We start from the raw sequence: 144179 nt of genomic DNA, 5'->3' as shown, positions 1-144179 counted from the left end.
TTTTGAGTAAGAATGTTCGTTGAAAACGAGAAAAATATTGCTTGTTGGCAGTTGACGGTTTGTAGAAAATGCTTGCAAGTCGAACATTTGAAGGTCTGTGGCATTTTTCCTGTAATACCCACGTGCAACAAATCTCTTTCCCGCCAAAATGATGCGTCGCGTGTCAATTCGCGCTTATTTTTCCCGCCAAAATCATGAAGTTCGTATAAGGCTGCGTTCATAATGTATGGCAGAGGGGGGGGGGGGGGGGGGGGGGGGGGGGGGGGGGGGTGGGCAGGGAAAATTTAGGGGGGATCGGGAAAATTTTGGTAGGAAAAGGGGGGAATGGGCAAATTTTTATCAGAAAAAAGGGGGATGTACAATTTTTGGAAGGAGCTACAAGCCTTGCTTAGGGGGGATCGTACTTTTTTGCATGTCTTTAAGGGGTTGCTAAGAATTATTCTGTACATTTCAAATTTTCACCTGCCCCCCTCCCCCCCCCCCCCCTGCCATACATTATATATACAATACAATACAATTTTATTTGGCACCTTATACTAATAGTACATGAGTGTTTGATTCCAAATATATTATAGGTATATATATATACTATGTATTAGGTAATTTTCTTAATTCATTTTCACGTATCAGCATACATTGATGAATGTATGCTGATATGGCTCTTTGTAGAGACGCTGATTTTGAATTGATTAAGAACATAAAACGACTGTCAGCGCTCATATTGTTGAAATTAATGCTGGTGTTTTTTTCTATGAACTCTCTTAAGTCGTTTCTATGAGAGTCATATAGTGGACACCAAACTAGAAAGTGTTTTTCGTTTTCTACTCCCGACTTACACACTGGGCAAATCCTTTCATCGTATATGAGATAAGGCCTCTTATACCTCCCCGTTTCTACTTCAAGCTTATGGTTACTAATTCTTAATTTTGTAAGCGCCACTCTGTGCTTAATATTGGTGACTTGACTTAAATATTCTTCAAAGTTATAATCCGTTTTGAACTGACGAAAGACTCTGAGTTTATTTTTGTCTGTCGTCTTTCCTTTCATCATTGTGGAGATTACTCCATAAAATTTGCCTCTCAATGTCATATATTCTTTGGGTTATTATTTTTCCATATTCATACCATCTTGGAGAAAGTTCATTTTGTTTCATCCAAATTATCCCCAATCCGAGTTGTTCTAAAGTACTAGTTTTAATTTTTATGCTCCAAAAGGCTTTTTTAGTTTCATTTTTAATATCTTGGTAGACTTCGGCTGAAAGTTTTTTTGGGTGTAGTTCCGACTTTATAATTTTATGCCAGAATTTAAAGCTTTTACTGCATGCTTTGCATTTTAGCGGAAACCTTCCTAACTCAGCTCTGCATGCAAGGTTACTAGCATTCTTTGTCACCTTGAGGAGCATTTTGCAAAATTTCAAATGAACAAGTTCCATGGGCTCTTGGTCTTTGGTGCTTAATGTTTCGATACCCCATATCTCACTTGCGTATAGAAGTATTGGTGTAACAAGCGAGTCAAACAGTTTTATAGTTAATTTGATATTGGATGTGAAAAATTCACCCATTTGTTTTTTCATCTGAAATAGTGCCTTTAATGCAGCTTTTTTTAATTCTTGTTTTGCAAACGTAAAGTTTCCAAAGGTTGTAAAATTTAATCCTAAATATTTATATGATTTAACGTTTTCTAGTTTAGATTTGTTCAAATAGAATTGGAAGTTATTCATTGTCTTCCCTGTATTATTGAAAACTATCACTTTTGTCTTTGTTATATTAACTGTTAAGCCTGATTGTTCACAAAATGCCTCTAGCTTGTCGAGATATTTCTGAAGCCCTTTAGCAGATTTAGAGAACAGAACCAGGTCATAGAACAGAACCAGGTCATTATGAACGCAGCCTAACCAGCATACTTTACTTTATATTTTTAGGATTCTATGAAATTTGGATACGCTGCCCACATACTTTGATGCTAATGCTTCGAAGCTCTTTAAAGACAAAGCTAAGTCCACCATGTCCACTTGTGATTGACGTTGGTGCAGGGACATGGATAGTTGGGGGGCTACTGATGAAGGATCTTGGCTACGCTAATGTCGACGGCATAGACTGCTGTGAAGCCATACTACAGAAAGCACGTGACAAAAACATTTACAAGAACGTATTTGTGAGCTTTGTTGACGAGAAAAAAACGAAGCGTTTGACGGTGGTATATACGATGCCCTGATAAGTTCTGCGGCGATTTCTCCGCCTTTGATACAAGCAAGAGCTTTTGAGGAAATGATACGATGTAGCTAATGGGTAAAGAAAGGTCAGTTTTTCCCCTGGCAACTACTTGGTATATGATGCATAGTAGATTCGATCTGCGGCTGAATTATGAGACAACATTACGCAGAATTACGCAAATTCACTCCGGGATGCACAGGCAGCCCAAGCTCTGTGCTTCTATAAACTGAATGTATGGAGATTTTTGTGGATCATATTTTTTTTATAGAAATCAGGGGCGGCGATCCAGGGGCGGTAAAAAGGTGACTAGTCACCCCCCTTTGCCTCAAATTTCTTAGTATATCGTTAGTAACAGTCACCCCCCATTTCGCTCGAATTCCTGATTAAACCTTTGCAATAAGCCTTTTCATAGTTTAAGAATCGATTCCACTGCGCATGCGATTTTATCCCGATTTTCTCACCTTCTTTTGTTTAATTAAGAACAAAAGAAGGTTTAGACAAAAGAAAGTGAGAAATTCGGGATAAATTCGCATGCGCAGTGGAGTCGATTCTTAAACTATGAAAAGGCTTATAGTGACCCCTCTGTGCGGAATGCAAAACGAGGTCCAGATGTAATTTTAATATCTTTATCCCGCCAAAGCGAATAGATCATTTCAGTTAGGCAAATTTCTAAACATTTTAAACAACTTTATTCTATAAGACAGTTTATAGATTAAGAATTGTTTTCAGTGCGCATGCGATTTTAGCGAATTTTGCATGCGCTGTAGGAAAAAAATCAGCTCGGTAACCGGACTAGTTCGTTTACATATGAGAATTTTTTAAATCCTGCTTGCCGAGATCTCGGTACCTTCCAACCGAGATCTCGGCAAGTGAGCCAGCCCGTTTCCCCATATGACGTAAAGGGATATTTACTAAGAAACATTGCATTTGTTTCATCCATGTTTAGAGTATTTTCTGCTTTTTACAGGCGGAATTCTTTGTTTCACTATCCGTCAAGACTCGCTGGACCAACCGTCTTATGGCTACTTGGAAAAATTCCAGAAATTGGAGGATGAAAAGAAGTGATAGCAAAAGAGCTTGTGGATTACTACTCATCTGAAGGATCTGAAGATATATTTGGGAGTAAAGCATATATTTGTGTCTACCAAGTACTGTGATTATGCTGGCCTGCCCTATCGATGTGTCATCCATCCAACCAACCAATCAGCCAAACAATCAATGTTATGAACGAATGAATAATGAATTAATGAATAGAGGTTTTGCACCATCATGTGACGGCAGTCATGTTAGAGGAACAATGCAATCGTTTATATGAGAAAAATTCAATACTCGAGAGCAAAGGGATTTTATTGTTAGATTTCCCTGACAGACAGACAGACATTATGTCATCTATAAACCACAGCAGCCCAAGCTGTGTTATGGGTGCCGGCACATGATGATGCAAAGCCTCTATAAGGAAAATGTTATCTCAAAGTAAAACAATATTGACCAATAAACAATAACTTTTACATCTGGCTTACGAATATTTTCAAATCAAACAGATTTTATTGAATGAAAAGTAAGAGATAGTTATTATGAAGATGGAAATATTTAACAAGTCTTAGACCTATTTTAACAAAACATCCTTAATTGCATTTAATGACAAAATGACTATAATTTCCACTTTTGTTACTCTATTTTCTATAATATTTTCTACAAATTAAACTTCTTAGCAAATTTCTGTAGTACATAATATGTTTTACTTGACAAAAGCCATTGTAATTCATTTTTGTCCTCTCTCACCCCACCCCTAGAAGAAGGAGGTCAAATTTGTTGCTCTGGGTGCAGAGTTATATTAAGAGTTTATTAAGAAAGTCCCTGTGAATGAGTCATGGCAGATTGTTTTAAAGGAAGGCAATAGATGTAAGGTAAATCCATGGACACACCAACTACAGACAGACAGACAGACCAAAATTATGACAGACAGTTATAAAAATAAGTTAATAATTATCAAAATCTAATGAAATTATTAGTGGACATTCAAAAAGCGAGAGTACTATTTAAGGGTTGTGACAGATAATGAACAGACTTCTACGGGGAGGGGGGCGGGTGAAGTGACAAAATTTACTACGAAGGCCTAGTATATAATATGGCTCTATGTTTCGAACAAGTCATGTTTTTTGACATTAGGGTCATGCCATTCTGGTTTTTTGATGTATTTGAGTGGTTTAGGGACCTCCCATGGGAATCCTGGCTTAAAGTGGCCATAAAGACAGGTGCTCTGGTAGATGGGCTTCTTAAGATCAAGATCCCTGTAAAATATCCAATGGAACATGTTTGAGTATCAATCCTGGGGAGAGGCGGGGGTGTACTCCCACATATGGACTATTCAGGGATGATCCACTGAACAGGGTATAGTTTTTCGAGCTTCTTTTCATATACAGGGTATGCAAGTTCTTCCTGAGTTTCCTGTCATATTCAGGGTTTCTACTTTCACATTGACCGAAACTGGTTATTATGGTCATAAAAAAAACCATACTCGAGATGACATGATAATTGAAACAGGAACTCAGTACAATTAACTATATCATTTATCCACAAATTTGAGTTTTTTTTATCATAAACAGGGTACCCCTTTCAGAATCCCAGCGGAACACCCTACCCAATTTTTGGCAGAGTACCCCCGGGGTATCAATTTGGGTTTGTTGATGTAAAGTACAACCAAATGAAGTTGAGTAGAATGGAGTAAGGTTGTGTAGAGTAAGGTTGTGTGGAGTACGGTTTTGTGGAGTAGGGTTGTGTGGAGTAAGGTTGTGTGGAGTAAGGTTGTGTGGAGTAAGGTTGTACGGAGTTAAGGTAGAGTGGAGTAAGGTTGTGTGGAGTAAGGGTGTGTGGAGTAAGGTAGAGTGAATTAAGGTTGTGTGGAGTAAGGTGGAGTGGAGTGAGGAAGAGTGGGAGTGAAGTAGAGTTTACTAAGGTTGTGTGGAGTTGAGTAACATACAGTTATTTAGTAAGCTGCAGGTTCTCTGGAGTAAGATTGTGCGAAGTGAAGTAAAGTAGAGTGAAGTAAGATATTGTGGAGTAAGGTGGCATAGAGTGGAGAAAGGTAAGGTATTATTATGGGAGTGAGGTTTTGTGGAGTTGACTAAGGTATATAATATATAGCAATTAAAATTAATTTTTACTTCACAATAATTTTTCACTTTTGAAATATTGAAAGAATATGAAAGATGAAACAAACACTTACCTAATGATCACACCAGGTCTCAGATCAAAGTTATGTTTAATAATCTCTAATAATTCCTCTTCTGGTCGATAACCAGTGCCATAGGTAAATACGGAGATTGACAATGGTTCAGCTATGCCAATAGCATAGGAGAGCTGTACAAGGACACGATGGCAAAGTTTAGCCGCTACTAAAGACTTGGCTATCCAACGTGCAGCATATGCTGCTGAACGATCAACCTAAAAACATATAAAACAAGTGATATTTTGATTCATTTGATTCATATTTAAATTCAAAATTTGCTGCTTATCTATTGTCTAAATACTCAAACACTATTGGATAATTTGTAGAAAATTTGTTGAGATGGCCTTGGTTGGAGTAGTCACACTGTACCATAATATATTCCAATCTTGTTTTTGAAGTGCCAAAAGGGCTGGGCAGGGAGCTTATGTTAAAATATTCTTCCAGCCATATATTACCTAGGGCACTTTTGAACAAGAGCTTTTTATTTTAATCCAACAGGTTGTTTTGTTATCGTTTAGCATGGAGTTATAAATTATAAATGTTATTTGTTTATCAACTTTTTTATGTTTACTAGTTTGAGCCAAACCTTAAATACATCTTCGCTTAGCTGAAACATAAAGTGGCTGTCTTCCAAGTTCAGCAAGTAGGCAGAAAAGACCTTTTCACAGATCCCGTCGTGGCTCAACCTCAGCCTCATCAGCGTGTAATATATTCTTTAGAAATTGCCTACAACCTGTGAAATTTTTAAGTGTTTCAATTGTTCGTTGAAGTGTAAATTCCTTTCATTTCCTGTGTAATATATTCTTTAGAAATTGCCTACAACCTGTGAAATTTTTAAGTGTTTCAATTGTTCGTTGATGTGTAAATTCCTTTCATTACTGCGGACTGTAGTCAAATTCTAAAGAATAATTACATGCTGACGAGGCTGAGGTTGAGTAACGGGATCAGTGAAATGGCCTATTAGTTGCATATTTCCCAACCCCCAGGAACATTTTGCAAAATTTTAAAGCTCACTCAATAGGATTGTCTTTGAGAAACTCCGTAACTCAAACTTTGCTACCATGTAGTAAAACTCATCTCAGTAATGCATCAAAAAGCTTCATTTTCAGACAAGGATCATATTCAAAGGACCGGGCCCATTTCTTTTTAAGATCAAAGAGGGTTTTCCACGCTTGTGATCGTAAAGTTCTGACAAAAGCACTAAAAGTTAGGCCAAGGTATTTGTATGACCTAACATTATCTAGGGTTCTTATATTCTCATAAGTGAAAGAGCTACTGGTTCAATTGTTTAATCAATGTTTATCATAAGCCCATTTTTTTGAAAGGTCTGTTTGAAAGGGCACAAAGGCTATGAGCATTTTTTCCAACTAAAGTTAAGTTATCAGCATAGAGAAGGGAGTTTAGGTGAACATTACCAAGAATAATTGGGTTGGTGATGCTTGCTAAACATAAGGAGGTGGGCAGAAGGTTGCTTAGGAATAGTATACGACCCTGTTTGACACCATTATTTCACTGAAAAGAGTCCATAATGAGACTATCTATTTAAAACAGTCACTCTCATACACTGATTTAATCATCGCCAAGAACTGGCCCTTGATGCTACAGAAACTGTCTATGAATACAGTCAAAAACTTATTTATTGTTATTTATCAGAAGCCATAACGGGTAGGCACTAAATAGAAAAATACATTTATTCTTCAAGCTTAGATTACTAAAGCCCAGTATTATTTTAAGGAGGCCCTGTTACATAAGGCTCTTCTTTTGGCCCCCGTATTTTGTCACTCAAAACTTATATTTTACAACCATCATTTCCAGTATGGGGCTCTTCCATCAGGTTCCCTCCACATGCACTACCACTACATTCTATATTTACAACATACAACACTCTACTTATAGATTAGTTGTTCCTTTTTTTACAGAGGGAGGAAACTGAAGAACCCAGAGAGAACAACACATTTAATGCAGCACCTTCTCAGTTATCTTAACACCCTGAGTGTCAGTCCATCTGGGACTCAAACCACAACCTCCCACAAAACAAACAAACGCTCTTACCAACTGGGCTAAACACGCAGCGGTAAAATCATAAAAGGTCAGTTATCATTATACCTTGCTTGGGTCTTTTCCTGAGAAGGCTCCGCCACCATGAGCTCCCCAACCACCATACGTATCTACAATGATCTTTCTCCCTGTCAGACCAGCGTCACCCTGAGGTCCACCAATCACAAATGATCCTGAAGGCTGCAGATGGTAAATGGTGTCTTCATCCAGGTATTTGGCAGGAACGACAGTCTGGGATTCAAAATAAAGATGATGATAAGACAGTTATAACAGTTATATCTACTGCACAAAACATTAAGGGGGAATTCATGCTTTATATGTGGGTATGAGGACTTGAAAGGGGGGCCAATTGTTTCCTATGGTAACATTTAGGGGTGGAGGCCAGGGGGGGTGGGGGTGGAGGGGGTGTCTTTATGGTATTTTTTTATTAAAATGAAATTGGTATCTATATCCTGAATTTTGACTCTTTTCTGATTATTGTTATAGTCTATAAACAAATATTCCCCTCAGGCTCAGTAATTTTTATAAATAACATTTACCTCACCTTTAAAGACTCTCAGATTGGTAAATATTCACTGATAATTATTACTTTGCCTTTGGCAAATAATCGTGAAGGTATTACAAACTATACAATTACATAACGTGAACTTGGGCTACTGTAGTGTATTTGACGAAGTATAAGCACTTGGAGCCCCAGCCAAGTTTTTTGGTGTTTGGTTTGCATAATGATGGGAAATGACAACTTCTCAAAGGAATACCATTGGTGTTATTGCATGGCATTTAAATTTGCAATATTACTGTTGCTTCTGTTGTCACTTTGAAAGTAATTTATTAAAGCATTAAAGTCATCAACATGGAGGAGTACACAAGTAGAGGATGGGCCGGGGGAGACCTGATGGATTACGAGCTTGAGAGTCAAATATCCTAAATCTCCCATCACCATTACAGCAAATAGCTACTGTATTACAATGAATAGTTAACAGGAATCACTAGTAATGTTCTCGAATTAAAACTTGCAAAGCATTACCTAAGGGCATGCACTACAGTAAAAGAAATCGACAATAGATGAAATATCATGTATGTTACCAGTGTAACTTGGGCTGTATTCCATCTGGGCCCATTTGCACAAAGCCTGAATAGCGCTATCTGACGGATAAATATTATCCAGTGGATAAATTTATTGGATAACCTCATCGACTTATCCACTGGATAAGGATTTATCCACTGGATAACACTATCCAGGCTTCGTACATCCGGGCCCTGGTAATTAGTTTCTAATACTGTTACTATTCAAGGTAATTTTGTCAAAAGTAAAAAGTCTTGGTTATGCAATCTTGACAGGACAGAATATAACTCATTCCCAGTATACATAATGCTTACTAAATCTGCTGAAGAACTTATTGACTTCTTATTGATGTTTATGTATCAATGCACACAGTGACATGGCTACACATTGACAACCAGCATTTGGCCCAAATAATGCAATATTATATTGTGGAGCCGAAATTGGGATAAACATGGGATAAACAACATGAAGTATATTTTTGTGAACTTGGATTGTCAACAGTGGAAGATAATAAATAAGCTTGGCATTCATTGCTCTTTTATGAAAGTTAAAAAGTGATTTTCTAGACCCAAATGGTTTTCTTCGTCTGGGAAAAGAAGCTGGGTTTCTCTTAAACTTTCGATAATAACTTTTGGGATACTTCACTTCTTCATGATCAAAATTACAGTTATTCACAAAGCAATGCATTCTAGTTGACATAGGCACATTTTTCAAGACATAACCGACGAAACAACGAACCCTTTTTGTATTTTTCTGCTTTTGTGCAAAAGACCTGTGAGCTGTTTGACTGGAACTCTACTTGGTTCTTGATCACGCGAAACATTTCACGAGGCTTGTGCTCAACTTGAGTAAGGAATTTAGCATAACGAGACCTGCAATATTCCTTCGATAAATATGACTCTTTATTGAGATGAACAAATACAGATAACTGTACAGCTTTTTCGAATATCTCAGTTATGCTGTAGAGATTGAGTTTGACAAAGTCTTAATTTGTTGACACATTTATAAAATGTTGTACAACCAAAACCATCCACAAGGCAATGATCAACACACTCGTTACTGAACGAACGATAAACTGCTGAAGAAACTGTTCAAAATTGCAAACAAAATAATAAACAAAAAACTTATCCTCACTGTCGTTGACGTACAAAAAAAGTCCAAGAATTCTTGATTCTGGAAACGCATTTGTTATCTAGATAGATTCCAATATGGCGTCTATGTTGTTTTCTCTGATCAGACCGCCAAGCAGACCGCAGACCGCTGAACAGCGCAGGCTTACACACTTTCGACAGCATCGATTTTACAAATTGACATCAGATTTTTATGTGTCTGTCCTCTGGATCCACACACTGCTTTGACAATGTGATGGCGAAATTTATTGTCAATAAAAGGACAGACACATAAAAATCTGATGTCTATTTGGTTTTTACAATAACAAAAATGATAAAAACTTCTCATTTTTACTGATCAAAACAACTAACGGAAAGAGCGCGCCCTCGTTGATGTCAGCCTTATCTGTCTGTCCTCTTATTGATGATAAAAAATAACCAATCAGTGCCCGAGAAAGTTATTGTAAAAAGATAGACTGATAGAAAACCAAAACCTAGACTCTCGGCCTACCACAGGTAGCCCGAGTAACAAGGAATTAACAGTGGCATCTCTAGAGAGGAACTATTTACCTTGACTATATGTTGCATTAACTGGCTTCTCATTGCGTCTAGTTCAATGTTAGGGTCATGTTGCACTGATATGACAATGGTATGGACCCGAATAGGAACAGCCCTCCTATTCTCAAACTTGTACTCAACAGTGACTTGAGTTTTAGAGTCAGGGCGCACCCAGGGAAGTGAACCATCACGCCTACACTCAGCAAGTTTCTTGTTAAGTCCATGTGCTAATACACAAGTTAAAGGCATGAGTTCATCAGTTTCGTCTGTGGCATAACCAAACATTAATCCCTGGTCTCCTGCTCCTACATCTTCGTCCCTTCGTCCCACGTGAACTCCCTGGGCAATGTCAGGACTTTGTTGCTCAATGGCTTGAAGGACTGTGCATGTTTTGTAGTCAAATCCTGAAATAATAAATCATGCAGTTGTATATATTACTTAGGACATTATAATTAGCCAAGCTATGATACAATTATTACCCAAGGAAGATAATGCATGCAATGTGACAAAACTACACTACACTACTAGCACCTGCAGGACACAAGAAAGTATCAGGTATGCTTGTCACTCCAGGGGGGGTACTCCCCTATATTTGCTAGATGGGTATGTGCCGCCCTATAGGGTATGGTTTTACGGCTTTTGGGTCTGGGGTAGGGTATCATTTTTTGACATTTTGTCTGGGATAGGGTATCAGATTAGTCTGGGATAGGGTTAACGATTTGGTCATTTTTGTCTGGCGAATAGGCTACGCTTTCTGCCAGCACAAAAACAATAAAAAACGTTAGTAAATATTGATTGCAATCTATTGAAAAACCGTCTTTTCCGTCTTTTAGTCTGGGATAGGGTGTACAATTCTTAGCTTTAGTCTGGGGTAGGGTATGTAAAATCAAAATTTTAGGTCTGGGATAGGGTCAGGGTTTTGAGGTCCTGGCGGCACACCCTTACCCAAGTTGGGGTGGTAGTACCCCCCCCCCCCCCCCCCAGGCTTGTCACATCTCTTAGGGGTTAAAAAAACATCCTTAAGGGTGTTAAAATTGACATTTAGAATTTTGGAACCTCTTAAAAAGACTTTTGAAATCTTTTAGGGTTATTTATGAAAATTTCTGACCAGCACACCTGACACTTTTACCCCAGAGTCCCCCTGGCATGGGGCCGCCACGCATACCTTTCCTAGAATCATCGTATCCTATTTGCTTGATAGTGTTGCGGACTATCTTCTGGTAATCGATATAAGCTTTCGATGTGATTTCACCTAATATTGCAATCATCCCTGTCTTAGCAACACTTTCTAAGAAAAGAAATAGAGAACGAGTTACCATAAAGATATGCCAGAAAGTTGGGATAAAATAATTGAACAAGTTCTTGCAAAGATTTAATTAATTTTTTAACCTGAGGAAAGGCTGCATGAAAACTTTTTCAGCTTGGCCTCAATGTTTTCTGATTTTAGACCAAGAGAATAAGATTCTTTGTTTGAGTTTCAGCCAAATTCATGCATCTTGTCATGTACAACCATAAACAAAGAAATGATGCTTTAGGGAATGACATATGCAGCCACCCCAGCTCATTTTTAGACAAATTTGATAGGAAATATAGGCTGTGCAAGTTCTAAATATAGGAAAATATGGGATTTTTTTCCCAAAAATATATGCACTTTAATTATAGGAGCTAGAATAGCGCAACCAGGGATCTTGCAGGGAGGGTGCACAGGCAATGATTTGCAGAACGCCAAAAAAAAAACATAACCAAAAAAAATGGAGCACCATTACCTTCGCCAAATATGCTAAACAGTGTAAAACATAAATGCATCACTGCACTCAGCAGTCGTCCTATTTAAAGGAAACATAGGAGGTTTTCTTTAAATATAGGCTCTTTATAAGATCCTATACAAATTATAGGAAATATAGGATATGTAGGAGGTCTGGGATGCCTGCATATGGTCATGGTTCAAGCAGCTTCAATGCATTTATAACTTGAATTAAGTATTCATTAGTGGAGAGAAAAAATATGGTAAGCCATATTGAGAAGGTGAAGACATATGAAGCCTTCTTGAAACATTTACAGCAAATACAGCAAATGCATCATTCTGTTATGCATCATTATGTATGAGTCAATTCCAAAGGTTCCCATCCCCCGGCAACCCCCGGGCAACCCCCCAGGCATTTGACTTTTTGAAAAAAAATTGATCAAATGCTCCACTGTCCAGGCTCCACTAAGTGGTCAAATGCCCACCCCTCCAGTCCAATGAATCTCTAATTTTACCTAAAAAGTACAAAACTGAGCCTGTATACCTCCAACAAGTTTAATGATAAGTACTTTTTGAAATCGTTTTATCATTTATAGCTTTAATTTTATAAGAATCGAGACTTGAAATTTATCTTTGCCGACTTTGGAATTAGCGTTAAACATATTTATTGTTTTGGACTCCAAAAACTTATCTCCATCTACTCGTTCCGTACTGTCATCCACATTGAAAACTTTTGCTTCTTTTTAACTTTTAATTCCAAGCTTTCTTTCCCCGTTTCTCAAAGAAGCGAAGAGTATAAGATTGTATTTTGAAACCAAATTTTTGTACAGTGGCGATTCGATTTCAATGAGATCGTAATCAATTCGAAGTTCAACTAACCTTTCTTTTGAAGAGAGTGCGCAAAGGGATCCACCAAAAAAGCTTTTCTAACTTCTCTTGTGCCATCCCAGATTTTAAACAAAGGTATTTGAATTTTTTCTTAATTCACAGGCAAACCAGAGTCCTCTTAGCACGATCAAAGCGTAAAATTTTGCAATACGCTAATTTATGCAAATTAGATAAGGGCCGCTATATTTAGTCAAAAGTCAAATGCCCGCCAGTTCACTCTACGGAACTTGACTATGGTCAAATGCCCGGGGTATGCCCGGGGTATGCCCGGAGTATGCCCGGAAGGGATGGCTATAGCTATTCACTATGGACCACCCCATAAAGCACGTTGGAATGCAAGCTCAAAATGGATCATATCGTAAACACTTTGCTGAATTGTGTTACGGTCACCAAAAAGTTCGGACATCATTCTTGGATTCCTACACAAATACTGAGTTTAAAGAGAAAATTTAGATAGATTTATTTAGTTAGCTCTCGTAACAGCAATAAGAAAAGCTTTAAGCAAGTTAGAAAAATGATATTTTACTGGTATTTAGAGAACTAACTAAACAAAGTAATAGTTCATTTAAGAAAGTCAGCACATTTGCACGGAAATCCGAGAGCAATGTCCGAACTTCTAGGTAACCGTAATACAATACAACACAATTTATACCACGTGGCGGCTAGCGCCGTAAAGGTGGTTGTCATGCACCGAGTCACGTGGGTGAAAACCGAGAATTCTATTGACTTTAGACTCTAATTATTTGTGCACACATGGATATTCATTGTTAACGTCTCAAGAAAAGCCAGCTATAATTAGGAAGATTAAGCTTATCACACTATTTCGAAAGGTTTCAACACCATAGTGTTCCACGTTTCCACTTTTAAAAAAAAGTTCGATCAGTAAGTTAAGACTTAAATGTTCTTGGAGAAAATTTTAAGCTCTGAACGTCGAGGGTTCAATTCTCGCATTTATGAAAGTCAAGCTTTGTCTAGATTAAAAATAAATTAATTAATACCACAAGCGACTTTAGCATCGGGATCTTCCTTGAAATGTGCATCCAAAATGGCATCTGATATCTGGTCACACATTTTATCTGCAAAATTTTAAACCATGCACTGAAATTATCATATTACAGGTACAATTTTGATAATCATTTAAATAATGTGAATTTACCTGGATGTCCCTCGCCTACAGACTCCGATGTGAAAAGGAAAGTATTGTTAGACGTATCTGGTGTATTCATTTTGGTATTTTTAGTAAAAATCTAAGATTGTTTTAGAGATATTTGCTCCAAAACGCCAAATACACGAGGGTTACACTACCTAGCAGGACTGCTACCCATGATGCATGTTGATTTCATGTCACATCTGTCACGCAATGTATAAGAGTTGCGTTACTATACATGATAATGAAACGAAGAAAGAAGGAAGGAAGGAAGGAAGGAAGGAAGGAAGGAAGGAAGGAAGGAAGGAAGGAAGGAAGAGAGAAAGAAAGAAGGAAAGAAAGAAGACATGTTTCTCTAGTTCCACAAAAATCACTGTTAATATTCATGTGCAAAGGGCGTAAACGGCCTTTATGTAATATATATACAATATGAGTGTCCGTGTTGTATCAGATATACAACCACAAGAGCCGAAGGCGAGTGATTGTATATCTGATACGACACGGACACGAATATTGTATATTACTTATGAAACGTCTAGGTGTATACATTCATGTTCTACTATAATTTTAAAGATAAAATTGACTTTGGCTAAGAAAATTGGAGTTAAAGTTTATGCAAATCAGGACGATTTTGTATCAGATCATGACAACCTCCTCCACGGACTATGATTTCTATTGTGTTTTCCTCATTAATTATCAATGAGTTTAATAATATTAGTTTGTATATATATCACTATATATTTTTGGAAATTTTACATTTGGTGCCAAAGTCCACGTTTTCAAACTCAAAAGGATTTCTGGCCTGACAGGTCCAAATCAGGACTATAACCAGGAAAAGAAATTTGATTTCATTGATTTTTACACGTGCACTATCATGACCTGATATAACCTAGGTATGAAACTGACCAATAAACGACTTACGAATATTCTCAAATCAAACAGATTTTATTGAATGAAAAGCAAGAGATAGTAATTATGGAGATGGAATGTTTAACATTTAGTCTGAGACCTATTTTAGCAAAACCATTCCAATAATCCCTAATTGCAATTAATAACAAAATGGCTATAATTTCCACTTTTGTTACTCTATTTTCTATAATATTTTCTATAAAACAAACTTGTCATCAAATTTCCACAATTATCCTATAATATTTCTATAAAATTTTCTATAATATTTTCTACAAAATAAAACTTGTTTTACTTTACAAAAGCCATTGTAATTCATTTTTGTCCTCTCTCACCCCACTTCTAGAAGAAGGAGGTCCAATTTGTTACTCTGGGTGCAGAGTTATATTAAGAGTGTGTTAAAAAAGTCCCTGTGAATGAGTAAGGGTAGGGTAGAGGACAGACTTGAAGGGGGAGGGGGTGGGGGGAGTGACAAAAATCTACTACGAAGGCCTAGTATATAATATGGTTCTATGTTTCAAACAAGTCATGCTTCTTGACATTAGGGTCATGCCATTCTGGCTTTTAGTTGTATTCGAGTGGTTTAGGGACCTCCCATGGGAATCCTGGCTTAAAGTGGCCATAAACACAGCTGTCCTGGTAGATGGGCCTCTTAAGATCAAGATCCCTGCAAAATATCCAGTGAAACATGTTTGAGTATCAAATTGGGTTTGTTGATGTAAAGTACAACCGAATGAAGTTGAGTAGTGGAGTAAGGTTGTGAAGAGTAAGGTGTTGTGGGGAGTAAGGTTGTGTGGAGTAGGGTTGTGTGGAGTCAAGGTTGTGTGGAGTATTAGGTAGAATGGAGTAAGGTTGTGTGGAGTAAGGTGGAGTGAAGTGAGGAAGAGTGGAGTGAGAAAGAGTGGGAGTGAGGTAGAGTTTAATAAGGCTGTGTGGAGTTGAGTAGCATACAGTTACTTAGTAAGCTGCAGGTTGTCTGGAGTAAGATTGTGCGAAGTGGAGTAATGTAGAGTGAAGTAAGGTATTGTGGAGTAAGGTTACAAAATTAATTTTTACTTCACAATAATTTTTTCACTTTTGAAAGATTGAAAGAATATGAAAAATAAAACATAGACACTTACCTTATGATCACACCAGGTCTCAGATCAAAGTTACGTTTAATGATCTCTAATAATTCCTCTTCTGTTCGAGAACCAGTACCGCCATAGGTAAATACGGAGATTGACAATGGTTCAGCTATACCAATAGCATAAGAGACCTGTACAAGCACACGATGGCAAAGCTTAGCCGCTACTAAAGACTTGGCTATCCAACGTGCGGCATATCCTGCTGAACGATCAACCTAAAAACATTTTAAAAAAGTGATATTTTGATTCATTCATTCAGTACAAACCAAACACCTGTTTTATCAAACCCTAAAACGACCTCTTAGCAGATCTATAAAAAAAGGGTAAGACTACCTCACAGATCAAACCTTGAAGCAACCTCTGGGCTAATCAAATTCAGGATGACACGGCTAATTCACAGATCGAACCCTAAAACAACCTCTGGGCTGATCAAAGTCAGGGCATGGCTAACTCACAGATTGAACCCTGAAACAACCTCTGGGCTGATCTAGGTTCCATAAATAATACCAAATCATAAAAGGTTACTATCATTATACCTTGCTTGGGTCTTTCCCTGAGAAAGCTCCACCACCATGAGCTCCCCAACCACCATACGTATCTACAATGATCTTTCTCCCTGTCAGACCAGCGTCACCCTGAGGTCCACCAATCACAAACGACCCTGAAGGCTGCAGATGGTAAATGGTCTTTTCATCCAGGTATTTGGCAGGAACGACAGTCTGGGATTCAAAATAAAGATGATGATAAGACAGTTATAACAGTTATATCTACTGCACAAAACATTAAGGGGGAATTCATGCTTTATATGTGGGTATGAGGACTTGAAAGGGGGGCCAATTGTTTCCTATGGTAACATTTAGGGGTGGAGGCCAGGGGGGGTGGGGGTGGAGGGGGTGTCTTTATGGTATTTTTTTATTAAAATGAAATTGGTATCTATATCCTGAATTTTGACTCTTTTCTGATTATTGTTATAGTCTATAAACAAATATTCCCCTCAGGCTCAGTAATTTTTATAAATAACATTTACCTCACCTTTAAAGACTCTCAGATTGGTAAATATTCACTGATAATTATTACTTTGCCTTTGGCAAATAATCGTGAAGGTATTACAAACTATACAATTACATAACGTGAACTTGGGCTACTGTAGTGTATTTGACGAAGTATAAGCACTTGGAGCCCCAGCCAAGTTTTTTGGTGTTTGGTTTGCATAATGATGGGAAATGACAACTTCTCAAAGGAATACCATTGGTGTTATTGCATGGCATTTAAATTTGCAATATTACTGTTGCTTCTGTTGTCACTTTGAAAGTAATTTATTAAAGCATTAAAGTCATCAACATGGAGGAGTACACAAGTAGAGGATGGGCCGGGGGAGACCTGATGGATTACGAGCTTGAGAGTCAAATATCCTAAATCTCCCATCACCATTACAGCAAATAGCTACTGTATTACAATGAATAGTTAACAGGAATCACTAGTAATGTTCTCGAATTAAAACTTGCAAAGCATTACCTAAGGGCATGCACTACAGTAAAAGAAATCGACAATAGATGAAATATCATGTATGTTACCAGTGTAACTTGGGCTGTATTCCATCTGGGCCCATTTGCACAAAGCCTGAATAGCGCTATCTGACGGATAAATATTATCCAGTGGATAAATTTATTGGATAACCTCATCGACTTATCCACTGGATAAGGATTTATCCACTGGATAACACTATCCAGGCTTCGTACATCCGGGCCCTGGTAATTAGTTTCTAATACTGTTACTATTCAAGGTAATTTTGTCAAAAGTAAAAAGTCTTGGTTATGCAATCTTGACAGGACAGAATATAACTCATTCCCAGTATACATAATGCTTACTAAATCTGCTGAAGAACTTATTGACTTCTTATTGATGTTTATGTATCAATGCACACAGTGACATGGCTACACATTGACAACCAGCATTTGGCCCAAATAATGCAATATTATATTGTGGAGCCGAAATTGGGATAAACATGGGATAAACAACATGAAGTATATTTTTGTGAACTTGGATTGTCAACAGTGGAAGATAATAAATAAGCTTGGCATTCATTGCTCTTTTATGAAAGTTAAAAAGTGATTTTCTAGACCCAAATGGTTTTCTTCGTCTGGGAAAAGAAGCTGGGTTTCTCTTAAACTTTCGATAATAACTTTTGGGATACTTCACTTCTTCATGATCAAAATTACAGTTATTCACAAAGCAATGCATTCTAGTTGACATAGGCACATTTTTCAAGACATAACCGACGAAACAACGAACCCTTTTTGTATTTTTCTGCTTTTGTGCAAAAGACCTGTGAGCTGTTTGACTGGAACTCTACTTGGTTCTTGATCACGCGAAACATTTCACGAGGCTTGTGCTCAACTTGAGTAAGGAATTTAGCATAACGAGACCTGCAATATTCCTTCGATAAATATGACTCTTTATTGAGATGAACAAATACAGATAACTGTACAGCTTTTTCGAATATCTCAGTTATGCTGTAGAGATTGAGTTTGACAAAGTCTTAATTTGTTGACACATTTATAAAATGTTGTACAACCAAAACCATCCACAAGGCAATGATCAACACACTCGTTACTGAACGAACGATAAACTGCTGAAGAAACTGTTCAAAATTGCAAACAAAATAATAAACAAAAAACTTATCCTCACTGTCGTTGACGTACAAAAAAAGTCCAAGAATTCTTGATTCTGGAAACGCATTTGTTATCTAGATAGATTCCAATATGGCGTCTATGTTGTTTTCTCTGATCAGACCGCCAAGCAGACCGCAGACCGCTGAACAGCGCAGGCTTACACACTTTCGACAGCGTCGATTTTACAAATTGACATCAGATTTTTATGTGTCTGTCCTCTGGATCCACACACTGCTTTGACAATGTGATGGCGAAATTTATTGTCAATAAAAGGACAGACACATAAAAATCTGATGTCTATTTGGTTTTTACAATAACAAAAATGATAAAAACTTCTCATTTTTACTGATCAAAACAACTAACGGAAAGAGCGCGCCCTCGTTGATGTCAGCCTTATCTGTCTGTCCTCTTATTGATGATAAAAAATAACCAATCAGTGCCCGAGAAAGTTATTGTAAAAAGATAGACTGATAGAAAACCAAAACCTAGACTCTCGGCCTACCACAGGTAGCCCGAGTAACAAGGAATTAACAGTGGCATCTCTAGAGGGGAACTATTTACCTTGACTATATGTTGCATTAACTGGCTTCTCATGTCGTCTAGTTCAATGTCAGCGTCATGTTGCACTGATATGACAATGGTATGGACCCGAATAGGAACAGCCCTCCCATTCTCAAACTTGTACTCAACAGTGACTTGAGTTTTAGAGTCAGGGCGCACCCAGGGAAGTGAACCATCACGCCTACACTCAGCAAGTTTCTTGTTAAGTCCATGTGCTAATACACAAGTTAAAGGCATGAGTTCATCAGTTTCGTCTGTGGCATAACCAAACATTAATCCCTGGTCTCCTGCTCCGACATCTTCGTCCTTTCGTCCCACGTGAACTCCCTGGGCAATGTCAGGGCTTTGTTGCTCAATTGCTTGAAGGACTGCGCATGTTTTGTAGTCAAATCCTGAAATAATAAATCATGCAGTCGTATATATTACTTAGGACATTATAATTAGCCAAGCTATGATACAATTATTACCCAAGGAATAAAATGCATGCAATGTGACAAAACTACACTACACTAGCACCTGCAGGACACAAGAAAGTATCGGGTATGCTCGTCATATCTCTTAGGGGTAGAAAAATAACATCCTTGAACCTTTTAAAAAGACTTTTATTATTTTTTGGGGGTATTTTTTAAAATGTCCGACGAGCACACCCGATACTTTTACCCCAGAGTCCCCCTGGGGCCGCCATGCATACCTTTACTAGAATCATCGTATCCTATTTGCTCGACAGTGTTGCGGACTATCTTCTGATGATCGATTTGAGCTTTGGATGTGATTTCACCTAATATTACAATCATCCCCGTCTTAGCAGCACTTTCTGAGAAAAGAAATAGAGAACGCGTTACCATAAATATATGCCGGAAAGTTGGGATAAAATAATTGAACAAGTTCTTACAAAGTCTTAATTGATTGAAAAAATTGAGGCGGTGAAGACTTATAAAACCTTTTTGAAACAGAGTCAGGGGGAGTCTGATATGAATGACATCCCCAATGACAAACAGTATAAGGTGTTCAAGGCATCCGTATTACAGCGAATGAGATAGCCGATTTACTCAGTAACTGTTTTCGTCTTGATCTTAAAGGTGTATAATGATCAGTTTTTACTACTGTTTTACTATATATTCTTACTTATAGTACACTTACATTTTAAAGCCGTAAGAACTAATGTTTTTTATGCATTTCAGTTGCGCGATGGACTGAAAATCGGCCGCCAAATACACAAAGATGAACGGAGTCCCTTCGCATTTATTACTGAAATTTTGTTGAGTGAACTATAAACAAAAAATCGCACGATAAAACAAAACAAAAAATCGCACGATTAATCGGACACTCGCACTCGCCTAAAGTCTCGTGCAATTACAAGAACTTTCAAAACATTACTCGTGTCTATTAATTTCCAAATTGTACTCGAGATCGTGCGATTTCCTATACAAACGGGAAAATTTTAAAAGTAATTATTCTAAGCATCGCCACCTTTACCGTAATGCATGCTGATGTAGGTCACCCCACCCTGAATTTTTTGTCTCGAAATTTTGTTGGCATCTGCGTCGAAATTTTTGCCTTGATAACTTGAAATTTCGTGTTGTGACAACTGAAAATTTTGAGTTGTGAAATCAAAATAATGATTCAGAAACTTTCTGAAATAAAACCAACAAAGAAATTAAAAAAGTAGAAAACTTTGAATGTCCCTTATGGGCCACCGTAAAGTATAAGTTTCCGATTGGTCGTCGAGAAATCGATCGCCAACATTCATTCTCCATCGCACTACAATTACTAGAACTCAAAGAAAGTAATCGATCCTTCTAAACAAATACAAAAATATATTAACTTGCACTTGTGGAAGCCGTCCGTTTCATATTGCTTCCAGTCTGTTTGAATTAAGATCAAAGGTTGCGAGACACAAATAGTAAAAAAGCTAGACTGCTACAACAGGGAGCCCAAGTAAATTGGCACTGTATTTTAAACGAATCAACACTTATAAAACACAACAGAGAATACGAATTATTATTATTCATTATACATTATTATTTATTTCAGATTTTTCAATGTATAAATCATGTTACTCGTTTTCTGGTTACTCGGTTTACTCGTTACTCGTTACTGCGTTACTCGTTTTAGTAACACCCGGCCAATAAAAGTAAAAATTTTCCGTTCTCTTGCGTTGCTTCTTTTCATAGTGAGACTGGCAAAGAGTCGCATAGTGAGACTGACAAAGAGTCACATAGTGAGACTGACAGTAGAGTCGCATAGAGTCGCGTCTCTTAGCATGCGTCCCTATACACTTGAGAACCAAGCTTACCTTACAAGGTAATCTATACTATTCACTATGGACCACTGCTTGTGGCAGCAGGTTGGAATGCAGCTCAAAATGGAGCAGACAACAATAGGTTTCCAATTCTCAGAAGATCGAAATTATTTTGTTTTGACTTAAACGAATTGAGCTGTAATCGAATATTCATTGTTGACGTCTCAAGAAAAGCCAGCTATAGAATCAGGAAGACTAAGCTTATCACACCTTTTCGATTTTTGCACCTGTCAAAGTATACCCCGTAGGGGGAGGGCGGGCAAGGGGTGGGGATTTGATCAAGGGCTAGAAATTTTGGTCAAAATCCCCAGGGTAGGGTAAGAAACACTGATCAAATGAACACAAATGCCCCCACCGTCGGTGATTTTAATAAAAAAAGGTAACCCATGGTAAGCTCGTGAAGCTTTTTGAGTACCAATAAAGATATGATACTTGGCGACTCTTGAGGGTATTGTGACCCGATTAAGGCGATAGTCGGAGTTATGTTTTGTGCAAACAAACTGTTGTCTTTATCAATTAAATTATTGGCTTCTGATTGGCTAAAATCCTATCTTTTCCGAGATCTGGACCGAGTCCCAGTAATGAGTAATCGATCGATCCAATATATGACAAACCAGGCTGTATTCGGATTGTTCTTCCAACGTGATGATAAATACGACAATCTCATATCTCAAGGTCCAATAAAAAGAGAATAAAGTAAACTAAGAATACTTAAGATATGCTACTGATTACAAGTGATTATGAAGTGATCGAAAATCCAAAATGGCTTCCTCTACAAACAACGTGCATGGATTCTTCTAGTGACGTCACTTGGCGAATACAATGGATTCCATGGTTACGGGAATTACTCAAAACGATTGGCTGAGAAGCGTTATCCGAAAAATGCGAAATCTAGCCACCACGATAGTTCTTCACGAGCTAATTTAAATTGGCATATTTCTTGAAACACTGAAGTATTATATGAAAATATTAATGATATAAAACACAGCATAATTGCACTTTTGCAAGGTCAACAGAAATCAAATCCACTATTGGTTGTCGACTATTGAAATCAAAATGTATCCATAATTAACTATGATGTATCCAAAGAATGTAAATGCTTAGAAGAAGAAAGCTTGATTTTGACGGATTTCTAGAACAATATAATACAATTAAGAAGGCTCTGGGTAGTTTTGGTCTGGCACACCTAGCCGCATTGAAACGGCTACAACTTAGTCTTGATTAACTCGATCCGCAAGCGCTTTCTACACAATGTCAGGAAAGGATTAAAAGTTTCAAAAATAATGAATTAGTTTTTCATTATGACGTAATGATGACATCATAGAAATCGTTTACCGCTTATTTTCTCGAAAACTAGACCTAAACTTTCAAAGCGACTTGCACCAGTCGATAGTATTCATCAAGGCACCCAAAATGTTGCAATTTGAAAAGAAATGTATGAGAGCGTTTTCCAAATATTACGCGATGAATATTTTCATGGACTTTTACTATTATTTCCAGTGTGTCAACTTTATACCCTCAAAATCGGGACTTAGTGGATTCAATATTTTTAGTAGCTAGTATATAGGCACGGATATAGACACTGTCCTTATTGAGTATGAATCAAATTGCGACTTTCTTTCTAACGTTATGGAATTTTTGATATGAATCTAAATGACCCCATTTGTTGTCAAAAGCGATAGAAAATATCGGTGCAAGCGGCATTCAAAAAATCGTCGAACGATTTTATTCTAAATGAAGTCACTAAAAGATGTATCTTTTACAAATATTTTCCTTTAATTTCATATTCATTGAAGGGTTTTAAGGCAGTCAAATAAAAATAAGTACGCTCTCAACTAACAGCACAAGACAAGGAATAACACGGAAGTCAAGCGTGAATAATCAACAAGCAGCTGTGAGCGAAAATAGTTGTGAGCATGATATTTGGAAAACGCCTTTACGCCTCCTTAACATGGTATAAATAGACAAAACAAGACTATTGTGTTGTTATCCAGCGAACCGAAGCGACGCACATGTGGATATGCAAATGAGGTAGGTAAACAATATTCCCGCTAGTCCCCAGTCTGTTCGCAGCCTAATCAAATGCCCGATCCACGGGCCCTTAAAAACGATTAAATGGCCGTCAAATGCCCGAGGGAGGGACAACAAATGCGTTCAAATCCCCACTCTTTGCCCGCACTTCTCCCCAAAAGGATTCAACCCCATAGTCCTCAACGTTTTCAAAATTTAAAAAAGTACGATCATTAAGTTAAGACTTAAATGTTCTTGGGGAAAATTTTAAGCTCTGAGTTTAATTAGGATTCAATTCTTGCATTTATGAAAGTCAAGCTTTGCCTAGAACCATACAAAAGAAACGCGGTGTCTAGATACCCGGCATCCGGGAACCAATTTCAAAATACTAGATACCCGGGAGTTTTCGATTCTTGAAAAAAAATCGTCAAATTAATAAAGACATCTTTGCCCATTGAAAGTATTCTTACTTTATTTAGAATAGTCAAGCGCTTCTGTTAACGATAAAAGATACATAGTTTTGGCGCCTGGGAGCTTGCACGTTTGATCGAAATTATTCTAATTTGGTGTCTTCGAATTGACCTTCACAATCTATGCCATGTGAGAGAACAGCATAAGCGAAAATACAGATCTTTTATCGTTAACAGAAGCGATTGACTATTCTAAATAAAGTAAGAATACTTTCAACTGGGCAAAGATGTGTTTATTTGACGATTATTTTTCAAAAATCAAAAACTTCCGGGTATCTAGTATTTTGAAATTAGTTCCTCTACGGGTGCCGAGTATCTAGAAACTTCGAAAAAATTCATACCACAAGCGACTTTAGCATCAGGATCTTCCTTCAAATGTGCATCCAAAATGGCGTCTGATATCTGGTCACACATTTTATCTGCAAAATGTTAAACCATGCATTGAAATTATCATATTACAGCTTTGTATTTCAGAATGATTTGAGGTACAATTTTGATAATCATTTAAATAATGTGAATTTACCTGGATGTCCCTCGCCTACAGACTCCGATGTGAAAAGGAAAGTATTGTTAGACGTATCTGGTGTATTCATTTTGGTATTTTCAGTAAGACTCTAATATTGTTTTAGCCGGATGTTAGCTCGAAAACGCCACGAGTACACTGCTATTCAGCAGGTCTGCTACTCAAATTTATATTGATTTCATGTCACATCTGTCGCGCAATGTATAAGTGTTGCGTTACTATACATGATAATGAGGCCGAAGAAAAAAGGAAGAAAGAAGGAAAGAAAGAAAGAAAGAAAAGGTATGTGTAAATGCTGTAGATTGGCTGTGAATTGGAATATGGAATTTCAGTTAGTAATAATAATAGTAGTAGTAGCAGGGAATGGCCAGTTCTGGCGATTTTTTCTATGCTTGTCCACGTGATCAGATCGTGACCAAGTTCCTGGAAATCAACACAAGAACTGAAATTAACCCCAGACATCGCGTGATCAGCTCATGTCGTGATATAAAATCCAAGATGACGGACCAAATTCTGAGAAATGCCGGGCGTATTAAAATTCTGAGAAATCCAAGATGGGGACCAAATTCTTAGAAATCAGCCAAGGTAAAAAGCTCAAGTTCAGTTTATTTACACTTTTAGCAAAAGAAGTTACAGAATAAGAAAAGATTAATGACAGATATTTTTAAAAAAACTAATTAAAGATAGTTTTAAATAATGATGTCAATTATGATTGAAAAGTGTGTAGTGGTAAGGAGCATAGCTTTCGATATTCATATCCCCTAAGAGATAAGTTTGACATTTCGTTTTATCTAATTATTGTAGAAATTTTTGTAATTCAGAAGAAAAATTCTCCATACTTTGCTTTTTAGTAGTTTGCATAGGTACTGATCGAATTTCTCGTTTAAAAAGGATTGTTACGATTCGATTGCAGTACATCTTTGAGCAAGCGATTCCATGACAGAAGACTGATAACTGTTGAACTTCACCTTTGATAAAAAATTTTTGTATTATACGCTAAAAACGAACAAGCTGTAGAAGCAGGATCGAGAAAAAAAATTTATACAGTAATATAACACAATATATAAACGGTATCCGGTGTTTTCCCTTATACCTTTCACTTTCGCTTTATTCACTTTCGAAAGCTATGACAAACGAAGGCTTATTTTTATACCCGCTTTTGCTCGATGACTAAAAGTTTGACTTCAAAATAAACGGGTTTATGTCAAGAAAGAATTTTAGGTACAAAACAAGCAATCTAGTGGAGTTTTTTAGAGTTTCGCTTCGTAGTAAAAGTAGTGAATGGACTCTCGGCGTCGTGTGACAACAAACAAATCGAAAGCTATGAGAAACGAAGGCTTTATTTTTATCCCCGCTTTTGCTCGATGATTAAAAGTTTGACTTCAAAATAAACGGGTTTATGTCAAGAAAGAATTTTAGGTACAAAACAAGCAATCTAGTGTAGTTTTTTAAGAGTTTTTTTAGCTTGTAGTAGTTGGGATATATATCTATATATATTTTTGCAAATTTTATTTGCGTTGCAAAAGTCCAGGTCAGTTCAAATAACTCAAAAGGATTTCTGGCCTGACGGGTGCGAATAAAGATTACCGTATTTACTTTAGACGCCGCGGGTGTTGGCGTTTATTTGAGGGCGGCGTCTGTTCGGGGGCGGGTCTAAACGAGTAAATACGGTATACAGTCCGGGCAGCAGTCCGATCCGGGATGGAGAGCGGTACACGTCACGTTTAATTTCTATCGTTTTCTGCTTCGACGACGAGACGAGTACAAGTGAACAATATCTCGAGTACTTTTTACGGTTCTGAAGGTTTATTTAAGTGGTGCAAATGAATGTAAGAGCAATTTTTAATCAAATATTCGTGGAAATCTAATAATTTCTTTAAAAAGGTCCAGTGTTTGTCTAAAATAGAGCCAAACAGTAGGTCCCGGTTTTTCGAAGATCTTGTCAATCTTCAAAAGTAGTATGAGGCTTCCACTCGATTGGAACAACTGTTGTGCTGTATCTTCTTTTCATGTCGAACTCATGCTTTTCTTTTAGGGATATTAAGCGACATTTTTAATACACAAAGAAACCTCGGATGAATGTTTGGTGAATCCAAGGACACGTCATTGACCATGCGGTCTCAATTTCAACTGGACATTTCCTGTTATCGTTTGTGACGCTACAGCCACAGATTCTGCATCTCTCTAACAAAACTTTTTTATTCCCATCCATATTACTGTGCAGATCAAAATTTGAGTTCACATCTCATAAATGACGAGTATGACATTGAGCTTCGGTTTTTGATACACGGGAATGACGTGTTGTTGATTACAATCATCACCGTACCCGACTCTAGTTTTAGCAACTGCTAAAATTTCTCGCGAGGGTTACCGAAAATCTGGGAGGGTTACCACCTCCAAATTTGGCACAAATAATCTACATCTATAAAATTTTCAGTGAAAATTATTTTTGAGCCGGGAAAAATTCGTTAACTTTCCAAAAAAATGTACATCCATTACTATAAACCGAACCCGTAAACACTGTCATGGCGCTCAAGGGGCGCTCAAGCCAAGGTCCGTGCGACAAACTTGTCTGATTTTTTCACCATCGTCTTCATCTCGCAGTTAAATTTTCACCTCAAGCTATTCTTTCGTATATCGCGAGAACTACTATCAATCAATATCTAGTCTCTACTCAATGAAAATAGATGAAAATTCCCAAAGAAATAAGTCGAACCGTAGCCAGTTTTAGAACCGTTTGATAGTGTTATCCAATGGAATTCACGTTAGAATGAGCAATGGCTAACAGCCAATCAGAATCTATCATATATAATCTCGCAATTTGCGGGGGGTCCAGAACTAGACTCTTCCACGGTCTCTCGCTCGTCCGTTTCGTCTCCACGCTTAGAGACTGTAACGGTACAATGACCGAAAGGACTTATATGGGGTAAAATACCGGTCAAAAATACGTGTAGTATACAGTCATGTATTATACAAGTATCATACATGTAATGGCGTTTGGAACGTGTACTAAAGAAAGTGACAAGATACATGTGTCGGGTACATGTATCACGTTCTTGATATATGTATTGAAATTAAAGAGACAGGACGTGATTGGTTGGTACATGTATCACAGTAACGAGAATACAGGACATGATTGGTTGTTTTATTAATCCGTTTTAGTTAATGAAATACAAGCGAGGGTTGAAAGTGACAGATATTATTATACTTGACCATGTTGAAAACCTTTTAATAACTAACAGAGTTCAACAGGCATGAATAACTACTAAGTAAAGTATACTAGTCGTTACTGACTGCAAAATGAGTGGCTTTTCATAAGAAATATCAAAGTTTCTTGAAGTAACCTCTTCACTAATTGCTGAGGTAAAAAAATACACGGAATCAAATTGTTGATGAGCTATTATATTACCAAGAACGTCTCTAAGCCCACTATGAAATATGATGCTTTATAGTCTCACAGTTAAACATCGAAGGACAGCTTCCTTCAGTATTAAATGACGATGTGCAACCAACTTGCTACCCTGGGTGCCAGAGGCCCACACGGCCTCTGGCACCCAGGGTACCAACTTGCCGTTCTGGTTAAAGAACTTTCGTCAAACTGTGAGACGTCTTCATAAAAATAACACGGGGGCAATCAACGGACTTGCGATCATAACTTTGTAATATTTTTGCGAAAAAAAGAGATATACCGGGATGGAACAGACTTAAATGAGTTTATGGAAGAACTTGGAGGAACTTGAGGGCTCTATCTAATTTTTTTTCTACTGGTTTATTGTTTCCATTGAATTTTCCCCAAATAGATTGTATTGTTTACATCTATTATCGTTGGAGGTATAGTATTTCTCTAACATTCAGCACAGTATTACGTAGAAATCTGTCGAAGCATCCTGGCCATATTCTTGTACATGCGCAGTCAATGTCACAGAAAGTGTCAAGTTCATTAGCTTTTTTTTAGTTTCTATTTATTGTAAGTTGTGTATGTGTATTTAACAGGGCTCCTTTTGATAGCAGGGGCATTTTGCCACTGAATGGACCACCCTGTTTTTTATTATACTTTTTTTGTTTAAATAAAGGTTTCTACTCTTTGTTGAAAACAATAGCTTACTTGTATTTGATACACGTATTTATACATGTATTTTGACTTGTATTTCGCGTCATACCAGCGTGCTTTGGGAACCAAAATACTCGTCCACAGTCTCTCTCGTTTCAATATTTTCAAGATGGCGGCGAAAACGAGAGAGACTGTGGACGAGTATTTTGGTTCCCAAAGCACGCTGGGTCCAAGTTTTCGGGACCCATAAGTCCTTTCGGTCATTGTACCGTTACAGTCTCTAAGCGTGGAGACGGTACGGACGAGCGAGAGACTGTGGAAGAGTCTAGTCCAGCACAAGCTTTCTGGCGATGTTTCGCAGACGGTATTTACGAAGAAAATTCCGGATGTGACGCAGGCTAGTCGAACCGCTTTCACGGCAGTTTCCGACCTTGTCGTCGAAAACAATAGAAACGTGACGTCACGACCGCTCTCCAGATCTGGAGAGAATCCCGGACTCGTATGATGGTGGACCATTAGATAATTGATGGGGGGGGGGGGATTGCAGGAATTTTGGCTGCATGATATTTATTTGTTTGGCTCAAGCCTTGCACGTTATTCTTTGCGTACAGTTAGATATTTTTCTTCTAGCAAAAGAGGTTGCACGATATTTTTTTGAGGTTTAATTGCTTGCTCGGTTTTTTTGGGGGGGCCCGGGTATTTACGCAACCCTCCCCCCCCCATCAACTATCTAATGGTCCGTTAGGTAGGACAAGAAATTTGATTCCATTGATTTTTACACGTGCATTGGTGACCTGGTATGAGACCACTTATGGACCAATCAGAGACTAGTTCTAGCCCTCTTGCGTAATAGAAAGCCATGCTTGTTTTAATCTGAAGTAAAATCAAGCATGAGTCATTTTACAAACTCTTTCTATCAGAACGGTCAACCTGCGTCCAAGATATCCAAAATGGAGAGCATGGACACTCCAAATAACACTTTTTTATTCACATCGGAGTCTGTTGGCGAAGGACATCCAGGTATTTTGACTTAAATATAAATATTCTGAATGGCATTGTACTGTATGGCTGCACTGAGCGTGGTTCTGCACATTATTCAGCTCAAACGCTCCAAACGTTCACACTCTTAATACTATTTAAACCTATTTTTCGTAGATAAGATATGTGATCAAATCTCAGATGCTATTCTCGACGCTCATCTTAAAGAAGATCCCAACGCTAAAGTCGCTTGTGGTAAGAAAATTATAAAGATTGCTTGTTCATGGAGATTAATATTCAAAAGCTAGCTGTGCTCTGGGAAAACTCGGGCCCATAATTCAGCATTTTTTTCTTTATGTAATCTCTCTATTAAATCAAAATCAATTATTGTAATTTCAAAGATTAATAATATAGAATATTTAGCTATGAAATTATTTAAGACTTATTTTAAAGCTTGAATTCTGTATTTAATCGTACAACGCCCATGTGTCTAATTAGAAGAGCTGAACAACTTCAAACTCTGGCCTACTAAATATTCAATACAGTTGGGAATAAGCTTATTTATCCATTGTCCAAGAAGGATTATCAGTAAAGGAACCTAGATTTCGTAATATTTTTGCTTCCATGCGTATAATTCATTCTCCTACGTGTGTCTTACCCAACATTTATTTGTTCAAAAAGTAATGTTATAGCGACCAATGTTTAGATGTATACTGTAAAACTTGCATGCATAACAACGTTATATATATATTGTTATAAACATGAGTAATGTTTTGAAAAATATGATTAGGGATGTGTTCTATCTGAGCCTTATTTTTTCTCTTCTTTCCCAGAGTTAATTGTGTAACGTATTATTGTGCAATACAAAGAAACTTTAACCCCTGTTGCTAATTCTGTGGAGCAATTACGATTTTATTTCTATCGTTATATAGGGAATGTTTAAAATATAAAATCCAATCAAAAAGCGTTAATGTAGCTGCATATGCAGCTTATTATGGCTATTAAAGGATTTTAAATATATATTTTTCGGTTTGCTATAGGTATAATATACTCTAGGGATTTATTTTGTGTATTTTTATTTTATGAAGTTTGCCAACGTGTCAGTGTTTACCGAAGAGCTTGACATTTCCTGAAACGTGGACAATGCATTTTTTTAAAAAACTAGTTTAACATTCCCTACAAGATCTAGACTCTCAAATCACGTACTGTAAACATTCAAATGACAAAACGAGTATGAAAAGCTTGAACTGCAAGTTTTAAAACCAGACTTTCTGTACAATCCTTGAACTTTTGAAGTAATTTGATCAGTGAACATTAGATTTCAGATTCTTAAACGCTTAGAAACCCTTACTTATTAGGCAGTTATGGCTGTGTACAATAAATGTCATTTCGACTGGGTTTTTGAAGAAAAACTTTTGAAAAATAGCTTAGTAGAAATCATAAATCATAAACAGGAGTTACATGTTATATAATACCATCAAATAACTGGTTTTACCAGAAGGACACAAGATAGGACTAATTTGAATAAGCAGGGCTAAAATGGTGTCGTATAACAAAGGACATTACAACACTACAAGACAATAAGGCCTGGGTCGCACTTGAACCAATTCAGAACAAGTTTGTTTAGATAAGTCAAGAAACCTACAACAAACAAAACCTTGCTTTTCTTTGGAAAAAATTCAGTCTTAATTGATAAAAATATATTTTTGAGAGCTCCTAAGGTTCACATAACCTCAAGGGAAGGAGTGAAGCTGCGCAAGCCACGTCACCCTTGAAACATGAATTCAAACAACAATTTCTTAAAATCATTACAACTGGGAGGTACTCCTTGATCAATATGAAACTGGGAAACTGGGACAATGCATGCAAGATAAAATTTAAAGCAGTACCACAACAACAATTAGTAATTCTTCAAGTGATTCACATATGCCTTCACCCATTCCCAACCTTCTCCTGAAGACTCGTAAACATTCACAGGATAATGTCCTTACATAGCAAAGGGATTGTTTAATCGCAGTGCGACCTCAATAAACTTGCATTCAATTGTTGAGAACATGTTTCAGGTAACAAATTGTTTTACAAATGTCAGAACATCCCTAAAATTTAGTTCGAGTGCAACGTGACCTATTTTATTATATAATTACCAATGAAATATCTATTTTTCTCTATTTCGAAAAATTGATATCTTCACACGTGAAAATAACATGTTATTTTCATGTGTGAAAATAACACCATAGTGATGACTATTCAAAAATACACGGAAAGAATTGCCTGAAAAAGCCAAAACATACTTCATTGATAATTATATAATAAACAGAATATTACATGGGCGCTTGGAGATATGCAATTTATCTTCTCGTGTTGAAAATCTCTCACTCGTGAGAGATCTTTTCAACACTCAAAGAAAAATTTTGTATCTCCGCGCGCCCATGTAATATCCTCTATTTATTACGCATGCTTTAGCAATATATAATCTTTCTGCTAATAAACAAACTGATGTAGGTAATTATGATGTAAATCTGATTTATATTTTTGGTGATATGGTGATATCAAAAGAAATATGTTGGTTAAATAGAGAGATTTAAAAATTTTGTTAAGAATTTAAGACAAAAAGTCGTTTCTTTGGTAGCAACCTGTGCATGAAAGAATGCAAAGGACATCTTTGTTGCTTAAGTAGAGAAATTTTAAAATTTGGTTAAGAATTTAAGACACCAAGTTATTTCTCTGGTAGTAACTTTTGCATGAAAAAGAAATCTTTGCTTCATTTGCAAGTGCATCACTTAATAGCCATAGTAAGTTGTTTTCATTAGGTATGAACTAGTAATCTTTTATATGTACGCCAAAACGACAAATAAATATTCAGATAAAAAGATATAACTAGCTAAAAACTAGTGTGAGCTGCGTCGGTGTTTCTAATGAAACAGTAATGATGAAAAGGTAAATTATACACCATGAAAAGATGAAAAAACTTACTGACGTTTCGGACGCTAGTCCTTCGTCATCGTCCGACGAAGGACTAGCGTCTGAAACGTCAGTAAGTTTTTTCATCTTTTCATGGCGTATAATTTACATTTTCATCATTACAAATAAATATTCAGTGAATGCAAATTGCCCATCATTACCCTGAGAATAGTTCTTTCAATATTTACATATGTGACAATCAACAACTCCAAAGATATAAAAATATATGAAAGATATAGTACTTCATTTTACAGTCCCATTCAGTGACCACAAATAATAGTTTCTAGCCGAGTTTCCATGCATAGCTATTCTATATACTATATAGTTACTATAGTGTATCATGAGCGGTAACTCCAGCCTCGGCTAGGAACTATTATTGGTGGTCGCTGAATGGAACCGTAAAATGGAGTATTGGATTTCATCAAATTGCAGAGCAAGCAGTGCTGTTGCAGTATATAGAAACTATTGTCAAAGACTTCAATCAAGTATTTTTTTGCTAGGTCAAATTAGAATCTAAAAGTTGATTTCGATTTAAAGAGAAAGGGCTTGAGGCAACATATTACTAGCTCACACTACCCCTCATAGGTTTGTGTTTCATACTGTATGCCACAAAGTTGTACAACTAAATTGTCTTGTAAGGATTGAAAGAATGTTGTTTATTTTCAGAAACTGCGGCCAAGACAGGCATGATCTTGCTCTGTGGTGAGATCACGTCTAATGCCAGGGTTGACTACCAAAAAGTTGTGCGTGACTGTGTCCAACAAATTGGATATGATGACTCCAGTAAAGGTATGTGTAAATGCTGTAGATTGGCTTTGAATTGGAATGTGGAACTTTAGTTAGTAGCAGGGAATGGCCGGTTCTGGCGATTTTTCCTATGCTTGTTCACGTGATCAGATCGTGACCTACGGTGGCCCACAAGTCTCACAGCAAAACAAAAACTCACGGCAAAACAAACTAAACTCACGGCAAAACAAACTAAACTCACGGCAAAACAAACTAAACTCACGGCAAAAGGCAATAAATTCACGGCAAAATAAACTTAACTCACGGCAGAATAAAGAAAGCCACGGCAAAATAAACTAAACTCACGGCAGAATAAAGAAAGCCATGGCAAAATAAACTAAACTCACGGCAGAATAGAGAAAGCCACGGCAGAATCAGAGGAGGGTGATCAAGTCGCGTGAAGCATTTGCATTTGACTGTCGTTGTGTGAACATCTCCTGGCAAGAAAGTATTATGAATGCCAAATCTGTCTCACCAGTTTGGTGTAGATTTTCTTGCAGTTGGTGATTTCCTGTATCTACACTGTGTATACTTTCAATTTCTACATACTTGTATGGTGAAGTCTCTGCCATTTATGTCGATAAAACTAGTTGGGGGCCACGTTAGCTTCACTGACAACCCTCGCGAACGAAGGATTGTTTTGTTTCCTGACTGCCAAAACATGAGAACTAAATGACGAAAGGTGGCCTTTGACCATAAGGGCTGTTACTTGCCTCAAAATGTTAAGTGGTGGATATTTCATTTGATAACTTTATTCAAACGCGATTGATTGAGCTAGAACATCGAGCATCCAAAAACCGATCGGCTTGGAATCACATACCCGGAGACTAAGATGACAAACCTTGAACCGATTTTTCTCTTCAAAAATATCTCCTAAAACCATTCATTTCATTACCAACATTCATTTTTAATTATTTCTTGTCAAGCTTAGGTTCTTATCATTGAAACTTTTTTTTTTGGAATAATTATAAAGCGTTCTTATTGTTTCAGGGTCAATATTGAAGTCTAAAGTCTTTTAAAGGTTATGATAATTTGATAAACTTTGCACTGTAAATTTAATAGTATTTAACCAGACGCCATTTGTATTTACAACATCAAAACCGCTGACAAATTGCTCACGGTAAAAAAATCAACAGGGAACCCACGGTCGTTGCCCATCACAACCTTTATTGTATTCTGCCGTGGCTTTCTTTGTTCTGCCGTGGCTTTCTTTATTTTGCCGTGTTTTTGCCATTAGACATGGTTTTTAGTGGCGTCGCCAAGCTGACTGATCTAAAGCTGTTGTTGTTTAATATATCAATAGTATATTACACCTTTCACCTCCCTGGAGCTGCTAATTGGTTGAGGGCAAATGACTTTCTCTAAGTATAGACAAATCCAATTTCATTATTTTTCAACCTCATTAAAAAATCTTTCTCTTTCATATATATGACAGTGTGTTGCCTTCCTATGATCCTTATTATCGTTCTTCGTCATGTTGACTTTTTTCTTGAATCAAAGCTTTGAATAAAGCTTTTTGACTGTATCTGTAAACTATCAATGGTTTAAACAGTTTATCATCACAACATTTAACCATAAAACAGTAGCCAGACGCTTTGTGTTTCTGATATTGTTCTGTATATGATCTTACAAAAACTTTTTACCTTGGCTGATTTCAGAATTTGTGTCACGAGCTGATCATGTGATTTCTCAGAATTTGGTCCACCATCTTGGATTTCTCAGAATTTGCATATGTCGGCATTTCTCAGAATTTGGTCCACCATCTTGGAATTTATATCAATTTAGAGCTGATCACGTGACTTCTGGGGTTATTTTCAGTTCTTGATTTCCAGGAATTTGGTCACCAGCTGATCACGTGGACAAGCATAGGAAAAATCACCAGAACCAGCCATTCCCTACTACTTAGTTTGATACACTGAGTATATTTTTGACGTTACAACTATTTTTTCTGTTATTTCTTCAGGGTTTGATTATAAAACCTGCAATGTACTTGTGGCTTTGGAACAACAGAGTGTGGACATTGCTCAAGGTGTGCATTTAGGCAGACATGAAGACGACGTTGGAGCAGGAGATCAGGGTCTTATGTTTGGTTATGCAACTGACGAAACAGAAGAACTGATGCCGTTAACTGTTGTATTGGCTCATGGCTTGAATAGAAAGCTTGCAGAGTGCCGTCGCAATGGCACCTTGCCTTGGGTGCGTCCAGATTCCAAGACCCAAGTTACTGTAGAGTACAAGTTTGCAGGAGGTGTGGCTATTCCTCTACGTGTGCATACTATCGTAATATCTGTGCAGCATGATCCCTCAATAACCGTAGAGGAACTGAGAAAAGAGTTGAAGACCAAGATTATTAAGGTATGCAATGTGATAATCTACAATTTATAGGATGTTTTTGAGCCTGAAATATAGTTTTCTTGCTCCAAACATTGATACACCTTGTTTTGTTCACGAGGGTATAACATAAAGCACAGAGGCCTGCTCATTAGCAATCTGGCCCTCAATTCCTGATCAAATTGGACCTCGGTATATGAACTTGCGCAATTACTTGCAACCAGGTGTAACTTGCAACGATGTGCAACTTGCAACCGTGTGCTCCAGGCAATTTCAATTCTATCAGCTTCACCATGATTTGGCAGCATTTCCTGTCAAGTGCGCAATATTCATAAGCTGAATTGCTAGTAGGTAGCACTCTTTCTGGCTGACAGCACATGGTGGTCAGTGTTTGTATTTCATTGAGCAAATGTTTCTGAAAAAAAGAATTCAGAGTATTAGGTGGGATTCAAACCTGTAGCCTTCTGTTAGACTAGTCAGATGCTCTGACCAACTTTTTCTGACAAAGAATTGCTTGATGAACACAATTCACATCTTTCTTTTTACTTATTGGATTTCAGCCTGTTGTCCCTGCCAAATACCTGGATGACGACACCATTTACCATCTGCAGCCTTCAGGGTTGTTTGTGATTGGTGGTCCTCAGGGTGACGCTGGTCTGACCGGGAGAAAGATCATTGTAGATACGTATGGTGGATGGGGAGCTCATGGTGGTGGAGCCTTCTCAGGAAAAGATTATACCAAGGTATGTACGCTGTTTGTCAATGCTTTGTCAATGCGAGTGTATGTCAGGGAATCAAGAATGGTGTATGTATTACACTCTCTGCGAAACCAAACTAAGAAAAAAAAGATTTGCGAGTTAGCTGTGCCCTGACTTTTATCACCCCAGAGGTTGTTTTAAGGTTTGATCTGTGAGTTAGTTGTGCCCTGACTTAGATCAGCCCAGAGGTTGTTTCAGGGTTTGATCTGTGAGTTAGTCATGCCCTGACTTAGATCAGCCCAGAGGTTGTTTCAAGGTTTGATCTGTGAGTTAGTCATGCCCTTACTTAGATCAGCCCAGAGGTTGTTTCAGGGTTTGATCTGTGAGTTAGCCATGCCCTGACTTAGATCAGTCAAGAGGTTGTTTCAAGGTTTGATCTGTGAGGTAGTCAGACCCTTACTTAGATCCGCTAAGAGATTGATTTAGGGTTTGATAAAACAGGCGTTTGGTTTGTCATAAATGAATGGATCAAAATATCATTTGTTTCTTATGTTTTTAGGTTGATCGCTCAGCAGCATATGCAGCAAGATGGATTGCCAAGTCTCTAGTAGCAGCTAAGCTATGCAGGAGAGTCCTTGTGCAAATATCCTATGCTATTGGTATTGCCGAGCCACTGTCAATTGCAGTTTTCTCCTATGGAACTAGCGAAAAATCTGAAGACGAACTGCTTCAAATTGTTAGAGAAAACTTTGATCTTAGACCAGGAAGAATTGTCAAGTAAGTTCCTAAACATTTTCACAGATTATCTGAGCAACAGGGTTGTCAATAGAATGTGGCAGGCAGTTATGAAATTAGGCAGTAAACCAAAAAAGCTTAACTTTTCCTGCAGTTACATCCTCGGTAAATAAATTGTCATAATTGAAAAAAGAGATAACAACTTCTTATTTGTCCATTTTCAGGGATCTTGATCTAAAGAAGCCAATTTACCAGAAAACCTGTGTTTATGGACATTTTAAGGAAGGATTCACCTGGGAAGTTCCTAAGCCTCTCAAATATTAACCCACAAACAAACTAAATCATCAATTAATGGGAAAAAATCTGATGCAGCTATTTTTTTATTGTAATTCTTTATTGAGATATTGTAATTCGTTATTGAAATTTGAATCTTATCAAATCTGTGAACTGGTACTTAAGGTGGTAAGCCAGAGCAAAGCTAAAACCCTCTTTCTACTTAAACATTCAAACCGTATATAAGTTTTTAATTCCAAGATTTTTTGCTATGTACTTCAGCAATTCCACACTTGGCTCTATACTTGACACAATTCTACTTCTTCATACATCAACTGGCTTTAGAAATCTTATGACTAATGAATTATTGATTTAGGTAAAGTTAACTAGTATTTTTCTAATGTAAATATAATTAGATGCCAATGGGCCTTTCCACAACTTCAAGCCGTGTTAAATATGAGCCAGCTCAAATTTTACTCAACTTGAAGTTGTGAAAGGCCCATTGGCACTTTTCTTTAGTCGTTTCAAACAAGGCTCATAAAAGACCTCTTTGGCTTGGGGTAATGTTTTCCCATTTCAGACCACGTGTCATTCCCTTGAGAATAAGATTCTTTGTTTGAGCTGTATTCATGTGACTTCTCCAGTGCAACCTAGCGCAAACCTTAAACAAAGAAGTGATACTCTAGGGAATGACATGTGGTCTGAAATGGGAAAACATTACGTCAGAGCGTAAGAGGTCTATTTACCTATTATGCATGTTCTTATATGATTTCTGAGCCCATTCACACGGCTTACTGCCTCATCTATCATAAATGTTATTAATATTATTAAATACGTCTTGAATTTTTTTTTTGTTCTTTTCGTTGCTGATAAAAAATTGGAAACTTTCAGGCTGTGGCCAGAAGTAATAAACTTGGTATTTACTCTACTTGTGTGTAAATCTGTTATTGCGGAAGAGTAGATTATGGTTGATTGGTTGAATTAGCCAATTCCAAGCCAATTGAGGAAAAAACTGCGTAGAGTTGACATTGCAGTATTGATTCTACATTAAGTGAATAGTTGAATGGTGAAATATTTCTTCATTTGAGTGTTGCGTCTTTAAGTTATGAAGGTTTATACTTCCATTACATTGCTGACTGTGACGTCATCCCAAACTTCATTAAATATACACATTTTGACAGGTTCATACAAACAATTTTTAAAAACAATCCTCATTATACTCCACAATATTTATTGTAAATCTGATGTCTCATGATGGCTAGTGTTTAGCATTAAAAATCAAAACAAATACACTCAAAAGCCTGGGGTGACGTCACAGTCAGCAATGTAATGGAAGTATAAACCTTCATATCTTAAAGGTGCAACATTCAATTGAAGAAATATTACACCATTCAACTATTCACATTATGTAGAATCAATACTGAAAGTATTGTATCAGGGGTTAATGATAATGATTGAATGATGATGATTATAATTTATGAAGCGCCCTTTCCTATGTGGATATAAACAAAGGTGCTTTACATGGAGTTGTGAATGACAGATCTTGCTTTATGCAATTTACAAGCATGAGAGATGGTTAGTATGGAGTGGAGGCACTGAGGGTGGTCACTGCCAGGATTTCTTTTTACGTCCTCAGTGGTTCTTTTATGTCCCCCATTTTTACTGTAGGTTAGGAAGGGTTGGGAGACAGGGCCTACGGTTTAAAGTCCAAGAAGACTTGAAGGTCTAACCATTTGCAAATATTATTACAAAGGCAGCACCTTCTCGGTTATTTTAAGACCCTGAGTGTTGGTCCAGCCGAGGCGTGAACCATGACCTCCCACACAACAGACCGACGCTCTTATCAACTGAGCTAACCGGGTGGCGGTTAGGTGCACTGTAAGACATTAGGGACTTTTAGATAAATTGGATCACTGTAAAAAGCTTTGTGATCCAATTTATCTATAAGTTTCTACTGTTTTATTCAGAAACGCTGACGCAGTCCACGCTAGTACTACTAGTTATCACCACTTGTTTTAAGACATATTATTCCAAGATGATGTCTATTTTGAAAACAGTCCCACAGTGCACTACAATTCTCAACTTCAGAATGGCTAATAGCTATAGGCTCATCCATTGTATGACATAATGGCTTGACTTTTACTGACTAGCAAAAAAAATTTTTTTTTTGATTCCACCGATTTAAAAGAAGTTTTGCTGGGTTATCTATGTTATGACCAAAAGAGTAGCCAATGCTGTTATTCCCCTTGTAACATGCTTTCGATCGGCATTGGCATTTGCTGAAAAAGAATGAGAGAAAAAAGGAGCCTCTGCCAGCAGGGAACTCTTTCTTAGCTACCATTCTTCTATCAGTTCTTTGGTGCTCTTACTTCCTGCATGCATGCTATATTACTCGGTAGAGCACTCCTCTTGACAGTAACGCTGACTGCCTCCAGGATTGCTTGGTTGGGCACTGGTCTGTTGTGTGACAGGTCATTGTCAAACACTCTGTGTCTGTCTAAGTAGAAGGTGATGCCTTTCCTCTAAAAATATCTGCAAATATATGGTTAGTCCTTTGATATGGCTCTCCACATAAAATGGCGGTGCTGCCTCACAGAGAGGTTAAACAAAGGGCCACAAGTTTATCAATGCAAAGTTAGCAACTGCTGCGTGTCACCCTTTCTTTAAACATGATTATCATCATAATCACCATCACCCCATTACCACCACCATCACCCCATTACCACCACCATCACCATCCTACTAATTACCATCACAACCATCATCACCACCATCATCCCCATTACCATCATCACTATGATCACCATCATCATCCCCATTACCACCATCATCCCCATTACCACCATCATCATCATCACCACCATCATCCCCATTACCATCATCATCACTATGATCACCATCTTCATCCCCATTACCATCATCATCATCACCATCATCCCCATTACCACCACCATCATCATCATCACCGTCACCCCATTACCACCACCATCACCCCATTACCACCACCATCACCATCATCCCAATTACCATCACCATCACCCCATTACCACCACCATCACCATCATCCCAATTACCATCACCATCCCCATTACTGCCACCATCATCATCATCACCGTCACCCCATTACCACCACCACCACCATCATCCTAATTACCATCACCATCATCCCCATTACCACCACAATCACCATCATCCCAATTACCATCACCACCATCATCCCCATTACCATCATCATCACTATGATCATCCTCATCATCATCCCCATTACCATCATCACCGTCACTGTCATCATCATCATCATCCCATTACGATCGATCATCACCATTATTAATATTATCACTGATATTACATGTTCAATTTGTTTACTGTTTATTGGTGTCATTGGAGGAACATAAATTAAAATACATACTATTTCGCAAGGCTTCTTATATATCAAAATAGAAAAACTAGAATCAAGACAGTTTATAGGTTTATATTGCCTTTCAAGTAGTGCGCACCTGTTGCCAGAAACAAACTGAAATCTGATTAACTTCCTTGCCGTGTTCTAAATGCCAATTTATACACTGTACCTATTTTCCTCACAACTGTTGTGCCAAACATGCTGATTGACACAACTGTAAATGGCAGCTATAACTTGTACCGTGTAAATCAGCCTTAAAACAGGGCTAAGCTACCCAATAAAAATTAATATTTTCATGCAGAGTGGGTAAATTTGTTTTAAAGAACCCAAATCCTGTTCATAAGTTGGAAAACAAGATGAAATCAGTCGATATAAAATTAAAAGAACTTTGATAGACCAATGCATAATTTATAATATAATAGAATGATGTATACAATAGAATAAAAGATAACTTGGGCGGCCAAGGTGGAAATGCATCCCTCCATAAATTTTTTTTTTCCTTTACACTTACTTTCGATAATTAATGCACAAGGTCATGACCATTACAAAGTTTTGACAGATGTCGATCAAAGTGATTCCATAACAGTGTTGGGGAATACAAGATTTCAAGTGCAAGTATTTATGGAATGTCATAAAAATGCCATGAATGACTTAAGCTCATGTTAAACCTCGAACCTCGACCCAAACCTAATTTGAACAATACCGCCTTGTTATCAATATTGTTTCAAATAAGGTTCGACTCTTGTGAAGTTTGACATTAGGCCGAAGCCTTACACTAAAACCTACTTTGTTGCAAATAGGAAAATATATTGTATGATTCCCTGCAAGCAATCGAAGGGCTCAAAATACCATGTTTTGCATGGTATTGTTAAGCTCCAAATTCATTAACCCTTGACTATATTGTTTTTATTTTCTTGATGCCTCAGATGCCCTGCAACACCAAGAAAGAGCTGAAGTCATTTGGCAAGCAAAATTTTACCAAGTTGTTTCGAACATTGACCTCCTTTTCTTATTGCATATAATAATGTCTGACTATTTTTTTATTTATTTCAAGCTGTAAATAATTGAAAGAAAAAAAAAAAAAGGCATAAAGTTTTTAAAGCATAATATTTCAACTTGTACGAAACTAGATTAATTTGTTCCTGACAACTAGTTTTTAATTAACATTTACTGCACTAGAGTGATTTTACTTGGCCTGTGGAACAAAATTGTATAATTAGTGACTAATGCTCAAAGTACAACAAAAGAAAACCTTGGAATTAGTACCTACTACTATGTATTATGCATCCTTTTCTTTCCTGAGGCAAAGTAAGATCACTTTAATTTAAGCTCCTAACTATTTACAAAACTATATATTAGAGTACAAACACTATAAGTGTGTAACATAAGCACCACTAAATACTGCTAAATTATGCTAATCCTATTGTTTTTTATTGTTTAATTAGCACTATTTACTATTAAGTAGTGCAAAGTGTTGCACACTTTTAGTGTTTGTACTCTATTAACCATTTCTAGGTTGTGGGAAAAACTGGGTTAAGCTGGCACTGCAATGCATTTTGGGGCTGTTTTAGGGAACGAAATAGATGTCATCTTAAAAAATGTCCCCTAAGACAGCCCACAATGCACTACAATCTCGACCCAACTTTTTTCCTTGAAATGGCTAATAGATTATTATGTACAAGAATAATTTCAATAGTTGGAAGAGCAAAACCCTGTGTTTGATCAAATAAGACGATAACACAGGCCAGAAAATATGCTTAGAATATCACTATGATACACTGAATTGAAATATGGGATTCTAATTTAGACCAACTATTGTTCTGGACTGACTAGCTTCTCGTACATGTGAAAATGCTTTTATCTTTCCACGTGAATAAGAGGCTAGTCAGTCCTGGACAATAGTTATTTAAATTTATATTTTGATTCAGTGCATAGAAGGTAGTTTTTTTTTTTTTTTAATTTAGTTTATCCTATTTTTAATATGTTCATCGGTATATTGTGATAATGAGACAAAAGTCGTAAGATGATGTTAACGATAGACTATGATGTAATGAGTTAAAAATAGAGCTATATTGATAAAATACAAATTACTACAATTGATTATCAACATAGATAACTACACCCAAACTGACACATTTATGTAATTGCTGCAATATTCAACGATGCACCCAGCTGATCTGAGAAAAGTTTATAGACAATCGGAATTGAGAAAATTTGCAACACTGAGGTTTCACTTTTCATCTTTAAGGAGGCTGGAAAGCGTTTTGTGCATTCACATTATGAACTAAAAAAATTATTGTGTTGTCATAGCAACACCTTATGTCATTTTTTCATGCTCATTGTGATCTTTGTTTATGGTCTTTGGCTTTCTGGGTTCACACTTGCTGTCATATTATAGCCATAATAATTTTTTTTAGTTCATAATGTGAAGGCACAAAACACTTTCCAGCCTTCTTAAATAATTTTCATGCCAACAAATGAGAAAAAAAATGTTGCCAATAAGAGGCTGATCACAGTAACACAATAACTGATGAGTTTTATATTTTTATTGCAGTGGTGAACAGGTTTTTATCCATTTTTTGCTGGTAAATTTTCACAGGTTTCATGAAAGTTTTGAAAGCCTTATGAGAGTAGTACTTTTGCATTGACGTCATTTTTCTAAAGTCACTATTTCAGATCAGCTGGACATAAAGACTGATAAACATTTTCAAATTTTGAGCAAACATGCTTATGGAGGAAAGAAAAACATTAAGATTTTTTTGTATGTAGGGATCAACTTCTACATTTTATTCTATTTGTTTCTGAGCTTTCTGATCTTAGATCGATTTTCAATGCTTTTCATTATGGGTGTTACATAAAGTGCTTCTGTTTTGTTCACTTGATCACTACTGGCTGCTTTCCTTATCTATAGCGAACAAAGATTATATTATTCTTATTTACTATAATTTATTTTCAGGGGAAAATAGTGTTACAAATGATTGAAAAAATGATTGAAAAAATGACGGAACTGATTACATGCCAGATAAGCCAGCGTAAGCACTAACCATAGAGAAAAATCACAGAGTGAGGTGAAAGGAATTGATACAAAACAGGAAAAATCAGAAACAAACGAAATTAAATGTACAAGAAACAACAGTATAGATAGTTTTCTCGTGACGTCACAGCGGCCATGTTGGTGTACCAAAACAATACATTTTCTATCCTTTTGGAAATAAACTCTATTTTCTCCAAAAATCGTGCAGTAAGTTTCTATTGTTTGGTACTCCAATATGGCTGCCTTGTTGTGTGACTGAAAGCACTCTATGTTAATTCTTTTCAAAAAAATTATTCACTCAAGGTAAATGTGTCAGGTGTAAAATAGGCAAACATTGCAACTGAAGTAAAAGCATTTAATATACACAGCTATTTCAAAAAAGGTGGTGTAGGTTTTGTCGCATGTTCTGTACCAAGCCTGAAATTCACTACGACATGAAACTTTACCAAAGTTTGTCTGGACTTTCACTGGTTTTATTTCTTCTGTAATACATTTGAAGCTTGATGAGAATCATGCAAGATACAGCATGAAACAGCAGTATAAATACTTTGTCATTATATTACTACTAGTACCCCTGGGCCCAGTTGTTCAAAGCCTGAATAGTGCTAATCCTGGGTTAACTCTTAATAAGACCTATAGAGTTAATCCTGGATTAGCGCTAATCCAGTTTTGAACAACCCGGCCCTGAAACATTAACATTAGAGCGAGCGACTTTTTAACCTGTATGTAGTGTACAACGTTAACATTAAAAACTAATGATTAAAATAAGAACATGAACGGAAAAGCTATATCTATTCACAGAGGGTCTAATCTCAGACTATCTCTATAATAAGCTCAATCTCATAGCAATAACAATTATGACACCATATTAGAGGACGGTAATAATTTGAAGATAATATATTGATCTGTATCTTTTTTTTTTCTACAAAAGTTCAAGTCTTTTTTTTTGTATAAAATTCAACATAATTTTACATGAATGTAACCTTGGGTGGAATAAGAGTTGAACAAAACTGTGACCAAAACCTTAATTCTCCATACAAATATTCCTTGTGTCTATCTTTTCAGTAAGGAGAATTAATAGGTTCTTCGCAGTTGGTCAAAATGTTTTTCAAAGACGGTCACCCCGCTTCAGTCTGTAAAACCAATTTTTTATAATCTATCTTTGTCTTTATTCGCTAGTCTGTCAATAAGCTCTTGTAAGGGTGCCAACTCACGTTTATCGATGAGACTGAATTCTTGGACGAAGAATATGAAGTGTTTGAATGATGTGTTAAGATGTGCTTCTTCTCCGAGGCTCACCACGTGTTTGAAATGTTGATGGTAGATGTGAGCGTAAACTCTAAACAAACGTTTAAGAATTGTCTTGGCGATGGTCAGAAAGTTTTTCGGAAATGGTACACCTGAATTAAGACAAAAAAGTTCCAATGAGCAAAACTTGGATTTAAAGGGGGACTACCATGAAAATCTTCCAAAATTTAATTTGGCTGAAACTCCAATGGAATAATCTTTTAGGGTTTAATAATTACTGGTTAAAGTTTTTTCTTTATAATCCAATGGGAAGCATTATATTTTTACAAATTTTTATAGGTGTCTGTGATGTCACACACTCAACACTAAACATTGCTTCATACATTTCTATGTAAATAACTTCATGTGTTACCCTTTTTCTATTAAACCCAAAGGTTCGCTGAGGGACTTAACGTACATTACTTGTGGTTAGAATCTTTTTATGATATTTTTTTCTTCAATACTGAGTATAAAACTAGAAGATATTTTGATTACAAAATACAAAGAAATGTATGAAGTGATGTTTAGTGTTGAGCGTATGACATAACAGACTCCTATAAAAATTCAGTAAAATATAATACTTCCCATCCAATTATCAGGAAAAAAATTTAAGCAGTGATTATTAGACATTTAAAGTGCACCTAACCCCCCTAGCCATTATGAGACATCTGATTTACAATAAACATTGTGGAAACCTTGAGTATAATAATGATGCTTTATAAAAACTATTTGTATGAACCTGTCAAAATTTGTACATTTAATGAAGCCTGGGGTGACATCACAGTTAGTAACATATTCCAAGTATAAACCTTTCATAACTTAAAGAAGCAACCTTCAAATGAAGAAATATTTCACCCTTCAATTATTTACTTTATTTAGAATCAATAAGTATTGTATCAGGGGTTAGGTACACTTTAAGGGTTATTCCAGTAAAGTTTCAGCTGAATTTAAATTTGGATGATTTTCGTTCTAGTCCCCCTCATATTCTTTTAAGAGTAAAAATAGGAAGAAATATGAGAAAAGTGAGGAAGGGAGAAAAAAAAGGTAAATGTAATTTATTTTACTTCGATAACGCAGGGAGTGGTTGCCCAATTCTCCCGAGCCAAGGGCTCATGTTTAATGCGCTCGAAGGTGCGCCCTCTACCCCCTCTCCTTTTTACGGCTTTTTAAAGCTTATTGATGCTACACAGAACAGAGGGAAGTCAAAACAGAGGTGGAGATACTGAGGATTGAACTATGGACCTCTAGCTCTGAAGGCTGTGCACTAGCCAACTGAGCTACGCCTGCTCCTGTAATAATGGAAGGAAGGAAGAAAAGAAACATGGAAAGAAAGGAAACTGGAAAGAAAAAAATTTCAGAACCAGAGAGGTTTAGATGTATCACATCTGAAGAGAGTTATATTCCTTTTAATTATACAATTAGGGTCGATATCCATGTTATAAAGCTGTTATTAAAAACCATATCAGTGAAGTGACATGATATCACTTAATGGTGAACTGAAAATTGTAAATTTTGTTATTGTATCAACCTAAATGTGTAATAATTTTTTATTATACATTTAGGGTTGATACCGTGTTATAAAGTTGTTATCAGTGAAGTGATATGATATCACTTCATAGTGAACTGGAAACTGTGAGTTTGGTTATTGTATCGACACTAATTTCGTTATAAACAAATTATTATGTTACTGTGCGGATACTCCAAGTGAGATTACAATATATATAGCAGAGAACACTTTCATCATCATTTTACCATCACTGATGATGGCAGTCAAACCTGCCGAAACATGTTTGGTTTAAAACTGCCAAATATCAAAAGTGTCGTTGTTCGTTTAAAAATTTTAATTCACTTGTTGCTGCTTAGACCATCATGTAACTACTTTTAAAATTTGAGATTTAAGCTTACAAAATTTACATACCTATTTTTGAAGGAAATAGGGTCTCGTCATCAAGCTGGTCTTGGACCCACGTCATAAGGTAGTCAATATACTTGGGTGCCGAGCATTTTATTGGCTTTTTAATGGTCTGTCCGTCTGCCCAATGATATTCATATCTGCAATAACAAATGATTTGAGTCAAGATTTGCAAACGGAAACTCTCTTTTCCTCCTTGCAACGAAGAAATTTTTTGCTGAAAGTTTAGGTGCACAAAACAGCTTGCATTTTATTTTTGTAAAAATGAAACAGGCTTTCAATTAGGGATCAGAAACTTAAATATGATATTTCTGAAACACTTTACATGTGATTGGAAGACAAAAGCACCACTTCACATTGAAAGAAAGGCATTTTTTGACTTTCATTCCTTGGGCAAATAACGGACATAAACAGACCCTTAGGGAACTTTTCCATTCCATTTCAAGTCAAAACAAATTTGAATATCCCAAAACTGTTTTGCAAGCATGTTTCTTTAACAAAAGATGACCAAAGTTCTCGTCCATTCTTAGAAAAACAAAATGAAAGTGGGTGCCTCTTTCTCTTTCGATACCAATCTTTTAAATCCATCTTAAATCTTCTAAAACACTTTCAAGGTGAAGAAACGAGATTTTTTGCATAAGTTTGAGGGACTAGAATCTATTTAGGGGTTGAATCGAAGTGTCTGGATGAATTGCGTGTTGGCGATATGCCCGTACAAGAAAAAATCTAAAAGAATACGGATATTATGTTGATAGATTTATGACTTACTTTGGGCCTGCGGACATCACAGGGCAACTCTCAAGAGTACAGAATTCTGTTATTGTCCCATATAACATGTTAATCTGGTTGAAAAAATCCACCGCTGGAATCCAAAAAATAAAAAGAATTAGCGTCTTTATTGCTTAATTGAAACAAAGCGTTCTAATTGTGCAACCAACATGTGAAATGTATTCTGTTTTGATTAAACATTCCAAATGAACTCGATTATAAAAGCGAGGAATTTTAAGCCTTGTGATTGGAATTCAAGGCTCGATTTCTCAGCGATGGTAGAGGAGGAATAGCTCTTACTGTTCACAGCGACCCATTCATTTAGGTCTTCTCCTTCGGGTAGCATTACAGCAAGACGTAGGTTGCCACTTCCTAGGGTTGCTGCTGCATGTCTCATCAAGTCATACTGATGCGTCCCTTCAGGAATATTCTTCTTAGGTTTAAAAGTCTTAGTAGAACGGCTTCCACTGCAAACAAAAAGGCTGAATAAACTACCAATGTCGTTGAGTGTTGAATACTAGGGTTCAATCAGATAAATAATATGTTGTATATAGATGGATTGAAGCGTCTAAGAAAGAGGAACTCGACTAAAAACAACAACAAAAATAGACCATAAACTTTATTCCTAAGCACTCAGAGTGACAAATATAATAGAATGAATCTTATACTTACAAAAGGAAGCTCATTTTTGCATCAAATCTCTAAAGAAGTCCACTAAACGGCAACGTTTTCCGAGGTATTGACTTGAAGATTTCTTCAGTAGAATCCAAGATGGCGGCCACACGGCTATATAGCCTCGCTTCCATCCTTTATATTGGAATTACGTCATTACCTCATATTTAGCATTCCTGTTCTTGACGTCATTTCCTTTTCAAATCAGCCGACCCCGTTGTTGTTTAAACACGGAAATCTGTTGTGTTTTTCCCGATAAAAAAGGAACTTGAATCCCAAAATCATTTTATTCTAATAATCCCCATACAATAATAGAATATGTTTTTACAATTCTGGCTGAGTCAAAGACTCCACGACAGTGTAAACATATCAAAGATATAGTTCCTATGGTAACGTTAAGGGTGTAGCCTGGCCCACTTTGCTCACGTTTTCAGGTGTGAGCTTCGCAGAAAACACGTGTAAACCGGATATGACCGGTTCTTGAACTAAATTATCAAAGCCGTATAAGAAGTTAAAAGAATAAGTGGTCGACTGTGAAGTTTTATCGCGTGATATAGAGAGGAGAATCATGTAATCATAATGAATATATCGATAATGATGACGTAGAGTTCTTAACAGCGCATCTACGAAAGTCTCGATGCTTTTTACAAAAGGTGCAAACCTGTTATAGATAACGCGTGAGCAAGGCAACAAAATCTTTTGTTCATATATTTGATATCACAGAAGCGTTAACATCTGAGTACGTTTGATGTGTCTGTACATAGAATCGACTCTATGCTAGAACTCCAGCATGCCGAATTCGATTGTAGGCTTTTTAGTACGTGAACCTGTGGCGGATTTAGGGGGGGTTCATTGGGTGCAAATGAACCCCCACCGGCTGGTACCATGGATTTTTTATATTTTTTTAAAATAAATAAATAAAAGTATGGTACTAACTCATGAGATTTATATGAAATGGGACTGGTGGATAGGTTATCCTTATCAGGAGCGCCCCTAGGCCAGTGATGTGCCTCATGGGAAAAATGATGATGCAAGAGAACGTTATTGTTGTGCCGAGATTTGCAAAAATGAACCCCCCCTCTTAAAGTCCTGGATCCGTCACTGTGAACTTAGATCGATATCTCTGATCGCGTGAGTATGTAGTGAACGTGTAGGCATATTGATGATGTAACGGTTTCCTAGTAGTAATTACAGTTCCTCTTGAACTGCTTGTTTGCCTTACTTTTCTCACCGACAAACGCATTGCGTGCCTTGCTATTTTTGTGTTATATTTGCTCAGTTTTATCGCGTTTTTCATAAATTAAAGACATCAATTCTCATCGTGATATAGCCCCGCAAAACGGAACGCAAGAGTCATTGCAGAGTACAGAAGAGTCCAACGAGGGGGTGTTTATATAGGGCAAGCTCTAAATAGACTGTTATATCATAAGGTTAAGAAGGTCACTTTTACTACGATTTCGATTACAACAACACTTTATACTTTTATGGTCAAGGCGTAGCAATGTTTATATTTGGTGGAATCAAAACACGTTGCATGGTTAAACAGATAAGCAAACTTTTGAATAAAAGAAATAGGCTTGGCCCTATCGAGGTATGCCTCCTTATCTGTATTGACGCACGTTATTTCCTTTTTTTTTTTTTTTTTTTTTTGTTTGTTTACTCGATTCTTTTCTAGCTGAAAGAAAAGGTTGCAAGGCATTTTTTTCGTGGGTAAAGAGCATGCTGAAGTCCTTGGTGTCGGCCCTACGTACCACGCAGGCATAAATGAAGAGCTTGCACGATAAGGCTTATTGCAAAGTAATTATCGTACAACATCAATTCAAGAGATTGGGCATTAATTATCGCCTGGGGAGGAGCTGGGGAAGGGCTTGGAGGATTTAAACTATCAGGGGGATTACTCACTCAAGTGAAAAAGTAGTAAGGGGAGTGTGGGGTAACATAAAAAATCAAGTCTTCAAAAAGCGTCCCACGGCAAGTGACTGATAGATGCTTAGTCATTTCTGACGTATATATAACATTTTTGGGTTTGCTAGTCATAGCAGGATACTAGGAGCAGACTAAACTCTCCCTTAATCTTTGGCCGAGCTTCCTGTTCAATCTGTGATTGCTTCCAACATTGCCATAAATACTTCGCGCTCTAAATTTTGAATTCAAGATTTGGAAAGAATGGGATTCCTTATTGGACAGGTGATAATTTTAAAAAGCGACTGCAAGAGAAAAATTCACCAATATATTGTTTAGGCTGTTATATCGAGACAAGATACATCGTCATGCGAATGACATCATTTCATGGATGTATATGAACCACTTTTCTTACGGGTTACTGCAATATTTTCATAAACATGCGAACTCTGTGTCTGCAAACTCTGTGCTTCGCTGCCGTCAATCAAACCAAACCAGTCGTTACCTTTCATGTTTTTGACCGGAAGCGACTCAAATTTCAGCATGCAACTCCGGACACAAAGTTCGGGGTTGCTTTCAGGGCAACCCATGGGGGGAGGGTACTCTTGCCCATTTAGGGTAGGGATGTGCCGCTGAGCCCTCTGAACCCTGACCCTGTTCCAGAGTAAAATCGCTGGAATTCATACCCTGTTCCTGAGCAAGATCGCTGAAATTCATACTCTGTTCCGGTATTGCGAAATAGATACCCTGTTCCAGAAAGGAGAGAGCGTGATTTCATAGTGCAGTTTTCGTATGACTGTGAAAAATTCACGACACGAGCACGGCCATGACACGGCAAGGGATACGCCAGACCAATCACATTGCACGAGAATTTACTCTCCATCCAATCAAATACTCGGAACACGGCATAAACACGGCGCGGACACGGTCACGCCATGGTCACGGCAATGCCAGACCAATCACATTGCGCGTGAAAAAAATCAGCCAATTAAAATTCTAGAAAGCATAACGGTCACGGCACGTCACGCTTACGGCACTGAGCTTTTCACAGTCATACGAAAACTGCTCTATACCCTGTTCCAGAGCGAGCGCGATTTTATATACCCTGTTCCAGAGTTGAATCCTTGAAAACCATACCTTGTTTGGCGGCACCTACCCATATAGCTAATATAGTGGGGTACCCCCCCCCCCCCCCCCCCGCAGTCAATAATACAATCCCCCATTAACAAGGAGAACTAAGGTTGTTAGCTTGAAAATTTCGAGTTTCTCCCTTTGACAACCGATAAAATACGATAAAAAATACAAATATCTACAAAACGGGCGTCACATCAATATCACTTGTTGACAAAAATTTGACAGAGCAGTTCATCTTAAACATTTGATCTTTGAGGGCCACTAGTTTATCAGTACCTTGCGTATCTGTTATGTGTTTTACCCTCTTGAAATAAAGTTATTATTATTATATATATATATAACTTCGTAACTTTCGTCATTTCCAAGGAGCCACAGGGTTGGCATGTTTATGAAAGTTGCAGTAAATGTCTTTACTCTATTTGAATATAAAAGAATAAAGGTGACACACCAACTTCAGTATAACGAATCGTTTAATTAAAAATGTTAGCAAAACAAAAACAAAAACAAACAACAAAACAAGCCAAATAATTTTGAACAAAACCGTTCCAAAATTCTCGTTAAGGAAAGAAAGAATAAACGCGAGAGTAATAAAGAAAAGAGAGCAAATTTGTCTGAGTTACACGTCCTTCTAAGATGCTTTTTTATCATGTCTTATAAGTAATTATAAATTTGAAGTTCTTGTACTAAATGTCCTGATGCAACCATCGTAGAGCGATTTTCGTACGAGTACTCGCTTACAGCACATGCGCGGTACGAAATGTCGTAACATTGAAATGGCTTCCCATAAGAATGGTTATCGTACGAGTGGGAAACATACGGTACTGAGTTACAGCACGTACACGATACGACATGCTGTAACATTGATATGGCTTACATTGTCCTTCAGTAATTCATCCAAACACAGCGCGTAGTTTGCGGTATCATTTCCTCTATTATGAAATTGGCTCTAATGTAATCTAATGTGCTCTTTGAATCATTAGTATCAAGGTACATACCTCTTACAACCGATCTTAACAGTAGACCCAGGCAGTAATGAATTTCGTAGCGTCTGTTATGCTAATCGCAAGTTCATTTCAAATCGACCACGTGATACCACTGCTATACCACCACATGAACAAGTTTAAAACTTGACTGCGCTTTGGTCACGTGTTGTAAAACCTTGTCCACATGTTACAACACTGGCATCACGTGGTCGATTTGAAATGCAACTGCCTGGGTCTACTGAGAAGAGTAGTAAATCTTAGTTACAATGATAAATTGTTCTAGTGCTCTACATACAAATATAACTTTTTCCCCAGCACTATTTGAATACACGTTTTTCCCCTCAAGAAAGTCCTGTTGCAAGAGCTCTAGTTTTCTAACAATCCAATGTCTCTAATAAAGATAGTGGTTGCCCTTAGTAACCAGTATACGTCATAGCGTTGCCTTGGTTACTAGGATCCTGCTTTATTTGATTCATGCTGGCGAAGTATGAATCACTGCCAGTCGTTGCATAAGCATCTGTATACCCAGTCTGTTGCTGTTGTGGCTGTTGCTGTTGTTGTGGTTGCTGTTGCACCTGGGTGAATGGCGTGGTTGCTTGTACCTGGGGAGTTCCTTGGGTGGCATAGTTCGTAGTCTGTGGTGCTGTATACCCAGTATTTTGGGTGGCATAGTTTGTATACCCAGACTGTCCGTACCCAGTATTGGTCTGCCCCCCAAAACTCCCAGTATTTTGGGTAGCTGTGTACGTGTTAGCACTCTGGTTGAATGGCTGGTTGGCGATATTGGTCTGTGCTGGATTGGCTATTGTCTGTTGCCCCCCAAAACTGCCAGTCACTTGGTTGCCAAAGTTTCCAGTGTTTGCTTGGTTGGTATATGTCTGGTTTGCAGCTGTGCTTGCAGTGTTGCTGAAGTTGGTGTAGTTTGTGTTACTGCTGTAGGTTCCTGCAGAAGCAGCATTGCCATAATTCATGTTAGTGTTGTTGTAGTTCCCGCCTGGGAAAAAAAATTGAAAATAATATTATAGCCAGCTTAAATAGCTTGGCAGAAGAATCTGGAGTACTCACATGGTCATGGGAACTTTAATTCAAACAAAACCCATTTTTAAATTTCATTTCGATCATGGAACAATACAAACGCTTTAAGATTCCACGGACCTTCACTGGAATGCATGAATATTTGCACAAAATCCAGGGCTCTAAATAGCGGCCTGCCAATGGCCAAATGACAGGCCAAATTTCAGGTTTGGCAGGCAAAAATGATGATGCACTGCCCAATGAATAATAAAATGGAATGCAAAATTTACTGGAATGACCTCCTTTTAGCATGCTCCTTTACTATGGCAAGCTACCTTTTTTCCTATTTTGAGCCCTGAAAATCAAGGCTAACTCTGAGCAACAGAGAATTTGTTTGTTTGGTTTCCTCCCTCCGTAAAAATCAAAATGTGGGTTGAGTGTTGTATGTTGTAAATATAGAATGTAGTGGTAGTGCGTGTGGAGGGAACCCCATGGAAGAGCCCCGTACAGGGAGTGGTGGTTGTAAAACATCAGTACTTGCCTCCTCCTCCTCCTCCTACTGCAACCTGCTGGTTATCATTCCCTCGGTTCGGTGGCTGGGCCCATCCACTACCACCACTACCATCAGGAACAGAGTTCAGGAAGAGTTCAATGTATCTGTGACCTGAAAACAACACATTATTCAACACATGTATAATTAAACTTGCTACTTTTATTATCTTGGTCGGATATTACTGGATGGCAAAAAAATTTGGACTTTCTTCATTTAAATAACTTTTGCTGGATTACTTATGTCATATCCCAAACCATTTTTACCTTATAAAGCAATTTAAAGTTTGTTTGCCGATCCAGCACAGCCTTCCCCAAGGAATCTTTGGTTAAATTGATTAGCTATCAAAGTGATACCATAATTCAAATGGCGTTGTATGTACTAGGGCTACTTTGAGGCTCTTGCGTTTAGCCATGATAACAAATGTAATATTACAGATATCACCAGTTATAATCAAAATGTCATATTTTTACCAAATCTATCCATTTTCTTCGTAATCTTTTAATATCCCTATTGAATAATGTCAATTCCCCTGAGGTCACCCCACTCCCCCCGGGGTTTAACATTGATAGGTGCGTTAAACTAACAGTTGACCTACCCATCGACTGTCTGTCTTTAGACATGCCTGCCTGTGCATCTGAATGACTGGCAAAGTCCACTTCTGCTTCTCCAGAACAGCGTCCATCAGGACCCCACCTGATCTTGATGTCGACAGGATTCAAGGGAGCAAAGAATTGCTTGATGTCTGTTTCTTTTGCTGCGAACGGCAGCCCTCTCATTGAGACAGTGTGGCCGGTTGAACTATGACCAGAGAATCCAAACCCACCACCACCTCCTCTACCACCATGTCCGCCTCGTCCACGCCCTCCACGGCCTCTGCCACCACCACCACCTCCATAGCTGTTGAAATCATTGCCAAAGCCCCCACCATTGTATCCACCTCCAAAGACTGGACCATAATTACCTCGTCCGCCACCCCTGTACCTAGGAAAGAAACAAGAGATGCATACATCTATTAGAGTGAAATGGATATGATCAAAGGCACTTCACATTCAGTTGTCAATTAATAGACCTATCACAAATTCACTTGGATGACCACGAAACAATGGTTTGAAGTTTCGTGATCAGTCAAGCAAATTTGGGAAAGGTCTATTTCAAACTGCTTTTCATGCTATTGTTGTGGACTGACTACCCTCTCATACATGTGAATGTGTAGTAGTTCCAGAAATTATCCATAACACCAATTCCCCACAGAGGATTTTTTTTGCACACCCCTCCTACCCCCGGAAATTCCAATTATCTTCCATTCAAACTCTGTAATTTTGTTCTTTCTTTGAACCCCCCCCCCCCCCCCCCCAATACAATTTCCAAATTCCTCTGGTAGGGATGTATGGATAATTTCTTGAACTACGCAATACGTTTTTTTCAGGAAGAGGGTGAAGAATATACAGAGGACAACACCATTACTCAACTAACCTTCTCTCATAGTCTCCACGTCCAAATCGTGGCCCCCCAAAGCCACCCATTCTGTCATAAGGACCAGGTCTTGTTGACATCAGCGGTTTGGGTTTAGTAACAAACCTTATGTCTGACTTAGAACTCTTGAAGATTTCAATGTACCTAATAACATAGTGGTATAAAGGGGGAAATCAATACCTATATACAATGAAACAGTTATAAATTATTTCTGTGCTATGTGCATGGTAAAAAACATAATTTGATAGAAATATAAATAGGTTCAAAAATAAAGATGGTATGAAAGATTATTTACTAAAATTAAAAACGTATCACAGAAAGAAAAAATACAATCAACAACACAAACTGTTAAGGTCATGAGTAAGAAATATTGAGAAATCACAAAAGAAATGATAACTGGTTGGGCAAAAAAAAAAACCTCAAACTTTTCACATTTCTTACAGGATTTTTTTTTTAAAAGAAGTTTTTACTTTTTCAACCAAATTAACGTTGTCATTAATCTGTTCAGCTCATGCGAAATGCTTTCTCATTTCAGATCATGTTATTCCCTTGGAAATTAAATCTTTTGTTCGTTCATATCAGTGTATCTTCTTAAGTGTCACTGGCAAACAAAGAAATAATACACAAGGGAATGACAAGTGGTATTTAAGGGGAAAACATTACATTACATCTACAACAAATATTATTCATTTAAAGGATTTACATATGTATATTTATCAACAACATGGGTACATTAATTTTTTTCAACTACAATGAACACCAGACAATTTACGAGTCTAACTATGCAGCTCGTAAAATACATTGGTTAGACACAAACTAAAGTGATTCTATATTAGTGGCACACAATCTATTAGTAAAAAAAAATGTATGTGCTGTTTTACGCTATTACTGCTTATAGTGGTTTTAAATAATAAGAATAATAGTTTATTTAATCATGTGTTGTCCAAGAGCGTAGAGCTGGTTAAATATACAAACACCAAGTCATTTTATGTTGTTTAGTTTGGAAATTTTAGGATTTTAAGAGACTAGGTTTAAAAGAAAAAAATCATCCACATAAAGCAAAATATTTTCCTCCTGTAATTAAGTTAATGTTATGATACCATACAATCAATCAAAACACTGTTCCCACATTACAAATAAAATAAGTCACTTATAATTTGTTCTTATGAAAGAATCATATTACTGGTGACTTTTAAGAGTGCAGCAATTATCATTTATTATTAAGACATTAAAATTATCATTCATTATTAAGACATTAAAATTATCATTTATTATTAAGACATTAAAATTATCATTGATTATTAAGACATTAAAATTATCATTTATTATTAAGACATTAAAATTATCATTGATTATTAAGACATTAAAATTATCATTTATTATAAAGACATTAAAATTATCATTGATTATTAAGACATTAAAATTATCATTGATTATTAAGACATTAAAATTATCAGTAATTATTAAGACATTAAAATTATCATTGATTATTAAGACATTAAAATTATCATTTATTATTAAGACATTAAAATTATCATTGATTATTAAGACATTAAAATTATCATTGATTATTAAGACATTAAAATTATCATTTATTATTAAGACATTAAAATTATCATTAATTATTAAGACATTAAAATTATCATTAATTATTAAGACATTAAAATTATCATTTATTATTAAGACATTAAAATTATCATTTATTATTAAGACATTAAAATTATCATTCATTATAAAGACATTAAAATTATCATTTATTATAAAGACATTAAAATTATCAGTAATTATTAAGACATTAAGAGGTCCTTATAATTATTATTAATTTATAAAATTTATACCCTTGAATTTAATTATATTTTTATCAAATTATGGATTAATAAACACAAAAACTGTCAAACTAAATATTTTTACCAACATCTAAATATAAACATAAATCATATGATTTTTAACTTTCAAAATAAGCCAGCCACAATCTGATTTCAAAAGAGCCATGCGCCAAAGATGCACATTCCGGTTGACTAACTCCTATGTTTCAGCGACCAATTAGAACATGTTTTAAAACAAAGTTAGCCAATAACGATGTGGAGGAAAGACTTTAAATCCCAACTTTTAAATTTGTACAATACTGCTATGGTCTTGATTGCAGACTTATTTATTGCCTCATTTCAGCATCAGGATATACAAACACTTTGATTCCATATGAATATTCTATGCAAAATCACCGCTTCCCTGAGCAACTGAAGACTAAAGTTTTCCCACGGCCAACAGCTATTGATGGCTTGAGATTATTCAAAACATTGTCTTAGATGCTTGCTTCTGATTCGTTTAAGTTAGAATGCATTGTTTTCACACCCCATCGTGATTGCTTAACCTTGTAAGAGTGATCTGACACAACTTGAATATTCACACAGTAACATGGTCAAGATATACTACCATTTGAGAGCAAACATGAAGCATGATGTATTAAATTGTTTTTATTAGTTTATTTCTCAGATGTTTATCGACGTAAAACTTAGAAATTTTCCAGATGAAACTTAATTGGAATCATTTGCACCCACAAATTAAATTTCACTTGGGAAACAATCAAGTTTTACATGTTTTAAATGCCTTGGACCTGTTGTACATTGGGTGGATAGCACTACCTAATGGATAAATCCTCATCCAGTGGATACACCTACTTGCAAGAATGTTGTCATATGATATTAGAACGTTAGTAATTTAGTGAGAAAGGAATACATTAAAAGACAAAAGCAAAGTTCAGCTTCAGTGATCTTCTTTTGTTTTTTAATATAATTCCTATCCCACTAAATAACTTATGTTCTATTTTCGTGTGACAATGTTCTTGCAAGTAGGTGTAAGTTGATTCTGTAATTCAATAAATTTATCCACTGGATAAGGATTTATCTGTCAGATAGCTCTATCCACCCTTCATACAACCAGGCCCTGAAAACTTATGAAAACAAATTTGTCACATCACGCTTCACGGTTGCATAATACATGTACAGCTGTAGTTGGGGTCCCTGACCCGTACCACTTCCTCTCCCCACCTGTGCCCAATGGTTTCCTTGTGTTTTTGCATGGCTTGCCCGGCTATTTCTGGTGAAGCAAACTCCACGAATGCTTCCCCTGTTGTCTTCCCCTCCTCATCTAATGTGATGGTAATCCCATTTGGTACAATCTCCAACCCTTTGGAACACCAGCAAAGAAAGGGGACAATCATAAAGGAAATGGTTATTACATCACAACTTTCTACAACCCTGCTAATAAGTATGGATAACCAGTGATAACATTAGCGGGGAGGGGACGCTGGATACTGCCTGTCAACAATGTTTCTGCAAACAAGATTACTCAATTGCTATACACTCTATCCCTCGTAATTCTGTCATACATTTCAATTCATTGAATTCCAAGAGCCATAGCACTAAACTCATGGTTTTGAATTGAACAATTTCTTTGATCCCTGTTTCTTGTGCTCACGCTTGCTCTCTCTCTCTCTCTCGGTACTTGTAATGCTCTCCTAAGGTGTGAATTCATCTGTGCAACTGTCTATCAATGGCTTAGTGCAAGGGAGGGGTGGGTTGTTCTCACTCAGTAATCATAATGTATTTTGATACTTTGAGGTCAAAAGGCTACAGGCTGGCAAGGCAAGTACCGAGAACCAAGACACTATATTTTGCTAGTTAGATAGGTAGGGTAGGTAGGCAGGGTAGGAAGAGTAGGTAGGTATAACTTTATTTAGCTGATTTAGCTAGAGCTGATTTCCAGGAGGGGCACATGGAATGGCTATGCAAGTCAGGAATAGCGTGATGTTGGCGGACGACCTAGAGCTAACTTGCTTGCAGAAACATTTTAAGGCCACACACTCAAGCATGTTTTTGGACTTTCTCAATCAGACAAGGTTGGCTAGGACATCCAAGGTCGAATGTCATTTAAATAAAAAATATTCAACAACATTTTAGAAAGAATAACTTGAGAGAAGGGATGGGCAAGGGTCAAGAATTTACATCATAAACTTACATCGTAGAATATTTCAATAAGTAAAAATGCTTAATGAAACTGAGAACTTGTAAAGACAACTACCAAATGGGGACAGAAAAAAGCTTCCAGGCTATACTTGGGGTATACTATAATCTAAGCATGCAGATTTTCAAACATTATAATCAGACTTCAAGCTTACCTGTAAAGAACTGTGCTATCTCCTCCTTAGAACAGCCATATGGCAGACCACGAAGACGTACAACAGACTCAAGGTCCTTGTCTTGTGGGGGTCCCATGCGCTTGATCACCCAGTCCATTTCCTCGGCCTTGGAGCGGAACACTTCAATGTATCGTTTTCCCATGTGCTGGTTGTTCTTTTCAAGAGCACTGCAAAGAAAACGAAGTTTTATTTTTGAAGATTGCAATGTTTTCAATGCAAAGTCATGGGGAATTATTGCTTTGCACATGGATGTGAAGAACTGGAGGTACTTGAAGCCTGTGAAGTCATTTTTACGAATTCTTTCTAAATATTTACCCTAAACCTAACTTCAAGGTACTTAAGTTATTCCTACGAAGGGTATAGATATCTAAACAAACTAGGCCACATGTGTTACCATTTAAAATGTAAATGTTATCATGTTACATGAACAGGCCTCCATTTAAACCATCTGCGGTCATTCCGAAATGAGTTCATCCCAGTTTTCATGTCTGAATTTAATGCTCATTCTGCTCCAAGGGAATGTGGAAATAAACACTCATTCCAGAATGAAACTGCACTACAAACCTCGCCTATCAGACATTTCAAGATGGTGATGCCATGCAATCAGAGCTGAACTCATTCTGGCAAAACTTATCATGTACATACAGTATGAAATTCATTCTCGTACTGAGATAAATTCATTCTGGTATTATGTTTAACATCCCCTAATTTGTATAAGAGCTACTTACGTATTCAAATCTCCTTCTGATGCAAGTTCAATAAAGCATTCTCCACTTGGTCTTCCATCAACAGCAAAAGTAAAATGAACTCCATTTTGACCTCCAATAATATTGCAGTCTAAAAATATGGAATACGATTTTTTTTAGATAATTTCCGATCGTTAAAATGAAATTTGTTTGCAAACTTTAAACTTCATACCAGCAAAAATTTGGAAATGCAGTAAATTGGAACCTGTTTTTGATGCTCCAGTTTCAAATTCGCTGTAGTACAGGGTTAGCCTTGATTTCACATGGAATTAATTTGAATATTTATGCATCCCAGCGAAGGTTAATAGAATTTCAAAGTGCTGGTATTGTTGAAATTGTGCATTCTTGAATTTATCATTATTTGCGATCAAGGAACACAGTGATATTTGACCAATAATTCAAAAATGGCCTATTTGAAGTTAGTTTTCATTAGCTACATCATGCACTGTTTTCTTTAGTAATACAATTTTGCAAGCTGATATAACATGTTTATTTTGTTGCAACATATTTCTAACTTGGTATAGGAAATCGCACGATCTTGAGTACAATTCAATTTTAGGAAAGTCCAATTTAAGAACTTTCAAAACATCATGAGTATCCACAAATTCCGAATTGTTGAAAAGATTGTGCAATTTTTTGTTTATGATACGCTCAACAAAATTGAGCAAGTTAATTGGGACTCTACAGAGTGCAATTTGGGATTTAATTGTACTCCTCTTGTCCAATCAGAATCGATTTTGTAGAGAGTATTTTCAGTCTGTTAAGTCTTTACTTACCACTAAAGAATTTATATACATCCTCCTGGGTGGCTGACCAGGGCAGACCCCTTGCACGGACCACATACTCTCGAGATGACCCCTCCATCTAAAAACACAACACAAAGTATTGATTATCTTAAAACGTCAAAGAATATAAAACCATTCTTAACTCAACATCTCATACGCCATTATAGAGTGAAGGCATTTAAACCGTGAAATAAAAATTATCAGTCAACGTGTAATAGTCAAATAGACACAAAAGAAAACGATGGAGTTATGGTCTAATAAGGTCTATTAGTCTAATATCTATCGATGTCGATATGGGAACTTTTACGCCCTTAGTTTTTGGTACAAATGGAGGAATGGGGGCAGAATGCCAGATTTTTCTAAAGCACCTTACTGAGAAATTAACCAAGAAGACAGGGGACACATATGCAAGTACTATAACATGGATTAGAACTCGATTATCTTTTGAAATAATTAAGTCAGTACACATGTGTGTCAGGGGGACAAGAACCCCTTTTTTTTTATGGACAATGAATTCTTGAATGACTTTAATCTTAACGCCAATGTAGCGGAAATTTAGAAATATTTAGATTTTAATAATAATTGTATAGTTTTAATATAGTATTATATCAGTGTGAAGAGCTGGACTCGTGTTTTGAGCTATTAATTTATTTTACAAATATGTTTTTATAGATAAATAAGTATATATTATATAAATTTGTTATTTTATATTCATAATCTTTTCTTTTTTGTTTTATAATTATTGTCTAATATCTATTCCACGGGTTAAATGACTTCACTCTAAGCTTATTTGAGAGTACGAAGTCAAACTTTCGATCATTTTGATTCCCTTCGGAAGTTTGTATTCAAACGACTAAAAAGGTTGGCAAAGCTTAGGTCATACTCCATAATCACTCTTTAACCGCTTCAAGGAATTAAAAATATCTGAGAATGACTTGGGGGATAATTTTCGTAAGAACGAAATAATCAACCAGGAACGACTCAACAATTAATGTTCTGGACGCCAACGACGCGGAACATGCCGAACTATTTAGGTAATTTTTAAGTCATATTTCCTGTTTACTACACATTGGTCGATAAAACAATCTTTAAAACACAATTTTTTATCGAAAAAGAATTGTATTTTAGAGGATAAGGGAGTTTTTTAGGGTTTTTTAGCTCACCGCTTCGACATGAGACGCCATTTTGAGTCCAAACTTCCCGAGCACAAAGTCTGGATTCAAAGCGGCCCTACCCACCTCAGATTCGATCTTTCCTTCACTTGTCATTCTTTCCGGCAGATGTGTCAGGTAATACTTAGCTTGGCTTATCAAAACTGGCTGGGAATTAGAATAAAACAAAGATAATGGAAGGTCAGATGCAGTCGTAAAACACTCAATATGGCGCGCTTTGTCTGACTGACTGACTGAACACGTGCAGATGATGAACACCCCGCAGATAACACAGGGTGACCAATACTAGAGAAATGAGTAGACCAGAGACTGTTGACTCTCTCCCTTCCTCTCTTCCTTCCTCTTTCTTTCCTTTCTTTTCTTTTCTTTTCTTTTCTTTTTTTTTTTTTGTTCCTTTCATTTTTCCTTCCATTTTCCTTTTCCTTCCTTTAATCTTTTTAATCCCATTAAGTTCCTTTTTTCTTACTTCCTTTCCTTTTCATTTTTACTAAAAAACTCCCTTCACTCTTTTCCTTCCTTTCCTTCTTTTTTATCTTTTTCCTTCCTCCCTTCCATCCTCCCTTCCCTCCTTCCTCCCTTCCTTCCTCCCTTCTTTCCTTCCTCCTTCCTTTCTTTTTTTTTATCCCCCTTTTTCATTTTTCCTTCCTTCCTTCCTTCCTTTCCTTTCCTTTCCTTTTTTCCAGTTCCTTCCCTTATTTTTCTTCCTTCCTTTACTTCTTTCCCATGTTATTGCTTAATTTTTTATTCTTTTCCCCTTTTGTTTCTTTCTCCTTTAGTATCTTCCAATATACCATCTCTTACCATTTCCTTCCTTTTTGATATTCAGTCTCCTGTTCCATCTATTAAAACTATTCTTTAATTCTCTACTTTCATAGATTAAAAGAGAAAGAGAACAGCATTCATTTGCTCCCAACTTTTCATTATCAATACCTTTAAATATACCTTTTATCAATACCCTGATATCTTGGGACTTAATCAGCTAGATCAGCTTATATCTACTGCATTATTGGCCCGGGGGGGGGGGGGGGGGGGGGGGTACTCCCCTATATTTACTATAAGGGTATGTGCCACCCTATTATGGTTTTTTTAATTTTAGGTCTGGGGTAGGATATCATTTTTTGACATTTTGTCTGGGATAGGGTATCATTTTAGTCTGGGATAGGGTTAACGATTTGGTTGTTTTTGTCCGGCGAATAGGCTACGCTTTCTGCCGACACAAAAACAATAAAAATGTTAGTAAATATTGATTGCAATTGATTGTAAAACCGTCTTTTCCATCTTTTAGTCTGGGATAGGGTGTACAATTCTTAGTTTTAGTCTGGGGTATGGTATGTAAAATCAAAATTTTAGGCCTGGGATAGGGTCTGGGTTTTGAGGTCCTGGCGGCACACCCTTACCAAAGTTGTGGTGGTAGTACCCCCCCCCCCCCCCCAGGGGATTATTGGGGTGGAATCCCTCCTAACAAAAACATAAATTAATTTATTATATAATTACCAATGAAATATCTATTTTTCTCTATTTCGAAAAATTGATATCTTCACACGTGAAAATAACATGTTATTTTCACTTGTGAAAATAACACCATTGCAATGGCTATTCAAAAATACAAGGAAAGAATTGCCTGAAAAAGTCAAAACGTACTTCATTGATAATTATATAATAAACAGAACATTACATGGGCGCTTGGAGATACGAAATTTATCTTCTCGTGTTGAAAATCTCTCACTCGTTCGCTGCGCTCACTTGTGAGAGATCTTTTCAACACTCGGAGATAAATTTCGTATCTCCGCGCCCCCATGTAATATCCTCTATTTATTTGACACTGTATACTAGAAGCACATAAGTGTCTTTTCCAAGAATCAGAAAATATAAAAGATATTATTTCAATTTCTTAAGTAGTAAGATATACTGATGTACTTTCAATAGTTTGTCGTAAATCAAGCTTTATAGCTATTTTGTCTGCAGCAAGATTGCTCTTCCACTTCTATCTTCTTGACATTCCTAAAATGAAAATCCTGGATGGTGCACCTCCCTTACCCCCCCCCCCCCCCCTCAAGGTATCCTGGATCCACTCCTATGACCCACTGAATTGTTGCCACCTAAAGTTATAATGATTTGACATGACATTCACAAAACAAATGGGTTTATTTTATCATTGACCTATCTGCCTCACTTTCATGTTAGAAACAAGGGCATGTTACAGTTACAGATGTTCTTAGTTATATTCAGATCAATAGTATAGCATCAATTAATAATTAGTATAATGAATAAATGCTACAAAGTTCTAGGATTCAAAAGAAAATACACACAAAATGAAAAACGTAATTTAGTAAAAATAAGTTCAAACCATAAATGAATCAAGGTAATCAAATTCAAATGTACATCATAATTAAATTATAATTATAATTATTATGTTATCTGCAACAAAGTATAGAGTACCAACGTGTAATGTCATCAAATTCAAAATTTTGCAATTTTTTTAAATGTGTTACTTCCAGAAATTATCCATACCCCCTCACAGAGAAATTTTTTAAAAGACCCTCCCCTCCCTGAATTGTTTTCCTTTTTTTACACCAGGGGAAGTTTAATGACACAGGTGTCCTATTACCTTCAAAAAGATTTAAAATCTTAGATGTAAAACTGCAGGTTTGATCAAAATCTTAGATACAGTCACAAGATGGTGCTAGAATACCTTGAAACAAGGCTAACTCACTGATAGAACCCTGAAACAACCTCTGGGTTGATCTAAGTCAGGGCACGGCTAACTCACAGATCAAATCCTGAAACAACCTCTAGGCTGATCTAAATCAGGGAACGGCCAACTCACAGATCGAACCCTGAAACAACCTCTAGGCTGATCTAAGTCAGGGCACGGCTACCTCACAGATCAAATCCTGAAACAACCTCTAGGCTGATCTAAATCAGGGAACGACTAACTCACAGATCAAATTGGAATTGATGGTTTTCAACCGTTCCCAAGAGAATTAAATAACAAAAGACATGGCAACCATGTTGGAGGACAAACAATTCTTTTGTTAAGTTCCTCCAACATAGCCGCCATGAAAACCATCAATTGAGCATGTTAGGATTTGCAGAGAGAGTTGAACCAAAAAAATTGGAGAAAAAGTCTCAAATCAAGAGAGAGATCTAACTAAAAAACTCTGCTAGAATGTGATGCAGAGTACAGCAATCAAACCCAAGACCACAGAGGTGATAGATGAGCATACACGTACTGTACTACCGCTACACAACTTTTGATTCCATTTCATCAATCAACAAATTACAAGTCATTAGTAAACTGTGATATACTCCTCAAAGATAGGAAGATGCTGCAATGCTGTAACTTCCGAGGTGGAATTTGCACGTTTTTATCCATACATCAACTATTTCTCAATGAATATTTAAAATCCATAGACTAAAGGGCTGGAAACATTAAAAAACATATATATTTTTTGAATTCGATAAGTCATACATTAAGGTAAATCAAACAGTAAGGTCTAGCAAAAACTGTGGTCCTGCAAAATTCCTCTTGAAGCAGCCATTCATTTCTATCTTTTTTTTTTTTTTTGATTAATTTGTCCTATCTTTTTTTTTTTTTTTTTGATTAATTTGTCCTATTTTGACTTCAGTTATGCAAAGAAGTGGCATTGTGTGGTTCCAGAAAATATCCATACCCTGCTGAGGCAATGGGTAATTCCCAAGGTGGGGGGGGGGGGGGGGTGTGTGCGTTGTATGGTTTGCATGGAAGAAAATTGGAAATTCCAAAAGTGGTGTGGAATGGATATTTTCTGGAACCACTAATAGATGCTCTAATCTAGATAATAATTATGTGTGGAACTGATTAAGGATGTAAAGTTTGAGAAATTAATGGCCACAAAACAAGGAATTTTGCAATAAGCAATAGAGAAAAATATTGGAAGGATATAAAACTACAAATCTATATGAATGCCTCTTTTGATTCGTGTTAGCCATCTGGCTATTAATAGATATTATTTAACACTTTATTAGTCTTACTACAGATCCCAATGAATGGTGTTTTCATCAGAAAAATACAACATATTTCTGGTAGCATGTTTTTGGTGATACAAATTCAAAATCCAGAACAGCGGAAACAGAGACAAAAAATTTGCAAGAAGAATTGGAAAAGTGGTTTTCATCATCCTGTGAAACAGGTTTCTTTTGTTTTCTATTGTCTTTTTGTGACTAATATTACACTCTAATTATACAGCTTCTCATTAATCCCATATAGGTAACTGTCCAATTATTTTCTTAATTGGACAGGTCTTGTTGATATGGGATTAATTAGGCAGCTATATAATTAATAGGTAATGGGATTTCATGCTCCCCAATCAAGAAATAATTAGACTCAAAAAATTCCTCTGACTGCCAAATTGGACTCGGCCTACGCCCTCATCCTATTTTGGAAGTCCTCGGAATTTTCCTCATCCAATTATTTCTTAATTGGACAGCATGGAGTCCTATTACATATACTAATTAGTACACTTTGTTTCATGGTTAATGGAAACCACTCTAAGTCTAAATCTTCACATAAAATTGAGTAAACAAAGTAATGACTGATGAGAAATGATATTGAAAACATGCTTTCAAGCTCTTCCTCAAAATGGAAACATGGTTCACTGGAATTTGTAGCAAATGCTAGTTGTCATGACATTAATTTTATCCCGGGGGGGGGGGGGTACTCTTGCCCGTTTAGGGTAGGGATGTGCCGCTGAGCCCTCTGAACCCTGACCCTGTTCCAGAGTAAAAATTGCTGAAATTCAAACCCTGTTCCAGAGCAAGATCGCTGAAAATCATACCATGTTCAGGTATTGCGAAAATGGATACCCTGTTCCAGAGAGGAGAGAGCGTGATTTTATATACCCTGCCCTAGAGTAGAATCGCTGAAAACCATACCCTGTTTGGCGGCATGTACCCGTATAGTGAAAATAGGGGAGTACCCCTCCCCCCCCGGAATTTTATCAGCTAAATTAAGCATTCATTATTTATCAAGTCAACAATTACAAGTAAAATATCAAAATATTGCCTAACTATCAATGAGATTGTCAGGAAAAAAGTAAAAATCTTTCCTAAGCATTGAAACGATACTTGGAATCTGCTTCTTGCGGTCAGAGTAAGGGTCGTTGGTTCTTGACTGATATGTCGAGACAAGAGCATTCACCCTAGTCATCATTGTAAGCAGATCTGTTGTTTTGGCGTACTTGTTTATGACCTCGACGAACGACTGGATGAACCAGGATCCATTGACAGAGTTTCGCCAGGAATAGTAGCCAGGAACAGTAGAGTAAGCATACAAGAAGTCTGCTTCCACAGGTATCTGGACGCGCTTGTCTGGGGGCGGGGCATCTGTGGCATCTTTACCATCCATGTATTCATGACCTGGAAAAATTACAAGGAAATGAAGAGAGTGGTCGTTATAACCTGACTAGGGAGGGGAGGATGGGGTGAAGGCTGAAGGTTTCGGCTGGAAGGGAGTAGAATTAAGCTGCGGATACATGGTGCAACATGGGGTGACACACATTAAACCATCCTTTTTTCACGAGGGTAGCGCTTAATAGCCAGTGGCTAACAAACCTGTGGCCCTCATTCCGTGATCGAATTGGAATTTAGGAGTTGATTTTTGCGGAGGAAGGAAAGCCAGAGAACCCGGAAAACCCTCTAAAAAACTCTACTCATATACAACACTGAATCCGGCGAAACTCGAACTCGAGTTGCATTGATGAGAGGCAAGCGCTCACACCGCTACGCCACCTGTGCTTCCCACATTGCTTTCCGTGCATTGCCACAAAATCATGCAACACTGCTTGTGTCAGCAAGCTATGCTAAGAAATTTGGACAGCAATTATAAATTTGTTGCAAGCTGATTGGTTTGAAATTTCAAAATGTGGTACGCAATGTTGCAGCCATGTTCACACCATGAGATTAGTTGCATGCAATGTTGCAAGAGTAGAGCTGGATTCAACTTCTGATTTGTTGCATGCAATGTTGTGTGCAACAAGTTTCAGGGATAGACACACACTGCAACAGTTCTGTTGTGTGCAATGTTGCGTGCAATGTTGAACCGTGTGTCTTAAGCTTTGGGGGAGTAGTACATTTAGAGGCTTTGCACCATCACGTGGCAGCAGCCATGTTACAGAACAGGAACATAATACTGTACAATCATTTCACATTAGAAAGAATTCGATTTCTGAAGAGGGATGTTATTTTTCTACCATCCAACCACAGGCAGCCCAAGCTGTATTAAGGGTGTCGGCAGGTGATGATGCAAAGCCTTTATTGAATCAAGGGTGGTGTAGCAGCAAAAGCACTCGCCTCTCACCTCTAAGCTCACAGGTTTGATTTCTGGAGTAGGCATAATGTGTGAGTAGAGTTTGTCAGATCTCTCCCTTGATTGGAGGCTTTTTCTGTGCAAAACCTAACATGCTTAATTAGCCATGCCCTGACTTAGAACAGCCCTGAAGTTGTTTCAGGGTTCATAATCTGCGAGTCAGCTGTGCCCTGACTTAGATCAGCCCAGAGGTCCTTTCAGGGTTCAATCTGTGAGTTAGCTGTGCCCTGACTTAGATCAACCCAGAGGTTGTTTCAGGGTTTGATCTGTGAGTTAGCCGTGCCCTGACTTAGATCAGCCCAGAGGTTGTTTCAGGGTTTGATCTGTGAGTTAGTCATGCCCTGACTTAGATCAGCCCAGAGGTTGTTTCAGGGTTCAGTCTGTGAGTTAGCCATGTCATGATTTTGATCAGCCCAGAGGTTGTTTCAGGGTATTGATACAAAAATTATTAAGGAATGGAGAGAAGAAAAAGAGGCTGGGAGGAAGTGAGGAGAGAGGAGGAAATTCTTACCTTGGCAGGCTTGAAATATGAAGATTTTTGGTTTACCGACAAGGTTTGATCCTTTAAACCATCCCATCATCTCTCTGATCGTTATCATACCATCAGTAGCATACAAGATTCCTTCTTCACCATGAGTCAGTATACACACAACCAAAGCATTCTCATTACTGTAGTCTTTAGTAGCTAACCCTTTGAAAATCTTCTGCGTTTCAGGGACAGTTTGGTCATTATAAACAAGAGTATTAAACATCAGATTTTTGAAGGCCTTCTCTAAGGCATCACGATCTACGTCTGTGCCGTTACGCGGGTACCTGTGCATGCCAGATGCCGGCAAGAAGGTCTTGTTACTGATGATAATGGCCATGCCTCTCGGGTTTTTGTCCATCTTGTACATGCTTCTCATGTCAATGGATTCAGACGGTCTTGACCGACTGGACCCACTACCAAAAATGTTCAGTCCACCATCTGGATTGTCACCTTCTACAAAACAAGGCAATTTGTTAATTTTAATTATTATATAGATATTGATGAAATACCAGATTTTCTCTAGTGTCAGAAACTTGATATCTTTCACCAGTGGAAGATACCATATCTTTCACACGTGGAGATATCGCTGTTGAATTGGCTTGCTATTTTACTTAATAAAGAATTTTTTGGCTTTGTTTTATTTAAGTTACATTGATATCTATATACTGTACTAAAAAGAACATTACATGGCCGCTTGGAGATACGAATTTTATCTTCTCGTGTGCAATTTAGATATCTCACTCATTCCCTGTGCTCACTCGTGAGATATCAATAGCTCAGCGCAGCCGTGACGTCATAAAAACGAAGACAAAGGCAAAATTCAGACAAACAAACTTACAAGTTTACTTTCAGCAGATAATTTTCACAGCCGATCGCAGTTGATCTTAGTTTACATGGGTTATTATCGTAACTTTAAGTAAAAATAATAAAATCGGTTCGTATAATCCTCGTAGCGGTTAAACAGAATGCAATGTTGGTCAGAATCTTTAAGCTATTTTTAGAATCAGCGCGCTGCGCTATTGAACACTTGAAGATAAAATTCGTATCTCTGCTCGCCCATGTAATATCCTCTATATATTTAACAAATAAGACAGCTTTTTTTAAGTAATGTATTTAACATGTATGTCACCAGTGCTTTCCTTACTACATAGTAATACAACATGCAGGATGTGTGACAAGGAAAAATGTGATGAAAAGAGAGAGCTTTAATTGGGTGCTATTCCATATTGGGCAACTTGGCTCAAAGAAATAGAAAATTTGGGCGGGCGCTCTGTGCAGTCATAAGGCACACAGGGATTGGCAGAACATGAGAGAACATGAGAGAAAAACCACAATGCACAGCAAATTGCTTCTCAACACTTCTTGAGTCTTATGCAATTCTGCAAATATCACTCTGGGATCCTCACAAATATCCTACATTTCATATTCCGGCTGCGTTACCAGCGTGCTTGGTCCTCGTAGTGTAGTGGTTAACACATCGGACTAGAATACCAAAGACATGGGTTCAATTCCTGCCAAGGGCATTTGATATCTTTCTCTTATTCTCTCTATTCTGCAATTCCGCAAGTGTCTTAATAATACTTCACACACCACAGCAAGCAAGTTTTTATTTCTTTTATAAGCTACAAATTATAATAGCGAGAGTTTATATTTTTGAAACGAAAATGACCAATTACATTGAACAAGAAAGTGCATGCTCTGTGCTCTCATAATGCACAGGCCTCCAACCAATCAGAAAACAAGATTAATAATAGTAGTTTTATAAAGGGTAGTGGTGGGAACTCAGTTGCTATGGTTACCTGTTGGTCCATCTTCAGTTGCTGTGATAGGAGTTTTTCCTCCGATAGCACCACTGCTAGTGGTGACTGACGCTACAGACCGGGGATGTACCGAGCTGCGTGTAACTCTATCATCAGTCTCTTCTTCTTTACCTAGAAAATAAACATACAAAGTAGACTGAGTTTACAATTTTTCCAAGTACAAAATATATTTCTTACGATAAGTTTAAGAGTGTGTTGTGGAAAAACAATAATATAGATTTCAATTCTCATTTTTGCATGAAATGTATATTAACGTTAAAACTCAAAAACGTAACCAAGCACAACTCTCAACTCACAAGTTGATTTTTAGGGAGCGAGGAAAACCAGTGAACCTATAGAAAACCCCTTGTGGCAAGGGAGAGAACAACACCTCAAACAAACTCAACTCATGTGTTGGTTTTCACAAGGGAGAGAAACTAGAGAAATTGGAGAAAAAATGTTTGTGGCAAGGGAGAGAACAACGCATCAAGCAAACTCAACTCACTTTTGCAATCAAAAATTAATTTATAGCTCACTTGAAGCCTAGTGATCCGAGCACCTTCCAATCCAATACACGCATGATATGTAAGCTTAATGTAATTATACTTAAAATTAAATTCATTCAATTCTTCCCATGAAAAATAAAATCAATTGGTTTGAAGGATTCAAATTAACCAAAGTATATCTTAATGAATTTTAATGATGTATTGAAATTAACTAATAGTATAATGTACTTAAGTGTGTTATTTCGTAATATTTTGAGATATTATAAACGCAAATAAGATTATATTAAATAGTCAAGATGAAATTGAAATCGAAATCCAAAGTATATAAATAAATTCTAATTATGATGTGTTAAATAAACTAGTAATGTTAACACAGTACGAAATGAGTGTAATTTATAATATTTTGAAATAATTGTAAACGCAAATAAAATCATATTAAATAATTAATCTTGTTGGTTTGTAGGATTGTTAAGTTTTTTCTACAAATGCTAGAGTAAATACAATATGAGCTTAAAATAGCAGGATCGAGGTATACGTATTTACTTCCAAGTTTCTGAGAAAGAGTGACGGATGTGATGCAATCATAGGGTCAACAGGAAAAAAATTCCCTTAGCAATAAGACGCCAAGTTTTACTCCAAGTATTGACGCAAATCTTTAAGCTAGAGTTAAAATACCGTATGTTGCAGTATTAAAGAAAATTTTGTACGATTTGTAAGTTTCGACAGGTATTTGTGGTGTTTTGATAGAAACAACGAGTGACAGATTTCAATCAAAAAATATACTTCTTCCTCTGTTACTTGATGTACAACAAGCTAAGCGTTAAAATCACCGTACCTTCGTTCGTAGCTGGGTTTATTAGCTGCTCTAGATGTGGTGAAATATCCTTTAGAGCGTCACAAAAAGCATTAAAGGCGTTGGGACCTTTTCTGGGCAAAATATCCAGCAATTTTTCAGCTCTCTCTGAATTAGTACCAGCATTCTTCACCGACTCCTTATCAAACTCATCAAAAATCCCGGTACCATACAAGTTTGATGCTATTTTAGACGCCTCTAAGTCCTGGACTAAAGCCCGACGATGGCTTCTGAGGGCATCACGGTGTATTTGCTCCATCCTTACAGTAGTAAAATGAGTTTTTCTCGTGAGATTTTCAGCTGCTTTATACTTTGTTTAACCCAAAAATGAAATATGGTGGAAGTACCATGACGTCACTAGTACCAGTCTCTACCGTCCCTGCCCAAGGGGAAATTTCGGTATTTCTATATTTTCATGTAAAAATTTTTTTCCTAAAATTTAACTTTATTTACGATATTGAAACTGTGAGGGGAGTATTTTGGTACTGGATAATTTTGGTGATGATTTAGATATTTGGATAAGATGAATAACATGAGTTGCAACAAATAAATTAGTCATGACGGAGTCAGGCAAAAATATATGGGAAAATATTCCACTAAAAATTGCAACACGCACACAAACTCAATCGGTAAAAACTATCTTTATCAGTTTTGAGTTAAAGCTAGCTTAGAGTAAAAAGATAAAGTCAGTGAAAGACGAAATATGAACACTACGTGTCAAGTAAGGTGTGATGAAGCAATGAATAATTCAGTTAATTAAGATATGAAGATGAAAAATCTAAAAATAAATAAACATTCACTAATACCAATGGAAAAAGAAAATGTGAGTTAATTCTTACATTTATCTAAATTCGGTCTTCCGTCCACTTCATTGAGGCCGGCTATAACATCTTGTGAAGACATCGTCAACGCCATTGAATAATCTTTCAATCTTTATCACAATGAGAGAATGCCTCGAATATATCTGATTTACATCACCGCATCCTCCTTAATGAGTTTAACCAACTTCAATGTTAAAAAAGTGACGTTTCATGACGTAATTCAAGTAAAAAAAGGACAATGTAATATCCTTGCTGACGCCATGTAGGGCGTGGCATTGTAAAAGGTGTGTTTCCGACGGATACTGATCGGGATAGTCCCGGAAATTAGAAAGAACAAAGCACGAGATTTTGATTTATTAGTTTGGTAGGAATAATAGTCCTTCCTGTCTGTGCAGTAACCAAGAACCCTATTCGAGTTGCATCAGTTAATGTGAAGTAACTATGTGTGCGCGTTCGAATGATGATCGTAGAAATTGAACGCGCGGGTGCATTTTGTCATTTTCTTTGCCACTACATCACACGTACAGACATGCTAGGGTTTGCATGTGCACCAGGGTAGGAAAATTAGCGGGAAAATTACCAATAATTTTTTTAATTGGATTTCATCTCACGTGCTTACGCCTCCTAGTTCGTTCATGACATCATTGTGTATATTTTGCTGCCTCAACAGAAATCCAATTTCATGCAATTCAAATAATAGAGTTTTAGATTGGCTTTTTTTTCCACCCGCAAACGGCAAACGTGACCACGTTTTCATCGTTTTCTTGTATGTTACTTTATTTATTGCAAACTTTCATTTCACAAACATTCTTTTGTTTTTCTACTGCTTGGATTTTTTTGCGATTCCTTTTCAGCTATTTAAGAGAATTTTTCACTGATCAACTGACGTTACACGCTTGCCGTGAACGTCAATCTAAAACTCTCCAATACATGGTCTATGCATCACGTGAGTAGGATTTGTAGGGACTCCTTTGATTGGAAGGGTTTTATAGATTCATTAAAGTCCCCGAGGGTCGAGTCTGCATTACAGTGCATTGTGGGATTGTATGGGGTTTCAGGTCAGATTCGTGTACTCTACATCACATGTAATAGTGTGTAGGGCATCCCTTGATTTGAAGGGTTTTGTAACATTCATTACTTAAGAAACAATTTTTCTACAAAAATTTCTTAATTATTTTATTGTTGATATATATATTTTTTAACAACATAATGATTATTACTCTCGTGTGAGTAAATTATACTTTGCAAGAGTAAATTCTAACAAATGAAACAAAAGATTATGACCTTGCGAGTTGACTCTATATAATACATGGATTGTTATCTTGAATCAACTTTTTATCACTATATTATTGTATCTTATCTCTATTATTATTGATGTATATACAGTACATATTCACACTAATTTATTACCAGAAAATATCTATGCTCCTCTCCTCAACCCCTCCCCCTTGAGTAGGAATGCTCCCCCCACCCCACCCCCGATACAAACAAAACAGTGGCATTCCAACACAGTAACCATATATATTTACAATATGTTGCTAATTCTAAACACTCAGACTATCTGCACAACCCAGAATCCCTCTTGAAGCAGTTTTTGATATTCAATGAATTTGGTAGTTGCAAGCTGCCGATTTAATTTTTTGTTGTCGTCAATCAAAAATAAAAAGACAGTACCTTTTATGTTTTTGACTGGCGGCAGTGAAAAACTAAGTTCAGACAAACCAATAGATGAGGGATGGAGCGCCTGCACACAGGCTAGCTGAATATTGAGAATCTTACTAAATCAACAGTAAATCCCTATCCATAGGAAAGGACATTTTGAATGATATATTGTTATTAATGAGTTGGTTGGTCATGTTAACCAAGTAAAATAGTTTTCGCTTGGTCATACCTCATTTCTGGCTCAATGTTACTGGTCAAAATGACCAGTAAGGCAAAGATTTGATGGACAAGTTTCTAATTCTAGCCAGACATTGTCAGATGACCAGCCATTACATTTCAACTTGATTGGCAATCACCCAACAAACTAAACAAACTGATAAAAAATAGCCATACGGGGGGTGGCGGTTTGTAGAGTATTAGCTTTGTTGCTTTCCCAGAAAAATATTGGCATAAAATAAAATTGTCTGAACAGCCCCCTCTCCCCAACTTTATACAAAGAACTTCATTGCTTGTTCTGTGTTAGATGAATCCAATATCAAACTATGATCATCCTCAAATGCAGAAAAGACTAGGTAGTACTACTGCTATGACTAAGTTGGCCTATGAAATAGCTTTGTGTGTACAATATTTCTTACTAAGGAGAGGCACGTTTTTTATTTGGGTGGAGGGGGGTGGGGTGAACGCTGGGGATTCAGAGGGGGGTCCACTCAAAATTTGAACATTTCTGGAAAGTCAAACTGTGTTATTTTGAAGAAGGTTATTTCCTTAGGGTCATGAATTTCATAATAGGTGAAAGGTGGAGAGCTACAGCCATTATTTAAATGTTTACTGCGAATCCCCCAGACCTCCCCCCAATAAAAAACGTACCCTTCTTAATTTGAAATAGTAGAGTGCATAACATATGTCCATGAAAAACTTTGTAAGAAAGTGCAGAAATTGCAAAAATTAGTAAGTTCAGTAGGCCTCAGTAGAGTGCAAACGTTTAATCCGTGAAACACTAATTACTAAATAGTACAAAATAGTGCTAATAAAACAATAGAAAACAATGGAATTTGCATGAAACTGTGCTATTTAGTATTACTAAAGTTTCACGGTTATATTGCTTGCACTCTAGACCCTAGACCTATGAAACTTTGCACCAATTCGTACAATTTTGTTAGTTGACTTTTCCACAGATATATGGTATGCACCCTATAACTATAACTGTTAATGGTAATTTGGTAAGCATTAAGAGAACAAAAAAATATTCATTTAGAAGACAATCCCTCCCTTCTAAAAAGCCTTAAATTAAATATGGGGTGAAGAATTTGTTTTGATCTTCAAGATTATGCTTGTATGATACATGGTTCAAACATAAAATAAGAAACCACTTCCAAGTCCTTTCAATCAATTATTCTTTGGCCTAGAACTGCAATAATAATAGCAGTAGTCTTATTTTAAATGCGAAATAACCCAAGTCTAGAAATGAAGTTGTCAAAATTCTAAATTTTCCTTTCTCTGGTCTGTAATAAAAATTTCAATTTTTTTTCATGTTGATGGTTTGAGCTCTGTTAAAGGAAGTGCAATGTGAATGACAATATAGTGCATACCATATTATATCTGTGAAAAATGTTTGATTATTAACGCAATGAGAATATCAACGCAATGAGAATATCAACGCAATGAGAATATTAACGCAATGAGAATATTAACGCAATGAGAAGTATACTTTGACCTACAAGATTAATTTCAGCCACAATGTCGATGCTCTTGAGGAAGTGTACTTCCTAGGGAGATAAGAATCACACTAAAGGAAAGTCCAGTTCGTTAGCCAGGCAGACCTTGAATCATTATTAAAAGTGGACAATTGCTTGCCATTTTTCATTTCTTGAAAACACAAGGCAATAATAACAATAGAGAAACGGTAACGATATACTAAGTTTGGAATTTGTTGTCCCATTTTCGTAGCTCATTCATTTGGCGACAGACTTTTCCCAACTTGAAATATTTATCAGCCAAATCAGACATCTTGAAGAAATTTCATATTGGAGAAGCCAGTGTCTTCAGAGATGGATTTAACACAAGGTATTGACTAGCTATTTGAATATGAACAGCAATAGATCATTTTGCTGACATGGCAGCCATCTTGAATTATGGGCGTGGCGGGGTTATTTTTTCAAATACTAGTTTCGGTGTTTCACATAATATTGTTCCAACTGCTTGCAAATTCCATTCCATTCCCTAGGGAACATTTCACCCTCTTACTTTTCAACGTGCTCAACTCTAGCATGGATTTTCAGGAGTGATTGGCTCCCTGTTTAAAGAGACAATTTTGTCCAAGGATTTTTTGACGCGGAGAGCTGTAAGTCGTGCAGAGGGGTTGTGCGACCAACATTCTGACATCAGCTTACCCATTACTCTCAATGTCTGAAATGCATATATCAATATAAACATATGAATATAAAACATAATATGAGAAACTTATAAGGAAGGTGAAACTTATAAGAGAGTGGAAAAATATGAGTCAAAACTTATAAGGGAAGGCATTTGGGGGGGGGTGGAGGGAAGGAAGACTGAGGCAATAGCCCACTTCCGAGATATGCTTTGCTTGTCCCAGGGAGGGGGGTTCTCTTGCCAGTTTATGGTAGGGATGTGCCACTGAGCCTACTGAACCCTGTTCCTCTTCCAGAGTAAAATCGCTGAAATGCATACCCTGTTCCAGAGCAAGATAGCTGTTCCAGAGAGGAGAGAGGGTGATTTCATATACCCTGTCCCAGAGCGGCAAGATTTTATATACCCTGTTCCAGAGTAGAATCACTGAAAACCATATCCTGTTTGGGGGCACGTACCCCGTATAGCGAATATGAGGGAATACCCCCCCCCCCCCCCCCCCCCCCGGGCACTTGTCACTCACAAAGGGTTTCAGTATGAGGCTAAATGCTCAGTCATTCGTGACAGGCGGTAAGAATTAATTTAATTTAGCACGTAGCCTCATACTGAAACCTTTGTTGTATCTCGGAGGTGGGCTATTGCAGCAAACTTTTTAAAGATAGTTGTAACCCTCCCCCTTTACTCAGTAAGAAATGGATGACCCTCCTGTTGAGCAAACAAGGAAACAGCTTTCATAAAAGTAACACAGTATGATCCTCCATGAAAGTTCAAATTTTTACTGATAGAGTGCTCGCACTAAACCTGTGAAACAAATACTAACTTTTTAGTACTAAATAGTGATGACTAAACAATAGGAAACAAAGTATTCTGCATAAAATAGTACTAATTAGTACTAATTATTGTTCACGGGTTTAGTGTGTGCACTCTAACATTTTTGAAGCTCAAGAAAAAAGCTGAATATTCCGGAGCATCACACTTAATAAATGAATGGCTGTTACACGTTTCAACCCCCTTATCAGTTTCTGATAGACATGACTAAATAAAATAGATAAATAACTTTTATTTAAGTGTCTAGTTGTTCTAGTGCTTTCGCACTAATTGGGGACTAACTTACACACACTACCACTTTTTTTAATATTCTATGCAAACAACACTCAACTTGCATGTTGATTTTTATGGAGGGAGGAAACCGGAGAACCCGATAGATACACAGTGGTGAGAGACTATTATTATTGTTGTTGTTGTTATTATTATTCATAATGTATTTGATGTGACATTGGTTTCGTGACATTACGCCAAGGAATTCGCTTGTAATGAGACATTAAACCATTATCATCATTACTTTTATCATTACAATTCTCATGCCTACCTCATCTCTGCGCCATCTATTTGGAATATCAGGTCTTTTCCTGTCAATTACCACTACTTTCTTCATGTCCTCAAAGCTTGGATCATTGGGTACAAGATCATAGTATGGTACCTCGTAGTCTTCACAAAGACCAGTTTCTACACAAACAGAACATTAGGTTAGGTTGTGTTTGTACAGTAGGTAAGGTTTGAAATCAGTGAAGATGTTGTTGTAACATGAGCAATGCATAGTTAACTCAGCCGGACCAACAATCAGGGTCATCAGATAATTGAGGAGAATTTGTCAACTTCAATCTACAAATGGTTAGACCTTCAAGTGGCTGAGACGACCGTCTCTCCACACTTTATCATTGCTAACCAATATTGGAGGGACATAAAAGAAACCCTGGCAGTGACACCCTCAGTGCTTACACTTCATACTAACCATCTCTCATGATGAATTGCATCAAATACATTCTGTCAAACACTAATTTAAAATGCTTTACAAATGTTTTATAAAGCTTTACCACCGCTTAATAAGTCATATTTGTGTTACTGGTTTGACAATGCCCTTAAGTAATGAACTCCGGGGCGACCGAAGCATACATTCGGGGTGACTGAACTCTCGGGCGACTTAGCCGGATTCCTATGAAACAGGAAATAGCTTCCCTTACAGAGCAGGTTACCCAGTACATACAAAGAAAAATGGAATATATATTATACACTTATTTCAATAAAGTGAAAAGCTATAAAGCTGAGACCGACAAGGATTATGAGTAGATTCATTTTACATGTTCAATCGCTTGATAACTGTTCATGGACTTGCGAATCTTTTACCGGTTACAGTCTCACCTCTTCTGAGTATCATTGAGCTGCAGTTTGTATTAAAAAAGCTTTGTATATATATATGCTTTTTTGATATGAAAAGTTTCCCATGATGCTCAGTGATCTCAGCTTTCTAGGTTTTTGGTGACTAACTTTATTCAAATAAGTGTATACATAACTCAGCTCTACCCCTAAGACATAACATTGACTAAATGGACCAGAACCTCAGGGCACTGCCGCACACACATACACATACATACTTTTATGCATGGGCTTTTGTATGTTGAACCGGCACATCTCGATGTGAAGCTGGTTGGTTTTAACATTAATAATGTGTATACAAATTCATTTGGCAGCACAAAGTCCATGCATAGAAGGATGCAAATACACTGTGGTCATATTTAACCAGGAATAAAACGTGGATATAATGATTATCATTTAGGTTGCAACCAACAACATGTACATTTCACTGACAAAACTTCATGACAAAACTGCTGTTGCTCGAAGTGAGGAGCATAGTACACTCAAACAGCCCCATCATGCAACATTCTGCAACTCCCAAACAATGTAGGTTCCCTATGTGTATACTTACCATCAGATATACATCGCCTTGCAATTTCCCATAACACAAGACCAAATGAATACATATCAGCCATTCTATAAGCATCAAAGCTCTTAGAGTCCAGTGTATGTGACAGAACCTCAGGGCTCATGTATCTCTTCGTACCAACCCTGGTATCTGATTTCACATCTATTGATTTAGAATCTTGTATATACTTGACGGCAAGTCCAAAATCTGCTATACAGCACGTCAAGTTCTCTTTAACCAGTATATTTTTGCTTTTAATGTCTCTATGGGCAATCATGGGTTTGCCTTGAGTGCCGCGGATTTCCGCATGCAGGTGTGCAATCCCTGCTGCCGCAGAAAATACTAGTTTACCCATGACCTTTTTAACCAATCGGTGAATTCGAAGAAAGTCATATAAAGAACCAAGGCTGTGGTAATCCGTAATAAGATACATTTGTGTAACTTGACCTATGCCGATAATATCAGAAGCAACGAATCCTAAAATGCTGTCATGCCGTAGAAGAACAGTTTGGTATATTTCTGTTTCCCTCATCCAGGATGTCTCGCAGTGCGACAAGAAGATTTTGACAGCTACATCTTCGCCATGCCATCTTGCTTTCCATACTTCACCGTAACGACCTTTGCCAACACTCTGGATCAATGTTACCTGCTTTGCAATAGTCCTTTGTACCTAATGACAAAAAAAGATACATCTAAATGATCTCCTCCAATAAACATATTGCAAAATTAATTGCCATGTTGCTAAAGGCCCTGTTACAAGTTAAAACATTTAGCTGAAACTTGTGTGCAACGGCTTTGCAAGACAAGTTTCAGAAGGGTGTTACACAGCGCAATTTAGGCTTTGTGAAACTTTACAAAAATTAGACTTGTGCAACTGAAATATCGTAGAAATAGAAAAATAGTTTATAAGGACTTATTTTGAAATTTTTTGACTTAATATCCACTAGTTGCCCCTCAGTCAACCACTTGTTTGCCCCCGAGTCAGCTCACCCACTCCCCTCCCCCACAGTGAAAATTGGAATTTCCAAGGGGTGGGGGGCCAGAGAAAGAACAAAATTACAGTCGAGTTTGTATGGAAGAAAATTGGAATTTCCAAGGGGTGGGGGGCCAGATAAAGAACAAAATTACAGAGTTTGTATGGAAGAAAATTGGAATTTCCAAGGGGAGGGGGGCCAGAGAAAGAACAAAATTACAGAGTTTGTATGGAAGAAAATTGGAATTTCCAAGGGGTGGGGGGCCAGAGAAAGAACAAAATTACAGAGTTTGTATGGAAGAAAATTGGAATTTCCAAGGGGTGGGGGGCCAGATAAAGAACAAAATTACAGAGTTTGTATGGAAGAAAATTGGAATTTCCAAGGGGTGGGGGGCCAGAGAAAGAACAAAATTACAGAGTTTGTATGGAAGAAAATTGGAATTTCCAAGGGGTGGGGGGCCAGAGAAAGAACAAAATTACAGAGTTTGTATGGAAGAAAATTGGAATTTCCAAGGGGTGGGGGGCCAGATAAAGAACAAAATTACAGAGTTTGTATGGAAGAAAATTGGAATTTCCAAGGGGTGGGGGGCCAGAGAAAGAACAAAATTACAGTCGAGTTTGTATGGAAGAAAATTGGAATTTCCAAGGGGTGGGGGGCCAGAGAAAGAACAAAATTACAGAGTTTGTATGGAAGAAAATTGGAATTTCCAAGGGGTGGGGGGCCAGAGAAAGAACAAAATTACAGTCGAGTTTGTATGGAAGAAAATTGGAATTTCCAAGGGGTGGGGGGCCAGAGAAAGAACAAAATTACAGAGTTTGTATGGAAGAAAATTGGAATTTCCAAGGGGTGGGGGGCCAGAGAAAGAACAAAATTACAGAGTTTGTATGGAAGAAAATTGGAATTTCCAAGGGGTGGGGGGCCAGAGAAAGAACAAAATTACAGTCGAGTTTGTATGGAAGAAAATTGGAATTTCCAAGGGGTGGGGGGCCAGAGAAAGAACAAAATTACAGTCGAGTTTGTATGGAAGAAAATTGGAATTTCCAAGGGGTGGGGGGCCAGAGAAAGAACAAAATTACAGTCGAGTTTGTATGGAAGAAAATTGGAATTTCCAAGGGGTGGGGGGCCAGAGAAAGAACAAAATTACAGAGTTTGTATGGAAGAAAATTGGAATTTCCAAGGGGTGGGGGGCCAGAGAAAGAACAAAATTACAGAGTTTGTATGGAAGAAAATTGGAATTTCCAAGGGGTGGGGGGCCAGAGAAAGAACAAAATTACAGAGTTTGTATGGAAGAAAATTGGAATTTCCAAGGGGTGGGGGGCCAGAGAAAGAACAAAATTACAGTCGAGTTTGTATGGAAGAAAATTGGAATTTCCAAGGGGTGGGGGGCCAGAGAAAGAACAAAATTACAGAGTTTGTATGGAAGAAAATTGGAATTTCCAAGGGGTGGGGGGCCAGAGAAAGAACAAAATTACAGAGTTTGTATGGAAGAAAATTGGAATTTCCAAGGGGTGGGGGGCCAGAGAAAGAACAAAATTACAGAGTTTGTATGGAAGAAAATTGGAATTTCCAAGGGGTGGGGGGCCAGAGAAAGAACAAAATTACAGTCGAGTTTGTATGGAAGAAAATTGGAATTTCCAAGATTCAAAACAAAGTTAACCCCATTTTAAAACCAAGTAAGTCAAAAGAAATCAAGATGATAGTTTAAGTGGGTGGTTAAGTATAGATAGACCAATGCATTGGTTCTTGAAGGTTTATAAGGTCAATGCTATTGTATATCAAATAATAACAGTATGTAGCAGATTTGGAAGGTTTTGATTTCAATGATAATCTTCTTTGTCTTTATAAGAGGTATCATAAAAAAGATTTTCAAAGTTACTTTGATGAGGAGTTAGTAAATATATATTATTATATAGATATCGATGAAATACCAGGTTTTCTCTAGTGTCGAAAACTTGATATCTTTCACCAGTGGAAGATACCATATCTTTCACACGTGAAGATATTGCTGGTTTGAAAAATTAGAAAGTTCTGTGATCACTCCCCTCGGTGTATTTGAACTCAATACTTCATTAAAGGGTTTGAAAAATTAGAAAAATCTGTGATCACTCCCCTCGGTGTATTTGAAATCAATACTTCATTAAAGGGTTTGAAAAATTAGAAAGTTCTGTGATCACTCCCCTCGGTGTATTTGAACTCAATACTTCATTAAAGGGTTTGAAAATTTAGAAAGTTCTGTGATCACTCCCCTCCGTGTATTTGAACTCAAAACTTAATTAAAGGGTTTGAAAAGTTAGAAAGTTCTGTGATCACTCCCCTCCGTGTATTTGAACTCAAAACTTAATTAAAGGGTTTGAAAAATTAGAAAGTTCTGGAAAAAAAACTCTGTAAATAATAATCTGAAAATGATTACCCAAAGATTTCTTCGCTGAATGAATGTCTGCACTGTGAAAACGATAAATTTTTGGCATACCCTAAATACAAGTCAGAGTCTAAGCCCGGGGTTAGGAGCATGCCGAGATTTTCGGGTAGTACATACTTAGTTAGTGTTACAGGAAGTACATATAACCTTAGGTCAGGGCCCATTTATCTCTGTCATGGAGATCCACCCTACAATGATGTTTATAAAAGATTTGAAGATAAACTTGAATGGCGAACAGGAAATAGACCTTGAGGTCTTGTAAATAATGCATGATTACTGTACCGAGACAAAGAATTTTAAAGACAATTTTTTTTCTTGATTTTCAGCTTTAACAGAACCCCAAAACCTACAACTTGTGGTCCAAATTGGAAACCTGTCTATATAACCACCCAAAATAAAATTTGTGTGTGTGTGTGTGGGTGTGTGTGTGGGGGTGTGTGTGTGGGTGGGTGGGTGTGGGTGTGTGTGTGTGTGTGTGTGTGTGTGTGTGTGTGTGTGTGTGTGTGTATGCGTGTATGCGTGTATGTATGTATATTCTGACAGTGAGAACACTTGAACCATGAACACTTTCAGCTTTTTAGGCTATTATTTTCTGGACTTTCTAGTGTTTCAAACCATGTAAAATGACCCACTGAATTCAATTATACCAAGTGATCCAAATAAATCTTATTTCCAATTGACTGGTTCAAGGGATGATTATTTTACAGTATACTTTTTTAAGTGACAAAAAAACTCAAAGTGTTCATGGTTCGCGCGACCTCCTCTAATACAAAAGCATTCAAATTATTCATAACTATGGTCAGTGGGGCAAGAGGTTTCACTCCCATCAATGTGATCCTGTCAGTAAAAATAGGCTGTGTTCCAAGTGATGAATGAAATAAACATGAATAGAAAAATACCATATGCCCTTGGAGGGACACAAGCCCAGGTCTTTTCAGCATTCTAGTCTGATGACTGTACTACAAGGACCAACCGCACTGAAGTTACACAGCCAGAATATGAAATATAGGGCAACTGTGGGGGGCCCAAAAAGATATTTTTATATTTTCTCTAAGAGAAATTTGAGCAATGTGAACCTTGGTCAGCATCTAAGGAGAAGGATTACTGGGGATTGCAGCCAGTAGAGTTGGAATAAACATAAACATTACCCCCATTTAACAACTAGACTTTTTATCTACTTATAGGGCTTACAATATCAAGCCAGAAATTGGAACTCCTTTCTCTTTTGAAATCCACCTTTTTGGCGCTAGCCGTCACATGGTATAAATTGTGTCAAATTGTGTTACGGTCACCAAGAAGTTCGGACATTGTTCTCAGATTTCCGTACAAATGTACTGACTTTAAATGAACTATTAACTTGGTTTGTTTAGTTAGTTCTCTAAATACAAGTAAAATATCACTTTTCTAAATATCATTTTTCATCATTTTTTGCTGTTAAGATAGCTAACTAAAGAAATCTATCTAAATTTTCTCTCTAAACTCAGTGAATTTGTATGGGAATCCGAGAATGATGTCCGAACTTTTTAGTGACGAGATGGCTATCGCTAAAAAGGTGAATTGAAATCTTTGCCTTTTCAGTCATTTTGACCAGTAATGTTGAGCCGGAAGCCAGGTAGGACTGAGCTAAAGCTAATTTGGCAAGCCTAAGCCCTGAACTTATGAAATTAGTGTGCGGCATTTCTTGCCGAAGGCGAAGTGAATATCGGGGAATATTTACCGAGACACGAGTCTTCAAGCGGCAAGGTAAATATTCTCCATATTCACTGAGCCTGATACGAATTACTGTTTTAGCATATACCAACTTGTGTACAGAGTAACTTATTTTTATATAAAATAATTCAATAAAAACAAACAAACAGAAACTTTTAGTTTGTGTGACAAATTCATGCAAAACGTTTAGGCCATACTTTGTTGCCTTTTTAGTATTGATAGGAATAACATTTACTTTCACTTTTTCAATTTCAAAACCATTGCCGGCAGATGCCATTTTGTTGCTGACTCAATATTCCAAGATTCAGAGGTGAATATAGTACAATATTCACCTCCAATTAACCAATGAGCGTGCGCATTCTTAAGAAGTACATTGAAAATAAGCCATAGGCTTTCCATCAGACATACTCGCCATTTAAATGTTAATAATAGAATATAGAATGTTAAAATGTACAATTATTGGCAAAATAAATGAATACTGAATACTGTCAGAATACTGAATATGTTGATGTAAGTATAATATAATGATAATATAATATAATATAATTTATTTATATAGCGCTCACAAAAAAATACAATAGGCTTTATAAGGCGCTTCACAAAAAAATACAATAGGCTTTATGAGGCGCTTCACAAAAAAATACAATAGAATATTTACAATAGTTACAAAATGCTTACCTATTGATTATAAATAAAATGTAAATATTTAAAAGATAAAACTAATTAATAATTGCAATATATAAAACAAATCTAAGTCACATAGTCTTTAAATATACTTCTTCTTATTAAGAAAAAGAGAAAATAAATAGGTCTTAAGTCTATTTTTAAAACTAGCAACTGTTGAACTTAAACGAAGTATGGGACATGTCCACATGGACTACAACTCTATCCATGCTCCATTAAAGCTATTAAATAAATAAAAGAAATAAATAGATAGGTCGTACTAACCAGTAACGGAAGACCAGATCCACTGCCGGAACTTTGGTCAAAATAATCCTTTAGTGTTTCCCCTGAACTGATGAATGTGCTGTGCCGATCGTATGTAAAGTGGGACGGTATCCTCCGTCTCATTTCTCTAAACCTAGTAAATGTAAATATCAAACAGTGATCCTAATGGCTGTTTTTAGAGGGGGCATTGCTATTGAATGTGCTGTGCCGATCGCAATTAAAGTGGGATGGTAATCTCCGACTCATTTATCTGAACCTTAGTAGCAAATGTAAATATTCAACGTTAATGATAATTTTCAGGGAGCAATTTGGGGGGGGGGGGGGGGGGGGGGGGGTGGTGGCTATCACTCATTTCTATGCTGATCATACACCAAATGGAAATATTGTGACCAATTCAAATAACTATTGTTCTGCACTGACTAGCGACTGACTAGCTTCTCATACGTGAGATAACGCTTTTATGTTTCTACATGAACACGAGGCTAGTCAGTCACTAGTCAGCATAATGAATAAATATTAGGATTTAGTATACAGTCAATTCAAAAAACGTTGTCGTCAACCTGCTAAAGCCTACGCGACTGGACTGAAAGGAATATGGGTAAAAATCACTGAAGCGGTTAAAAATATTTGTTCTGAATTAATTGTTCCCGCTAGTAATAAGATAATAATGGCGAGAAACAATCCATCAAATGCATGTCTTTGGGTTTAGGGAAAGAAAAACAAAGTAGTTATGATTCAGTTCACAATTTCAAAAATATGAAGGCATTAAAAAAAATTTCCTTAAACTCTTCCCGCTCGCCTACGAAGGTTTGTGCTGTAAACCAGGCATAACTAGACGGATAAAATTATGGAGTCAACTCGGCTTCAATGATTGCTACCCAGAGTTCCTTTCAGTCCAGTCGCGTAGGCTTGAGTTGGTCAACGACAACATTTTTTGAATTGACTGTATAGTTAAAGTATATCAAACGAGGAGGCTGACAGTAAGTGCCGGTCATCAGAAAAATGCCCAGTAAAAATGACCACTTCACTGGTAAATGATTCTCCTTTGCCAGACATTTGACCAGCCACACTTGGGTTTTGACAAGTCCAATATGCCTCTGGAGTGACAAATGACCTTGCTCATCGCAAAGAAATCTGCCTTGAACAAGATCTATTTGAAGGTTAAATGTTTCTTACCTTAAATATAGTACAATAAGGAAGACGACAAACACAAATGAGCATGCCCCTGCTGTAACAAACAGGTAGAAGTATTGTTTGGTTGCAACACTACTCTCTTCTGTGCTTGGCTCGTCATCTATAATGATCAATAAACAGCAACATTTGAAAAATTCCTGAACTTGGCAACACGTGTGAGTAGAGCTTGTTAGGTCTCTCCCTCAATAGCTGTTAACACAGTTGAGCACACCACCCCAACAAACCTGTGGTATTTTGATTAGCATATCATATCATCCAAGACTATCGGGTCGAGCTTTAGAGAATTTGGTAAGAAATTTACTACAAATCTTAAAGAGCTCACTACATTTTGAAAGATATCTTTGTTATACAAGGTATTTTGTCGTCTTTCTAACTTTGATCAAACACTATATAGCTTTTGGATGTATGAACACTATATAGCCTCAATAGCCTAGTTTTGATGCTACGCTCATAGAAATGCTGCTGGTTTGTCGGAGTGACGTGCTCAATAATTGGGATGAGAGCTATTCCAGGGTTCTCTAGTTTTCTTCCACTGCAAAACTAACAAGATTCCAATACAATAGCGCCTTTTTCAAGTTCCAACTTACCGCTGTGTTACTTGATTACAGACTCATTTACTCAGGCTTAGCCTTGCATCAGTGTCTAAGTATTCACAAATACCAACGGTAAAGAATGCACAACTTCAACAATACAAACACTTTGAACTCGACGGACCTTGATTGGAACATGTGAATATTCTACACAAAATCGAGGCTAAGCCTGAGTATATGAGTCTGTAACAAAGGAACACAGCGGTAATTTGGAACTCGAAAAGTGTCTATTTATGAATCAAACCCTAACTTAGATGAGTCCAGAGGTCATTACAGTTTAGCATTCTATGAAGAATACCATATGGCAACTTTGATCATCTTTGTAGTGTGGAGTAGTTTTGATACATTTGATATTAGGGTTTCCCAGTCTGGTCTGGTTATGAGAATTAGTTATACTATTTTATTCAATCAGTTTCAAACTTTTATTTAAACGTTACTAGTTATTCATCCTAACTATATATATTTTAGTATAAATACACAGGTAATTATTGAAAATCTCACATGCTGATTGGTCAAGAAACTCAGATTATCACAGGATATAATCACCTCCAGCGATAATCCAAAATGGCGGCCAGCCGCTTCGTTGCTGTTTCCGGGGAAAAATGTCTTTTTAATCTTCTTTTTTTCCCTTTTTTTGAAAGAATCATCTGTGTATTTATACTAAAACAATTATTCACCTCAGGCTCAGTGAATATCGGGAATAATAACCTCAACTTCGTTTCCGTTATTATTCCCCGATATTCACTTTGCCTTCAGCAAATAATTGTTAATTATTATTTAATCAGTTTCAGAATTTTATTTAAATGTTACTAGTTCTTCGTACCTAACGATAACGTAGTGGGCGGTAGAAAGGTGGGGTCCAGTTGATAGTTACACAGATCTTTTCCATTACAGCATAATAAAGATATCTTGTCTCTGTGTACGCTACTAGGGGTATTACATTGCATGTAAGACTGATCCTCCGGTGCCAAGCACCCCAGGGTGATGAGTTCATAACCATCTTTTTCTTCTATCTTCTTGTAACACTTGCCAGTGGTTGTGCATGTTTCGTTAACATGATCGCCAGGACAGCTGTGCTCTGTACATTTGCATCTTACTGTGTTTGATACTATAAGCAAGAATTATTCATTAAATTCAAGCATTCCAATGATGAAAAAATCATATTTCTTTAAGCTGAAAGGGACCAATTATTACTGCCAATTATTAATATATATTAGTATAATTTTTTGACTTGAATACAGATTTTTGTGTGCTGTGATTGGTTGGGTTACCAGCGATTATGAGATGATATATTGACCGATATATTCTCCAACCCAGAGGTTGATTCAGGGTTTGATCTGTAAGTTAGCCATGCCCTGACTTAGATCAGCCCAGAGGTTGTTTCAGGGTTCAATCTGTGAGTTACCCATGCCCTGACTTAGATCAGCCCATAGGTTGTTTCAGAGTTCTATCTGTAAGTTAGCCATGCCCTGACTTAGATCAGCCCAGAGGTTGATTCAGGGTTTGATCTGTAAGTTAGCCATGCCCTGACTTAGGTCAGCCCAGAGGTTGTTTCAGGGTTCAATCTGTGAGTTACCCATGCCCTGACTTAGATCAGCCCTGACTTAGATCAGCCCAGAGGTTGATTCAGGGTTTGATCTGTAAGTTAGCCGTGCCCTGACTTAGATCAGCCCAGAGGTTGATTCAGGGTTTGATCTGCAAGTTAGCCGTGCCCTGACTTAGATCAGTCCATAGGTTGATTCAGGGTTTGATCTGTGAGTTAGCCATGCCCTGACTTAGATCAGCCCAGAGGCTGTTTTAGGGCTTCATCTGTAATCATTTCGGTTTGGTTTCAAGCTGCTTCGAAAATCTGCTATTTTAATGCAAATGTCAAAATTTCACCATAAAAAGTCTGTAGCTCCAAGGAGCGGCTAGACTTAAGAATTGTCATGAAAATGCACAAACATCGATTCTAATCACTTTGAAACACATTTTTATTTTAGTATAAACTACAGTAGTTCCAATATGAATACCAAGTCTACCATGCCTGTAGACACACATCATAAATACATTAAAGCTAATCCCATAATTTTGTGCACAATGATTCTTGACTAGTTAATGTTGACTTTTTAAATTTTTTTGTCAACATGAATAATGTTAATGAGAATACCATAAGCATAAAGCAAGACATAACAAAGCTACAGGGAATCTTGTAATTACAGTTTTTTTAATTAGCTGAATTTGACTTGGTGCAATGTTTACCCAATTCAGACCGTTTTCCATTCCCAAGAGAATAATATTCTTTGTCGTATTCATAGTCATGTGTCTTCTCATATACAAATAAAAAATACCTTTGGGATTGATACATGATCTGAAATGGGAAAACATTGCATCAAAACGAATCATTGGGGCGAGTCTCAATGGGACTACGAGTCCGTTCGCTCTGCCCCTCATGTAGTTTGCGCGTATCCACTTTCTTTGGATTCTATTTTCTTTCTATTATTTATGTAATCTGCATGGAAGTCACTAATAAATAAATAAATTAATTAATTAATAATAAATAAATAAATAAATAAGTTAGGTCTATTAGTAAGAGAATAGGCCTGTGGTGGTTTGATCCCGGCCAGACCAACACTCAGGGTCTTAAAATAACTGAGGAGAAAGTGCTTTGTAATTACATCTGCAAATGGTTAAACCTTCACGTAGCGCGGATAACTATGCTAATAGTAGTCCTGTCTGTAATCAGATTAAAAGAGGACCATGATTTTATCAGTTGAATTACAGACCCGTCGAGTGTTATCATCTATACACAAACTTGGTATTTCTATTTATAAAGGCAGCCTTGAATTAATGTTGTTAATCTCAATCAACTGTGTGTGAGCCAAATTTGAATGCCAGACATATTCAGAAAGGAAACTTGTATCAGAAGTATTATAGAATCTACAAGCAATATGATGCTATTATTCTTAACATCTTGAATGACCGACAGCATACATACAGACAGACAGACAGAACAGACAGAAATCTTTATTTAACATGGTAAAAACATCAGTTACATCCTAAATTCAAATAAGTTAAAATTAAAACTGTTTGCCGTGTGGGTGTCTGATAACGAATAAAATTTGTCAAGTCCTTTTTTAAAATGATAGAGAGACTTTGAGAGACTGATACTTTTATCTCAAATTTTTAAACTGAATATTCAAATAAATAAATGAAGATCTTCTTTAATTTACATTAGAGACAGAAAGATATCGTACATGAAACAAGATTTTAAACGAGAGGTTAACCACGACTTGAAGGTCGTAACTACTGAACTGTTACACAACCTAAAACTGCAGAATCAAAGATTATATGTATTTAACAGTTCTAAATAGAATAGATAATCATCAGCATCCACGAGTACTGTTCACTGACTATATTTGACTTTTGATCAGTGAGAAAATAACTGAAAAGACTGAATTTTTTTGATACTTTTATGGCTTTAAATAATATTATATATTAACTTTTTCAAAACCAACAAAACACTCTTTAGACATAAATTGATGTCAAGAACAAATAAAAAACTCTTTTTTATGCTGTTTTACTTATATGAATATAAATAATAATGCCAATAAGAAAATAAATATAATCACAATTTCGACATTTACGATTAATTTTTGATCCAACAATGTTTATTGCAGAAGATATAACTAGCCAAAACTATTGTGAGCTGCGTCGGTGTTTTTTAATGAAACAGTAATGATAAAAGGGTAAATTTTACACCGTGAAAACATGAAATTTAAACTCACTGACATTTCTTTAATGTTTATTGCAGTTTTCAAAATAACGCCAACTTGATATCTGCAAGATATAACTGCTAAAATTTTGATTTTTTGCTTCTGTCAATCAAAAAGATTAAGTCGCTCGCAAATTCCAGTGGGCAACTGGAATCTATCAAGTTTGCGTAGTAATGGAAAGATTTTCCTGAACCTTCAGATATATTTATACATTAGTTTTTCATTTACAATAAAAATTAATAATTCTAACAAATGTTTGGCTTGCTATTTTTGAGCTTATTCTTGCCTCACATTCAAATACATTATCCATCTTTTTATTTTTTGATTACATGAATAATTATTTTAAATGGAACAAGGTACAATCTGGATGTCCCAAATGGTAGAACAAAACATCTTCATTTCCTTCAAACAATAACCGTGTGTAACAAATATATGTGTAAAAGTAAACAAAAAGATCCACCTATGAAAAGGTAATAAATATTTCATCTTATGTGCTAATATTCTAAGAAAATATCTAAAAGAAAAAGTGGAATCAGAAAAATCTATTTTTGTTATTAAGATGCTTGGAAAGGATTTTTGATTGTCTCGAAGCATGGTTTTCTAGTGTAATGATAATTCAAAGAGTAAATACAGACAAATCGGCTTTACATATGGAAGACCAATGAGATGCGAGGTGCTTTAATCAGCAATAGTATAATGATGTTGGACCAGACATGCGATGAGATAAAGGCCTTTTCAGATGAATGCAAATTACAGTCGAATAATACAGTCAAAACAGGTTTGTGCTCATGTGGATATGAAACTGATAAGACAAAACATAACAACCATAAAAATATTAATACATGCTCCGAACACCAGGATCACTCGATTTTAATTCATATTTTTAATTTAAGTTTGTACCTCCAAGCTATAAGAAAGGTTGTCCCTAAAAGGAAAAAATGTCAATTTTCAATAGTTGACATTTGTAGATAAGAGTAAATATGATTAGGAATCCATAATTTTCGAATTGAACCAGCCTTAATGTCTAGAATGAACAAAAATATTCGAATAGAAAGTCATAAAAGGGTCAAGCAATGTGACAATAGCTTGTTATTTTTAGGAAACAAAAATAGCTGGAAATTAGGTAATATAGATTTGAAGGAATCCTATGAAATGCCAATAAGGCTATGAAACTTCCTATGAATTAGGAAGCAAAATCATCATAAACTTTCTAGTCTGTCAAAATGAAAAAAAATATATGAATATCAAAATGTAAGAAATGTTAATTTAGGGCTAGGTTAAATCATTTTCTTTTGATTATTTTAATGTTATTTATTTTGAGAAATTTTGAGGGAATTAGTGACAATGATCAGGATACAGTAAAATAACCAGAAAATTAGAGAAAAATCTTATTTTTTATTTAAGAGAAATAAAGCCTGACTGTGTTTGAGGACAATAGAATAACACCTTGGACATAAAAACCTTTGGAGTATCACCTCAGAGGGAAAGTTTAAGCTTCTTAAAAGAAATAAATAGTAATTATTTTATTATAAGCTGGGAATTTATAAACAAGAAATGGTCTGAAACTCAGGATATTTTCAGCAGTAAAAAAAATATAATAATTTTTAAATTGTCGAACGCAGTTTGAACTTGATCTTCAACGCGTAACGTGAGATTTTGTGTGTTTTGAAGTATATTTTTGATTCTTTTAAATGGATTTTTAAATAAAACAAACATCATTTCAAAGGAAATTCAATAAAATTTCAGTCTTGAGCTAAGTGTTCTTTAGTGATTTTGTCTGTTGTCTGGTTTTGAAGGTATAGTTTTGTACTGCGACTCTTTGGCGACCGTCGACATCATTATGAAGAAGTTCATCAAAAATCACGAAGTGTTCCACAAATTGAACCGCTTTACCCACATAATCAGCTTTATTCTTACTAATTCATCTTCCAAAACAAGCAAAACGACCAACAAGAATCTAAAATGGTTAAAAATATTAAAATGTTGAGACAAACTCGTGTAATTCGAGATAACGTTCATTGTAAAGTAAGCAACTTCGACGCCAGCACACCGCAATTTTCACGCCTTTTGAGTTAATAATATGACTTTTACGGGTCTAAAGCGATTCACAAATTAACTGCTTCTTTTATCGGTGTTTTTGAGAAAAATAAGACCTTAGAAATTGCCGTAAAAGAGCAAGAAGAGTTCGCATGACTGCGAAGAATAACGTAGCTCTACAGAACGCATCGTCTAACACGAGAGTAACTTTGATATTCTCGAGCCCATTAGGACTTTATTTTGTATAACCTTCCATCCAAAAACCTATTAAAATATCCCGAATAAATCGCTATCTATCATAAACGAATAACTGTGTTCCCTTTTTAAATACGAATAGTACGCTTACTCGAGTTTCTTTAGACAAGTAGTGAGTTAACTATGAGGCAGGTGACCAAAACATGGCGCATTATTGTCGAATTTCTACGCTAGAATACCTACACAAACTACCAAAACTAGTCTCTAAAATCTTAAACCCAATTCGAGGCGATGTAGGCCACGTTAAACCAGAAGCATTGGCGATGTTCTAAGTCGAGTGGCGTCCGTGAAGTCAGCGAGGTTTTCATGTCGCCAACAGCATTCCTCACTGGCGCCATTTTGATATCACATACCGAGCGAGTATTTTTGAACATTCACACTTTCACTGGACGATTAAATCCAAAATTAATACCCTTTATAGACTCATACCTTGTAAAACAGCACAGAATGCGAGGAATATCAGAGCTGGACGTCCAAAGTTCGACATTTTTTGCAACAAACTCTCCACAAACTCTCGCCATCCATTTGTAAAGAGAGAGTGTTTTTAGGGGTTGTGACGTCGCTCTTGCATGATGGCGGCTGTCAGTCAAACCCACACCAGACACTCAAGCAATATCACTCGAGTCACCTTTGAACTGTATCAGATTAGCTGGAAAATGTAATAACCTTAAAAGAAAATTTATAACCAACTCTGGTAGGACAAATATCATGAGGTAAAGAACGTATATATTCGTTCCATGAAGAGGGTTATATATGTCATGGCAAATGCGCCACTTCAAGCAAAGCAATCTTTGGGGTACTTGATTTATAAACTGACTTTCGCCTGAGGCGAGTAACATTCATTATCATTTAGACAATGGATTAGCATCTGCACGTCATTGTGTGACTTTTTTTATTGTTAATACAATATAGAGTGACTAGGCGAAGAAAGAGGTTAAAGTTAAAGGAATTTTTTTTAAATATGTACACGAAATGAAATCTATATTACGTAATCCGCTATTGAGTCCCCCCATCCCCCATCCCCCATCCAACCTCTTTTAAGCCCCCTTCCCATGCTCTTAACAAAAGAGCTATATAAAACTACATGTGCACTGATTCATTCGCGTCTTGGAAGCCACCGAAATTCAGCCATCTATCACATAGCAAACCAATGGGGAAACATGCATGTAACTGTATCACAATTATCATGTTAAGCCATTAGTCCATCTGTATGGAAACGTACTGCTGTCATTAAAGCAATGATCAATGTTTAGCTGTGAGTACGAGTATACCGGCAGTACGTTCTGCACACATGCCGGTAGCCCTTCACGCGCATCCAGAGTGCAAACGCTATTTAAACTTTACTTTAAAAAGTATTGACCATTCCTAAACAGCCCGTGAGGCTTTAAAAAAGGATATACGGCCATTTTGAATCTTCTTCATTATCATCATCAGTATGACCTGATTAACATCATCATCATCAACATTACCATCATAAACAACATCCCTTGTGCATTAACATCAGCCTAATTATTATCATCATCATCACCTGTGCATCAACATCACAATTCTCAACATCATCGTCATCAACGTCACCTGTGCACCAACATCACCATCATCAACATCACCTGTGCATCAACATCACCATAATCATCATCATCAACGACAACATCACCTGTGCATCAACATCACCACCATCATCATCACATCGCGTGTGCATCAACATCGCCATCATCATCATCATCAACATCACCTGTGCATCAACATCACCATCACCACCTTCATCATTATCATCACCATCACCTGTGCATCAACATCACCATCATCATCATCATCAACATCACCTGTGCATCAACATCACCATCACCACCTTCATCATTATCATCACCATCACTTGTGCATCAACATCACCATCATCATCATCATCAACATCACCTGTGCATCAACATCACCATCACCATTATCATCATCAACATCACCTAAGCATCAACATCACCATTATCATCATCATCATCACCTGTGCATCAACATCACCATTATCATCATCATTAACATCACCTGTGCATCAACATCACCATTATCATCATCATCAACATCACCTGTGCATCAACATCTCCATTGCATCAAAAATAAAAATCAACGAAAAAAGGAGCAAAAGCGTGAGTAGGCATAATGTTTAGGGTTAATCTTTTGCTAGTTTTCAATTTTAAGGATTTAGGTAGACAGGAATAGGTTACTTAAAAACAACATCACCTGTGCATCAAAAATAAAACGAAAAAAGGAGCAAAAGCGTAAGTGGGTATAAGGTTTAGGTCACCCATCCAAGTGCTAACCCTCCTCGACTTTGACTCGACATCTTGGAAGCCCAAATTTTCTTCCACTGGACCACGGTCCCAGGTGAATCAGCATAACAATAGCCGTGAAAACAACGCACCGAATAGACTAGACTTTTTAACATCATTTTTTCAACCGATTCCGTGCGTGGCAGAGATGCAAGGGATTAGCCGATATGGTCTGGGGGCCGGCTGGTCTCTCCCCTGATGCTTCGGCTAGAACATTTTCTTGCGTAATTCGTACACCCAAGGGCAGAAGGATTTAATCGTCGTCCGTCAGGTCCGAAGTCCATACGCCGCCTCAGCTCTGCGGATGTCTCGGGGGTATGGCAAAGTGGAGTCGTATTTTTTGAATTTCTTTTGGTGGGTTTGAATCCCATCTTATCCACATAAGATTTTTCTTTTCTTTTCTTTTCTTTTTTAATCGATCCATTTTTTTATTATATTTAAATCTTCAACAATAAGGCGATCTTTTTAGTGAAAAAAGATTTATTTCTAGTGGGTTGCTTAAAAGCTTGTATAAGTTCGATCAGACGTTATCAGTCACATAAGCAGTCGATCCGCGAAAAGTAGTAGAGCTATGCTTTCCTATCTTTCCTGGCATATTTTGCTGACAAGAACATTTGCTGCAATTAGATGTAATATTTCAAAGCCGAAAAATTAATTCAGTCCTAATTATTCGACTTGGAGTAACTGGAACAAAATTAATTCAGTCCTAGGACTGAATTAATTTTGTTCTCAGTCCTAGGACTGAATTAATTTTGTTCCAGTTACTCCAGACTGAATGCATTCCTTTCACAGCACTTTACCAGGTTTCAAGTAACATCATGTGACCCAAAAATAGCGCATTGATTGGCTGGTTTTCTCATGAATTATTAATGAGTATTAGATTAATGATTATTTATAAAATAATTGGGATAATACGCGTGCTACGATTGGTCGAAAACCATGTTTGATGAGGGTATCAAAACACGCTCGCGTCATGCCACTACAAATACATCAGATTAATACGATATATATTTTTTTCCTTTTTTTGGCGTGTTTGTTATTTTATAAAACAGATCAAAAACAGTTTTCCGTGTTTGATACTCTGATCAAAACACGCGGAATGTTGAGAGAACACTCGAGAAGCTGGAAACCACTCCGCTTCGCGTCGTGGTTTCCTACGCTCCTCTCGTGTTCTCTCAACATCCCGCGTGTTTAAACACGGAAAACTGTTTTTGATCTGTTAAATCATATGCCCGCAAAGGACTAGTAGGTGATGCCGTGAAGACTTCTGGGTACTATTGCGCAATTTCTGCGTTTTCTGACAAGGAGAAAGTAAATAATATACTAATAACAAAGGATGGTAAAAGGAGAAGAAAATTGGTGATTCTAACAAAGAACGTTGGAATATTTGGTCTTGTTGCGTCATGGTGCAAGATCACATTCACAAGTAGTGTGACATGCAAAACGCAAAACTGTTTATTTTATTGCCCAAAAAAGGGCAGAACCTGCATTTATTTTAATATTATGTAGAGAACAACTTAAGGGAAAAGATCGACTTAGAAGAGTTAAACGAAATTATTTTATTCTGTGAAAAATACCATTATCTTTTGGCTAACATGTCAAACTTCTTCAGCTGTAATAATTACTGATCTTATCAAAATCCATTGTTTTCAGTCTGCATTATCCCAACGAATGCATAGAGGAAAATCAGACATTCATTATTGGCTTTGTTTCTATGATAAACAAGCTAGAAAGAAAACAATTGGATTTTGATAAGAACAATAATTAATAGATAATTACTGAGGCACGCAGCATTCGTAGGTATAATGCAGGCAGCTTCGGGCTATGCCCTCAGCTGCCTGCATTATACCTACGAATGCTGCGTGCCTCAGTAATTATCTATTAACTAGTCCTTTGTGCATGATACAGGCAACCCAGTGAACACCTATAGGGCGTCTTTTTTTAATCACACATTATTACATAAAAGTCAATTAAGTGTTAACACATTTAATACGATTCATTGGAACTTTAGCTTATTTGCAATGGAGATAAACCTCTCTGTGGAAAAAATTCTTTCTACATGATTTATATAAAATATCTTCGGCAATCGTATTCTAGAAAATTATTCTTATACCTAACCAGACAATAGAATTTTCCATAGTTAAGGAGGTTCAATGGGGTTTTCTTGGCGCGCCACCTTTCGACTTCAAATCGCAATTAAGCGGGCGTAAACTATAGATTGTGTGCAACCATGTGACTCAAAAGCCTTTGAGATATGAATAACAATGGGACAGCCGCCATGTTGGTTGATCTAACAAGAGAAGATAGTGAGGAATGCTTTGTTATCGTCAACCAACATGGCGGCTGTGACGTAACATGCACCCCAAGAATAGGAGGATACCAATCAAACACCCGCCATGTTGGTTGATCTAACAAGAGAAGCTAATGAGGAATGCTTCGTTATACTTCCAACATGGGATCCCCAATATGTTAATGACTGTGACGTCAGGTAAGGTATTTGAGTGTTATAACTAGCTATACTAAACACTGGCCATTATGAGAAAACAAATTAAACGAATAACGTCCTTTATGTAAACCATGAGTAAAATAATAATGCTTCTTAAGCATGAACCAGTTCAATTTGTATATTTAATGGAGCCTTAATAGAAGTCACAGTCATTGCATTCAAAACGGCTCAAGTTTACCCCTCCTCATATTCACTTTAAAAAATGGGCCAATTTGACTGGGCGCGAGATTTTCAATAATCACCTGTGTATTTATACCAAGAGAATATGAACTAAGAGAAGGAATCCTACCCATATAGCCTTGTAACCATCATGTGCACAGCTTGATGCTATTTTTAGCTTGGAGATATTTTGAGCGAAGAACCTGATTGTTTGATTTCTTGAGGGTAGGCGGCTTCCAGTCTTGCAGTAAAAAAAAGCCTGTGTTTTTGTCGTGGACGTAGCGAAATATGGCGCTTTTCGTGTCCTAAAACGAGGCATTAAAGTGAAGCATGATTATCGCGCGAGCATGTTAACGGGTTAAAAATAGTTCGGATTCTAAGAATAGCATCTAAGTGTGCACATGATGGGACACGGGGATTCCTTCTCTTAGTTCATATTCTCTTGTTTATACTATATACAGTTATACTCTACTTTACAGTATTATGGGCATTCAAGAACTGCTGGAGTACGTAAAATATATAGACAAAGTATCACGATCAGGATGTGTATTTATCTCCGGATAGAAAGTATTCAATAACTTATTTCCCAGACAAGATTAGAATTTCTCAAACTCATTAATAATTCATGACTTTTAAGAAATCCTAATCTTATCCGGGACCATTAAAATGGTCCAATGCTATGCTTCTTATAGGGTCACATGCATACGCTTAGATACCTTGGTCCAACACTGGATGTCGGCTAATTATGTTCACTGATGTAGAATTGTCTGAATACCTCGAAACTCTCGTCTGAAACCTGAATCTTTTTTCTTCGTTAACAAGGCTCATATTCGACGCATTTTTTTGCTCCTTGTGCTGGTAAGTTCACTTTTTCTTTTTCTACGAACTTCCTCTTCTTTCTGTTTTAGTGTTTGAAGGAGTTTGCGTGTCTGAGCCAACTTTGGATGTCCTTTATCGAACGTCTGTACTCGAATAGACCGGCTTCTCTCTAAATGCGTTCTGGCTTCATTGTACTCTCCCATGTTCATGAGAATATTTCCTAGAGTACATAGCGATTCAGCTAACAATGAGTGCGTCGGTCCTAGTGTTTTTTCTGTTATCGCTCCAGCCCTTTCTGCGTACGGTTTCGCTTCTTTATATTTTTCTAATTTCAGGAAAAATTGCACCAGGTTATTAAGTATGGATGATTATCACCATCAGCATTCTCTGCTATGGACAGAGCTCTCTCTAAATAAGGTATGGCTTCATTGTACTGTCCCATACAAATGAGGATATATCCTAGGATACCTAGCGAATTAGCTGACGATGAGTGCGTGGGTCCTAGTGTTTTTTCCGTCATCGCTACAGCCCTTTCTGTGTATTGTTTAGCCTCTTCGTGTTTTCGTAAACACAGGAAACACAGCCCCAGAATACTCAGTTTGGTTGCTACAACGGGATGATTATCACCATGAACATTCTCTGCTATCGACAGAGCTCTCTCTAAATAAGTTCTGGCTTCATTGTACTGTCCCATGAGCATGAGGATACCTCCTAGAGTACATAGGGAATCAGCTAACAATGGGTGCGTTGGTCCTTGTGTCTTTTCTCTTATCGCTACAGCCCTTTCTGCGTAATGTTTTGCCTCTTCGTATTTTGGTAAATTCTTGAAACATATCCCCAGGTTATTCAGTATGGTTGCTACCGTGGGATGATTATCACTATGAACATTCTCTGCTATGGACAGAGCTCTCTCTAAATAAGTTCTGGCTTCACTGTATTGTCCCATGCGGTTGAGTATACACCCTAGATTACATAGCGAATCAGCTAACGATGAGTGCGTGGGTCCTAGTGTTTTTTCTCTTATCGCTACAGCCCTTTCTGTGTAATGTTTTGCCTCTTCGTGTTTTCGTAAACACAGGAAACACAGCCCCAGAATACTCAGTTTGGTTGCTACAACGGGATGATTATCACCATGAACATTCTCTGCTATCGACAGAGCTCTCTCTAAATAAGTTCTGGCTTCATTGTACTGTCCCATGAGCATGAGGATTTCTCCTAGAGTACATAGGGAATCAGCTAACAATGGGTGCGTTGGTCCTTGTGTCTTTTCTCTTATCGCTACAGCCCTTTCTGCGTAATGTTTTGCCTCTTCGTATTTTGGTAAATTCTTGAAACATATCCCCAGGTTATTCAGTATGGCTGCTACCGTGGGATGATTATCACTATGAACATTCTCTGCTATGGACAGAGCTCTCTCTAAATAAGTTCTGGCTTCACTGTATTGTCCCATGCGGTTGAGTATACACCCTAGATTACATAGCGAATCAGCTAACGATGAGTGCGTGGGTCCTAGTGTTTTTTCTCTTATCGCTACAGCCCTTTCTGTGTAATGTTTTGCCTCTTCGTATTTTGGTAAATTCAGGAAACATTGTCCCAGTTTATGCAGTGTGCATGCTACCGTGGGATGATTATCACCATGAACATTCTCTGCTATGGACAGAGCTCTCTCTAAATAAGTTCTGGCTTCATTGTACTGTCCCATACAGATGAGGATATGTCCTAGATTACGTAGCGAATCAGCTGACGATGAGTGCGTCGGTCCTAGAGTTTTTTCTCTTATCGCTACAACCCTTTCTGTGTAATGTTTTGCCTCTTCGTATTTTCGTAAATTCAGGAAACATATCACCAGCTTATTCAGTATGGCTGCTACGCAGGGATGATTATCACCATGAACATTCTCTGCTATGGACAGAGCTCTCTCTAAATAAGGTACGGCTTCATTGTACTGTCCCATGTCCATGAGGATACCTCCTAGATTACGTAGCGAATCAGCTAACGATGGGTGCGTCGGTCCAAGTGTTTTTTCTCTTATCGCTACAGTCCTTTCTGTGTAATGTTTTGCCTCTTCGTATTTTCGTAAATTCAGGAAACATATCACCAGCTTATTCAGTATGGCTGCTACGCAGGGATGATTATCACCATGAACATTCTCTGCTATGGACAGAGCTCTCTCTAAATAAGGTATGGCTTCATTATACTGTCCCATAGGCATGAGGATACATCCTAGATTACGTAGCGAATCAGCTAACGATGGGTGCGTTGGTTCTAGTGTTTTTTCTCTTATCGCTACAGCCCTTTCTGCGCAATGTTTTGCTTCTTCGTATTTTTGTAAATTCAGGAGACATTGTCCCAGTTTATGCAGTGTGCATGCTACCGTGGGATGATTGTCACCATGAACATTCTCTGCTATGGACAGAGCTCTCTCTAAATAAGGTATGGCTTCATTATACTGTCCCATAGGCATGAGGATACATCCTAGATTACGTAGCGAATCAGCTAACGATGGGTGCGTTGGTTCTAGTGTTTTTTCTCTTATCGCTACAGCCCTTTCTGCGCAATGCTTTGCTTCTTCGTATTTTTGTAAATTCAGGAGACATTGTCCCAGTTTATGCAGTGTGCATGCTACCGTGGGATGATTATCACCATGAACATTCTCTGCTAAGGACAGAGCTCTCTCTAAATAAGTTCTGGCTTCATTGTACTGTCCCATACAGATGAGGATATGTCCTAGATTACGTAGCGAATCAGCTGACGATGAGTGCGTCGGTCCTAGAGTTTTTTCTCTTATCGCTACAACCCTTTCTGTGTAATGTTTTGCCTCTTCGTATTTTCGTAAATTCAGGAAACAATGTCCCAGCTTATTCAGTATGGCTGCTACATTGAGATGATTATCACCATGAACATTCTCTGCTATGGACAGAGCTCTCTCTAAATAAGTTCTCGCTTCATTGTACTGTCCCACGTCCATGAGGATAAGTCCTAGATTACGTAGCGAATCAGCTAACGATGAATCCGTCGGTCCTAGTGTTTTTTCTATTATCGCTACAGCCCTTTCCGTGTAATGTTTCGCCTCTTCGTATTTTCGTAAATTCTTGAAACATATCACCAGCTTATTCAGTATGGCTGCTACATTAGGATGATTATCACCATCGACATTCTCTGCTATGGACAGAGCTCTCTCTAAATAAGTTATGGCTTCATTGTACTTTCCCATGTCCATGAGGATAAACCCTATAATATATAGGAAATCAGCTAACGATGGGTGCGTTGGTCCTAGTGTTTTTTCTCTTATCGCTACAGTCCTTTCAGTGTAATGTTTTGCTTCTTCGTATTTTCGTAAATTCATGAAACACAGCACCAGCTTTTTCAGTATGGCTGCTACCGTGGGATGATTATCACCATGAACATTCTCTGCTATGGACAGAGCTCTCTCTAAATAAGGTATGGCTTCATCGTACTGTCCCATGTGCATGAAAATATCTCCTAGACTACATAGCAAATCAGCTAACGATGGGTGCGTTGGTCCTAGTGTTTTTTCTCTTATCGCTACAGTCCTTTCACCGTAATGTTTTACTTCTTCGTATTTTCGTAATTTCGTGAAACGTATCACCAGCTTTTTCAGTATGGCTGCTACCGTGGGATGATGATCACCATGAACATTCTCTGCTATGGACAGAGCTCTCTCTAAATAAGTTATGGCTTCATTGTACTTTCCCATGTCCATGAGGATAAACCCTAGATTACATAGCAAATCAGCTAACGATGGGTGCGTCGGTCCTAGTGTTTTTTCTCTTATCGCTACAACCCTTTCAGTGTAATGTTTTGCTTCTTCGTATTTTCGTAATGTCGTGAAACATTGTCCCAGTTTATGCAGTGTGCATGCTACCGTGGGATGATTATCACCATGAACATTCTCTGCTATGGACAGAAGTCTCTCTAAATAAGGTATGACTTCATTGTACTGTCCCATACAGATGAGGATATGTCCTAGACGACATAGCAAATCAGCTAACAATGGGTGCGTTGGTCCTAGTGTTTTTTCTCTTATCGCTACAGCCCTTTCAGCGTAATCTTTTGCTTCTTCGTATTTTCGTAAATTCAGGAAACATTGTCCCAGCTTATTCAGTATGGCTGCTACATTAGGATGATTATCACCATGAACATTCTCTGCTATCGACAGAGCTCTCTCTAAATAAGTTTTCGCTTCAGTGTTCTGTCCCATGTGCATGAGGATACCTCCTAGATTACATAGCAAATCAGCTAACGATGGATGCGTTGGTCCTAGTGTTTTTTCTTCTATCGCTACAGCCCTTTCTGTGTAATGTTTTGCCTTTTCGTATTTTGGTAAATTCAGGAAACATTGCCCCAGGTTATTCAGTATGCTTGCTACCCAGGGATGATTATCACCAAACACATTTTCACTTATAGACAGGGCTCTCTCGAAATATTCCTTAGTTTTTTCATGTTGCCCAAGACGTTTTAAAGTTGAAGCAAGGTTATTAAAAGTAGAAGCCAAATTTGGATGATCCTCTCCAAAAGCTCTCTCTTGGATGGCCAAAGATCTTTCCAAATATGACTTTGATTTTTCATATTGGGTCAACTGGCGAAAAATATTCCCAAGGTTATTAAGAGTGCCACTCAAAACCTGATGATTTGAGCCATAAATACTCTCCTTGATAGCCAAAGCTTTTTCTGAATAGCTCTTAGCTTGTTCATGCAGGCCCAAATGAAGCATGGTACGAGAGAGAATATCGAGGGTTCTAGCTACTGAAGGATGATTTTCATCGGGATAAACATTGCTATGAATGCTTAATGCTCTCTCCAAACATATCCTCGCATCCTTATACTGGCCAAGATGAAAATAGCTGTTGCCCATATCTGTTTGTGTAATTGCAAAACATGGATCATTCTTATTATTCACTCTCTCTTGTTGAATCATAAAGATTATCTTATGACATGTATGGGAAGCTCCAAAGCAACCATGCAATGAGCAGATATGGCCAATTTTTGACAAGCCCTTTTCAACAAGAGCAAACCTCGAGCAAAGTCCAGAATCCCTTACAAAAGAAGGTCCACCTTCTTGTTCAATGAAAGGCTGTAACTTTGCTGCGATGGACTCAAAATGGGGAACACGCTTTCGTGTTTCAGCGAAGTCGGATATTTTGTCCATATCAAAAGAATGAATATCTGAAAAGGCCAAAACCACTTCAAACACAATACATTTGCTTGTATTTCTTTGACTCAGAACCTTTTTCATGCAGTCATACACAACTTGATGCAAGCGAACCTCTTTGGACTCACCATCGGAAGAAATGACAAGCGATGAAGAAGCTATCTTTGCAGCCAGAAGCTCATCGTCCTGCTTTGGCATGCACTTCTTAACATATTCAACGACATATTTCAGTGATATCGGGTCAGGAGCTACGTAAGACAAAAACTGAAACGCATGCATCATTACCTCGTTCTTGTCAACTTCTCTTTCCAAGGCCAACTTCACAGCAGTAGTCATTGTCGATCGGTAAGCTAAACTTGTTACCTCATAAGCTGCTTCTGTTGCCTCAAGTTGGTCGTTTTGCAGCTTTTCAAGATATTTTCCCCAGGTAATATCTTTTCCTACACTGCATATTTGTTTCATGTAAACTGCAGCACATGCTAATGCAAGGGGCTGGAAATCGAGAGCCCTGACTACTTCCGACGTGTTGTCATCGCTTTCTAAACCAGATACTTGGCAAAGTAAAGCAATCGATTCTTCTTGTTTCATTCCTTGGCTTAGAGACGTATGGTACGTATAGGAATCACTTTTTTGAATGGATTGACTGTCCTGAGTTGTGACTAAGATCTGACCTTTTCCAACTGTCCTTTCTCCAGCTTGAGGCAAGTATTGAAAAACCGACTTAAGATCTACGACGTTGTCAACAATGATGAGCCAGGAAGAATATGTCTGAATTCTGGAGACGACTAAACCTCTTATTTGTTTGACTTTTTCCTCTTTACTGAAATCCTGTGCTGTACTAATGGTTGTTATGCTTTCTTGGTCGCAATTGAGTTGACCACCGAACTCTATGTATGACTGAAGCAGCGTATCCAAGCTGAATCCATTGAGAGTGAATACGAACCTTAGATCTGCTCCTTCATCGCCCTCTTTCTTGAAATGTTTCTGCCCGATTTGCCTTGCCATCTCAGTTTTTCCACAGCCTGGATTCCCAGACAGATACGTCACAGTTGTCTCATTGTTCTTGGCGTTTCTTAACTTGGTCATCTCTTCGTATATACTGGATACTTCTTCTGGACGTTCAGTGGTATCATGGGAAGGTTTGGGGGGCAACACACAAAACGAAAACAATTCAGCGATACGTTTCTTTTCTGTTTCAAGTTGATGCTGAAGACTGAGCACCTCGTCTGTTAAGAACACTTTTTGGTTTTTCATGTGTTCTATTGCTGAAGCATCCAGCTTCAAGGTTGAAAACGCCGTTAAAACTTTTTGAACAGAAGCTTGAAAATCCACGTCTTCGAGGCTTCCATCGATGGTATGGGCAAAAACTTTATTACGAATTTTTCGTAACGCGTCGATGCTTTTCCATGCAGGACTATGTTTGAGAGATTTTCCAAGAGAATCTGAGTATAGAATAGCATAAAAGAGGCAAGTACAGTCCCATTCACTGGTGTTACCATTCACTATTACAGACAGAAGCCTTGCATTCCGACTCTTATTTCTCGGCGACTCCATGTTATCGAAATCGTTTCCATTCTTGGCTGTGTCACGCCACTCTCCATGCGTAGCCTTGAAAAACTTGTCCCATTCTTGTTTAAAGAATTTTCTCAGCTCTTCAGGTACAGCACGCGTGACAATGTAACAAATACGAAAGTAGTTCAGCTCCCTGTCTGTGAACGTCTTGGACGCCATGGATCTGTTAAACTACAGGCAGCCCAAGCAATATATATTTGTGGTGTGTACGAATTGACTTACAGTAAATGTATGGGACTAGAAGCAAAAAAATATCTAAAAAAAATAGTTTGAACATGCCTTGCTCCTCTGTCGTTATTAATAATATTTAACGTCATTCTGTGTAGGTTTTAGTCGTTTTATATTAGTTTTTGAAAACTTAAAGTGCTACTACGACGAAAATCGCTCAAACTTGGATTCAGCTGAAACTTCCTAAGAATAATCTTTAAAGGTCCAATAATCACTGTATGAAGTCTTTTCTCGATATTCAGGACGAAAGTATGATATTTTTAAGATTATTTTTTGGATTCTGTGATGTCATACACTCAACATCGAACATCGCTCCATACATTTCTTTGTAGTTTATGATCAAAATATCAGTAGCAAAAGGAGAAAGAAATACCCAAACACCCCAAAATATAAATCATAGTCACAAGTAATGTGAAATAAGCACATTAGCCACCCTTTGGGCTTCATAGGAATAAAATAAATTAAGGATTTATATACAAAGAAATATATGTAGCAATGTTTGATGTTGAGTGTATGACGTCACAGACTCCAAAAAATTATCGTAAAAATATCATACTTTCGTCCTGAATATCGAGAAAACACTTCATACAGTGATTATTGGACCTTTAAAGATTATTCTTAGGAAGTTTCAGCTGAATCCAAGTTTGAGCAATTTTCGTCGTAGTAGCACTATAATTTTATTCGCTTGTGGCTTAATTTTTGAAAACTCCTCTAAAACGGCTAAAAGACACTCAGAATGACGTTTAAGAATACGATTGATAACGATACAGAAGCAAGGTATCTTCAAATTATAGTTTTTTAAATGACATCTTTTTTCATCCTATACGTACATTTACTGTAAATCCGATCCCTTCGTACACACAATAGATAAATTGCTTGGGCTGCCTGTGGTCAAACGATAAGAAAAGAGGTCACATGTCTTCGATCGATAGTAGATGCGTGACGTCTGTAAAAATAAAAAAAACGACTATCAACATGAATAGTGAATCGAAAGTGAGAGTCTTCTGGTAAAGTTCAATTTCCTTTTTTTTTTCTCTCTCTCGTTAAATTTACTTATTAAGTTGGCTCAGTTGGGTTGTCATCTTGTTCTTTGGGAAGCAGCATGTTCGAGTGGTCATAGCGTCGGTCTCGGTCTCGCAATCCGGTGGCGCCAGGTTCGAGTCCCGCTGTGGCCACTAGCTGAGACTGTATTTGTCCTGGTTTCTGATTAGTTCAGATTCAGTTTCTCGACCATGCTTGTAAATAGCCTACTGGTTTGCCTCCTTGCCAGTTGGGATTCTTAACACGCTTTATGTTTATTTGATCTTTCATTTCAGTTTATTAATCGTAGGAGGGCCATAATGGAAACTACTGGGCTACCAGTAATGTATGTCACCCTCGTTAAATAAAGTCAATTTAATTAATCAATTAATTTATTTTTTAGTTCTGTTGTATTGGTGTTTAGGAGTCTTTGTAGTTGGATAAATATTCCCAAAAGCATGCCTTTCCTCGCTGTAATATATATATTTGTCATCCTTGTTTACGGCAGACGAAGTTTGCAACACTTCCTCTCCTAGCAATAGGGGACGCATTAGGGGACGCAATACAATGCTCAACCCGACCACAACCAATACTAAACTAGTTACTGCCGTTTGCATTGCTACGCGGCCACCCCAGACAAAAATCGCGACGTGCACTTTGCAATAGGCTGCCGTCAATCAAACACGTTGACGTCATTTACACGCGTGTGATTCAAAAGACGCCAAAACTGGTCGATTGTTTACAAGTATTATGAAGCCCGGTTCATAAGTCGAACTTTTCATGAACCGAACCTAACACGTTGAAGATCGACCAAAGATCGTCAAATATCTACTTTTGATTCAGACGTCGTACCAAATTCAGTCGATCCAATTAGATTTTTCCAAGTCAAGCATTTAGGACAGCGGTTAACATACAGTAATATAGGAATCAGACTCTTCCGCAGTGCCGCAGTCCCCCGCTCGGCCATCCTATACTTCTTCCTGCAACTCAACCAGGCTGTTCTTCATCGCTTTCAAAACATGAACACTTATTGCATATTGGCATTTCACAAGAAATACAAACGCATTTTGTGGTTGTAAAACACGAATCACATATCATCGGACGCCATTTTGCTTTCCCGGGATCCGGAACCAGCTGCCGAGCCTCTCATATAACACAGGAAGCCATGTTGATGTTTATGCGCATGCACAGTTCATGATAAATCTGCTTGCACCCCCCCCCCCCCCCCACCTCCCCCCCCCACCTCCCCCCTCTCCCCTTTGCGATTAAATATAATATATGCATTAGGTTCGGTTCATGAAAAGTTCGTCGTTTGAATCAGAGTAGCTCCGAAGTCGTAATTCCCGACCGCTTCAGTCGATCTCAACGATTGGTTCGATCTCAATGTTATGGTCGAACTTAATTGGTTCAGATGTCGTACTTTTCAGGATCTTAATTCTTAGCATTTGGTTCGGCGCATGAAAAGTTCGACGTATGAACCGGGCCTAAGAATCAGTGATAGATTGTGGCAATTCCACTTTCTTGTAAAATCCTGAATTTAGAATCTAAAAATCACAATAAATTCAGCTTTTACAATTTTTTTTCTTTCTTACAACGTCAATAATTCTACCCTTTTCATAGATTTTAAGAATAAATTCAAATGATTAGAAAAGGTACCTTTTTATTCAATAAAATGGTAGGAACTTTAGTGTTTTATCTATTTACTGGATGTGATGAAATTTCCCACCTTTTTTCAAGTTTCACCCTTTAAAGGAAAATCGAAAAGCAGATAAAAAGGTACCTTTTTACGGTTTTGCGAGTTGAAAAACGCAAGTACTAAAAGGTACCTTTTTCTAACGCACCGGTCACTAACTACATAATGATTATTGATTCCGAATAATTGAAAACACAATGCCAAATGACGCTATCACATGTTTATTTCTAACCAATATTACTATTGGCTATGTTTCATGTCAATTCCAAATCATGATTTCCCCCCTGAAAAGTCACGTGACTACTGTAAATTATGTGATAAATTAACTGTATTCAAACTTAATAACACTGTAATAAGGCCGTACGTTTGGTGTTAGACAGGAAACTACGAGTATAAGATGAAATTAAACATGGAGTTTTAGAAGCCAACCTTGAAACAATTAAGATATATCGTATGCAAACTACTCATACCAACGAATAAGCTAATCCTATGAGCAATCCTTTCCAGAGGTCACTAGAGGGTTTTCAGCAAGAAGCATAGGTGTACTTATGAAATCGAAGGGAAAATAAACGTGATGGCGTCATTTGGCATTGCTCTTTCAATTAGAATCAATTAATAATACTGCAGTGACTAGTTTTGATGAAAAAAGGTACCTTTCGGTACTTGCGTTTTTCAGCTCGCAAAACGGCAAAAAAGGTAACTTTTTATCTGCTTTTCGATTTTCCTTTAAAGGGTGAAATTTTAAAAAAGGTGGGAAATTTCATCACATAAGATAAAACACTAAATTTTCTACCGTTTTAACAACTAAAAAGGTACCCTTACTAATCATTTGAATATCATCTTAAAATCTATGAAAAGGGTAGGATTATTAACGTCGTAAGAAAGAAAATAAATTGTAAAAGCTGAATTTATTGTGATTTTTAGATTCTAAATTCAGGATTTAACGAGAAAGTAGAATTGCCACAATCTATCACTGATTCCTAAGTAAGGCCTAGGGCAAATGTCGAACTTTCCATGCACCGAACTCATTAAAAACAATGGATATCATGTGATAATGAGGCGGCATTCTTTGATGTAATTAAGTTCGGTGCATGGAAAGTTCAACGTTCATCGGATTGATTGATTTTCCTTTTATCGAATTACTGAGTACAGACATAGAAAATAACCAATAAAAACAAAACAATATCATCCACATATAGCCAAGCTAATGAGCTGGTATTTGGACAAAATTCTGGACAACAATGTGTTGCAATGAGTTTGTGCTCTTTGATTTTCAATAGCAAACAAGAAAAAAATTTTGCCAATGACGTTATGTTAATTATGGATATTGGAAATCAAAAAACCCCTTCTTCATGCAGTTCATGCATGCAATACAAACACATTACCTACTCTCACTAGTATATGGTAATATATTAGTTCGAATGCTGTCTAATAACACAGAATCCTTCATTACATTCTAGAACACAAAAATAGACACAAGTAGATTTTTTTATAACCGGCAAGACGAAATGCAAGTCCAGCATAAATGTATCAGGCAATGACAGCTTCACAAAGAAAACTGCAGACTTATCACATCGAAAGCCCTCGCCACGCATCGCCATGCGTCAAGTATTTGATGTATTATGTTTGCCTTTGTTTTATGCTTTCGTTTATGAAAATCAAAAAAATCAATTATCCCTAAAACATTACATTTTTAAGGCAAGCAAAAATATTGTTTTCAAAATGTTGGAAATTGTCTATTGTTTAAGGCTGTGGAAAATCTTTTTGATACATGAAGTATTTACTTTGATAATGATAATAATAGTGCATTTATATACCGCATTTCCAAATGAATGCTCTATTCGCTATAACATAGCAATAATAATCACAAAATAACTAAAGATAGCTAAAAATCAAAATAGTTTTTAAACAGATGAGTTTTAAGCTGCGACTTAAATTCAAGGACAGTTTGACAGGATCTTAAAGATAGAGGTAGAGAGTTCCAGAGTTCAGGTGCTGCAAAAGAGAAGGTTTTCAGATTGTAAATTGGTATTTTTAAGAGAAGAGAGTTTGAAGAACGGAGAAGTCTTGAAGGTTTGTAGGAAGTAATCATACTCTTTATTCAGTTTGGAGACTGATTGTGAAGAGCTTTAAAAGTGAGTAATAGGATCTTGTATTATATACGTTCTGTGATACAGGTAGCCAGTGAAGATTTTTCTAAATTGGAGTGATATGGTCGGGTTTTCAGGAGAGAGTTAGCATTTGAGCAGCAGCATTCTAAATAGTTTGGACCTTGTCAATAGAATATTTAGGAAGACCAAACAAAAGAGAGTTACAATTGTCAATTTTCGATGCTACGAAAGCATGAATCAGTTACTCAGTGGTAGTGCAGAGAAAGAAATCTTCGTATATATTCTGCAAATATTCTTGAGAAATATTCTTGGGTAGAAAGCAGACTTTTGATAGTTGTTTAATTTGAGGAGCCATGGAAAGAGTTGCATGCGAGTCAAACATTACAACAATGTTTCTTGTAAGGGGAGACGGAGAGATAACATCAGAACCAAATTGGATTGGAGGAAAAGGTATTTGATTGTTGAATTTCGAAAAGAAACTTCGGAACCAAGGTTTTTTTAAAGTCCTTTTAGACGACTCTGCAGAGAGCCCGAAAACCTAAGTCGTCGCCGTTCGACCTAATTTTGTTTGCACCAAGACAGTTTTTTACGTGAATAACTTGATAAACATTACATTATGACAAAGTTTGAGAAATATCGATTTTTTTCTGTTGCGCACCTATAGGGAATATTTAGAGACGGCTGTTCAGTTGGAGTGTAATTTGTGCAATATTGTAGTAAGACGGAAATATATAGACATTCACTTCTATCATACTTACTTTATCTTCTCTCACTTGAATATAACACACAGCTACAAAAAGCGTTAACACTAAATCGATAATGAAACGATGATGAGAGTTTCCTTCTATCGAGTCCAAGGCTTCAGTCTGCTTTATCAGCGTTTTTTCATATTTCCGGGTATGACTCATCAAGTTAATTTTCTCTTTTCATTGGCCAATTGGATGTCACGTGATAGTCATACATGGGTTGTCTACTGAGGTTTTCACTGTGACGTCATGTAGTAAAATTGGAAAGTTTCGTGAACATTTTCCATAATCCAGAAAATATGTATGAAATTTCGAACCTTACAACTTTTTCGAATAAATGTATGTATGGAAGACAGTTACATCACGGGCCCTGTCGGGCTGCCCCGGGTCCCGTAGGGGGAGGGGGCGTTCTACATCATCCGAGCTCCAGAGCCAAAGGTGGTTATTTTTAGGGGGTTTTATGGGTACTTTTTAGAATCCTGCGGATTTGGCCGGATGACGTCATGATTTATTTTGATCATCGTTCGTCTGTATTTTATATTCACGAAGTTCACTATCAACACGAGGAAAAATAATTCCCTCATGTTTAATTTGCATGACAGTTCGATTTGTTTTTCCCAATTTATTCTATGTCTTCAGATTGATGGTTTGTGCGTGTTTTCTGGTTTTCGCTTGACCTTTTGATCTGCGTGATTACCAGTTGGATTTGCCTCAATGCAACTTTCGCTGCGATATGCAAATAATGAATAAACGTCATGCATCATGAGAAATTTGATTATATTTTATTTGTTTCAATCTCTTATTTGTGAGAAATATTTGACGGTTTTTTGGTTAAACTCGAAATTTTCTAAGTCTCCCAAAATCTTAAATTGACATTGAATCTAACCCCGGTCTCCCGGGTGACAGGCGGGAATACGAACCACTACACTATCAAGGATTTTGATGTAAATATAGACCACAAGTGGTTTTCAATCAAGTTTTTTTATTTTGCATATTTCAGTCAAGATAATTTAATGATGTCCCCAGTTGGCTAAAAAAGGAAAGCAGTTGGCCTCGAACGGTTGCCTGTTCTCGTTCTATTTCTTCGCTCTCTTGAACGACCCCTACGCTAAACTAAATTATGGCACGGTTAACTCACCGATAGAACCTTTAGGCCCTGGCTAAACTGGGGCTGGCTTCCACTGGCTTCCATGCGTCTTGGAAATATGAAATGTTTCTGCCTCACAGCAAAAACATGTTTTGCGTATTGGAACCAAAATTGGTTGCACGCAGCAATGTTTCGCATGTGGCTAAACAGGGAAATATCGCATATCGGAAATATGCGCGCGCTAAACATGTTTCCTCGTTTAGTTCCTCTTTTTAGAAATAGAAAACACGCAGTGTATATGCAGTCATAAAGCACGCGGGGATGACAGAACACGAGAGTAGTATAAGGAGAAGCACGACGCATAGTGGAGTGCTTCTCGAGTGTTCTGCCAATCTCCAAGTGCTTTATAACTCCACACAGCTAACCAAGCAAGTTTTTTATTTCTTTTATAAAATAAAAAATTCAATAACCTTTTTTTTTGATAGGAATGATGCAAATGAAAGTGCGCGCGCGCGTGCTGTGTGCTCTCATAAAGCACGCGCTACCAACCAATCAGAACGCAAGTTTTATAACAATTATTTTATAAAAGTAACTCTATCAGCTTGATTATAAGAGGTTGATACAACTATCAGGCACAATTAGACAAATCATCCCTCTTGGATATAATCATGAAGGAAGATTAGTCTAAATGTACCTCCTCACCATTCGTGAGGCACAGTTCTTCACATAGCAATCAACAGGATCATGTCTGGGCCACACTGACCCAGTATAAATCTTATACTGTGCGCAATGACTCTCTAATATAATACATAACAATCAACAGGATCCTGTCTTGGTCACACTGACCCAGTATAAATCTAATACAGTGTGCAATGACTCTCTAATAGAATTTCTTAAAAACCCTAGCACATGTGGGACCCATTGAGTATTGTAGTCGTCACGCATGCGTTCATCCCATCGTCATTCTTTCTTACGATTTTGTGACGTAATAAGATATCAGCATTTCCGAGTTGAAATAGCTCATTGTATACACGTAACAATTCATTCTGCTCTAGTTTAACCCAAGTCAACTATATTTACCCTTCCTTGGTACTCAAAAAAATTACAAACTAATAGCATGGCCTTTCGTGTGATTAGAGTGAATCATTAAATGTTCCCTCAAGAGTCGGGACTTCAACAACACCTCCCTTAGCTTTTGCGGACATTTACTCACTAATCACCCTAACGTTATGCTATTACTTATAATAATACATAAGTGATAAGCTGCTGCATTTCCACTGGTAGGGCAGGCCTCCAGAGACTTAACAAACCATTCTATGGCATTTCTGACGTCATTTATGACGTAGTAACAATATCCCAAAATATTGTAATGTCTATGAAGTTCTATTGCTTTCCCATTCGAACACCCTTCTCCTCTTTCAACGTACTGTACCATCGACTTTAAATGTTCAACAGCTGGTGGTAGCTGTTTCGTGTCTCTCAAACAGACTGCAACCTGGAATTTGACGTAACAAGCATATACAAGTGGATTAACGGAACAAAAGTACCAATTGGATCTCCCATCCAAAAGAGCACATTCGTACTGTAAAGCAGGAGGTACACACGAAATATCAGAACAACTGAAAATAACATCGAATGCAATGTCATTTTCGTTTGCCATGTCTTTCTCCGTTACAGATTCGTCCATATCAGGTGACAGAAATGAACGCTTCCCACAGGTAAATAATCCAGGAGTCCCTTTGTATGGAACTGCTAGTCGTCTGCTGAAAAATTCGTCGAGAAATGTTTGCATAACATCGTAATTTCTCGCTTGATAATGGTAGGTAAGTAAATACATAGTTGCAGCCAAAACGTCATGATCCAATCCCGTCTCTAAATACCATTTTGCGTTAGAAATGTGTTTTTGTCTTTTTTCTTTGTCTGCTGTGTGTTTAGCTTCCACAAGACAGAGCATTCCTATGCGAATGGAAATAAACTTCAATGCATAGATTCCCATTAATGTCTCTCTTAGTTCTTCATCGACTTCTTCTGCAATCTGAATTAAACTTTCCACACTCGCCTGCAGAAACATGATTGCCACTGCCACCTCCATACTAAGGCATCGGGCGTGGGTATACTTGTTCCGTCGGAACATTATTCTTCCAGTTTTTAAAATACTTCTGCCAGCTTCCAGGAAACCCATCTGTGATTCCCGTGTTAGGAGGCGCAATGATAATAGATGACCTCCATTTTTGAAGTGCCATTCACAATTCAAAAAGCTTTCAAGGACATTCTCCTGTATGCGTTCAATTTCAGAGGCAAGTTGAAGCCTCACCTTTTCATCCTCTAATTTCAATGCGAAGAGATTTCGTGATCTCATAAAGTAGTGTGACAATTGTCTCTGTTGAATGCATTTGTTTAAGAAAGATAAGCATCTCTTCACACAGTTGCTTAAGTTCGAGGGATCCCAATCGATGATTTCTTCAGACAGCCAGAAAACAATCGTTTTCAAATGAAAAGAATTAATTTCATCGGGAGCAATTTGATCTAGGATCTCTTTTTTCAATGTTTTTAAGATCACATAACAATGAATCTGCACATCACTGAAGTTCCAGATGAGCTCTCGTTCTGGCAAGATGAAGGCAAACCGCCATTCTAAATGGCACTTGTCAGACGGGGGATAACCTACCGGTAAAACATGACAGGGCATTGTTTTGATTTTGTTGACCAGTAGTTCGTCTGGCCAGTTGGAGTCCCGTTTTCTGGATATCCATTCCAGTGATTCCTTGGGCCACGAGGAACATCTTAAGCCAATACCCATATCAGAGTCTTTATCAAAGTTGGAGTAATTCAGCATAACACATGGACCATGACGCAGGGACTCTCCAGCATGGAAGGAAGGTGGGGAATACTGATCCATTCCAGTTATCAGATTTATGACATAATTGAGGTAAACCTCACTTGACAAATAAATGACATCTTTCAAATTGATGCAGGATTCCAAGCAGGATAGAGTTTCGTGCCTATTCAGATCTTGCGAAAGCGTGTATAGACTCAGTAAAGTGAATCCAGGTGGAGAATCAGTAGTTTTCATGATAAGCACATTTCCTACCATGCTGTCATCGCAGTCTTCTGTGAGCACTGCTTCTGTGTCTTTCATTTGTATCATTTGATCTTCATCACTTCCTTGTGAAGAGGAACAGTCAATGGTACTTCCGGTCACAAAGGTATCCATGTTATGGACATGTCTAACTACGCTTTCACAAATAAAGGCCCACTGTCTGTACAAATTCAGCTCTTCGTTGGTCACGTGGTCAGAGCTAAGAATGGTAGACATCAAACTAGAACATTCAGAGTTGTCTAGTATCATGCATTGATTGGCAGATTCCAATAAAATTGGCTCAGTGGCTGGTATTGACATCTTGCTTTTGATTAGTTTGACCTGCTTTACATTATTTCAACAGACATGACTGGTCGTTATGAGGGGGTAGAATCACTTGGGGTGTCTGGGGGAAAAAAACAAAAATAAAATAGCAACTTGAGCTGTATATATAAAATTTCATATTTTTTTTCTTATTTCTTTTTTTTTTTGTGATTCTATTTTCTTTTCTTTTTCTTTTCTTCTTTTTTCTTTTTTTGTGGGGGGGGGGGGGGGGGGGGGAAGAGAAATTACTTTAAATCAACAATCATAGCCTTCATACATTTATTCGGGTAAAATGTCTATTTATATTCTAATACTTGATACCGAATATAAAAGTCTGTCTGTCGGTCTATAACCAGAAGATTCATGAATGATACAGACCTGTAAGGGACTGGTTCGAAATTAGCAAGGAGTGGGGGGGGGGGGGGGGGGGGGGAGGGGGGGGGGGAGGGGATAGAGAATTGAAATGGAGTACCAAAGATGATGTGACCCTCCCTTGCAAAAGGAATGAAATATCATGACCCTCCCCTTGGGCTTGACCAGAAATATCATGACCCTTCCCCTTAGGCTTGACCATAAATATCATGACCCTCCCCTTGGGCTTGACCATAAATATCATGACCCTCCCCTTGGGCTTGACCATAAATATCATGACCCTCCTCTTTGGCTTGACCATAAATATCATGACCCTTCCCCTTGGGCTTGACCATAAATATCCTGACCCTCCCCTTGGGCTTGACCATAAATATCATGACCCTCCCCTTTGTCTTGACAATAAATATCATTACCCTCCTCTTTGGCTTGACCATAAATATCATGACCCTCCCCTTGGGCTTGACCATAAATATCATGACCCTCCTCTTTGGCTTGACCATAAATATCATGACCCTTCCCCTTGGGCTTGACCATAAATATCCTGACCCTCCCCTTGGGCTTGACCATAAATATCATGACCCTCTTTGGCTTGACCATAAATATCATGACCCTCCTCTTTGGCTTGACCATAAATATCATGACCCTCCTCTTTGGCTTAACCATAAATATCATGACCCTCCCCTTGGGCTTGACCATAAATATCATGACCCTCCCCTTGGTCCTGACCATAAATATCATGACCCTCCCCTTGGACTTGACCATAAATATCATGACCCTCCCCTTGGTCCTGACCATAAATATCATGACCCTCCTCTTTGGCTTAACCATAAATATCATGACCCTCCCCTTGGGCTTGACCATAAATATCATGACCCTCCCCTTGGTCCTGACCATAAATATCATGACCCTCCCCTTGGGCTTGACCATAAATATCATGACCCTCCCCTTGGGCTTGACCAGAAATATCATGACCCTCCCCTTGGGCCTGACCATAAATATCATGACCCTCCACTTGGGCTTGACCATAAATATCCTGACCCTCCCCTTGGGTTTGACCATAAATATCATGACCCTCCCCTTGGGCTTGACCATAAATATCATGACCCTCCCCTTGGGCTTGACCATAAATATCATGACCCTCCCCTTGGGCTTGACCATAAATATCATGACCCTCCCCTTGGGCTTGACCATAAATATCATGACCCTCCCCTTGGGCTTGACCATAAATATCATGACCCTCCCCTTGGGCTTGACCATAAATATCATGACCCTCCCCTTGGGCTTGACCATAAATATCATGACCCTCCCCTTGGGCTTGACCATAAATATCATGACCCTCCCCTTGGGCTTGACCATAAATATCATGACCCTCCCCTTGGGCTTGACCATAAATATCATGACCCTCCCCTTGGGCTTGACCATAAATATCATGACCCTCCCTTGGCTTGACCATAAATATCATGACCCTCCTCTTTGGCTTGACCATAAATATCATGACCCTTCCCTTGGGCTTGACCATAAATATCCTGACCCTCCCCTTGGGCTTGACCATAAATATCATGACCCTCCCCTTGGGCTTGACCATAAATATCATGACCCTCCTCTTTGGCTTGACCATAAATATCATGACCCTCCCCTTGGGCTTGACCATAAATATCATGACCCTCCTCTTTGGCTTGACCATAAATATCATGACCCTTCCCCTTGGGCTTGACCATAAATATCCTGACCCTCCCCTTGGGCTTGACCATAAATATCATGACCCTCTTTGGCTTGACCATAAATATCATGACCCTCCTCTTTGGCTTGACCATAAATATCATGACCCTCCTCTTTGGCTTAACCATAAATATCATGACCCTCCCCTTGGGCTTGACCATAAATATCATGACCCTCCCCTTGGTCCTGACCATAAATATCATGACCCTCCCCTTGGACTTGACCATAAATATCATGACCCTCCCCTTGGTCCTGACCATAAATATCATGACCCTCCTCTTTGGCTTAACCATAAATATCATGACCCTCCCCTTGGGCTTGACCATAAATATCATGACCCTCCCCTTGGTCCTGACCATAAATATCATGACCCTCCCCTTGGGCTTGACCATAAATATCATGACCCTCCCCTTGGGCTTGACCAGAAATATCATGACCCTCCCCTTGGGCCTGACCATAAATATCATGACCCTCCCCTTGGGCTTGACCATAAATATCCTGACCCTCCCCTTGGGTTTGACCATAAATATCATGACCCTCCCCTTGGGCTTGACCATAAATATCATGACCCTCCCCTTGGGCTTGACCATAAATATCATGACCCTCCCCTTGGGCTTGACCATAAATATCATGACCCTCCCCTTGGGCTTGACCATAAATATCATGACCCTCCCCTTTGGCTTGACCATAAATATCATGACCCTCCCCTTGGGCTTGACCATAAATATCATGACCCTCCCCTTTGGCTTGACCATAAATATCATGACCCTCCCCTTGGGCTTGACCATAAATATCATGACCCTCCCCTTGGGCTTGACCATAAATATCATGACCCTCCCCTTGGGCTTGACCATAAATATCATGACCCTCCCCTTGGGCTTGACCATAAATATCATGACCCTCCCCTTGGGCTTGACCATAAATATCATCACGCTCCCCTTGGGCGTGACCATAAATATCATGACCCTCCCCTTTGGCTTGACCATAAATATCATGACCCTCCCCTTGGGCTTGACCATAAATATCATGACCCTCCCCTTGGGCTTGACCATAAATATCATGACCCTCCCCTTGGGCTTGACCATAAATATCATGACCCTCCCCTTGGGCTTGACCATAAATATCATGACCCTCCCCTTGGGCTTGACCATAAATATCATGACCCTCCCCTTGGGCTTGACCATAAATATCATGACCCTCCCCTTGGGCTTGACCATAAATATCATGACCCTCCCCTTGGGCTTGACCATAAATATCATGACCCTCCCCTTGGGCTTGACCAGAAATATCATGACCCTCCCCTTGGGCTTGACCAGAAATATCATGACCCTCCCCTTGGGCTTGACCAGAAATATCATGACCCTCCCCTTTGGTTTGACCAGAAATATCATGACCCTCCCCTTGGGCTTGACCATAAATATCATGACCCTCCCCTGGGGCTTGACCAGAAATATCATGACCCTCCCCTTGGGCTTGACCATAAATATCATGACCCTCCCCTTGGGCTTGACCATAAATATCATGACCCTCCCCTTGGGCTTGACCATAAATATCATGACCCTCCCCTTGGGCTTGACCATAAATATCATGACCCTCCCCTTGGGCTTGACCATAAATATCATGACCCTCCCCTTTGGTTTGACCATAAATATCATAACCCTCCCCTGCAACATACCTCACAAACAAAACTAAAATGAGACCTGTCCTTGAGCATATATACACATCCAGAAACCCTAAATATGTATAAACCTAGGAAATGAAAAAGCATCTTTGTTTGATATCAAGCAACATCTGCCTCGGCAAAGCAAAAACAAATCTGGTTTCGGTTTGTAGCACTATTTGAGGCGATTGCAACTGCAATTGATATACAGTATTCATATCAAAATAAATAAAACAGACATTTAAATATTTAATCTGCATTGCACACTGTCGAAAGAATATAGTTTGTTAATCTTCATAATCCATGCAAGAGATCTGTATAAATGCTGTCTTTATTACAGGAAAATTCACCTTTATTATCTCATTTTGCAGAAATATTTTTCATAATTATTGTGACTTTGAAAAAATGAACTTTAAATTTGTGAAATTAGGTTTTACCATTTTATACATCTGTCTGCAATATTCTTATCTCCCCGACAGTATCATATAAGTTGTCTCTAATGTGACATTTTCAATTTTTTTTTCAAAGAAAACAATCATTTTTTTTAAACATGAATACTTGCTCCCTATTTTAATTGAAATTAATATAATATGTAATTTTTCCTCGTAGTTAGTTTTTTTAGATTTTAAGATATTTTAGTTGATCTATAATGTATTGTAAGCACATTGAGGCTAGTCAAGCTGCGCATTTCTAAGAACTGTAATCACTATTATTATTCTGCTTTCTCGAGTTTCTTTAGACAAGCAGTGAGTTATCTATGTGTAAGGTGTCCAAAACATGGCGCATTTTTTTCGCATGTTTGTTCTTTATTTTAATTTAAATAGTACGCTTTCTCGAGTTTCTTTAATTAAACAAGTAGTGCGTTAACTATGAAGCAGGTGACCAAAACATGACGCATTGTTTTTGCATTTCTACGTTAAAATACCTACATAAACTACCAAAACTAGTCTCTAAAATCTTAAACCCAATTCAAGGCGATGTAGGCCACGTTAAACCAGAAGCATTGGCGATGTTCTAAGTCGAGTGGCGTCCGTGAAGTCAGCGAGGTTTTCATGTCGCCAACAGCATTCCTCACTGGCGCCATTTTGATATCACATACCGAGCGAGTATTTTTGAACATTCACACCTTCACTGGACGATTAAATCCAAAATTAATACCCTTTATAGACTCATACCTTGTAAAACAGCACAGAATGCGAGGAATATCAGAGCTGGACGTCCAAAATTCGACATTTTTTGCAACAAACTCTCCACAAACTTTAGCCATCCATTTGTAAAGAGAGAGTGTTTTTAGGGGTTGTGACGTCGCTCTTGCATGATGGCGGCTGTCAGTCAAACCCACGCCAGACACTCAAGCAATATCACTCGAGTCACCTTTGAACTGTATCAGATTAGCTGGAAAATGTAATAACCTTAAAAGAAAATTTATAACCAACTCTGGTAGGACAAATATCATGAGGTAAAAAACGTATATATTCGTTCCATGAAGAGGGTTATATATGTCATGGCAAATGCGCCACTTCAAGCAAAGCAATCTTTGGGGTACTTGATTTATAAACTGACTTTCGCCTGAGGCGAGTAACATTCATTATCATTTAGACAATGGATTAGCATCTGCACGTCATTGTGTGACTTTTTTTATTGTTAATACAATATAGAGTGACTGGGCGAAGAAAGAGGTTAAAGTTAAAGGAATTTTTTTTAAATATGTACACGAAATGAAATCTATATTACGTATATCCGCTATTGAGTCCCCCCATCCCCCATCGCCCATCGCCCATCCCCCATCGCCCATCCCCCATCCCCCATCCCCCATCCCCCATCCCCCATCCCCCATCCCCCATCCCCCATCCCCCATCCCCCATCCCCCATCCCCCATCCCCCATCCCCCATCCCCCATCCCCCATCCCCCATCCCCCATCCCCCATCCAACCTCTTTTAAGCCCCCTTCCCATGCTCTTAACAAAAGAGCTATATAAAACTACATGTGCACTGATTCATTCGCGTCTTGGAAGCCACCGAAATTCAGCCATCTATCACATAGCAAACCAATGGGGAAACATGCATGTAACTGTATCACAATTATTATGTTAAGCCATTAGTCCATCTGTATGGAAACGTACTGCTGTCATTAAAGCAATGATCAATGTTTAGCTGTGAGTACGAGTATACCGGCAGTACGTTCTGCACACATGCCGGTAGCCCTCCCTCCACGCGCATCCAGAGTGCAAACGCTATTTAAACTTTACTTTTAAAAGTATTGACCATTCCTAAACAGCCCGTGAGGCTTTAAAAAAGGATATACGGCCATTTTGAATCTTCTTCATTATCATCATCAGTATGACCTGATTAACATCATCATCATCAACATTACCATCATAAACAACATCCCTTGTGCATCAACATCAGCCTAATTATTATTATCATCATCACCTGTGCATATACATCACAATTCTCAACATCATCGTCATCAACGTCACCTGTGCACCAACATCACCATCACCTTCATCATTATCATCACCATCACCTGTGCATCAACATCACCATCATCAACATTACCTGTGCATCAACATCACCATAATCATCATCAACATCACCTGTGCATCAACATCACCTGTGCATCAACATCACCATTATCATCATCATCATCATCACCTGTGCATCAACATCACCATAATCATCATCAACATCACCTGTGCATCAACATCACCATTATCATCATCATCATCATCACCTGTGCATCAACATCACCATAATCATCATCATCAACGACAACATCACCTGTGCATCAACATCACCACCATCATCATCACATCGCGTGTGCATCAACATCGCCATCATCATCATCATCAACATCACCTGTGCATCAACATCACCATCACAACCTTCATCATTATCATCACCATCACCTGTGCATCAACATCACCATCATCATCATCATCAACATCACCTGTGCATCAACATCACCATTATCATCATCAACATCACCTGTGCATCAACATCACCCTTATCATCATCATCACCTGTGCATCAACATCACCATTATCATCATCATTAACATCACCTGTGCATCAACATCACCATTATCATCATCATCAACATCACCTGTGCATCAACATCTCGAAAAAAGGAGCAAAAGCGTGAGTAGGCATAATGTTTAGGGTCAATCTTTTGCTAGTTTTCAATTTTTTTTAGGTAGACAGGAATAGGTTACTCAAAAACAACATCACCTGTGCATCAAAAATAAAACGAAAAAAGGAGCAAAAGCGTAAGTGGGTATAAGGTTTAGGTCACCCATCCAAGTGCTAACCCTCCTCGACTTTGACTCGGCATCTTGGAAGCCCAAATTTTTTTCCACTGGACCACGGTCCCAGGTGAATCAGCATAACAATAGCCGTGAAAACAACGCATCGAATAGACTAGACTTTTTAATATCATTTTTTCGACCGATTCCGTGCGTGGCAGAGATGCAAGGGATTAGCCGATATGGTCTGGGGGCCGGCTGGTCTCTCCCTTGATGCTTCGGCTAGAACATTTTCTTGCGTAATTCGTACACCCAAGGGCAGAAGGATTTAATCGTCGTCCGTCAGGTCCGAAGTCCATACGCCGCCTCAGCTCTGCGGATGTCTCGGGGGTATGGCAAAGTGGAGTCGTATTTTTTGAATTTCTTTTGGTGGGTTTGAATCCCATCTTATCCACATAAGATTTTTCTTTTCTTTTCTTTTCTTTTTTAATCGATCCATTTTTTTATTATATTTAAATCTTCAACAATAAGGCAATCTTTTTAGTGAAAAAAGATTTATTTCTAGTGGGTTGCTTAAAAGCTTGTATAAGTTCGATCAGACGTTATCAGTCACCTAAGCAGTCGATCCGCGAAAAGTAGCAGAGCTATGCTTTCCTATCTTTCCTGGCATATTTTGCTGACAAGAACATTTGCTGCAATTAGATGTAATATTTCAAAGCCGACAATGAGGACTGGGCGGAAAGGAATGCATTCAGTCTGGAGTAACTGGAACAAAATTAATTCAGTCCTAGGACTGAGAACAAAATTAATTCAGTTCTAATTATTCGACTTGGAGTAACTGGAACAAAATTAATTCAGTCCTAGGACTGAATTAATTTTGTTCTCAGTCCTAGGACTGAATTAATTTTGTTCCAGTTACTCCAGACTGAATGCACTCCTTTCACAGCACTTTACCAGGTTTCAAGTAACATCATGTGACCCAAAAATAGCCCATTGATTGGCTGGTTTACTCATACATTATTAATGAGTAATGTTGAGAGAACACTCGAGAAGCTGGAAACCACTCCGCTTCGCGTCGTGGTTTCCTACGCTCCTCTCGTGTTCTCTCAACATCCCGCGTGTTTAAACACGGAAAACTGTTTTTGATCTGTTAAATCATATGCCCGCAAAGGACTAGTGGGTGATGCCGTGAAGACTTCTGGGTACTATTGCGCAATTTCTGCGTTTTCTGACAAGGAAAAAGTAAATAATATACTAATAATAAAGGATGGTAAAAGGAGAAGAAAATTGGTGATTCTAACAAAGAACGTTGGGATATTTGGTCTTGTTGCGTCATGGTGCAAGATCACATTCACAAGTAGTGTGACATGCATAACGCAAAACTGTTTATTTTATTGCCCAAAAAGGGCACAACCTGCATTTATTTTAATATTATGTAAAGAACAACTTAAGGGAAAAGATCGACTTAGAAGAGTTAAACGAAATTATTCTATTCTGTGAAAAATACCATTATCTTTTGGCTAACATGTCAAACTTCTTCAGCTGTAATAATTACTGATCTTATCAAAATCCATTGTTTTCAGTCTGCATTATCCCAACGAATGCATAGAGGAAAATCAGACATTCATTATTGGCTTTGTTTCTATAATAAACAAGCTAGAAAGAAAACAATTGGATTTTGACAAGAACAATAATTAATAGATAATTACTGAGGCACGCAGCATTCGTAGGTATATCGGGCTATGCCCTCAGCTGCCTGCATTATACCTACGAATGCTGCGTGCCTCAGTAATTATCTATTAACTAGTCCTTTGTGCATGATACAGGCAACCCAGTGAACACCTATAGGGCGTCTTTTTTTAATCACACATTATTACATAAAAATCAATTAAGTGTTAACACATTTAATACGTATAAGAGAAAAAAAACAAAATCGAAAATATACGGTTACATTAAAAATTTTAAAAATTACAATATTCAATGATTCATTGGAACTTTAGCTTATTTGCAATGGAGATAAACCTCTCTGTGGAAAAAATTCTTAAAAATGAACTAGTTCAACCCTAGATTGGAAATAATAACCGATTCAAAACTCGAATATCTGATTGGATTATTCCATATACACCTATTTCAATAAAGTTAGTCACCTGAAAAGCTACAAAGCTGAGACCGACAAGGATTGTGGTTAGATACATTTTACATGTGTCAACTGCTTGATAACTGTTGACGGACTTGAGATCTTCTACCAGTTACAAGTTAACCTCCTCTGAGCATCCTCAACGGCTGCAGTTTGTGTCAAAGACTTTACTTGTTGGATATGAAATATTTCCCATGATTCTTAGCGATCGCTTTCTAGGTTTTTGGTGACTAACTTTATTGTAATAAGTATATATATTGGAAGTGTAAACCTCAGTTCAAAAGACACATCACTCAAATCAAGAACGTTTTTTAGCATTCAACTATTTACTTCATGTAGTATCAGTACTGAAAGATTGTCGAAGGTTTCATATGCACTTTAAAAAATGAGCCAATTTGTATGGGAAATCGCACGATCTCGAGAAGGCGAGTGCAATTAAAGAACTTTCAAAACATTACGAGTGTCTATTAATTCCAAATTGTACGAGAAGATCGTGCGATTTTTTGTTTATAGTTCACTCAACAAAATTTCAGTAAAAAATGCGAAGCGACGCCGTTCATCTTTGTCTATTTGGCGGCCGATTTTCAGTCCATCGCGAAACTGAAAATGCATAAAAAACATTTTAGTTCTTATTAGTTTTTACGGCTTTTTATTATTAATATATATATATTTTTTTCCCGCTGTTGACATTGTTTTGGCCGCGTTTCCATAGCGACTTAATTTGGTATTCCTACGGAGTACAATTAACGCTATAATTGTACTACTCTCGACCAATCAGGGTCGAGTAATTTTGTTGAGTGTACTATAAGACTATATACAGCTATACTCTACTTTATTTATACAGTATCATGGGTTGGAGGTGATTATCGTGTGTTGATCTGAGTTTCTCGACCAATCAGCGCGCGAGATTTTCAATAATCACCTGTGTATTTATATACCAAGAGAATATGAACTAAGAGAAGGAATCCTACCTATATAGCCTTGTAACCATCATGTGCACAGCTTGATGCTATTTTTAGCTTGGAGATATTTTGAGCGAAGAACCTGATTGTTTGATTTCTTGAGGGTAGGCGGCTTCCAGTCTTGCAGTAAAAAAAGCCTGTGTTTTTGTTGTGGACGTAGAGAAATATGGCGCTTTTCGTGTCCTAAAACGAGGCATTAAAGGGAAGCATGATTATCGCGCGAGCATGTTAACGGGTTAAAAATAGTTCGGATTCTAAGAATAGCATCAAAATGTGCACATGATGGGACACGAGGATTCCTTCTCTTAGTTCATATTCTCTTGTTTATACTATATGCAGTTATACTCTACTTTACAGTATTATGGGCATTCAAGAACTGCTGGAGTACGTAAATTATATAGACCAAAGTATCACGATCAGGATGTGTATTTATCTCGATAGAAAGTATTCAATAACTTATTTCCCAGATAAGATTAGAATTTCTCAACCTCATTAATAATTCATGACTCTTAAGTCATGAATTATTAATGAGTTTGAGAAATTCTAATCTTATCCGGGACCATTAAAATGGTCCAATGCTATGCTTCTTATAGGGTCACGTGCATACGCTTAGATATCTTGGTCCAACACTGGATGCTAATTATGTTCACTGATGTAGAATTGTCTGAATACCTCGAAACTCTCGTCTGAAACCTGAATCTTTTTTCTTCGTTAACAAGGCTTATATTATCGACGCATTTTTTTGCTGCTTGTGCCGGTAAGTTCACTTGTTCTTTTTCTACGAACTTCCTCTTCTTTCTCTTTTAGTGTTTGAAGAAGTTTGCGTGTCTGAGCCAACTTTGGATGTCCTTTATCGAACGCCTGTACTTGAATAGACTGGCTTCTCTCTAAATGCGTTCTGGCTTCATTGTACTCTCCCATGTTCATGAGGATATTTCCTAGAATACGTAGCGAAATAACTAACAATGATTGCGTCGGTCCTAGTGTTTTTTCTTCTATGGCTAAAGCCCTTTCCATGTAATGTTTTGCCTATTCGTATTTTCGTAAATGCAGGAAGCATAGCCCTAGGCTATTCAGGGTGGCTGCTACCTTGCGACGATTATCACCATGAACATTCTCTGCTATGGACAGAGCTCTTTCTAAATATGTTCTGGCTTCATTGTACTGTCCCATGTGCATGAGGATACCTCCTAGATTACATAGCGAATCAGCTAACAATGATTGCGTCGGTCCTAGTGTTTTTTCTCTTATCGCTACAGCCCTTTCTGCGTACGGTTTCGCTTCTTCGTATTTTTCTAATTTCAGGAAACATTGCACCAGGTTATTCAGTATGGTTGCTACCTTGGAATGATTATCACCATCAGCATTTTCTGCTATGGGCAGAGCTCTCTCTAAATACGTTCTGGCTTCATTGTACTGTCTCATGCGCATGAGGATACCTCCTAGAATACGTAGCGAAATAACTAACAATGATTGCGTCGGTCCTAGTGTTTTTTCTTTTATCGCTACAGCCCTTTCTGTGTAATGTTTTGCCTCTTCGTATTTTCGTAAATTCATGAAACATAGCCCCAGGTTATTCAGTATGGCTGCTACATTGGGATGATCATCACCATGAACATTCTCTGCTATGGACAGAGCTCTCTCTAAATAAGTTCTGGCTTCATTGCACTGTCCCATGTGCATGAGGATACCTCCTAGAGTACATAGCGAATCAGCTAACAATGATTGCGTCGGTCCTAGTGTTTTTTCTCTTATCGCTACAGCCCTTTCTGCGTACGGTTTCGCTTCTTCGTATTTTTCTAATTTCAGGAAACATTGCACCAGGTTATTCAGTATGGTTGCTACGTTGGGATGATTATCACCATCAGCATTTTCTGCTATGGGCAGAGCTCTCTCTAAATACGTTCTGGCTTCATTGTACTGTCTCATGCGCATGAGGATACCTCCTAGAATACATAGCGAATCAGCTAACAATGATTGCGTCGGTCCTAGTGTTTTTTCTCTTATCGCTACAGCCCTTTCTGTGTAATGTTTTGCCTCTTCGTATTTTCGTAAATTCATGAAACATAGCCCCAGGTTATTCAGTATGGCTGCTACATTGGGATGATCATCACCATGAACATTCTCTGCTATGGACAGAGCTCTCTCTAAATAAGTTCTGGCTTCATTGTACTGTCGCATGTGCATGAGGATACCTCCTAGAGTACATAGCGAATCAGCTAACAATGAGTGCGTCGGTCCTAGTGTTTTTTCTCTTATCGCTACAGCCCTTTCTGCGTACGGTTTCGCTTCTTCGTATTTTTCTAATTTCAGGAAACATTGCACCAGGTTATTCAGTATGGTTGCTACGTTGGGATGATTATCACCATCAGCATTTTCTGCTATGGGCAGAGCTCTCTCTAAATACGTTCTGGCTTCATTGTACTGTCCCATGTGCATGAGGATACCTCCTAGAATACATAGCGACTCAGCTAACAATGAGTGCGTCGGTCCTAGTGTTTTTTCTCTTATCGCTACAGCCCTTTCTGCGTACGGTTTCGCTTCTTTGTATTTTTCTAATTTCAGGAAACATTGCACCAGGTTATTAAGTATGGTTGCTACGTTGGGATGATTATCACCATCAGCATTTTCTGCTATGGGCAGAGCTCTCTCTAAATACGTTCTGGCTTCATTGTACTGTCTCATGCGCATGAGGATACCTCCTAGAATACGTAGCTAAATAACTAACAATGATTGCGTCGGTCCTAGTGTTTTTTCTCTTATCGCTACAGCCCTTTCTGTGTAATGTTTTGCCTCTTCGTATTTTCGTAAATTCATGAAACATAGCCCCAGGCTATTCAGTATGGCTCCTACATTGGGATGATCATCACCATGAACATTCTCTGCTATGGGCAGAGCTCTCTCTAAATACGTTCTGGCTTCATTGTACTGTCCCATGTGCATGAGGATACCTCCTAGATTACATAGCGACTCAGCTAACAATGAGTGCGTCGGTCCTAGTGTTTTTTCTCTTATCGCTACAGCCCTTTCAGCGTAATGCTTCGCCTCTTCGTATTTTCGTAAATTCAGGAAACACATCCCCAGGTTATCCAGTATGGTTGCTACCCAGGTATGATTATCACCAAACACATTTTCACTTATAGACAGGGTGTAACCGGCGGCAAGGCGCTCAGCTATGAATCAGATTGCAAGTGGTTTTGACAAAAGAATTTATTGAAAAATTCACACAACTTTACAATACATGAAAAAAACGGGAACGAGATTACAGGATATCTCTAATGAAAACAAGAAAAATATTTACAATGAGATAAAATAAATTTGTAGCTTATCTAAATAGCTAAAAGTTATGAATAAAATACAGTTTTGCTAGATATAACTAGAAACGGAAATACGTAAATTACGTCACAGGTAATTTGAATATTGCATACTGATTAGCAGTGTTTACAATACGCGAGTGAAAATTACTAGGTTGCAAAGTTTAATGTACAAGTCGGTAAACCGTTTAAAATGAACTAAACCAATGGAAAAAGCAATAGGAAAAATTGACTAGAGGTTAACTATGGCTTTAGGTAAGTATTTTAACCTTTGTTTATGACCAACTAAGAATTACACGGTTTACTGAACACGCGGTCGCGACAATGACCTTGAGTGTAGAGTTTAAGTAGCGAACAAATTAAAGGTTGGAAAGAAAAGGTCTTTTATCCCGCAGTTAAGGCTATTTATCGTAGTAAAAAGGTTAAACAAGCGAGTAAGGCGGTAGCGATCCTATAGTAAACGTCTTAAAGAGTTTAAAAGACAAGATACACTCAGCGTGATTACTAAATTACTACTGCGTGAATAACTTTGTACTAAATTACGCGCTAATGCGACTAGAATTACTACAACATGAAACGAATGCTTAACAAATATGTAGAAAATCTAAGCTATAAAATATAACGACTAGTTAACGATATTAACATAGATTTGTCCTAAATCTATCCTAGGTATAAGTGTAAAAGGCTTCAAAGATTCATACCTTTACATCGTAGAGAATTCCTTGTCTTGATATGTGCAACGTCTTCAAGAACTTTTACTACACTGATTTAAGCTTAGTTTGGGCCTATTTTTATGGAAAAACCTGCATTCTTAAGACCTTACACATCCTATGCAATGTTGCACGCCCTAGGCGCAAACAGGATGTCCCAAACACGAACTTACGTAAACAAGCGCCAAACCTAGGCATGACTCACTGTAATGTAATTACGTACGGAAATTATTTCTTGCTTACGCATTTTCCACGCAAACAGTTAACTAAAGAATTACATTCCTATGTGTACACGAGGCATTCCTAATTAAAAATATAGATTTATGACTAAATAATTACTGTCCAAAATAGTGTCTTTTGACTCTGTCACACTTGCCCCTCCTTTTTGTTTGCTTCGTCCTCGAGCAAATTCAGGAACAATGATACGCAGGTGGACTCGTCAGTGCTGAAGTGCGGATCTTGGAAGATTATAGAGGTTGCTGTGTTGGCCTGCCGTTGTCCTTGTGGAACGTCGGCGTACAGGTGCAGCCAGTTCTTCCTCAGACGCATCGTCACTATCATCATCATCATCAGGTTCAGCTGGTTCTGTCATTGGTTGAAAGGTGATTGTCATTCCTCCAATGTCATCTTCTTCATCTGATGATTCTGGCGATGCAGTACATGTTTGTCTAGACCTGTCAGCTTGCCTGTGTCGTCCTCGTATCTCCAGCATTGGTCTTGGACACACTTGCATTTCTCCTTGACTAACAACTTTATCTCCTCCATGTCCATCAGCTCTTTCAACGACATATGTATTGTTGTCTCTTCGTTCGACGATTTTGTACACTTGGTTGTCCCATTTATCTTGAATCTTGTTTCTTCCTCTGACTTTACGGTTGCGAAGGAGTACTCGCTCTCCAACTTGTAGTGGTTCAGCCAGTGCTCTGCCCTTCTGGTCATGGATCTTCTTTCTGACGGTAGCAGCTTCCTTCAAGTTTTGTGTCACAGTGGTATAAGCCTCTCGTAGACGAGTCTGGTGCTTGGTAATCCATTGCTGGTTGTCTACTGTCACTTGTCTGTCATCATCAGGAAGTAGAATGTCCAAAGGTAGCTTGGCATCTCGACCAAACATCAGGTAAAAGGGTGAGTATCCAGTCGTTGCATGTGGCGTAGCATTATAGGCGTAACATAACTCTTTCAGGTGTTCAGGCCACCTTCTTTTCTTTTCTGCTGGTAGAGTTCTTAGAAGCTCATGTAGTGTACGGTTGAATCTTTCGCACTGCCCATTTCCTTGAGGATGATTGGGGGTTGTCCTTGACTTCTTAATTCCATACACTGCACACAACTCCTTGACTAGTTCTGCCTCAAATGACTTGCCTTGGTCAGAGTGTATTCTTTGGGGGATTCCATACACAAGGAACCATTCTTTAATCAGGGTCTTGACTACGGTTGTAGCTTTCTGATCACGGGTAGGTACAGCAATTGTAAACTTTGTGAACACATCTGTTAACACGAGGACATTTTCTCTTCCATCTGTTGCAGGCTCAAGCAAGGTAAAATCCATCGCTAGCACTTCCAATGGCCTAGTAGCTAGTAGGCTGCCCATCGGCGTCTTGACTGGAAGGTAGGATCCTTTGGCAATGACACATCTTTCACAATTTGAGATCCATTGCTTCACATCTCCTTGCATACCGGGCCACCAACATCTTTTCCTCAAGAGCTGTTCTGTCCTGTCTTGTCCTTGATGTCCACATTGATCGTGCGCACCCTTCAGTACTTGTGATTTCATTGATGTGGGGAGTAGCAGTAACCGAAGCTCACTTCCCTGTCCGACTCCTGTACGGCGGTAGAGAACTCCATGGCTTTCCTCAATCCTGTTCCAGTGACTAAGCAACTTCCTTGTATCCCTTGTCTCTTGTTGGCTTTGCCTTTTACTTGGCCGACGTCCAAGGTTTCGGTAGTGGAGGAGACGACTGATACATGGGTCCTCCTGCTGTAGTCGTTGGATCTCTGTGAGAGGTGTGGTTGGGAATGAGGTTGCTTGCTCCTCCAGCGCACTTGTCTCTGTGTTGCTTATGAACGCTGCTGATACCATCAAATGTTGACGTACCTCTTCTGGTAGGTCTGTAGTATTGGTAGAATAGGCTAGTGTACTTCTTACTTCAACTGTGGTTGGTTCTTCATCTCGGTTGATGCGACTTAGAGCATCTGCATTCTGGTTGTGACGTCCAGGGCGGTACTTGATGGTGAAGTTGAAGTTTGCTAACTCTGCATCCCACTTCTGACACCAAAAATGTAACCGGCGGCAAGGCGCTCAGCTATGAATCAGATTGCAAGTGGTTTTGACAAAAGAATTTATTGAAAAATTCACACAACTTTACAATACATGAAAAAAACGGGAACGAGATTACAGGATATCTCTAATGAAAACAAGAAAAATATTTACAATGAGATAAAATAAATTTGTAGCTTATCTAAATAGCTAAAAGTTATGAATAAAATACAGTTTTGCTAGATATAACTAGAAACGGAAATACGTAAATTACGTCACAGGTAATTTGAATATTGCATACTGATTAGCAGTGTTTACAATACGCGAGTGAAAATTACTAGGTTGCAAAGTTTAATGTACAAGTCGGTAAACCGTTTAAAATGAACTAAACCAATGGAAAAAGCAATAGGAAAAATTGACTAGAGGTTAACTATGGCTTTAGGTAAGTATTTTAACCTTTGTTTATGACCAACTAAGAATTACACGGTTTACTGAACACGCGGTCGCGACAATGACCTTGAGTGTAGAGTTTAAGTAGCGAACAAATTAAAGGTTGGAAAGAAAAGGTCTTTTATCCCGCAGTTAAGGCTATTTATCGTAGTAAAAAGGTTAAACAAGCGAGTAAGGCGGTAGCGATCCTATAGTAAACGTCTTAAAGAGTTTAAAAGACAAGATACACTCAGCGTGATTACTAAATTACTACTGCGTGAATAACTTTGTACTAAATTACGCGCTAATGCGACTAGAATTACTACAACATGAAACGAATGCTTAACAAATATGTAGAAAATCTAAGCTATAAAATATAACGACTAGTTAACGATATTAACATAGATTTGTCCTAAATCTATCCTAGGTATAAGTGTAAAAGGCTTCAAAGATTCATACCTTTACATCGTAGAGGATTCCTTGTCTTGATATGTGCAACGTCTTCAAGAACTTTTACTACACTGATTTAAGCTTAGTTTGGGCCTATTTTTATGGAAAAACCTGCATTCTTAAGACCTTACACATCCTATGCAATGTTGCACGCCCTAGGCGCAAACAGGATGTCCCAAACACGAACTTACGTAAACAAGCGCCAAACCTAGGCATGACTCACTGTAATGTAATTACGTACGGAAATTATTTCTTGCTTACGCATTTTCCACGCAAACAGTTAACTAAAGAATTACATTCCTATGTGTACACGAGGCATTCCTAATTAAAAATATAGATTTATGACTAAATAATTACTGTCCAAAATAGTGTCTTTTGACTCTGTCACAAGGGCTCTCTCTAAATATTCCTTAGCTTTTTCATGTTGCCCAAGACGTTTTAAAGTTGAAGCAAGGTTATTAAGAGTAGAAGCCACATTTGGATGATCCTCTCCAAAAACTCTCTCTTGGATGGCCAAAGATCTTTCCAAATATGACTTTGATTCTTCATATTGGGTCAACCGGCATAAAATACACCCAAGGTTATTAAGAGTGCTTCTCAAAACCTGATGATTTGAGGCATAAATACTCTCCATGATAGCCAAAGCTTTTTCTGAATACCTCTTAGCTTGTTCATGCAGGCCCAAATCACGCATGGTACGAGAGAGAATATCGAGGGTTCTAGCTACTGAAGGATGATTTTCATGGGGATAAACATTGCTATGAATGCTTAGTGCTCTCTCCAAACATATCCTCGAATCATTATACCGTCCAAGATGAAAATAGCTGTTGCCCATATCTGTTTGTGTAATTGCAAAACATGGGTCATTCTTATTATTCACTCTCTCTTGTTGAATCATAAAGATGATCTTATAACAAGTAAGGGAAGCTCGAAAGCAACCATGCAATGAGCAGATATCGCCAATTTTTGACAAGCCCTTTTCAACAAGAGCATACCTCGAGCAAAGTCCAGAATCCCTCACAAAAGAAGGTCGATCTTCTTGTTCAATGAAGGGCTGCAACTTAGCTGCGATGGACTCAAAATGGGGAACACGTTTTCGTGTTTCAGCGATGTCGGATATTTTGTCCATATCAAAAGAATGAATATCTGAAAAGGCCAAAACCACTTCAAACACAATACATTTGCTTGTATTTCTTTGATTTCTTTGACTCAGAACCTTTTTCATGCAGTCATACACAACTTGATGCAAGCGAACCTCTTTGGACTCACCATCGGAAGAAATGACAAGCGATGAAGAAGCTATCTTTGCAGCCAGTAGCTCATCGTCCTGCTTTGGCATGCACTTCTTAACATATTCAACGACATATTTCAGTGGTATCGGGTCAAGAGCTACGTAAGACAAAAACTGAAACGCATGTAACATTACCTCGTTCTTGTCAACTTCTCTTTCCAAGGCCAACTTCACAGCAGTAGTCATTGTCGATCGGTAAGCTAAACTTGTTTCCTCATAAGCTGCTTCTGTTGCCTCAAGTTGTTCGTTTTGCAGCTTATCAAGATATTTCCCCCAGGTAATTGCTTTTCCTACACTGCATATTTGTTTCATGTAAACTGCAGCACATGCTAATGCAAGGGGCTGGAAATCGAGAGCCCTGACTACCTCCAACGAGTTGTCATCGCTTTCTAAACCAGATACTTGGCAAAGTAAAGCCATCGATTCTTCTTGTTTCATTCCTTGGCTTAGAGATGTATGGTACGTATAGGAATCACTTTTTGGAATGGATTGACTGTCCTGAGTTGTGACTAAGATCTGACCTTTTCCAACTGTCCTTTCTCCAGCTTGAGGCAAGTATTGAAAAACCGACTTAAGATCTACGACGTTGTCAACAATGATGAGCCAGGAAGAATATGTCTGAATTCTGGAGACGACTAAACCTCTTATTTGTTTGACTTTCTCCTCTTTACTGAGATCCTGTGCTGTACTAATGGTTGTTATGCTTTCTTGGTCGCAATTGAGTTGACCACCAAATTCTATGTATGACTGAAGCAGCGTATCCAAGCTGAATCCATTGAGAGTGAATACGAACCTTAGATCTGCTCCTTCATCGCCCTCTTTCTTGAAATGTTTCTGCCCGATTTGCCTTGCCATCTCAGTTTTTCCACAGCCTGGATTCCCAGACAGATACGTCACAGTTGTCTCATTGTTCTTGGCGTTTCTTAACTTAGTCATCTCTTCGTATATACTAGATACTTCTTCTGGACGTTCAGTGGTATCATGGGAAGGTTTGGGGGGCAACACACAAAACGAAAACAATTCAGCGATACGTTTCTTTTCTGTTTCAAGTTGATGCTGAAGACTGAGCACCTCGTCTGTTAAGAACACTTTTTGGTTTTTCATGTGTTCTATTGCTGAAGCATCCAGCTTCAAGGTTGAAAACGCCGTTAAAACTTTTTGAACAGAAGCTTGGAAATCCACTTCTTCGAGGCTTTCATCGATGGTATGGGCAAAAACTTCATTACGAATTTCTCGTAATGCGTCGATGCTTCTCCATGCAGGACTATGTTTGAGAGATTTTCCAAGAGAATCTGAGTATAGAATAGCATAAAAGAGGCAAGTACAGTCCCATTCACTGGTGTTACCATTCACCATTACAGACAGAAGCCTTGCATTCCGACTCTTATTTCTCGGCGACTCCATGTTATCGAAATCGTTTCCATTCTTGGCTGTGTCACGCCACTCTCCATGCGTAGCCTTGAAAAACTTGTCCCATTCTTGTTTAAAGAATTTTCTCAGCTCTTCAGGTACAGCACGCGTGACAATGTAACAAATACGAAAGTAGTTCTGCTCCCCGTCTGTGAACGTCTTGGACGCCATGGATCTGTTAAACTACAGGCAGCCCAAGCAATATATATTTGTGGTGTGTACGAATTGACTTACAGTAAATGTATGGGACTAGAAGCGAAAAAATATCAAAAAAAATAGTTTGAACATGCCTTGCTCCTCTGTCGTTATTAATAATATTTAACGTCATTCTGTATAGGTTTTAGTCGTTTTATATAGGTTTTTGAAAACTTAAATTTTATTCGCTTGTGGCTTATTTTTTCAAAAACTGCACTGAAACGGCTAGAAGACACTCAGAATGACGTTTAAGAATACGATTGATAACGATACAGAAGCAAGGTATCTTAAAATTATAGTTTTTAAAATTACATCTTTTTTCATCCTATACGTACATTTACTGTAAATCCGATCCTTTCGTACACACCATAGATAAATTGCTTGGGCTGCCTGTGGTCAAACGATAAGAAAAGAGGTCACATGTCTTCTATCGATAGTAGATGCGTGACGTCTGTAAAAATTAAAAAAACGACTATCAACATGAATAGTGAATCGAAAGTGAGAGTCTTCTGGTTAAGTTCAATTTCCTTCTTTTTTTCCTCTCTCTCGTTAAATTTACTTAAAACACTCATTAATAATTCATAAGCTTATGGTCCAATTAGAGCCACCATACACGTCACGTGCATGAACCTTTATACCCGATAAAGTCCTCTTCATTAGTATTCAAGTGATTTTATATAAAGACACATGTGTCTTTATATAAAGACCACTCGAATACTATGAGGATGACTTCATCAGGGATGAAGTATGCATCCAAGTTTAGATGAAGACTTAGAGCCTCATCAAGGTCATAGTCAACCCTAAAAATCTTTGACTAACATGCCTGTCTTTGCCTTGACACGCAATATCCAACGTGTGGGAGCTTCTATTGAATCTGGTTGCGCATGCCCGTGACGTCAAATCTCTATCGAAGTATAAAAATCCATGTTCGTGACGTGTATGGTGGCTCTAGTCGAACCAAAATCTTATAAATTGTTCATGAGTGTTTTAAGCAGTTCAAAAAACTCGTAGATCGTGTTTTATCAGGTATAAAAGCACTCGGCTACGCCTCGTGCTTTTATACCTGATAAAACACTCCTACTCGTTTTTTAAACACTACTTATTAAGTTGGCTCAGTTGGGTTGTCATCTAGTTCTTTGGGAAGCAGCATGTTCGAGTAGTCATAGCGTCGGTCTCGGTCTCGCAATCCGGCGGTGCCAGGTTCGAGTCCTGCTGTGGCCACTACCTGAGACTGTATTTGTCCTGATTTCTGATTAGTTCAGATTCAGTTTCTCGACCATGCTTGTTAATAGCCAACTGGTTTGGCTCCTTGCCAGTTGGGATTCTTAACTAGCTTTATGTTTATTTGATCCTTCATTTCAGTTTATTAATTGTAAGAGGGCCATAATGGAAACTACTGGGCTACCAGTAATGTATGTCACCCTCGTTAAATAAAGTCAATTTAATTAATTAATTTATTTATTTATTAGTTCTGTTGTATTGGTATTTAGGCCGGAGTCATTGCAGTTGGATAAATATTCCCAAAAGCATGCCTTTGTTCGCTGTAATATATGTATTTGTCATCCTTGTTTACGGCAGACGAAGTTTGCAACACTTCCTCTCCTAGCAATAGGCGACGCAATACAATGCTCAACCCGACCACAACCAATACTAAACTAGTTACTGCCGTTTGCATTGCTACGCGGCCACCTCAGACAAAAATCGCGACGTGCACTTTGCAATAGGCTGCCGTCAATCAAACACGTTGACGTCATTTACACGCGTGTGATTCAAAAGGCGCCAAAACTGGTCGATTGTTTACAAGTATTATGAGGCCCGGTTCATAAGTCGAACTTTTCATGAACCGAATCTAACACGTTGAAGATCGACCAAAGATCGTCAAATATCTTTTGATTCAGACGTCGTACCAAATTCAGTCGATCCAATTAGATTTTTCCAAGTCAAGCATTTAGGACAGCGGTTAACATACAGTAATATAGGAATCAGACTCTTCCGCAGTGCCGCAGTCCCCCTCTCGGCCATCCTATACTTCTTCCTGCAACCCAACCAGGCTGTTCTTCATCGCTTTCAAAACATGAACACTTATTGCATATTGGCATTTCACAAGAAATACAAACGCATTTTGTGGTTGTAAAACACGAATCACATATCATCGGACGCCATTTTGCTTTCCCGGGATCCGGAACCAGCTGCCGAGCCTCTCATATTACACAGGAAGCCATGTTGATGTTTATGCGCATGCACAGTTCATGATAAATCTGCTTGCACCCTACCCCCCCCCCCCCCCCCCCCCCCCCACCTCCCCCCTCTCCCCTTTGCGATTAAATATAATATATGCATTAGGTTTGGTTCATGAAAAGTTCGTCGTTTGAATCAGAGTAGCTCCGAAGTCGTAATTCCCGACCGCTTCAGTCGATCTCAACGATTGGTTCGATCTCAATGTTATGGTCGAACTTAATTGGTTCAGATGTCGTACTTTTCAGGATCTTAATTCTTAGCATTTGGTTCGGCGCATGAAAAGTTCGACGTATGAACCGGGCCTAAGAATCAGTGATAGATTGTGGCAATTCTACTTTCTTGTAAAATCCTGAATTTAGAATCTAAAAATCATAATAAATTCAGCTTTTACAATTTTCTTTCTTTCTTACAACGTCAATAATTCTACCCTTTTCATAGATTTTAAGAAAAAATTCAAATGATTAGAAAAGGTACCTTTCTATCAAATAAAATGGTAGGAACTTCAGTGTTTTATCTATTTACTGGATGTGATGATATTTCCCACCTTTTTTCAAGTTTCACCCTTGAAGGGAAATTCGAAAAGCAGATAAAAAGGTACCTTTTTACGGTTTTGCGAGTTGAAAAACGCAAATATCCCCTCTTTTTCCTACCAAAATTTCCTGATCCCCCCTCAATTTCACCTATCCCTCCCTCTGCCATACATTATGAACACAGCCCAAGTAAGACAGGATAAGATTCGCTTTATTTGATCGAAAATCTTACCATAATTTTAAGGCACGCCAACATAATTTTCTTCAAAATGTAAGACGGAAATATATAGACATTCACTTCTATCATACTTACTTTATCTTCTCTCACTTGAATATAACACACAGCTACAAAAAGCGTTAACACTAAATCGATAATGAAACGACGATGAGAGTTTCCTTCTATCAAGTCCTAGGCTTCAATCTGCTTTATCAGCGTTTTTTTTTTAATATTTCCGGGTATGACTCATCAAGTTAATTTTCTCTTTTCATTGGCCAATTGGATGTCACGTGATAGTCATACATGGGTTGTCTACTGAGGTTTTCACTGTGACGTCATGTAGTAAAATTGGAAAGTTTCGTGAACATTTTCGATAATCCAAAGAATATGTATGAAATCTCGAACCGTTACAACTTTTTCGAATATATGTATGTATTCTCGACTTTCACATTTCTTGTGTCAATAGTAGGCGTGACAAGATAAACAAACAAGCTTTAACATGACTAGTAAATCGAAAGTGAAAGTCTTCTGGTAAAGTTCAATTTCCTTCCTTTTTCCTCGTTAAATTTACATATTAAGTTGGCTCAGTTGGTTGGTCATCTAGTTCTGTTGTATTGGTGTTTAGGAGTCATTGTAGTTGAACAAAATATTATGAAAAGCATGCCTATGCTCGCTGTATTACCTGCTAGCAGAGTCTCCCTCGTTATGGCGAAGTTGGTTGTCCGGCAGACGAAGTTTGCAACATTTCCTCTCCTAGCAGCTACTCAGGGGAGAAAGCGTTGCTGACGACACTGAAAGCGCGGCTGTGTGGGAGACTAGGGGAGATGGGACAGTACCGTAAACGTAGAGAGTGTGTGCAACCATGTGACTCAAAATCCCTTGAGATATGAATAACAATAAAACAGCCGCCATCTTGGTTGATTCAACAAAAGTAGCTAATGAGGAATAATTAGTTATCGTCAACCAAGATGGCGGCTATGACGTAACATGCACCTGTTCTATTGGATCTGTTAGGGGTAAAAGTAAGCGATTTGGCATCTGTTAGAGTATCGTTTAACGGTTGCCGCAAATCTCTTCTTTTAAAAAGATTTTCGGTGTCCTTTTAGGGTCGTTTCTGAAAATTTCCGACGAGCATACCTAATACATTTACCCCGCACGCTCCCTCCACTCGTTTTTTTCTAGGGTAATTCTTAACAGCTATTGGCTAACAAACCTGTGGCCTTTATTGCGAGATCAAATTGGAATTTAGAAGTTGATTTTGTGGAGGGAGGAAAACCGGAGAACCTGCAGAAAAACCTTTGAAGCCCAGGAAAGAACCAAGAAACAACTCTGATCCACTCTCATAAGATGTCGAGTCCAGAAGTAGTAAAACCCATGTTCAGGGCCATCAAAATCTTTCTGTCGCGTGACCGTCGTGCTTCCGTCTTTCTAACAGTCACGAAATCGTCTCTTTATGATAAAGTAACTATATAGACTTCATGCAGCATATTGCATGTTGCTCGTTGCTGGTTGCATTCACATGTTGCAGCCAAGCTTGAGTTGCACGAAATTTAGTGTCGATTATATGTACACAATGTCAAGCACAGAAGAAACGTATGCCTGAAAAACTTGCAATGTTTGCAGAAATTTAGTCCATATTTTTGTAACCTTTCGGTGATTGCATTCACATCACCCATAGTACATTGCGGCCTTTCAATGTAGCATGCAGCAAAACCTTTACCAACCTTTATTGAAATTTAACAAATTGACGTCAGTTTTTATGTGTCTGTCCTCTTATTGACGATAAATTGCGTCATTACATTGTCAAAGTAGAGTGGATCGACACGAGGCACATTTTGCCAGCCCCCCAAAAGGCGAATTTTAACTCCCATTTTACCCTTCAGGACTCTCTCTATTGATTTAATAAATAGACATCAGCTTTTTATGTGCCTGTCCTCTTATTGACGATAAATTGCGTCATCACATTGTCAAAGTAGTGTGGATCCACGAGGCGTTCTTTAAAATAACAAAAACTATAAAAACTAGAAATAAAACGATAAACGATAAAACGAGAAATTTGTAAGTTATTGCAAAAAGCTGTATTTCTAATGCAGCTCAATTTGAAGCACGAATTTTACAATATGCCTTGTGGGTCCACAGTACTTAATTGACAATGTGATAACGCAATTTACCGTCAATGAGAGGACAGACACATAACAAACTGATGTCTATTTGTGAATGAAACGATAGAATTTTATTGTCGTGACAATTGAAATTCATGGCTTTTCCCCCCTTCAAATTGAGCTGTGCTTTGGAATTTGCTGCACAGGATCTGTGTAAATAATAATACTCTTTCAGCTTACCAATCCAACCCAATACATCTGCTCTTGAAGTCTGTCGCATAATAATTATATCTTATTCCATTCTAGCAACAAAATTAGACGGTAGCCCTGTCTTCATCCAACACTGCACACTTAAGGCTGGCTGTGACTACATTTGCAGTTATTTCAACCGAACTCACCTGGCCTACACACTGAAAACCTGTCAAGCAAATTGTTTCGTGGAGAGCATCACTCCGTCCACAGCTCCGTCCACGACTCCGTCCACAGCTCCATCCCCTAATTCGTCCACAACTTCGTCCACAACCACTCAAAAACCACCCACCACTTCTAGTACTGGATTTGGTCTGGCTTTTGGTCTTATGGCGGCTCCGATATTCATATGGCTTCTGCACTAATGGGAACTTAGCGATCAATCTTTCTAGCTCATAAAAAATTCATCATATAGCGAGAACTAGCTTGTTGTATTTTTATAATCAGCTTTTTAATCAATCAAAATGCGCTAAAACTAATAGGAAATATTTGGAATGATCTTGAGAAAGTGAAAGCTTAACGTGGCAAGACCGGAGATTCTACGCGGTGCCGTTTGACATCGTGAATAATTTACGGGAACTTCATAGCTGCCGGCATCATGTTGGAAGATTTTCACTGGATATTTTAAAGACTAAATTAATAGAAAGAATAAATAAAGATTGCCAATTGAAATGAATATTATTTATGGCGAGAATATCTTCAACTTGGCTTTATTTAGTGAGAAATGGGTTTATCACCGGTTTGCTCTCGTGAAAGATAGCGGCACGGCCGTACGTACGTTGCTGAGAATGTGAGCTTGAAGTAAGTGGCTATTCCGAGTACGTCGGGCTAGAAGGGCTAAAAAATGTTTCATTTTGGCAAAGAGTTTTTGTATTTCATTAAAATTTCTTGAAACTTGGTAACATTGAAGAGTTTAACAAATGTCACAACTCTGTTGTTTTACTTTTTTGAATGTCGACATTTTTGGCGGGAAAATGACGTCATCAATTTCAGCGGAAAATCGAAATACTCCTCAATGGAAAATTCTAACTAGCGCATTTGAAAGAACTGCACATGAGGAGTTCAAAAATGCAAAACTCTTCATTTCTGATATGGAAACCAAAAGATAAGATTTTCTAAGAATAGCAACAAAATGAGACATTTTTGAGCCCTTCTAGCCCGACGTGGGAAAAATTTGTTCAAGTTGACTTTGCGGTGTATTATGGGGACGTCCCCCCCACCCCTCCAAAAAACATCCCCGCATGACTGCAACACTCTCGCGACCCAGTTTTTTCCTTAACCTCGGAAAATGACAATACTCATTCTGTTTTGTAACGAAACCAAAATGCCAAAATCAAAATCATGTATATAGTATAAACCTGGTCAAAAGTACCATGGGCCGGGTCTCCGAGCGGGGTGGTTTTCGCAACAAATATTTCTCTGGGGACAGGGGAAAAGGATTAAACTGTCCTTAAATAACTAAATCTCCTTCCTGCCCCGGGGGTCGGTGGGTCGAGGTTTTCAACTCAGTCAGGTTCTAATTATATAAACACTTTCATAAAATATAAATATGGAGTTGATTCTATCTGAACAACGCTCAGGTCTCGCGAACCGAACCCCGCAGGACGTCTGCAACGGAGGCTAGTCTGGTATTGTGTCGCGCGCTTTTGTTCTCATTTGGAAAAAATCCGTTCTCTTTTCTAGTCCATATTGACACGTCTTTCCGGGCCTCTTCCAATTCAGCTTTTGTCAATCAAATATGCTAACTCAATCTCTAAGCCAGAAACCAAAGATTAGAAGCCAAAAATCCGGAGGCCTTGAATTTTTTATTGTAATTGTAAATATTGATCAGTGTTATATAGTAGAACAGAATAATAACTTCTGATTGTAATAATTAAAAAGCATGGAATAGCTGAGTAGAATA

At 37.8% G+C, this 144179-nt stretch overlaps 10 protein-coding genes and 1 pseudogene across 18 annotated transcripts; 2 read left to right on the top strand and 9 right to left on the bottom strand.

Moving 5' to 3' along the window:
* Positions 1-3738: 3738 nt before the first annotated feature.
* On the bottom strand, positions 3739-14245 carry LOC116303935 (S-adenosylmethionine synthase-like). 4 transcript variants are annotated; one of them, XM_031713560.2, is made up of 8 exons: positions 14022-14245; positions 13864-13941; positions 12000-12059; positions 11399-11521; positions 10246-10637; positions 7549-7731; positions 5440-5657; positions 3739-4504 (listed from the first exon to the last, which is right to left on the bottom strand). In XM_031713560.2, exons 1-8 carry the CDS (start codon positions 14089-14091, stop codon positions 4348-4350), a joined length of 1281 nt encoding a protein of 426 aa, XP_031569420.1. In that variant the 5' UTR covers positions 14092-14245; the 3' UTR covers positions 3739-4347. The 4 variants fall into 4 exon arrangements, with proteins under 4 accessions (XP_031569420.1, XP_031569421.1, XP_031569422.1 ...); XM_031713561.2 differs by lacking the exon at positions 12000-12059 and having other exon boundaries at positions 14022-14240; XM_031713562.2 differs by lacking the exons at positions 13864-13941; positions 14022-14245 and adding an exon at positions 12857-13238.
* A 693-nt stretch (positions 14246-14938) lies between these two features.
* On the bottom strand, positions 14939-24740 carry LOC148905755 (S-adenosylmethionine synthase-like). Its single transcript, XM_089039793.1, has 7 exons — positions 24584-24740; positions 24402-24479; positions 19970-20092; positions 19279-19670; positions 16582-16764; positions 16040-16260; positions 14939-15585 (listed from the first exon to the last, which is right to left on the bottom strand). The coding sequence occupies exons 1-7, from the start codon at positions 24651-24653 to the stop codon at positions 15483-15485; spliced, it is 1170 nt and encodes a 389-aa protein (XP_088895919.1). The 5' UTR covers positions 24654-24740; the 3' UTR covers positions 14939-15482.
* A 310-nt stretch (positions 24741-25050) lies between these two features.
* On the top strand, positions 25051-38324 carry LOC116303936 (S-adenosylmethionine synthase). Its single transcript, XM_031713563.2, has 8 exons — positions 25051-25168; positions 29555-29654; positions 29790-29867; positions 33240-33362; positions 35323-35714; positions 36251-36433; positions 36948-37165; positions 37348-38324. The coding sequence occupies exons 2-8, from the start codon at positions 29585-29587 to the stop codon at positions 37445-37447; spliced, it is 1164 nt and encodes a 387-aa protein (XP_031569423.1). The 5' UTR covers positions 25051-25168; positions 29555-29584; the 3' UTR covers positions 37448-38324.
* Positions 38325-40748: 2424 nt separating this feature from the next.
* Positions 40749-48623, bottom strand: LOC116303940 (MOB kinase activator 1B). Its single transcript, XM_031713567.2, has 5 exons — positions 48470-48623; positions 48098-48264; positions 47798-47891; positions 47036-47169; positions 40749-45230 (listed from the first exon to the last, which is right to left on the bottom strand). Exons 1-5 carry the CDS (start codon positions 48481-48483, stop codon positions 44980-44982), a joined length of 660 nt encoding a protein of 219 aa, XP_031569427.1. The 5' UTR covers positions 48484-48623; the 3' UTR covers positions 40749-44979.
* A 3334-nt stretch (positions 48624-51957) lies between these two features.
* Positions 51958-62676, bottom strand: LOC116303941 (heterogeneous nuclear ribonucleoprotein F). Of its 3 annotated transcripts, none has more exons than XM_089040128.1 (9): positions 62421-62676; positions 61249-61336; positions 60455-60563; positions 59706-59893; positions 58576-58714; positions 55529-55672; positions 54651-55036; positions 54044-54166; positions 51958-53431 (listed from the first exon to the last, which is right to left on the bottom strand). In XM_089040128.1, exons 1-9 carry the CDS (start codon positions 62523-62525, stop codon positions 52902-52904), a joined length of 1812 nt encoding a protein of 603 aa, XP_088896254.1. In that variant the 5' UTR covers positions 62526-62676; the 3' UTR covers positions 51958-52901. The 3 variants fall into 3 exon arrangements, with proteins under 3 accessions (XP_088896254.1, XP_031569428.2, XP_031569430.2); XM_031713568.2 differs by having other exon boundaries at positions 51958-53482; positions 62421-62675; XM_031713570.2 differs by having other exon boundaries at positions 51958-53482; positions 62496-62675.
* Positions 62677-64555: 1879 nt separating this feature from the next.
* On the bottom strand, positions 64556-73437 carry LOC116303938 (caspase-3). Of its 3 annotated transcripts, XM_031713564.2 has the most exons (5): positions 73302-73436; positions 72445-72722; positions 71104-71235; positions 69287-69757; positions 64556-67826 (listed from the first exon to the last, which is right to left on the bottom strand). In XM_031713564.2, coding segments are annotated over exons 1-5 (1236 nt in total). In that variant the 5' UTR covers positions 73304-73436; the 3' UTR covers positions 64556-67473. The 3 variants fall into 3 exon arrangements, with proteins under 3 accessions (XP_031569424.2, XP_031569426.2, XP_031569425.2); XM_031713566.2 differs by lacking the exon at positions 72445-72722 and having other exon boundaries at positions 73302-73437; XM_031713565.2 differs by lacking the exon at positions 73302-73436 and having other exon boundaries at positions 72445-72790.
* A 995-nt stretch (positions 73438-74432) lies between these two features.
* Positions 74433-94546, bottom strand: LOC116303934 (bone morphogenetic protein receptor type-1B). Its single transcript, XM_089039868.1, has 7 exons — positions 94388-94546; positions 88735-89019; positions 87304-87421; positions 86128-86260; positions 80080-80746; positions 78685-78821; positions 74433-77351 (listed from the first exon to the last, which is right to left on the bottom strand). The coding sequence occupies exons 1-7, from the start codon at positions 94443-94445 to the stop codon at positions 77208-77210; spliced, it is 1542 nt and encodes a 513-aa protein (XP_088895994.1). The 5' UTR covers positions 94446-94546; the 3' UTR covers positions 74433-77207.
* Positions 94547-97823: 3277 nt separating this feature from the next.
* Positions 97824-106820, bottom strand: LOC116303932 (uncharacterized). Its single transcript, XM_089040339.1, has one exon. The coding sequence runs from the start codon at positions 106665-106667 to the stop codon at positions 100095-100097; it is 6573 nt and encodes a 2190-aa protein (XP_088896465.1). The 5' UTR covers positions 106668-106820; the 3' UTR covers positions 97824-100094.
* A 6451-nt stretch (positions 106821-113271) lies between these two features.
* On the bottom strand, positions 113272-121873 carry LOC116288416 (uncharacterized). Of its 2 annotated transcripts, XM_089040340.1 has the most exons (3): positions 121723-121855; positions 120563-120636; positions 113272-116878 (listed from the first exon to the last, which is right to left on the bottom strand). In XM_089040340.1, exon 3 carries the CDS (start codon positions 116791-116793, stop codon positions 114610-114612), a length of 2184 nt encoding a protein of 727 aa, XP_088896466.1. In that variant the 5' UTR covers positions 116794-116878; positions 120563-120636; positions 121723-121855; the 3' UTR covers positions 113272-114609. The 2 variants fall into 2 exon arrangements, with proteins under 2 accessions (XP_088896466.1, XP_031551063.2); XM_031695203.2 differs by lacking the exon at positions 120563-120636 and having other exon boundaries at positions 121723-121873.
* Positions 117544-127765, top strand: LOC148905754 (uncharacterized; annotated as a pseudogene).
* Positions 126790-137019, bottom strand: LOC116303933 (uncharacterized). Its single transcript, XM_089040632.1, is given in 4 exon segments — positions 126790-130058; positions 131642-132396; positions 132586-133174; positions 134400-137019. Coding segments are annotated over 4 exon segments (6000 nt in total). The 5' UTR covers positions 136917-137019; the 3' UTR covers positions 126790-127919.
* Between the last annotated feature and the right edge of the window lie 7160 nt (positions 137020-144179).

This window comes from Actinia tenebrosa, unplaced genomic scaffold (assembly GCF_029948245.1).
Source record: "Actinia tenebrosa isolate PJP-AT-01 unplaced genomic scaffold, QUT_ActTen_1.0 PGA_scaffold7__59_contigs__length_16204524, whole genome shotgun sequence".
NCBI classification, from domain to species: domain Eukaryota; kingdom Metazoa; phylum Cnidaria; class Anthozoa; order Actiniaria; family Actiniidae; genus Actinia; species Actinia tenebrosa.
This window is presented reverse-complemented; position numbering and strand designations above follow the sequence as displayed.

What these genes read in the sequence shown, in the direction of transcription:
- LOC116303935 (XM_031713560.2), bottom strand. Translation starts at nt 14,091, where the DNA reads ATGAATACACCAGATACGTCTAACAATACTTTCCTTTTCACATCGGAG. An exon ending in GTTTAGCATATTTGGCGAAG is followed by an intron (nt 11,522 to 11,999) that starts GTAATGGTGCTC and finishes TTCTTTTCTTAG; the next exon opens with AAAGTGTTGCTAAGACAGGG. An exon ending in TAATGCAACATATAGTCAAG is followed by an intron (nt 7,732 to 10,245) that starts GTAAATAGTTCC and finishes TTTGAATCCCAG; the next exon opens with ACTGTCGTTCCTGCCAAATA.
- LOC148905755 (XM_089039793.1), bottom strand. Translation starts at nt 24,653, where the DNA reads ATGAATACACCAGATACGTCTAACAATACTTTCCTTTTCACATCGGAG. An exon ending in TGTAGGCGAGGGACATCCAG is followed by an intron (nt 24,480 to 24,583) that starts GTAAATTCACAT and finishes AACATTTTGCAG; the next exon opens with ATAAAATGTGTGACCAGATA. An exon ending in TGATGCTAAAGTCGCTTGTG is followed by an intron (nt 20,093 to 24,401) that starts GTATGAATTTTT and finishes TTCTTTTCTCAG; the next exon opens with AAAGTGCTGCTAAGACGGGG.
- LOC116303936 (XM_031713563.2), top strand. Translation starts at nt 29,585, where the DNA reads ATGGAGAGCATGGACACTCCAAATAACACTTTTTTATTCACATCGGAG. An exon ending in TGAAGACCAAGATTATTAAG is followed by an intron (nt 35,715 to 36,250) that starts GTATGCAATGTG and finishes ATTGGATTTCAG; the next exon opens with CCTGTTGTCCCTGCCAAATA. An exon ending in CAGGAAAAGATTATACCAAG is followed by an intron (nt 36,434 to 36,947) that starts GTATGTACGCTG and finishes TTATGTTTTTAG; the next exon opens with GTTGATCGCTCAGCAGCATA.
- LOC116303940 (XM_031713567.2), bottom strand. An exon ending in GTGATGTCCGCAGGCCCAAA is followed by an intron (nt 47,170 to 47,797) that starts GTAAGTCATAAA and finishes TTGTTATTGCAG; the next exon opens with ATATGAATATCATTGGGCAG. An exon ending in CCTATTTCCTTCAAAAATAG is followed by an intron (nt 45,231 to 47,035) that starts GTATGTAAATTT and finishes GTCTTAATTCAG; the next exon opens with GTGTACCATTTCCGAAAAAC.
- LOC116303941 (XM_031713568.2), bottom strand. Translation starts at nt 62,525, where the DNA reads ATGACAAGTGAAGGAAAGATCGAATCTGAGGTGGGTAGGGCCGCTTTG. An exon ending in AAGGAAACCATTGGGCACAG is followed by an intron (nt 55,673 to 58,575) that starts GTGGGGAGAGGA and finishes CTATGTTATTAG; the next exon opens with GTACATTGAAATCTTCAAGA. An exon ending in CGTGGAGACTATGAGAGAAG is followed by an intron (nt 55,037 to 55,528) that starts GTTAGTTGAGTA and finishes TTTCTTTCCTAG; the next exon opens with GTACAGGGGTGGCGGACGAG.
- LOC116303938 (XM_031713564.2), bottom strand. An exon ending in AACTGAAGATGGACCAACAG is followed by an intron (nt 69,758 to 71,103) that starts GTAACCATAGCA and finishes CTTGTTTTGTAG; the next exon opens with AAGGTGACAATCCAGATGGT. An exon ending in CATATTTCAAGCCTGCCAAG is followed by an intron (nt 67,827 to 69,286) that starts GTAAGAATTTCC and finishes TAATTTTTCCAG; the next exon opens with GTCATGAATACATGGATGGT.
- LOC116303934 (XM_089039868.1), bottom strand. Translation starts at nt 94,445, where the DNA reads ATGTCGAACTTTGGACGTCCAGCTCTGATATTCCTCGCATTCTGTGCT. An exon ending in GCCCACTACGTTATCGTTAG is followed by an intron (nt 87,422 to 88,734) that starts GTACGAAGAACT and finishes TGATCATTATAG; the next exon opens with ATGACGAGCCAAGCACAGAA. An exon ending in AAGGCGATGTATATCTGATG is followed by an intron (nt 78,822 to 80,079) that starts GTAAGTATACAC and finishes CTGTTTGTGTAG; the next exon opens with AAACTGGTCTTTGTGAAGAC.
- LOC116303932 (XM_089040339.1), bottom strand. Translation starts at nt 106,667, where the DNA reads ATGGCGTCCAAGACGTTCACAGACAGGGAGCTGAACTACTTTCGTATT.
- LOC116288416 (XM_031695203.2), bottom strand. Translation starts at nt 116,793, where the DNA reads ATGTCAATACCAGCCACTGAGCCAATTTTATTGGAATCTGCCAATCAA.